Source organism: Myotis daubentonii, chromosome 8 (assembly GCF_963259705.1).
Source record: "Myotis daubentonii chromosome 8, mMyoDau2.1, whole genome shotgun sequence".
Classification (NCBI taxonomy): Eukaryota; Metazoa; Chordata; class Mammalia; order Chiroptera; family Vespertilionidae; genus Myotis; species Myotis daubentonii.
Window position 1 is genome coordinate 16,336,893 of NC_081847.1, and position 144,179 is coordinate 16,481,071.

At 40.3% G+C, this 144,179-nt stretch overlaps 1 protein-coding gene across 7 annotated transcripts; it reads right to left on the reverse strand.

The window, feature by feature from the left end:
* Nucleotides 1-2,488: 2,488 nt before the first annotated feature.
* Nucleotides 2,489-121,502, reverse strand: KIZ (kizuna centrosomal protein). 7 transcript variants are annotated; one of them, XM_059705405.1, is made up of 14 exons: nucleotides 121,298-121,501; nucleotides 113,957-114,019; nucleotides 108,223-108,388; nucleotides 99,901-99,993; nucleotides 84,161-84,806; nucleotides 83,466-83,778; nucleotides 64,536-64,649; nucleotides 56,940-57,087; nucleotides 38,387-38,552; nucleotides 37,443-37,508; nucleotides 12,804-12,905; nucleotides 9,745-9,838; nucleotides 4,556-4,599; nucleotides 2,489-2,637 (listed from the first exon to the last, which is right to left on the reverse strand). In XM_059705405.1, exons 1-14 carry the CDS (start codon nucleotides 121,384-121,386, stop codon nucleotides 2,534-2,536), a joined length of 2,208 nt encoding a protein of 735 aa, XP_059561388.1. In that variant the 5' UTR covers nucleotides 121,387-121,501; the 3' UTR covers nucleotides 2,489-2,533. The 7 variants fall into 7 exon arrangements, 6 of the variants coding, with proteins under 6 accessions (XP_059561388.1, XP_059561391.1, XP_059561392.1 ...); XM_059705408.1 differs by lacking the exon at nucleotides 99,901-99,993 and having other exon boundaries at nucleotides 121,298-121,502; XM_059705409.1 differs by lacking the exon at nucleotides 12,804-12,905 and having other exon boundaries at nucleotides 121,298-121,502.
* Between the last annotated feature and the right edge of the window lie 22,677 nt (nucleotides 121,503-144,179).

Here is a 144,179-nt window from a genome sequence, read left to right on the forward strand (position 1 = left end):
CTCACAAGCTGTCACAAATGGAGAACTGGGCCTTAAAAATCTCATCAGTCAGTCACACAACGGAATGCCGAAGGTGTGAAACCACATGGTAATGAGGAAAGTCTGGGAGGACACAGTGGCGTGTTGACCACTTAAAAAGGAAGTGCAACTAGAAAAGCAATTCAAAGAGACGAGAAGTTCAAGGATAGCCAAGTCCTAGTGGCAGCAAATGCAGGAAATTTCATGGCTCTTATCTGTGTGAAGTTTTCAGCTTAGACTGGCCTGATGGTGTTTATGCCTGGAGACTGTCCTTTCCCACTGCTGATGGGAGACCCTGCATAGGCTTCTTTTGGGAGTTACAGGGACAGTAAAGTGAGGTCGACTTTGGTGTTGCAAACTCAAAGAATTCACCTCTAGATATGGTTTCCCTGTTTAGAGTAACCATCCCCCAGCATACTATACTCCAGGACTAGTACTGGTAGATATTTACAATAGATACGGTAGAATGATGCTCAACATCAGTTCTAGCCTCTGCTTGTATGCCTTACCAGAAGCTCACAGAGCCATTGTCATCAGAACCTGAAAAGCAAAAAACCACATTTTCTAGATTCCCTTGAAGCTTCGTTGTCATTTAGGTAGGTCCTACCAATCAGATCTACTTGTATGACGTTTGGAGAGTGGCTGTGAACGGGGAGTTATTGTTTAGTGGGTACAGTTTCAATTGTACAAGATGAAAAGAAGTCTGGGGATGGTGATCGTACCACAACAGTGTGAGTGTACTTAATGCCACTGAATGGTACACTTAAAAATGGCTAAGATGGTAAATTTTATGTGTATTTTAGTATAATTTTTAAAAATTTAAAAAATCATCCCACTGTTGTACACATATAAAAAGGAAAATATGGGCCAACTAAATAAGTTAAATTCCGGTTTGGTTCTGGGAGGAGTTTCAAGCAAGATCCACCTACTCCACTGCCATCTTGAGCCGATACTGAATGAATTTCTTTTTTTTTTTTTTAATATATATATTTTATTTATTCTTTACAGAGAGGAAGGGAGAGGGATAGAGAGTTAGAAACATCGATGAGAGAGAAACATTGATCAGCTGCCTCCTGCACACTTCCCACTGGGTATGTGCCTGCAACCAAGGTACATGCCCTTGACCGGAATCAAACCTGGGACCCCTGAGCCAAACTGGTTAGGACCTGAATGAATTTCTTGATAGTTCCCTTCCACTTCACCATACTGCCTCCAAATGTCTTTTTGCTTTCTTGGTAGTGTCCTTTATAGTAAAAAAAAAAAAAAAAAAAAAAAAATTTAATTTTGGTAAAGTCCAATTTATCTAGTTTTCTCTATTGTTATTGCTTTTGGTGTCATATCTAAGAAACCACTATCTAAAGCAAGGTCACAAAGATTTACATCTATGCTTTCTTCTAAGAGTTTTATATTCTTACATTTAGGTCCTTGATCCATCTGAAGTTAATTTTTCTATACAGTTCAAGGCAGGGACACAACTTCATTCTCTTGCATAAAACTATCCAGTTGTCCCAGCATCATTTGTTGAAAAGACCAATACTTTCCCTATATAATGGTCTTGGTATCCTTATCAAAAATTAAATGAATATAGCCCGGCTGGTGTGGCTCAGTGGTTGAACGTTGTCAACCTATGAATCAGGTCATGGTCCAGTTGGGGCATATGCCTGGGTTGCAGGCTTGATCCCTGGTGGGGAGTGTGCACGGGGGGGGGGGGGGGGGGCAATCAATGATTCTCTCTCACCATTGCTGTTTCTATCTCTCTCTCCCTCTCCTTTCCTCTCTGAAATCAATAAAAATATATTAAAAAAATCAAATGATCATAAATGTAAGGGTTTATCTCTGCATTATCAATTCTAGATTATATATAAATCAATATTTCATTGATCTATATGTCTGTTTTAGTACCACACTGTCTTAATTACTGCAAGTTTTTAGTGGGTTTCAAAATTGGGAAGTGTGAGTGCTTCAACTTGTTCTTTTTCAAAACTGTTTTGGCAAATCTGGGCCCCTTAACATTTCCATATAGATTTCAGGATCAGTTTGTCAATTTCTACAGAGAAAACAATTTGAATTTTGATGGGTACTGAATTCATTACTTTGCTTTTTGATAACACTGAAAAATGAATATGCTACTTCATAATCTATCTATATATATAAAAGGCTAATATGCAAAGTGTTCCCTCAGGAGTTCAACCGGGAGACTGGGAGTTCGATCACTCACTATGACTTTTGCTGACCACCAGGGAGCGGTGCAGAACGAAGGAAGCCCCCAGCTGGCAGCCAGAAGGCCCCAATCAGCCCTGATCGCCGGCCAGGCCTAGGGACCCTACTCATGCATGAATTTCATGTACCGGGCCTCTAGTTATGCCATAAAATTTCAGTGGAATAGCAATGTGGTCCCAAGTTTTCATATTAAACAATTAGAAAACTTAAAAGGACTCATTTATTTTGGAAATCACATATGAAGACAGGGTTTCAATTTGTTTAAATACTTTATTTGAAGAACAGTGACAGTTTATTAGTCATAAAAATCATCAAAATCATCCGTGGACGTGCTATGGTCTCTAGGACGTAAAGCAGCCTCAATTTCTGAGTTAGTGTCATCAGACTCACCCCAGAAGGCTGGAAGAGAAAAGAAGACAGCTATTTAACATCTTGGTACCTTGATTAGCCTGGTTTAATTAGCTGGACTGGTTAATTGGAGCACTGGTCTGCAAAAGGCCTCCTAGGGACACCATGCGATGTACCTGACCAGATACACCTGGAATGCATGTCTGTACTGCACAAATTTACATATTTTACAGTGTGTTCTATGTATTGTTATGGAAAACACTTTACAGAATACTTTCTTTTCCCTTCTGTGTGTCCAACTCTTTACTGTAGGATTGGGATTTAAAATCAGGATTAACACAGAAGCAGGATTACCTGGGTATTTTATTAGGTCTGATACCACCTCACTGAGCTGCCTCTCCACCTTGATCTCCCTCTGTTCTTCACTCTTGTGAAGCAGAGAGGAGAAGAGAAGAGGTGCTTTACACTGGCACAAAGGTCTGGGTACACGTGGTTTATTTTGGAGGTAATCCTGAGAGTGATGGGGGTTAGGAGAACTGGGAAAGTGACACAGGGAAGAGAGAAAGCCACAGGGGCCGTTAATGAGAAAGGCTGGTGGCGGTGGTCCTACAGGGGATCCTCTGAGAGACTGCAGAACTCTTCTTAAATTGTCCAAAGAATAAGGAAGTGAGATAATTTATCCACCAACTTCAATGTCTCCTTGTGTGAGGGTTGTTCTCAACCAGGACATCTACTCCCTGGCACTTTGGGCTGCCCTGTGAGAAAGGAGCTTTATCTACTCCTGTGGTCAGATAAAGCCCTCAGGTGGAGATCCACAGCTGCCTGATGTAGAAGGCCAAGGGCATGCCAGTGAACTGCTGAGGGACCCCACAGTGATCAGACAGGATGTGGTGGGGAGATTGTCTGCTACACTGACAATCCCCATGATTATCAATATCTACATGGCATGACCTGTCAGCTCTGTGATGCCTTCTAATATATGACTCCAATAATCCTTCTACCAACCTGGTAAGGTAAGTATTAATATCTCTGTTTTACTGATCAAATTGAGGCTGTAACTGGCCAAATCATCATCAGTGGCTGGTCAAAGCCCAGAGTCTCACTTAGGTCATCTGACTCAACTCCATGTTCTCAATTATAACCCACTAGAAATGGGTTTAAGGAGACAGGAGTAGATAGAGACCAAGCTCAAAAGGGGATATCCTAGAATGCTATGTGCAAGGAAGGTTAGACTCTCCTTGTAAGCTGGGTGTTAAAGGTTGAATAGGAGCTTGTAGGCTGAGGAAAAGAAAAAGGAACATTATAGAGAAGGAGTAACATGAGCAAAGGCACACAGCGTAAGGCTGTGATTAGACTCAACGAGGATAAGACTCTTGGAAGAGCTGAGCTGGAGAGCAGGGATGGGGCCCCACAAAAAAGGGAGAAAGTATAGACTTTATCCTGTAGATGGTGGGAAGGCACTGGCAATTCTTAATCAGGAAGGTAAGAAGGTTAAATGAGGTTGTAGATGCTGGTGGGCAGGTGTAGGACAGTCAGGAGTTGGGAAGAGGTAGGACGTTAAAAAACCAGTTTGAGTCTCCTGCAAGAGCCCTTCATGTCTTGAGTAGTGGGTACTTGCAGGGCACTGGCAGTGAGGATGGGACAGAGGCAAAAAACATTTCACAGGTAGAATACAGTGCTGGTAATCAATTATATGCGGAGGTCAGGACTCCCTGCATATTCATACTTGCAAATTAAAATGCTATGCTTCTCACCTATGGCACCCATGTGCTCTCAGGTCACAGCCCTGTCACTGAAGCCCTCCAATCCCCTCAGAGACAACATCCCCCCAGGGAGAGTTAGTTGCAAGGACTGCCCTTGTGATCACAGGTGTGCTTCATGGCCCTTACACCAGAAAACAAATACACGTCACAAACGGGTCTTTTGGTCAGAACAGAAAATGGCAATCTGGTCTCGTTACTTATCTTACCTTTAGACTTTAAGTTGGTAGTTAGTTTCTTTTTGTTTTCATGACTGTAAAATAAAGGAATAACCTGAGTTCTAAAGAAAAAGATAACCAGACTAATATTTTTACAAAAAGCACCTTAGAGAAGAAGCACATGTTAGTCACTGAAAGGCCAGAAAATTTACATTTACTCCCCAACTTTTAAAGCAAAAAGAAAATGTCAGGCCTGCTGTGGCCAGAGGCGTTGGCTGATGCTTTGGTGGGAGGGTCCCTATTACAGCAGCATCGCTGCTGCCCTGAGTGTTGGCTCTGCAGCAGTTGAGTCAGACTCCGACCCCCCCCCCCCCTCGTGTGCCAAGGGGCATTGCAAACTGTGCTGTTTCAGAGAATGAATGCAAGGCAGTGAGACGAGGACCGATTTCCCCTCAACAGTCTCTGGAAAAAAATAGTGTGTAAAGTGTTAGCACTTGTAGACAAACTAAAAGAGAAATACCTGAAGTAGGGAATTCAAGATGGTAGGATACAAGAAGTTGATGAGGAAGTTAAAATACTTATCTTCATCAAGCCAATACTTAACGTTTTAACAAAGGAGTTAAAAATAAACTCTCACTTTCCTTAGTTAAACATGTTAACATGTGGCAGAAAAAAAATAAAATTATCCTAGAAATCCATGTTTAAGTCTCCGTGTATCACATGCATAAAAATGCAAGTGTCTAATGCATCTAATATCTAGCAGTTTGTTTGCTAGAGCCAATCAGACAAGAAACTGGCTGTATGGGATATGATGCCCACATCAGTGCTCCTTTTCAAGAGCTTTTGCAATTTTAATGAATTTAAAAGTCTCCTGTGGGAGCATCATTCAATTTTTAAATTATACTTAAATTCTCTAATGTTCAGCCCCACAACCACATCAAAATTACCACTAACCTACAGAACAACCATCACTGAGAACCACCTAAAATATAGGGGAACTGAAGTCCTCAACTAGGGATTTAAAGAAGAAGCCACATGAGATAGATAGGAGGGGCAGAAACATGGACCAGGCTGGTCCCACTCCCACGTATGGCGGTTTAAAATCAGGAGGGATATTTCAGCTGTGGAAGTCCCCCCTGAGGTGCTAGGAGTCCCAGCCCTACACCAGGCCTCCCAGCCCAGGGTTCCAGAGCCAGGAAGAGAAGTCCCCATAACTTCTGGCTATAAAAACCAATGGGGAGTGTGGCTGAGGGAGATAGAGGCTGCTGGAGTCCAAGGCAGTTCCTCTTAAAGGGCCCCTGCATGGACTTACTCAGACTCACTCCTGAGCTCCAGCACTGGGACAGCAGCTTGAAAGGAATCAGGGGCACACAGAGAGGCTCTGAATTGGCTGGTAGCAGGGGTAGGGAACATCCAGCCCATGGGCCATATAAAGCCCATGAAATCATTTGTCTGGTCCTAACAAGGCATTAGGGGTGAGTTAATTAAATGTTTGACCAAATGTAGCAGGCTAATTTTTAGGTTGATAATTTTATATGGCCCTTGAATGATGTTAAAAATATCCAAATGGCCCTTGGCAGAAAAAAGGTTCCTCATCCTTGCCTAGATCCTGCCAGGTTACTTCCTATTACTTTCCAAAATTCTCACTCATTCCCTATGCATTGCCACCCTCTGGTCAACAAAACCAGCATCTCTTGCCTGGATCTTTTTTTGAATCCTCACCTGAGGATATTTTTTTGTTACTGAATCTAGAGATTGATTCTGGAAAGCAGAAGGCAAAAAATAATCCAGAAAAAAAAAATCCCAATGAGTATCCCTGCAAATCTATAAATACTAATTTTAAGTTTCAGAGGCAGACCGAAATCTGAGACATTCTAATTCAACAAAGTCTGAGCGCCCCCTGATGGTTAACCAGGAGCCCTGCAGCAGACACTGCTTTTTAGCTGCCTGGGGTCAACTTGTTAACTAACTCCTTCCATTTGGCTAATCAAGCCATTGTTCTTTTGTGCTCTGTGTAGAAAAGAGAGACGCATACTAGTTTATGATGAAAAGCATGTGGATTATTTAGGAAGCTGCTAATTCAGTAGAATTTAAGGAGAATGCAGATTTGCTAAGCCAGAGATGCAGATGGGGGCTTTTATATGGAAACCTAAAGCGCATCTAGGAAAACCTCATTTTTATTTCTTTGTGATCTTCTTATCGCCCAGGAGGAAATGGCAGTGACCAGGCGAGAAGAGAGAGACCACGGTCCCCAGAGCATCAGCCGTAGCCTGGCGCCCTCCCCTGGCCGCTCCCGTAGCTGCAGGGCTGGTACGGAATGCCACCCAAGGAGGCTCTCCCAGGGTGCCTGCGGTGGTTGGATGACCTCTGCTACCTTTCCCCCGAGCAATTAAGTTGTAAGCACACATCCTTTTCTTTTGGTAAAATGTTATCTCGATCCAACCAGTAAACTGAAGTTACCCGACAGGCTGTTAACATATACTCTCCACTGAACAAATGGATCTGGGAGAGTGAAAGCGGCTTCCGGGGAAGGTAGAGCAAGACAATGTTTGCAGAGGAGAGGAAGCGCTGGCATGCACCCCGAACAAAAGGGAACAAGTGGTCTTTACGCGGAGAACAGCTTCCTATTAGGACTCACTCCTTCGTACATTATGCCTTTCATCCCCACTCAACCACAAAATGATTTTGCCGAAGCAAATACAATAGTAGAAAAAGATTTACACTGAAAGAATCTTTAATAATAAACTGTTGCCGATCTGCCTGCTTGCCTGTGATTTATAATACAATAAACATCGGATTCTATTACGGCTCATGCACTGAAGCTGCTGTTCTGAAAAATGGAATATGAAAGCACCCGGACCGCACCACCATCACAATGAAATGAGCATGTATAAATGTGCTAAGAGTATCTCTTTGCATCTTTTATAGCTTGTGTGTATTAATCTGTAACGCTTATTAAGAAAGCCATTGCTATGCAAAGCAGCACCCAATCCCTTTCTCTGGCTTTTCAACAGAGTGCACTGTTTAGCCAATAGGACGGACCCTCTGGCCCTCATTCTGCATTCATCGCAGGCAACATTTGCACAATGTATCTCTCAAAGGCGGCTGAAAAGAAGGCCTTAATACTCATGTAAACAACTGCAAACCAATTACTTAATGAATCAGGCCCACACATAATGAGGTGCAGACAAAGAGCTATAAATGTATTTTTGCGCCCAAGCCACTGCTTTAAAGTAAAATCCCTCGGCTGTAGTTTGGGCTTAACTAGCACATCATAATTATTGTCTCTAGGACATCAGAGGAAGCCATTTCTTTTTTTTTTTTTTTAGGTCCAGCGGGTTCTTTTTTTTTTTTTTCTGAGGTTGCTCATCAGCTCACTGACAAAATAGAGCAAAGAAGAATTTTTAAAAGTGCTACAGCAGCACTGCACTGTTATGTTTATTCTCAAGTACTGGTTTCGAGACCACTTGTAAAAGCAATAAAGCACGAGGAGTGACTGTAGTAAGTGGGATCTTTAAATGTAAGCCTCTAAGAAATTTCAGTGAATTCAGGCACAAACAGCAAAATCAGAGCTCTCCAAAGCCCAGGGTGGCGTATTAACAACAACTCACCCAGCACAAGAACAAAACCAGAAACATCCAACCCACGACTTGGCGCCCAGACCTTTTCCTCACTGGATTAGAAACAAGGCTTCCGTGCGGAATGTTTTTTCTTAAAGGGGGTGATGTGATTACTTGTAATTTATTTAGGAAATTAATTTCATGCAGAAGAAACAGTAATAACAAAAGGTCCCTGACTCAAACTGAAAAAAAAAAAAAAAGAGATTGCTTTCTATAATGAAATATAGGAGTAAGACATGAAATGATCAGGCTGAGAAAATATTCTGCAGAATCCAACTGCTTTCTGAATGTATTTAAAAATTGCCTGAAGAATACATATAAAGAAAAGTTTAAGAAGGATTGGGTTTTTAATGCCTCCAAAATATAATAAAAACATTTTTAACCATCTTTAAAAACTAAATGCTTGTATTATTATACCAAATTGTAACCATTAAGTGCTAAAAACTACCTGTAAATTTGTCTTTTAAAATTCCTTTTAGAAGACCTAAAACTTGAATTTATAGTATAATCATAAAAATATAATACTTTAATACACTTCCTGACCCATAATTCATTTTATACTTACATCAAAAACATGGATGAAAATCCAGGTATTAAAGATAATAATTTCTGATAACTACATGAGTAATTCCCTAAAATTAAACTTACCAGGTTTCTAAAAGCAGAATTCAATTTCAAAATATCATTCTTTTAAAAATATATTTCAGGTCCTAAAAATATTGTAATGTTTTTTAAAATATAAATGAAAACATTTTTTTTTTCATTTTAAAACACTATTATTCCTGGATCAAATCACTTTATCTTATGGGATACCAGAAATGTGAAGTTCCTGTTTTAAAATTTGGGCTAAGCAGTTAATTCAAATGTAATGCAATCATCCAAAGGACTTTTTAAATGAGAAATGTTACTACAAAAGGAAACTTGTAGTAACTTCTAAATGAAATTCATCCCAAAGCAAAAAGGAAGGTACTTCATCAGACGCTTGCTTCTATTCCCATCTATAAATTCTTGCTAATTGACTCATGCCACTGCATGATTAGCATTTTATGTTGATGACAAATCCAGCACACAACTCACTTATCATTGCTTGAAAAACTTAAAGTGCTACAGTTAAGAAAAAATGTGAAGAAATAAATTTTGTTCTTTATGGAAAATAAGGAAGAAAAGATAGAAAAGGAAAGTATAATGTAGCCCAAATACTTAGTACAAAAGAGGAGTACAAAAACAAATAGCCAGCAATGCTGTATGTACATCAGCTGTCTCAGAAAGAAGAAACGGGCCACTTTATTTCCTTTAAGGTCCGATGTTTTCTCTGCCCCTTTCCATTGTGTGGTCTCTAAGCAGCCCTACTGCGAGCAGCTGTAGACGCTAATTTGTGGTTCACTGAGGTGTCAATTGAGTCTTAAACCACGGAAACAACAGCTGCAAAACAATACTTGGCTCTGGTGCAAACATTTTCAAAGGTAGGCTGAAGTTTCAACTGTTATTTTAGATAAATACCAGAACCAGAACCTTCCATCAAGTCACACAACAAAATAACATGTAGCTGGAGTTTGATTCATTGCATAGTGACATTTCTCTTCTTGTTGCCACCATTCAGAAAGGCTTTCACGACTTTACCTTGACAAAGGACTTCTTTCGCTAGATGAAAAACTAGTTTCCGATGTGATTTTGTTAGTTGTCGTCTTCAGTGTACCACCGCCAATGTTCAAACCTGTGACAAGCACCAACAGGAGAGGGAGCATTAGCCTCCATATAGCAACAGACTCAACGAAGAAAGAAGGGGCCTCACAATGACTTTGGTAAAATGTCAACAGAGGAAGGTGCTGCTCAAGCCACAGAAAGCAAGGGCGCTTTTGAGGCAAGAAATAACACATCGGTAGAATACTGAAAAGAAGTGTGTGTGTGTGTGTGTGTGTGGGGGGGGGGGGTTCCCAGTGAAACACAGAAGCCACAAAAAGTGAATAAAATCATTCAAAGAACACCATTTTAAATGATCAAGATGCATGGGTAAGCACATGGATCCCCACTATGGCATCGAGCTCTGGATAATTCACATTGTTATAACACACAGGCACCAACTCAATGGGTGCAAGGAGCCAGGTCTCAGAAATAACGGACACTCCTGGAGACAGCTGCCCACACCACCCACCTTTTAAAGCGCCTCTGCCAAATCCTCTGTTTTTCCATCTTGCAGAGGAGACTGAATCTCCACTGAAAACCGTCAAGGCCACTCTTTAACCAGCCTGAAAAGGCTGATGGGGAAGATGCACAATGCACCTTTCCCCTGGAGTTGGGGAAACTCCATGATGCCCCCAATTTGCGGGGCAACTCCTGATCTGTGCCTCCTGGGAGTCATCAGCCTTGGATGTGTTTGTTACAAGTCTGATTCTTAACTGGCAGTTGCCCAAGATCACAGATAGAGAGTGCCAGGGCAGCTCAGCAAAAGGCATTTGCTGACTTTCTACCCCGTAATCTGCTTGCCTGCATAGAACCTCTGCAGCAGAGGGATTCTCTTGATAACGTGTCCATGTGCAGCCTGCACAGGTCTGCAGGTGCTTACCAGGACCTGGTCATTTCAGATAGGAAAACAAAGGCACCAGGTGTAAGTGGCTTTCTTTAGAGACAGGTCCAGAGACAACAAAACTAAGACATCTGGTGTAGAAAGTAATTAAAACATGCACTGCACTTCAATCGTTAGACTTGGGGGTGGCTCCTGAGTTGAGAGTGCACATGCCCATCACCACCTGGAACCGTGCTGTGAAGTTTAACACAGTACTTGGCTTCCATTTTCCTCTGCCCTCTGAGCCAACTTCCTGCTTCTTTTTGGAGCTCAGAGAAGTCCCCAGGATCAGAGTGAGAATGAGAAGGAAAGAGTAATGCATGACCAAAATGCAAAAGAAATACCAGAGGCAGTATCTAACTACAATGACTGCCAACACTATTAGAAGGACTAAGAAGATCCAAACGACGACAATTTAGAATGTTGCAAACACATAGTGTAATTTTAAGTGTAGAGTGAGAAAATTGAATCTAGGGATACTTGACTACAAAACCCATATAGTATCACTTCACTTACGAATGAATTAACAAAATATGTTTAATTATTAATATATTAATACTATAATTTTGATACACATCCAACAGACTACAACTTATATCATATTTACTCGTCCTTTGAACCTGTCCAATGAACTATCCAAAGTATACTTACCAATAACAAATCTGTGGAGTCGCCTGTGTATGTCTGCTAACCAGCTATAATGCTCAGAAAGAGACATTTCTTTCTTGGGGCCTTGCTTATAAAATGAGGGGGTTGAATAAGTTCCCCTGGGTTCTAATTCTGTGACTCAAATGTGAAGAAGGAGATGAAAAGCAAACATTTAAGGGCTCACAAGTGCTCTATCTCTCCAAAGTGATGAAGACTTCTACTGCGGGCAGAGGCCCTGTTTTATACCTGAACAAACTACAATGTCTCATGTTCACAGAGTTCAAATCACCGCCACCACCACGACCACCACATGCCAGCCCTCCTGGAGGCTTTTCTCCAACAGGCACAGGGCTGGGTACTTAAGCTACAGTGGCTCACTGAATCCTCAAAACAACCAAAATAAATTTTGCAGCAACTGATTCTAACATTACAATTAACTAGGAAATAGCTTCAAAGACAAGTCTGATGTACCATTAAGTGTGTCTCTCAAAAAAAGTGTCTGTCTGGTGAACACATCTTTGAGACAGTTGGGAAATCTGAATATGGACAGGAAATCATGTGATATTAGAAGTCATTTTTTGCCCTAGCCAATTTGGCTCAGTGGATAGAGTATTGGCCTGCAGACCAAAGGGCCCTGGATTCGATTCCGGTCAAGGGCACAAGTCTGGGTGTGGGCTCAATCCCAGTAGGGGGCATGTAGGAGGCAGCCGACCGATGATTTTTCCTCATCATTGATGTTTCTATCTCTCTCTCCCTCTCCTTTCCTCTCTGAAGTCAATAAAAATATATTTAAAAAGATCATTTTTTCATTCTGATAGGTAAGAATAATGGTATGGTGTCTTATGTAAAAGTAACATTAAAGTGTACTTCCTTCAGTATTAATCCATTTATTTTCACAGAGGGAACTGAGGTGACTTATACTAAAAACGTGTAATAAAATGAAAACCAGTGAAAATCATAAAAATACAATAAAATATCAGAAAACAGAGAAAATTACGCTTAAAACAAACATCCCAGATTGTCGAAATTACATTTAAGCTTAAAACTAGTTTTTACTGGGATTTAGTCTTCTCATCTAAAGAACCCCCAAATACCTCAACATTCTGGGTAGCCTAGGATGGTGCTCCCATTGATGGTTAGGAAACTGGAAGATGTGGGAAGAAAAGGACTGGACGTGTCTCCTGTGGTACTTAGGGACTCGTTGCTCTCATGTGCCTGCAGGCAGAACCCCAGGGTCTGTAAGCGCCATCACCTTGAGGGGCCAGAATGCATCCAGGAGGGAAGACTTTTCCAAACTCGTGTTCATTAACAACTGGAAAGGTACTGGCTCATTCTGACAGTGACAGTTTGTTACAATGCAAATTCCAGAAACCTTCAAAGAATGACCACTCTTCCCTGAACCCAGCACTGGCCACCACCCTGTGCTGTCCTAGACACTGATTCAAGGGCTGGATCTGCCCTTGCTCACCTGGAAGCTGTGAGGCAGAAGCGTCCTTTTGGAGTCTGTCCTCAGTTTGATCTGCATTATCCTGAAGGGCAGACTGCTTCAGCCACTGGTAGACTTTTGTTTCTATTGATGACAAAAAAAGGCACAGAGATTTGGATATCTACATGCAAAAGAGAGATGGACCCTTGCCTTATATCATACAGAAAAATCAACTCAAAAATGATTAAAGACTTAACTGTGAGACCTAGGAGAACCAAGATGGCGGCATAGGTTAACGCCGGAGTTTGCTGCTTTGAACAACTACTTCAAAAGTGAAACCAAAAAACGGAAGGGACATCACCCAGAACCACAGGAACGCTGGCTGAGTGGAAGTCCTACAACTAGGAGGAAAGAGAAACGCACACGGACACTCAGAGGAGGCGCAGTGCTGAAGTCAAATTCTGAGGTGCGGAGTGCGCGGAGCGGGCTGGCGGCGGAGGGCGCGGTTGTTGTTTTCAATCGGGAGGGATTCGCAGACTCTGAGCACCAGATCCGGGCGAGTCTTTAGGGACCCAGACTCAAACGGGAGAAGCGGGACTGTCTGGCTTCGGTCAGAGCAAGGGCAGCTTTCTCTCCGAGCTTTGCAGCGGGTGCTGGGACTCAGAGAGGCAGAGCCCCTTGGGACAGGACTGAGAGCCGCCATAACTGCTCTCTCCGGCCCACCCTGTTGATCCTGTGCGACCCGCCCCGCCCAAGCCCTGCACAGAGGCATTTGCCGGATAGCCTCAGGCAAAGGCTAGATTAGCACCTCCCTAGAGGACAGAAGTTCTCTCACTGCTGACACAGCTGATTCTCATAGCCATTTGGCCTGGAGGTCAAACCCTCCCTGGAATTAGCTACAACAATCAAGATTTATCTATAAGACTGCGAACAAAGACCACTAGGGGGTGCACCAAGGAAGCATAACAAAATGCGGAGACAAAGAAACAGGACAAAATTGTCAATGGAAGAAATAGAGTTCAGAACCACACTTTTAAGGTCTCTCAAGAACTGTTTAGAAGCTGCCGATAAACTTAATGAGATCTACATGAAAACTAATAAGACCCTCGATCTTATATTGGGGAACCAACTAGAAATTAAGCACACACGGACTGAAATAACGAATATTATACAGACGCCCGACAGCAGACCAGAGGAGCGCAAGAATCAAGTCAATGATTTGAAATGCGAGGAAGCAAAAAACATCCAACCGGAAAAGCAAAATGAAAAAAGAGTCCGAAAATACGAAGATAGTGTAAGGAGCCTCTGGGACAGCTTCAAGTGTACCAACATCAGAATTATAGGGGTGCCAGAAGATGAGAGAGACCAAGATATTAAAAACCTATTTGAAGAAATAATGACAGAAAACTTCCCCCACCTGGTGAAAGAAATGGACTTATAGGTCCAAGAAGCGCGGAGAACCCCAAACAAAAGGAATCCAAAGAGGACCACACCAAGACACATCATAATTAAAATGCCCAGAGCAAAAGATAAAGAGAGAATCTTAAAAACAGCAAGAGAAAGAAACTCAGTTACCTACAAGGGAATACCCATACGACTGTCAGCTGATTTCTCAACAGAAACTTTGCAGGCCAGAAGGGAGTGGCAAGAAATATTCAAAGTGATGAATACCAAGAACCTACAACCAAGATTACTTTATCCAGCAAAGCTATCATGCAGAATTGAAGGTCAGATAAAGAGCTTCACAGATAAGGAAAAGCTAAAGGAGTTCATCACCACCAAACCAGGATTATATGAAATGCTGAAAGGTATCCTTTAAGAAGAGGAAGAGGAAGAAAAAGGTAAAGATACAAATTATGAACAACAAATATGCATCTATCAACAAGTGAATCTAAGAATCAAGTGAATAAATAATCTGATGAACAGAATGAACTGTTGATTATAATAGAATCAGGGACATAGAAAGGGAATGGACTGACTATTCTTGGGGGGGAAAGGGGTGTGGGAGATGTGGGAAGAGACTGGACAAAAATCGTGCACCTATGGATGAGGACAGTGGGTGGGGAGTGAGGGCGGAGGGTGGGGTGGGAACTGGGAGGAGGGGAGTTATGGGGGGGGGGGAAAGGAACAAATGTAACAATCTGAACAATAAAGATTTAATTAAAAAAAAAAAAAAGACTTAACTGTGAGACCTAAAACTATTAAACTCTTAGAAGAAAACATAGGATAAAAGCTTTAGGACAGTGGACTTGTCAATGATTTCTTGGATGACCAAAGCACAGTCAATAAAATAAAAACCGACTAATAGGACTACTACAAACTTAAAATTTTTGCATGTCAAAGGAGACAATCAACAGAGTGAAAAGGCAAGCTATGCAATGGGAGAAAATAATTGAAATAATATTTTTGATAAGGGGTTAATATCCAGAACATATAAGGTACTTATATAATTTGATAACAACAAAAAAATAAAGCACTTTATTAATACTTTTTAAATGCATGAAAATTGTTTCTGTACTGCCTCTTTTAGGTACTCTGAAAACAAACAAAAGCCAATTTAGTTGAACCCAGTTTTCAAGACTCAAAGACAAGTTGTGTGAGTTTATCTGAGATGGCCAAATGCTATTCATTATTCTGAGTGGGTCAACTCATGGTAAATGGTTTCTCTCCACTCCAGGCCTTGCAGAAGCCACTACAGAATGAACCAGAAGAAACAGCACGGATTCCTTGGTCCGTCCTTTGGCTACTTCGAAGCACTCCCTGCTCTGCCTCTCAGGCTCTCACATTTGAGTGCCGGGTTTCTAGGCTGGGTGAATGGCAGGAACATCAGGAAGAATAGTCGTAGCAGGATGAGCTCAGAGACCCAGAGCTGAGAAAAATCTAACCAAGATTGTTGTGGGGACAGAAAGGGCATACACAGGGAGCAAAGCGAGGTGTGCCAAAAGCGTCAGCAGCAGCCCAGACCTGGATTGGGTTCACAGGACAGACACCCTTAGCCCTGCAGGGCTTCTAATGGCATCCACTGTAAGTTAAGGGGAGAAGGTTGTTGGGGAAAACAGTACATAAAGATCACATATGTGAAGGACCCAAGATACAACCTTGCCCACTACCTCAAGTCTCAAGGATACCTGGATGGAATGGAACATGGAGAATTAGTTTTAGCACAGAAATAACAAAACAGCATCCTATGTAGAAACAAGGGAAGATGGGTTCAAGAACACAGATATTACAGACACACTGGACAGGGCATTGTAAATGCAGACACTTGTGGGGGGGCCAAGCAGGAACCACACATAAAAAGTGACTCTGGTCAGGTAAGAGCAGCGGGAGGGGTGAGCTTGTAGCAGGCTGGAGGGCCATGCCCTGTCCACTGCGGAGAGCTATTCTCTGACTACAGCCAATTGCTGCCAGCTGGGAAAGTGGGCCTCGTCTCGCCAGATTTCTGCCTTTGTAAATGAAAAAATAAAAACTGCACAGGCCGAACAGAACCTACTTGCAATGTTGAAACTAGATGGTGAGCAATGTTAATTGTGCTACAAGAAAACTGTGAAAAACTTCAGCCAAGCTAATTTAGATGTTAAAAAAGCTCACTCCGTTCAAAGAGTTGAGAGACCCCAGAACATGTTATCAAGGGAGGCTGCAACATTTATTCAGAGATTTCTAAGTAGCTGTCTGTATCAAGTGGACCAGATTTGAGATTCTTTGAACACAAGTGTATGCTTTTTGCTAGGGGGGCTCAAACAATTCAGACATCCTCCAGGAATAGTCTAGAAGAGTTGGCTAGGAGGCCAACTTCATAAAGCAACAACGGCAAAGCTAGGATCTTAAGGTTTCTGGCAACTCAGGCTCAGGCTTTTGATAGTGAAGAATCAAGTGTTGAAAAGCTGCAAATTCATAGTTATTAAGTGAATGAACAAACAAGAGGCAAAAGTAACAAGTCTAGAGGTTCAAGTTAGCATGCTATAAACAAGGTAGGGACAAAGTGTGCATAATTCCAAGGGGAAAATACTTTAATCTTCTCAACAGGCAAGTAAACTCTCAGTCTGTAAATTTGAGGACTGGGTGGCTCCTTAGAACTCCAGGGAAACACTTCCTCTTATTCGTAATGTCAAACTCTCAGTAAACTATTGAGTAGTGAAAAGTATTATATAAAACAACTATTTCTAAAGAATATAGTTCGTTCTTTTTCTCTTTCTTTTTTCTTTATTTTATTTAATTTTTTCCAATTACCATTTATCCCATCTATGCCCTCTTCCACCTCCACCCCCATCACCACACTGTTGTCCATGTCCATGAGTTTTCGCTCTCTCTTTTTTTCTTTTTTGCTCAATCCCTCCACTCCCCTCAACACCCTTTCCCCACTAGAGCTGTCTGCCTGCTACGTGAAATAAGCCAGTCGGAGAAAGACCAGTATCAAATTATTTCACTCATATGTGGAATTTAATGAACAAACTGAACTACCAAGCAAAATAAAGACAGACTCATAGACAGAGAGCAGACAGATAGAATACAGTTATTTTCAATTAGAATGTTCCAGTACACACAGAAACAAGCATGCTTGCATGTTCCAGCTTTAGGTTCTGGATTCTCAGTCAAGCAGCTATTACATACTCAAATCTGTGTCAAGATTTAGCTTAAAAAGTAAAAAAGATCGTCATTTAAAACAAAAAATAAGGCAAGGGTCCGGGGGGCTAAAATCTACCCCTGCCATTAATTCCAGACTGATAACACAATTAGATAAAAATATTTTCCTACTTCCTTACATAAGCTAGCAGAACCCAATCAGCCATCTTCCTACAAAGTGGTAATGGTTCTCTGAGACTGTGTTTTTTTTTAATATGCATTTTGTGTCTAGAGAATGGACACAGCTAGAGAAACAAAGTGAAACACACTGCATAAAGGGAGGTAGGGGAGAGATGATGAGAAGAGAAGAAAGAAAAAGCCTCAACTTCTTATCTTTTATTCTCTTTTATATGCAAATGTACACCTGCTAAAATACTTCTAAATCTACAAATAAAAAGAAAAAGAAAATATCTGATGAACAAGTGCTTTTAACAACCTATTACAAGAGCCTGATAAGCATGTGGTTCATCAGCCTCTATGGGGTGTCTCTCAGGCAGAGCATCTGTCCTGGGCTTTTGCAGAAATGAAAAAAGAAGAGTTGGGTCTGGAAAAGGAATGACAAAGGGAGATGCAAACAATACCATCTCTACAGCTAGCAAAAACGACCTGGCACTGACAAAAAACTGGGCATCTCTGAATAAGGAAGGATAAGTGCCATTCCTATATGAAGTGTGTAGAATTTTAAAAATTAAATTTAAAAAATATTTTCTGTCCACTGAATTTCCAGCTGCTGTTACTTTTCATGTATCTCTACATCCATGCATTTTTTTTTAAAAAAAAAATACAATACACTAGATGTGTTGCTGATGCAGCAAACCCAGTTGTCTTTGCAAAATAAAACAAAAATTGTGGGATATATTTCTAAAATTAATTCTAAAGATAAATATTATCACTTAAAATCCAGAAACCACTTGTCTAGTAAACTGCTCAAATGAAATTGAGAAAATGGTAAGATATGGGTGCTTTCACAATTCTGAAAATACTTATCTATATTTAGGAATTTTTCAAAGACCATAAGTCTGCGTGAATGTGAGCAGCGCAGGTTGGGTCCACTTTTCACATCCAGACTTCCCACTCCACCAGGAGTCCTGGGCCTGTGAAGCTACTCCAGGTTTCTTTGTCCTCTCACAGAGAGGGCTGATGCACAGAGAAAATCCTACCACCCAACCCCTGTTCCCCATTCCCCATCGGGCGATTGGAGCCTGCTGGGATTGAGAAGTTGGCTGGCAGGTCCTGATTGGGGTCTGCAGGCTGGGGGTAGCTCCTGTGTTGAGTGTCTGTCCCTTGGTGGTCAGTGTGCATCATAGCCAACCAGTCGTTCCATCATCCAATTGATTTGCATATTATGCTTTTATATATATACTAGAGGCCTGGTGCACAAAAATTTGTGCACTCGGGGGAAGGGGGGTCCCTCAGACCGGCCTGTGCCCTCTTGCATTCTGGGACCCCTCGGGAGATAACGACCTGCTGGCTTAGGCCTGCTCCCGGGTGGCAGAGGGCAGGCCCAATCCCTAGGTGCAGCCCCTGGTCAGGCTCAGAGCAGGGTCGATGGGGAGGTTGCGGCGCCACCCCCCGTCACGCACAGAGCAGGGCCCATCAGGGGGGTTGGGGCTCCATACCCTGTCATGCACAGAGCAGGGTCAATCAGGGGGTTGGGGAGCTCCCCCCTGTCACTCAGGAGCAGGGTCAATAGGGGAGTTGGGGCACCGCCCCGTCACACTCAGGGCAGGGCGGATCGGGGGGTTGGGGCGCCGCCACTGTCACACTCAGGGCAGGGCAGATGGGGAGGTTATGACTCTACCCCATCACACACAGAGCAGGGCCCGTGGGGGGGGGGGGGGCGCCGCCCTCTATCACCCATAGAGTAGGGCCAATCAGGTGGTTGGGGTGCCGCCACTCTCATACTCAGGCAGGGCCAATTGGGACGTTATGACTCTACCCCGTCCCACACAGAGCAGGGCCCGTGGGGGGGCGGGGAGGGGGGGTTGGGGCGCCGCCCTCTAACACCCACAGAGCAGGGCTGATCAGGTGGTTGGGGCACCGCCACTCTTATACTCAGGGCAGGGCCAATGGGGAGGTTATGGCTCCACCCCGTCACACACAGAGCAGGGCCCGTGGGGGGCGGGGGGGTTGTGGCCCCGCCCCCTGTCACACACAAAGCTGCAGGGCGATCAGGGGGTTTGGGCGCTGCCCCCTGTCACGCTGATCCCAGTGCTGGGAGGCATATTACCCTTTTACTATATAGAATAGAAGCCTGGTGCATGGGTGGGGCTGGCTGGTTTGCCCTGAAGGGTGTCCTGGATCAGGGTGTGGGTCCCCACTGGGGTGCCTGGCCAGTCTGGCTGTGGGGATGATGGCTGTTTGCAGCTGGTCACACACACTTCAGGGTGGGGGTCCCCACTGGGGTGCCTGGCCAGTCTGGCTGAGGGGCTGAGGGCTGTTTTCAGGCTGGGACTGAAGCTCCCAACTGCTCCTTTTTTTCTTTTCTTTTTTTTTATTCTAGGCCAGCTTTAGCTCTGAGGCCTCGGCTGCTAAAAACAGGTTTCTGGCCTTTGTTTACCGGCTGTATTTGATACAATGTTGCGGTCCGGCTGGCTGAAGCTCCGCTAAGTAAAGCAAGTTTCTGGGTTTTTTTTAGCTTCTATATTCGCAACATAGTTGCTGAGAGTTGCAGCTGAGCCTTAAGGCAAGTCAGACGGGGAACGTTGGAGTTCTCCGTCACTAAAGCAAGCAAGCCTCCCTGTTCGCATCAGCTGCCTGGCTGCCGGCTGCCATCTTGGCTGCCAGTTAATTTGCATATCTCAGCCCTACTCTGTGAGTGACAGGGGGATTAGCCAATGGGAAGGGTAGCGGAGTGACACTAATTACCATGTTTCTCTTTTATTAGTGTAGATATATAGATATATATATATATAGATATATATATATACATATAGACATATAGACATATAGATATATAGATATAGATATAGATATAGATAGATAGCCAAGATATGGAAGCAACCTAAGGACCCATCAATGAATAATTGGATAAACAAGATGTGATACATATATACAATGGAATATTACTCAACCATAAAAAAGAATGAAATTTTACCACTTGTGACAACGCTGATGGAACTAGAGGGTATTATGCTAAGTGAAATAAGTCAAACAGAGAAAGACAATTACCATATGATTTCACTGTTATGTGGAATCTAAAAAACCCCCCCAAAACCAACAAACAAGAAATAGACTCATAGATACAGAGAGTTGCCAGATTGGAGGGGGGTTGGGGCCTGGGTGAAAAAGGTGAAGAGATTATGAAGTACAAATTGGTAGTCACAAAACAGTCATGGGGATGTCAAGAGCAGCACAGGGAATATAGTCAATAACACTGTAATAACTGTGTATGGTGCCAGGTGGGTATAGACTTTGGGGGGGGCGTCACTTTGTAAGTTACATAAACGTTTAACCACTAGGCTGTACACCTGAAACTAATATAAAATGTCAATGTAATTGAAACAAAATTCATGTCCACCCAGAACCTCAGGATGTGACCTTATTTGACCATAGCATAGGTTCTTTGCAGATGTAACTAATTAAGGCTCTCAAGATGAAATCCTGGATTTATGGTGGCCCTAAATCCAATGACAAGTGTCCTGAGAGGCAGCGGAGTGGACACAGAGACACAGAAAAGAAGGTGATGTAAAGATGGAGTTTTGTTGCCACAAACTAGGACCCACCAGGAGCTGAAACAGGCAAAGAAGGGTTCTCCCTGGAGCCCCCAGAGAGAGTACAGTATTGCGGACACTTTGATTTTAGACTTTTAGCATCCAGAACTGTGAGATAATACATTTCTGCTGTTTTCAGTTTGTAGTGCTTTGTTACAGCAGCCCTAGGAACATACATTAAACCCTAGGAGAGTTCACTGGTTTTGCATCCATGGATTCAACCAACTACAGATGAAATATATATTAAAAAAATCCCAGAGAAAGTTCCAAAAAACAAAACCTGAATTTGCTACTACACTAAATCTGAGCACTACATTAAATCCATGCGAATGAAGTGATGTGTTGGCATACCCTGCTGTAGCTCATATGAAAATATAATGCCTTTTTATATAAGGGACTTGAGCATCTGTAGATTTTGGTGTACACAGTGGGGGGAAGGCATTGTTAGGGGAACGGGTCCTGGAACCAGTCTCCTGAAAAGACACCAAGGGATAACTGAAATACACTCCCTGACCCCTGGTTTTATTAAAATATCTAACCCCCAAGCTATTCACTCTCTCCACTTGAGTCTCTTATGTAAAGTGAGAGTATTTCACAACATGACCTCCAAGGGCTCTTTCAGCTTTGAGACCTCCTGCCCCATGGTTCTCAAACCTGGGGAGTCACCTGAGTGTTATAAAAGGCTGATAACTGGCTCTTGCCCCTAGAGGTTCTGATATAACTGGTCAAGGGAGGATCTGGGGCATAGGCAAATTTTAAAACACCACAGAGGATTCTATTGTGCAACCACCGAGAATTTCTCTAGGCATGCATGTAGAAGTTCATTTCCTTGACTACAGGGGCATCCAATCAAGTGCACTAGTCAGAAAATTCTTTCATTCTTTAATAACTACATTAAATAAACACCGCTACCTTGCAACATCATGAGTGAGGAATGCTTTGCCATAGAAAGGAGCAGGCTGTAGGCCGAATGGGGGAAGTCCCAGCAGCCTGACCACTACCATAGAAACAGGGCCATGTGACCTGCAATGGACAATGGTGGTTCCTTGGTTTTGCATGAATTGGGGGTCCCCTATCTCAGGTGCAGCAGGTAATACGTCTTTACTGATTTTTGAACATTTCTGGGAAGGGACAAATGAGGAACAATCCTGAAGTCTCAGCAGTGGAGGTATCATGCCACTGTACTTTGGCAGTCCAAAGTTATCACCACAGTCTTCTCTCTCAAGATAAATCTAGTCACCAATGACAATGTGGCCATTGTATGTTTTCAGCTCTTTTCCAATTTGATGTCAAACTCAAGTAATAATGTTTTGGCAAGCACTGCCCAGGACCCCAAGTGACACCCTTCAAATTTATGCTGACCTCCCACAAAGCTTCTAAATGGAGCACCTTAGCATGACTTTGAATATTTCAGCTTGCCAAAGAATATGTGAAATGGCAGTCAGGCAACCACTTTCAACACAGCTTGACCATGAGAATTGATGTCAAAAGAATAAGAGGCTGAATGGACATTCTCAGAGGTTTAATCCTCTTGAGATAAAAGCTGAGAGCCCTTTTCACATGGAGCTTAAGGAGATGAGTTTTGCCAGGATGGGCACGTGGGTGGGAAAAGTATTGGTGGAGTGAATAACTGAAAGAGATAGTATTTTTGCCTGAATCAACAAGCATTTAAAGAAACTCCTTTAATACTCTCATTTTTATTCATTTGTTTGACATAATGAGTGCCCACTGTGTGCCAGACACTGTGTTAGATGATTGGTTTGTATGACATTTAGCATAAGCTGCATCATTTGCTAAAACTAAAATTCACTTCATTCTCAAAGGTAAATATAATTGAACACAGATAAAATTGTCAATGTGAGAACTTCCCCTTTGTGGTTTAAGTAGTTCAGGAGTCTTTCCCTCATAATCTAGATAAGCATTGCTTTAATCCTGGCCTAAGTGTTTCAGGGGAACACTGACCTGAATATCCTCCTATCAGCATGTGGTCTCAGGCCTATGTGTACCCAGATTTGCTGCTCTTTATAAAGGGCATAGCTCTCAGTACAATCCATACTCAGAAAACCTTGCAACCTTCCAAGCTCTGTAAACCCAACACAAGACAAAGGAAAGTAGGGCTATCTGTGTTCATCATTACTCTGTAAAGCATCCTTGAAGAGTTAATCTTTTGTTATGATACACGCTGATGTTTAATTAATCCAGGCATCCTGATGCAGTTCTTAAATCCTGAAATTTGAGTTCTAGTCAAGATCCAACACACTAGCTATGTGGCTCTGAGCCGGACTCAACCTTTCTAAGTTTCTGTTCGACCATCTTCAGAATGTTACTAGTATTTACCCCACAAGGCTGTTGTGAAGATTAGAGAAGACAGATGCTTAGTGAGGGCAAAGACCCAGTCTTTTGCTGTCCTGGTATTTCCAAGTAAAGATGTTTCATTACATGCAAATGATATACTATTTACTACATATATAAAATTATACATTTCATAGATATCAACATTAACCTTTAATTTCTATCTGAATTCTTTAGTGGGAATAACTAGACTAGTAAAAAGGGGTAGACTGTGTTAAGAATAGATCACAGGCTGTGAGAATACTTACTTTGGTTGTGTGTATGGCTGTGTGTATGGAAGGGTTTCTATGTACACTTTAGTACAGGTTATAAAAGCTAGAGTTATGAAACCCACACTCCCTATAATGGTGATTAACAAAGCAGATGCCTTCTAAGTGATAACAAACTCTTAAGGATGAGCCCCCTCTTATAAAAAGACTGATGTGAGGGCGTATAAAGGAAGTAAGAAAGGGAAAGAGAGAAATGAGAATGTTGGCACCTTTGATTTCTTTGATATGGACAGAGAATCACAGTCTCTTAACATTGAAGGTGGGTCAGAATTCCCAGAAATGAGAATTCCTTCCACAGTGACCCTCTAGAGAGCAGATTCCTGCCATGATTCAAGCACCCAGCACAGAACCCCACAGCTGGAAGACACTCAGTTTGATTTTCCTGATAGGAAGAGCCAGAAAGTTTTTCTGTTATCGAGCTGTCAATTCCTTCCCTGCAGCACTCACAAACAGGGTCTCCTGAGGTACACTCTATAATTATGATCGATTAATTTTCTGCCTTGTACATGGCAGCTCTGCAAGTATTTAAAGATAACTTCTGTGCCCTTCTCAAGTTAAACTTCCCCAGGATCCTCATTGTTCTGAAAATGGTATAACTTCAGACCCACCCATCCATTCTGCCCAACCTCCTGGTGGCCTGCTCCGGGTCCCAGCTCTGCTTCTTTCTTTACTATATCCCTTCTGAGATGGCTGCAAAGCAAATGAGGTCACACAGAAGGATCCACACTGATAAAGACTGCTTCTGGATCACTGACAGTTACTACTGTGACCTGCTAGTCATCAATTCAGGGAGCAGCTTTAACAAGTAACTTAATCATAGCATCATCTGGGTTTAGTTACATTAAAGTAGCCCCAAGTGTCTTTATTAAGCAATCTTATCCACAAGGGAGACTCCCACAAAAAGAACTACAGGAAAATGTTGATGATAATTCTAGTGTACTGATAAAACTGGTGCCCTCATTAGACATAAGGTTTTAAATGTTCCACATGTATGTGTGCATATTTCCCAAAATGTGTTCCACAGAACATTAATTCTGTTGGCTTCTGTTAGACAAAATATTCCATTTTCAAATTGTTATTTGATTCTAGGTTCCACACTTTTAAGTGGTTCATTTACTGAAAGTCTTCTAAAAGTCTTCAACATGCTCCTGTGCATGGTGCATGCTGCAGAGGGAGGAAGACCAGATGGTTTAGCCACAAGATATGTATTCCTTGCAATGTCTTCTGGGAGGAGCAATACACAGAACACATTTGGGGAAATGCTGCATCAGATCATCAACCTTGTAAGGCAGCACATCAAGGGAGGACTACCACCTGGTGATGAGGAACCCTGCAATGCCCTCACCTGTGTGCACATATGGCAGAAACAGTTGGGCCTTGACCAGAGAGATCCCAGGAACCATTTCATCAGCTTTTTGTGATTTTTCTCTAAGGGCTTCTTCATGGGACTAACTAGATGTTCCAAAGGTACCATGGAACTCTCTTCAAATATACATATTTTTATAAGTAAACATACTTCTGGATTCAAATCATCAATTGAGTTCTACAATGGGAATTTCTTGCAGAAACTAATTCAGTGGTACTATCAGGAAGTGTGGTCTACGAGGAATTATGGTAGCATTGCAGCTCAAGAAGGCAAGCAGCTGTCAGAATAACAAACAAGCTGGAAGTATCCAGGTGCCCTTCCAGGACTCATCTCAGGCTTACGCTTTTTGTGGCACTGCACCCCCAATTGCCCCTGCTTCTTTTCCATCTTGAGTTTGCTTTGTAAGGTTTCTTTTAACTAGATGTCACTGGTTTGAAATGCTGGTGATTGTGGGGGTAGTGCATAAGACCAATACTACTACTAATATTCAGATGAATATTATTAGAAATAACAACTAACATGTATGAGTGTCTAGTATATGCCTGACATTTTCACACACATGACATCATTTCAATTTTAAGGCAATATTGCCAGGTACTATGCATGTCTGCTTTTCCAATACAGAGGCTCAGAGTGGTGCAGAAATGATCAGGGAATAAAGAGCAGACACTGATGGCTGATGCCGAAGACAAGGCTCAACTGCCACATTTCCTCAACCCCCAGAGGACAGCCTCTGGTATATTCCTTTTTAAAAATATTCTAGAACGAATTCAGCCCATACAAATAGGAACGCCTCAACAGAAGTATTATAAATGGGAAGGCAGAATCTATCTTAAATCAAACTATATATTTGCCTTACTTTACAAAGGCCAAATTTCTAAATAGCATGACAAAAGGTACAAAAATTTAATAAAGAAATGATGGTAAAGAACTTAGTACTAAGCAGAACCAAGGTATTAAGCAGAACCAAGGGCCTTAGTATTGAGGCCCTTAAACATTAACTTCATGAGAGATAACAGTGTGTGGGGGGATAAGAAATCAAATGTGGTGCCAAGGACAGAATGGCAATGCTTGAACAGAGTAAATGGTTTTAAAGTTTTGTTGTTGTTTTTGATGTCTCCCAAGCTACTTTAAGTCTAGTATTCTGGCACACATGTGCATAAAACATTACAAAAAAACAAAACAAAAACAAAAACAAAAAACCCCCACCAACTGCCTTCCACCCGTAAATAAAAAATAGAGGGTCTGTTCCAGTCTTTGGAGTGAGTGGTATTATGAAATAGAGGATTACCTTCTATGACCCCACACAACCTGCTCCCAGAAGGTTATTGCACCTGTACAACAGCTCGATGTGGTCAGAATTGAGCCCAAATAACCGACAAAAGGGCATCAGCTCAGGTTTTTAAGAAGACCATTCCACTGAGTCTCACAGATATTTACTACAAAAGGCCACCCCATTAAGGCTGGGAGTCATAGCAGTTCTATCTAATACATAGAAACAAACTCAAAGAGACAACTAAAAAGAAACAGCCCCCAAATGAAAGAAAAGAAGGAATCTCCTGAAAAACAGCTAAATGAGATGGAGGTAAGCAATTTATTAGACAGAGTTCAGAGTAATGGTTATAAGGATGCTCAATGACCTTAGTGAGAATTACAAGGAAATCAATGGGAACTACAAGAAACTGAGTAGGAAATACATCAGCATGAAAAAGGATATAGAAACCATGAATAAGAACCAGTTGGAAATGAAGAATAGTATATCTGACATCAAAAATACGCTGGAAGGAATTAAAGGCAGGCTTGATGAAGCAGAGGATCAAATCAATGATTTGGAAGACATGGAAGAAAAAACACTCAGAGCAGCAGAGAGAAAAATATAGTTAAAAGCATGGGGACAGTATAAGGGAACTTTGGGACAATATGAAATGGAAAAACATCCTCATAATAGGGGTACCACAGGGAGAAGAAAGTGAGCACTAGACAGAGAAACTGTTTGAAGAAATAATGACAGAAAACTTCCCAAACCAGGTGAAGGAAAAAGTTACACTAGTTCAGGAAGCACAGAGAGTTGCCATCACGATGAACACAAGAGACATACACCAAAACACATAATTAAAATGGCAAATGTCAAAGATAAAGAGAGAATCTTCAAGGCAGCAAGAGAGATAGTCAATTACCTCAGGAGTTCCCATAAGGCTGTCAGTTGACTTCTCGACAGAAACACTACAAGCCAGAAGGGAATGGCATGAAGTATTCAAAGTAATGAAAAGCAACAATCCGAAACCAAGACTACTCTTTCCAGCAAGATTGTAATTCAAAAATTAATGGTGAAATAAAGAGCTTCTCAGACCTAAAAAGTGCTAAAGGAGTTTATTACCACCAAACCAGCATTACAGGAAATGCTAAAGGACAGTACTAAGAAAAAAAAAGAAATAGAGAGAGGTACATAGGCATAAAGAATAAAAATGGCAATAAATAAAAAAAATCAATAATAACCTTAGCCCTGGCCAGGTTTGCTCAGTGGTTAGAGCATCAGACCATGGACTGAATGGTTGTGGCTTCAATTCCCAGTCAAGAACTCGTACCTAATTTGGAAGTTCAATACTTGGCCCCAGTTGGAGTGTGAGCAGTAGGCAACCAGTTGATGTGTCCCTCTCACATCAATGTTTTTCTCTCTCCCTGCACTCTTCTGCACTTCCACTCTCTCTAAAAAAATTAACTGATAAATAGCTTCACTCTCTGGGTGAGGATTAAAAAAGTAATACCCTTAAATGTAAGTGGATTAAATGCTCCAATCAAAAGACATAGGGTACCTGAGTGGATAATAAAACATGACCCATATATATACTAAAGGAATTTATTACCATCAAAACATGGCCCATATATATGCTGTCTACAAGAGAGCCACCTCAAACAAAAGACTAAGACAGGATGAAAGTGAAGGGATGGAAAAAAATATTCTATGCAAATGGACACAAAAAAGGGGGTGTAACAATATTTATAGCTGAAAAAATAGAGTTCAAAACAAGACCATAAAAGTGACAAAGAAGGTCACTACATAATACAAAAGGGACCTATCCAAAAGGAAGATTTAACTCTGGTAAACATATCTGTACCTGATATAGGAGCATCTAAATATATTTTTAAAACTTCTGGAGGACTGGACTTTAAAGGAGAATTAGAAAGTAATACAGTCATAGTAGGGGACTTTAATATACCACTAACATCACTAGATAGATTTTTCAAGACTGGAAAAGAAATCAACAAGGAAACAGTGACTTTAAAAGACACATTAGGTCAAATAGATTTAATTGACATTTACAAAACATTTCATCCCAAAGCAGCAGGATATATATTCTTTTCAAATGCACAAGAGACATTTTCAACGACCACATTTTTGGACAAAATAAGCTTTTACAAGTTCAAGAAGACTGAAATCATATCAAGGATCTTCTTGTATCACAATGGCATGAAAGTATAAATCAACTACAATAAAAAAACCTGAAAAACATTCAAACACATGGAGGCTAAATAGCATTTTATTAAACAATGAAATCAAGGAAGAAATAAAAAACTTCCTGAAAACACATGAAAACAAAAACACAACAACCAAAAATCTATGGGGCCTAGTTATGAGAGGGAAGTTCATAGCATTATAGGCCTCCCTCAAGAAATAAGAAAAAGCTCAAGCCCTAGCTGGTTTGGCTCAGTGGACAGAGCGTCAGCCTGAGGACTGAAGGGTCCCAGGTTCGATTCCAGTCAAGGGCACATGCCTGGGTTGTGATCTCAATCCCCAGTGGAGGGCATGCAAGAGGCAGCCGATCAATGATTCTCTCTCATCACTGATGTTTCTATCTCTCCCTCTCCCTTCCTCTCTGAAATCAATAAAAGTATATATATAAAGAAAAAGCTCAAAAAAATGATCCAATGCTACAACTTAAAGAATTAGAAAGATAACAACAAGAAAAGCCAGAGGAAGTAAAATGAAGGAAACAATAGAGATCAGAGTGGAAATAGATGACATAGAGACTAAAACAACAATACAAAAGATCAATGAAACCAAGAGCTGGTTCTTTGAAAAGATAGCCCTCGCTGCTTTGGCTCAGTGGATAGAGCATCAGCTGTGGACTGAAGGGCCCCAGGTTTGGTTCTGGTCCAGGGCACATACCTGGGTTGCACGCTCCATCGTTGAGGGCATGCAGGAGGCAGCCTATCAATGTTTCTCTCTCATCATTGATGTTTCTATCTCTCTCTCCCTCTCCCTTCCTCTCTGAAATCAATAAAAATATATATATTTTGAAAAAAAAGATAAATAAGATTTATGAACCATTGGCCAGAATCATTAAGAAACAAAGAGAGAGATCCCAAATAAGTAAAATTAGAAATGCAAGAAAAGTAACAACTGACACCACAGTAATACAAAAAATTGCAGGAAAATATTATTAGTAACTATACTCCAACAAGTTGGACAGCCTGGTCGACATGGACAAATTCCTGAAAAAATATAATCAGAAAACCTGAATAGACCAATAACAACTAATGAAATTGAAGCAATAATATAAAATACTCCCAGCAAACAAAAGCCCGGGACTGGATGAATTCACAGACCTGTTTTACCAAATAATGAAAGAAGAATCAACACATATTCTCCTCAAACTATTACAAAAAAAATTGAAGTGGAAGGAAAAAGAATTACAGGCCAATATCCCTGATGACCATAAGATGCTAAAATCCTCAACAAAGCATTAGCAAATAGATTCAACAATACATTAAAAATATCATACACCATGACCAAGTGTGATTTATTTTAAGGATGCAAGGCTGGTAAAATATTCACACACCAATAAATATGATATATTATATTAACAAAATGAAGGATAAAATCACATGATCATATCAATAGATGCAGAAAAAGCATTCAACAAAACCAAGCCCCGATTTTGGATAAAAACTCTCAGCAAAGTGGGAATAGAGGGAACATACCTCAACATAATAAAGGCCAAATATGACAAACCAACAGACAATATCAAACCCAATGGGCGGAAACTAAGTGTTTCCCTCAAGAACAGGAACAAGACAGTTGTTCACTTTTATCACTTTCATTCAAAATAGTACTGTTAATCCTAGCCACAGTGATTAGACAAGAAAAAAATAAAAGACATCCACATTGGAAAGGAGGAAGTAAAACTGTCATTATTCACACATGACATAATATTGCACATAGAAAACCCTATAAATTCCACTAAAAAACTACTAGGTTTAATTAATGAATTTGGCAAAGTAGTAGGATACAAAATCAACACCCAGAAATCCATGGCACTTTTATACAGTGGGGCCTTGACTTACGAGTGTCCTGACTAACGAGTTTTTTGAGATACCAGCTGTCTCTCGGCCGATTTTTTGCATTGAGTTGACAGAGTAATTTGAGTTAACGAGCTCCTAAACAAGCTTGGTCTCAGAACGAATTAAACTCGTAAGTCAAGGCCCCACTGTATACCAATAATGAACTCTCTGAAAAAGAAACTTAAAAAAAATCCCATTTACCAACAGCAACTACAAAAATCAGATAACTGGGAATAAACTTAACTAAGGAGGTAAGTAAAAGGCCTGTATTTGGAAAACTATAGTACATTAAACAAGGAAATAGAGGAAGATACAAACAAGTGGAAATATATACCGTGTTCATAGAGTGGAAGAATTAACCTCATTAAAATGTCCTCACTACTCAAAGCAATCTACAGATTTAACACAATCACTACTAAAATACCAATGGCATACTTCACAGATCAAATATTCCAAAAATTTATATGGGACCAAAACAGACCTTGAATAGCCTCAGCAATCTTGAGAAAGAACAAAGTTAGAGGGATCACAATACCAGATATCAAACTATACTACAAAGCCATTGTAATCAAAACAGCCTGGTATTGACATAAGAACAGGCATCTAGACTAATGGAACAGAACAGAGACCCCAGAAATTGACCCACGCCATTATAATCAATTAATATTTGACAAAGGAGTTAAGAATATACAATGAGTTCAGCTAGTGTGGCTCAGTGATCGAGTGTCAACCTATGAACCAGGAGGCTACCGGTTCAATTCCTGGCCAGGGCACATGACCAGATTGCATGCTCGATTCTCTCTCAATGAAGTCTCTTCAATAAAAGGTGTTGGGAAAATTGGGCAGGTAAATGCAAAAAGAAATGAAACTAGACCATCAACTTACACCATAAACTCAAAATGGATAAGAGCCTTAAATGTAAGTCTCAGAACTATAAAAATTCTAGAAGAAAACATAGGCAGTAAAATTTCAGATATCTCATGTAGCAGTATTTTCACCAGTACATCTCCTAGGGCAAGGAGAACAAAGAAAATTAAACAAATGGGACTACATCAAACTGAAAAATCTTCTGCACAACAAAATGAAAAGGGAACCTATGGTTTGGGAGAGCATATTTGCCAATGATACATCTTGATAAGGGGTCAATTTCCAATATATATAAAGAACTCATAAAGCTCAACAAAAGAAGACATACAATCCAATTAAAAAATGAGCAAAGGACCTGAATAAACACTTCTCCAAAGTGGTCATACAGATGGACAAGAGAAAAAATGCTCAATGTACTAATCATCAGAAAGATGCAAATTAAAACTACAGGCAGACACAGCTGACTCTCACAGCCAGTTGGCCTGGAGGTTAAATCCCCCCCAGTATTAACTACAATAATCAAGGCTTAACTACAACAAGACTGCGCACAAAGACCACTAGGGGGTGCACCAAGAAAGCATAAAAAAAAATGCGGAGACAAAGAAACAGGACAAAATTGTCAATGGAAGAAATAGAGTTCAGAACCACACTTTTAACGTCTCTCAAGAACTGTCTAGAAGCTGCCGATAAACTTAATGAGATCTACAAGAAATCTAATGAGACCCTCGATGTTATGATAAAGAACCAACTAGAAATTAAGCATACACTTACTGACATAAAGAATACTATACAGACTCCCAACAGCAGACCAGAGGAGCGCAAGAATCAAGTCAAAGATTTGAAATGCGAAGAAGCAAAAAACACCCAACCGGAAAAGCAAAATGAAAAAAGAATCCAAAAATACGAAGATAGTGTAAGGAGCCTCTGGGACAGCTTCAAGCGTACCAACATCAAAATTATAGGGGTGCCAGAAGATGAGAGAGAGCAAGATATTGAAAACCTATTTGAAGAAATAATGACAGAAAACTTCCCCCACCTGGTGAAAGAAATAGACTTACAGGTCCAGGAAGTGCAGAGAACCCCAAACAAAAGGAATCCAAAGAGGACCACACCAAGACACATCATAATTAAAATGCCCAGAGCAAAAGACAAAGAGAAAATCCTAAAAGCAGCAAGAGAAAGAAACTCAGTTACCTACAAGGGAGTACCCATACTATTGTCAGCTGATTTCTCAACAGAAACTGTGCAGGCCAGAAGGGAATGGCAAGAAATATTCAAAGTGATGAATACCAAGAACCTACAACCAAGATTACTTTATCCAGCAAAGCTATCATTCAGAATTGAAGGTCAGATAAAGAGCTTCACAGATAAGGAAAAGCTAAAGGGGTTCATCACCACCAAACCAGTATTATATGAAATGCTGAAAGGTATCCTTTAAGAAGAGGAGGAAGAAGAAAAAGGTAAAGATACAAATTATGAACAACAAACATGCATCTATCAACAAGTGAATCTAAGAATCAAGTGAATAAATAATCTGATGAACAGAATGAACTGTTGATTATAATAGAATCAGGGACATAGAAAGGGAATGGACTGACTATTCTTGGGGGGGGAAAGGGGTGTGGGAGATGCGGGAAGAGACTGGACAAAAATCGTGCACCTATGGATGAGGACAGTGGGTGGGGAGTGAGGGCGTAGGGTGGGGCAGGAACTGGGAGGAGGGGAGTTATGGGGGGAAAAAAGAGGAACAAATGTAATAATCTGAACAATAAAGATTTAATTTGAAAAAAAAAAGAAAAAAAAAACTACAATGAGGTATCACCTCACACCTGCCAGAATGGCTACCATCAACAAATCAACAAATGATAAGTATTGGTGAGGATGTGGAGAAAAGGAAACCCTAATACACTGCTGGTGGGAATGCAGACTGGTGCAGCCACTGTGGAAAATAATATGGAGTTTCCTAAGAAAATTAAAAATGATATTTCCTTTTGACCCAGCGATCCCACTTCTGGGAATATATCCTAAGAAACCCAAAGCACCAATCAGAAAGGATATATATACCCCTATGTTCATAGCAGTGGTATTTACAAAAGCTAAGATCTGGAAACAGCCCAAGTGCCCATCAGTACATGAGTGGATAAAAAAAACTGTGGTACATTTACACAATGGAATACTAAGAGGCTGTAAAACAGAAGGATCTCTTACCCTTTGCAACAGTATCGATGGACATGGAAATTATTATGCTAAATGAAATAAGCCAATCAAAGAAAGACAAATATCACATGACCTCACTTATATGTAGAAGCTAATGAACAAAAGAAACGGACAGACAAAACAGAAGGAAGCAGGGCAGGGGTGCGGTGTGGGGAAGAGGTTAACTAAAGAATTTATATACATATATGCACAGCCCATGGATGCACACAATAATGCAGTGAAGGCTGGGATGGGGTGGAGACTGGCTGGAGGTTGGCAAAGGGAAGAAAATGGGGGGCATCTGTCATACTGTTAACAATAAGATAAAATTTAGAAAATAAATAAAATTAGAACTGCTAACTATTTTTTAAAAAAATATATTTTATTGTTTTTTTATAGAGAGAAAGGGAGAGGGAAAGAGAGCCAGAAACATTGATGAGAGAGAAACATCGATCAGCTGCCTCCTGCACACCCCCTACTGGGGATGTGCCCACAACCAAGGTACATGCCCTTGACCAGAATCGAACCTGGGACCCTTGAGTCCGCAGGCAGACGCTCCATCCACTGAGCCAAACTGGCCAGGGCAAACTGCTAACTATTGATAGACCAATGACAGGTTGTTGGAATTGCAATTTCTTTAAAACTTTTAATGGCAAATAGCTCTTATTACTTCTAGGCTCATCGTACCTCTTTCTGCATGATGAGAAGGAAGCTTTGAAATCCTGGTACTTAACTTTCTCTTCTCTTATAAAGAAACTAGAGGCCAGGTGCACTCGTGCACTTAGGGGGGGTGGTCCCTCAGCCTGGCCTGCACCCTCTTGCAGTCCAGGAGCCCTCGGGGGATGTCCACCTGCCGGCTTAGGCCCAATCCCTGGGAATCAGGCCTAAGCTGACAGTCAGACATCGCTCTGGGAGCCTGGGAGCCCTCGGAGGATGTCCACCTGCCAGCTTAGGCCCACTCCTAGCGGAGGAGGGAGGCCTAAGCCTTCAGTCGGACATCCTCAGCACTGCCAAGGAGGCGGGAGAGGCTCCCTCCACCACTCCTGCACTTGCAGCCATTAGCCTGGCTTGTGGCTGAGCGGGGCTCCCCCTGTGGGAGTGCACTGACCATCAGGGGACAGCTCCTGCATTGAGCATCTGCCCCCTGGTGGTCAGTGCACATCATAGCAACCGGTCATTCCTTTAGGGTCAATTTGCATATTAGCCTTTTATTATATAGGATTCTATGAGGCAGACACAGAGAACTGATTGCTGGTTGCCAGAGGCAGGGGTAGGAGGTGAGCAAAATGGGTGAAGGGGGCAAAAGGTACATATTTTCTGACAATTAAAACCACAATGAGATATCACCTCACACCTGTGAGAGTGATTATTATCAGTAAATCAACAAACAGCAAGTGTTGGCGAGGATGTGGAGAAAAGAGAACCCTTAAGCCTCATTAGTGGGAATGCAGATTGTTGTAGCTGCTATGGAAAACAGTATGGAGGTTCCTTAAAAAATTAAAAATAGAACTACGATATGGCCCAGCAATTCTTCTTCTGGGTATTTATCTGAAGAAATAGAAAAAACTAATTTGAAAAGATATATACAACCCTATGTTCATTGCAGCATTATTTACAACAGCCAAAATATAGAAGTAACCTAAGTGTCCATGGATAGATGAATGGATAAAGAAGTTGTGGTACATATATACAATGGAATACTACTTAGTTATAAAAAAGAATGAAATTTTATCATTTACAACAACTTTGATGGACCTAGAGGATATTATGCAAAGTAAAATAATTCATACTGAGAAAGACAAATACCATATGATTTCACTTACATGTGGAATCTAAAAACAAAATAAGTAAACAAACAAAACAGAAATAAATTCATAGATACAGAGAACAAATTGATGGTTTCCAGATGGGGGGAGCTGAGGGGTGGGTGAAAAAGATGAAAAGGATTAAAAAGTCAAATTGACAATTATAAAAATAGTCACAGGGATGTAAATACAGCTTAGGGCATATAGTCAATAATATTGTAATATTTATGTATGGTGTCAGATGGTTACTAAACTTATAGGGGTGATCACTTCACAAGTTATATAAATGTCTAAGCACTATGTTGTACACCTGAAACTAATATAGTATTGTATGTCAACTGTAATTAAAAAATAAAATTTTAAAAGGCCAAAAGAAGGTACAAATTTCCAGTTATAAAATAAATGTCATGGGGAGGTAATGAACAGCATGGTTACTAAGTTTAATAATACTGTATTGCATATTTGAACACTGCTAGGAGAGTAAATCTTAAAAGTTCTCCATAACAAGAAAAACATTTGTAACACTGTGTGGTGATGGATGTTAGCTAGACTTACTGTGATGATCATTTTGCAATGTGTACATATATTGCATCATTACACTGTATACCTGAAAGTAACATAGTGCCATATATATCAATTATACCTCAATAAAATTTTTATGAGATAATAACATTTGCAATAATTTTTGGGAGAGTCATCTACTCGCAGCAGGGGCTGATTGAAAATAATACTTAAACGACAAGTAGGAATGGGCAATGAAGCCACTTCCTGGTTTCTCCTAATAAGCTTTTATACTTTTAATTGAAATAAATTCAGAGGTTATTAGATACTTATGCATTCATGGGTAAATGCACGGGAAAAGCACCCAAATAACTTATTGGTTATTTGCAGTTTGGGATCATTAACACTTCTATTAAAAAATTAAAGTCCTGGCCAGTGTGGCTCAGTTGGTTGAAGCATCATCCGATGCATCAAAAGGTGGCAGGTTCAATCCCAGGTTGGGGCATTTTGGGGAGGCTTCCAACCAATGTTTCTCTCTCTCTCTCTCTCTCTCTCTCTCTCTCTCTCTCTCTTTCTCACTCTCACTCCCCCTCTCTTTCTCTAAAAATCCATTAAAAAAATAAAGAGGGAACTTTACCAGAGTTTTCTCAAAATGAAGAATAAGAAGGCAATAAATATATAACTGGGAAATGTTTAAAAGAAAAGAAAACCTCTGCATTTTGGAATGAAATATTATCTGATGTAGAATACACACAATAATTTCTCTACTATAAACTCCTTTTTCAAAACCAGAGTTCATCACAGAAACATGGGCTTAAAAAATTAATCATCAGGCCATGAATTGTACTGCCATAAAAGAAAGCCATTCTTTCCTGCATATAAACAACATTACTACAATACATACAGATGTGTGCCTCAGTACCTTGGTGCAATGGTGTATTTACTTGTATAAATATTTAAAGTCAGACCTTTGAATTTATAATGAAGTAGCACAGCACTTTAAAAAACAAGGCACTATTAAATTTAGATGCATGACAAATAGAATTCTGTTCAGAATACTAATTGCTGCTGTTGATATTCTAAAACTAAAGTAATGATATTCAGGTTTCATCTTAATAAGCCTAATACATGTGCAGAAAACTTAGTAAGTCTTGATGAAGCCTTATTGCTAAAATTGTGTATTTATCAGCCAGGCTTTGCAACTGAGGCACAAGCAAGCTTCCTGTCTGGTACTTTTCCCCTTGCTCTTATTTTAATGACACTCATTCAATTATCACAGGAAAGAAAAGAGTAAATTTAGAAACATCTGTAGTTTACCATATAATGACTGGGTGTTCCCCATGGAGACTGACCCTTGCACAGACGCAGGTGCTGAAAGGCTAGGTGATGGGGGGTGCTCACATGTGTAAATGTATAATATGATTATGAAGAATTCAATAGACATGGTTATTTTCCACCTTAGTTTGTGTTAACGTTAAGTTTGCACATTATAATTATGTGCTCTTATAATTACTTTCCTGCTCCAGCATGTGGTAGTCAAATATACATGCTCTTAGTGGAGTTCACATATCACCAACCTAGAATGTACTGATTATATAACAAGGTTGAATTCTGTGTTTGCAACTCTTAGGCAACCATAACTTTACCTGTGATTGGAACATTTGCTGCCATGCTTTCTTCCTTGCTCTCATCTCTGCAGGCACTTGAAACTTCTAAAAATCAAACACATGACAATAAACATGTATGTCAGGGTTATATTTATGGACTAGACCTTTGTTTGATTTTTTTTAAAACTACCATTCCTATTATTTTCACTATCTCCCCACCTCCTTTTTTTTTATCCTCCAGTTTATTTCTTGCCTGAAATAGTACTGTTCCTTCTAAAAGGAAAACTTTTCTAAAACTAAGGTATCTCTATGTTGTTTTCATGAAAAAATTATTTAGCCTGACATCTATCAAATTTGAAGGGGGCTGAAAACAGTGAGTCTTAAATTCTGTGCATGTATATCAACTTCTGAATACATCCGGTATTGGAAATGCCATTATAGTGGCTTACTGAGATATTTTAATAGTAAGGTTAAAATAGTCACAATTTCTGGATACTAAAATTTTACAGGGCATAAATTCATTGATTCGTATTCATCAGTTTAGACTTTTATAATACTGGGTTATAAAGACAACCTTAAAAAGAATGTTTATAAATTATGAGTAAATTCTATTAAGTGATATCAAAAACTTCACAGTACTTTATGGAATCATTTTAATGGAATCATCTTCATCTTTGTAGGATGGTCAAAATTACCTACTGCCCAGTGATTAGTTTTGTTAAGATTTCATAACTTATAAAAACGTAATTTATTGGAAATTCAGTAACACTGCAGCCCTACAATTAGGTTTCCTATCCCTGTGAGACTAAACAAAATCATATATTTATTGAAAGGCAGTATGTAAAACAAATAACCTACTATGCATATTAAAATCTGAGGTATTCTCTAGTCCCCTTTATTTTATAGGTACACCTTGAGAAAGAAGGTGTCACGTTGACTCTGAATGGGCTTTTGCTGTGGACCAACCCTTTAACAATAGTTACCTTGTTCCCAGGTAAGAACTCTGTTGAACCACGGAGTGTATTTTGCTTCCTTTATTTCACTATTGTCATTCAGAATGGATGGCAAGCTGCAAGGTGATTCATTACTGTGAATGGCCGACCTATCTTCACCCTCTTCTGTAGGGGCTCTTTTCAATAATGCTGTTGCCTACAGTGTTTGAAAGAAAGCACAAAGAAATAACAAACTGTAGCTATATTCCCCTTGTCTCAAAGACCCAATCTTCAAATACAATTTAGGTTAAGCTTTACTTAGGATTTAATTTGCTTTCTGACATTTAACTGAAATTAAAATGTCTTCAAGATAGAGTAACATCTGATTATTTTCCAGCAGAATTTAATTCTTTGTAATAACTTACATTAGAAATAATAATTTCTTTTGGAGGACTGAATCTTACGCAGAAGTGTTTTTCTACCTGTGAAATATGTGCATGAGATGCGACCGCCTCTGTTAATCTGGGCTGGTTTACCCAAGATTTTCTCTTTCATTGCATGAGCCCTTCAGTGGTTTGAGAAAGAGATCTGGAAAAATGTGACCTTGTGGTATCCTCATTCCTCTACAGATAAATGACCCCTGAATTTCCCCCAAATGGGAAAATTGTGTAAAAACTTGGTGGCTGAGGAGGAGTCACTAAGCAAAAAAAGAACTGTTCTAAATGATAATGTTCAATCAAGAATAAAGTTGTTCTGTTGCTAAGTCTGCTGGGGAGCCTGGGAAACTTAACCACTATACTGTTTTACTGTTTTCAAAGGGCACTGAACTGTCTTATCACACCACCTCATGTACTGGGCAAGGAGGTGGGCACAGATTTTATCACAGCCAAATTAAGAGGTAGAGAAAAGGTGGCAATTAACAGGATAGGTTAATATCTCTTAATTCACAGGTCAGCACTCTTAAAAATATGCTGGTAACAAGAGTAAAACCACCAATGATAGCATCGTCCTGCTGCCAGAGTATGTTTCTTTCTCACTTCTTACTCAGAAGTGATTTGCCCAGGCGGTTGGGAGAGGGAACTTTGATGAGTTGCTCACTTTTCATTGGTATCTGACAACAGTAGTAAAAACAGTGCAGTGTCCAACACAATCTGTGGGAAAGGGAGGTGAGATTCTACACATTAATATGAAGAATGGAGCTGGACCAAGCCTCACAGGTCATGTTAGTCCAAGGGTGAAGTAGTTACAACGGAATTTTCCAGTAAACAAGAGGGAAGATGATAATCTTTCCTTGTAATTAACATGAAAGAAGGAGAAAATGTCCTCACAGGGAGAATCACTGAGGCAGAACATGGAAGATCTGACCTTGTAAGTTTGGTTTTGAAAAACACAGCCACTGTCATCATTGGCCTTGATATTCCTGCAACATACTCCTGCCCTCTGCCCTCTGCCCTCTGCCCTCGCCAGGACTGTATGACTTCCTGGGCCCTTGGCCTATCCTAGAGGATGGATCAGCTGATTTCAGGGTATTTAAGAAGTTGGAGTCTCCTTGGCCAAAGGACTTAGTCTCAAGTTAGCCTTGGGATTCCTCTACATGTATAAAGTGATCCCTGGATTTTACTCTAGTTGTGATGAGTCTCTGTTGCGGTGATCTGCACAGTATCCCTGTATCTGTAGACTGGGGTTCAGTAGAGTGTCCTGCCTTTGAAACTCAGGGCTGGCTCCCATAGAGCCCCAATCTCAGCTGCCTACAAGAACCATTGCTCTGCACCTGCTTCTAGAATCTTCCAGAAGAAAGAGGTGAAGAGTAGCACCAGGTCTTTGACTGCCATATGCACCATCCTGGCATGCCTCATTTCTAGATCCTGATCTAGGCTGTCCCCAAGGAGACTTAAGTTCCAACTCTGTGTGTCCAATAATCCTGGGTATATGAAAAGCATTTTAGAATATGAACAAAAAGAACTGACCAAAATTCTGTGGTTATAAAGCTATAATTTTCTCTTTCTGATATTTCAAATAATTCAATCTTTCTGAGAGCACTTCAAATATGCATTTCTCCCTCATATTACCTTATGCAACAACTGTAACTAATAATTTCTTGGCATGAGTTCAAGATAGCCATTGTCTTAAAACACATCTATACTAATAAAAGCCTATGTGGTCGTCACGCACCTCACACATGAGACTGGTTGATTTGGCTCTACTGGCCATGGAGCCAACAAAGAGAACAGCAGATCTCCCTAGTGGGTAATCATCCATCATAAAGAAATCTACAATTTAAGTGCCTAAGGAGCAGGGAATAATGATAAGCAAGGACAGAAACAAAAGTCAAATTCAAACAAGTAATGGTCTGCGGTTTGTAGTCCAAAACAAATTCTATAGAGTCAGGAAAAACATCTGTATTATTTGAAGATCTTTTTGAAAGACATCTTTCTAAGGAAGCCCCCAATGTGAATGATTTTTCAGCCTGAGACTGGAAACACTAACCCATACAGCACCAGAACAAAAGGCCAGGGAAGAGTGAACAAGCTGCTCTCCGCATCTCACACGGGGTTTGAAAGCACTCACAAACTGAAGTTCCCTATCTGAAAAATGTCACCAGACAACAATGTTACCATGGGCCTTCTGACAGTGCTTATGAATGGACTATGCATGGGTTGTTTTTTAAAATCCTCATTTGAGGACATGTTTTTATTGATTTGAGAGAGAGAGGGAGAGAGAGAGAGGAAGTGAGAGAAACATGGATGAGAGAGAGAAATATCAATCGGTTGCCTCCCTTAAGCATCTGACTAGGGATTAAACCTGAAAACTGGGTATGTGCCCTAACTGGGAATCAAACCTGCCACCTTCTGGAGGACAAGATGATACTTCAAGCCACACTGGCCAGGGCTGCATGGGTTTTAACTTACCTATTAACTCATAAAAACTCTGTTTGATTTCAAACATTTGGAAGCCAGGAGCAAAGACTGGAGACTGTCTCACTGTTCTCAGCAGTCTAAAGCCCAAGTCAATACCAATCAACTAGTTACTCACTTTTCTGCCTTCCCAGAAGCCAGCAGAAAGGACTCAGAAATTCAATTAAAAGGCACATATTTGCAAAATGACTGATAGTGATAGCTCCATAGATCAGATCTTACAAAAGATAAAAGTGTCCTATTAATTATACTGAACAGGATACCTAGAATTATTGGCTCAATTCTACTAGAAGTTTTCTCCAAGTTCAGTTTAAATATGAATCCTGCTAGGTCTGGAATTCCGAGAGTCATCTAGGCTAACTCTTAATTTATATGTAGAAACTTATCAATTGTGATACTCAAATGCATAAATAGATAAATGAAGATATTAATGAAAAAGACTTTGTGTCCAAAACACCATTAAGAAAAATAAATGGTGAATATAAAACTGCTCAAATATTACAACGAATTGTACAAATGTATATAAAAAGAGTTCCTACAAGTTAATAAGAAAAGATATTACTAACCTAATAGAAAAATGAGCAAAGAACATGAACTGGCAAATTATAAAAGAAGAAATACAAATGACTAACAAATAGGCAGGGGAAAATTTGACCTCAATTGTAATTAAAGGTCAGATGAACAACAACAAAAATTGGATGTCATTTGTACTTTCAATTTGGTGCTAAAAAATGTTGATAGTATCCAGTTCCATAAAGAGTTCAAAGAAATGATATTTTCATCCATTTTTGGTAACTCTGATGACTCTTCCAGAGTAAGCAGTGCATAGCAAATACCTAAGAGATTCACATAATTTTTGACCTAAAAACTTTACATATAAGAATTCATTCTAAGGAAGTGGGATGGGTACTTGTAAAAACTGAATTGCTCATGTTGTTTGAAACCTTTATCTAGAGAAAAAATTAAAAACAACTTAAATCAGCGGTTCTCAACCTGTGGGTCATGACCATCGGAAAACACATATAGCATATCAGATATTTACATTACGATTCATAACAGTAGCAAAATTACAGTTATGAAGTAGCAAAGAAAATAATTTTATGGTTGGGGGTCACCACAAAATGAGGAACTGTATTAAAGGGTGGAGGCATTAGGAAGGTTGAGAACCACTGAAAATGGTCAACAACAGGAGTCTAGTCAGAGAGACTGGAATATTCATAAAAGAGTGTTTGGACAGCCATGGGAAATTATGTAGAACATGTGATGATTAGAAAAGAAGTTCATTTGTGACAAGTGGGAAAAAAGAAGCTATGTACACAAACAATGTAACCCATGTCAATACATTAACTATCAAAAACCATACACCTCAATGTCAAAAGGTTAAATATGGAGAGTCAGATAATGGCAATTTTCTTTTCTTCTTTTTGGTTACCTTGACATTCCAAGTTGGTATGTTTTTTCCCCCCTGCTAGTAGTAGTTGGTATATTTTTTTTCCCCTGCTAGTTTTTTAAAGAATACATATGCTGGATAGAAAAGATCAAATTTTTGTGATGGGAGGACTGCATGGCGGACTTACAAACACAGCAACCGCAAGTAACTATATAGGATGGTCTGAAATTAAAATTAAAAGTAATTCATGGTGGGTATCTTCCCTGACAAAAGTCAATCTTTACCTTAACTGAGCCTATCTGACGTCTTTAGGCATATAAAATAACATAGTTTTGGGATAGCAAAATAATTTCCGCTTTTCCTGGATGCCTCAGAATACAACCACTGGAGAAAAAAAAAAAAAAAAGTAGAGACCAAAAATCCCCTTATTGTTATTGTTATCATGTTTTTTTTTTTATAATTAAATCTTTATTGTTCAGATTATTACATTTGTTCCTTTTTTTTCCCCCCCATAACTCCCCTCCTCCCAGTTCCCGCCCCACCCTCCGCCCTCACTCCCCACCCACTGTCCTCATCCATAGGTGCACGATTTTTGTCCAGTCTCTTCCCACATCTCCCACACCCCTTTCCCCCCCAAGAATAGTCAGTCCATTCCCTTTCTATGTCCCTGATTCTATTATAATCACCAGTTCATTCTGTTCATCAGGTTATTTATTCACTTGATTCTTAGATTCACTTGTTGATAGATGCATATTTGTTGTTCATAATTTGTATCTTTACCTTTTTCTTCCTCTTCCTCTTCTTAAAGGATACCTTTCAGCATTTCATATAATCCTGGTTTGGTGGTGATGAACTCCTTTAGCTTTTCCTTATCTGTGAAGCTCTTTATCTGACCTTCAATTCTGAATGATAGCTTTGCTGGATAAAGTAATCTTGGTTGTAGGTTCTTGCTATTCATCACTTTGAATATTTCTTGCCACTCCCTTCTGGCCTGCAAAGTTTCTGTTGAGAAATCAGCTGACAGTCGTATGGGTATTCCCTTGTAGGTAACTGAGTTTCTTTCTCTTGCTGTTTTTAAGATTCTCTCTTTATATTTTGCTCTTGGCATTTTAATTATGATGTGTCTTGGTGTGGTCCTCTTTGGATTCCTTTTGTTTGGGGTTCTCCGCGCTTCTTGGACCTATAAGTCCATTTCTTTCACCAGGTGGGGGAAGTTTTCTGTCATTATTTCTTCCAATAGGTTTTCAATATCTTGCTCTCTCTCATCTTCTGGCACCCCTATAATTCTGATGTTGGTACGCTTGAAGCTGTCCCAGAGGCTCCTTACACTATCCTCGCATTTTTGGATTCTTTTTTCATTTTGCTTTTCCGGTTGGATGTTTTTTGCTTCCTCGCATTTCAAATCATTGACTTGATTCTTGCGCTCCTCTGGTCTGCTGTCGGGCGTCTGTATAATATTCGTTATTTCAGTCCGTGTGTGCTTAATTTCTAGTTGGTTCCCCAATATAAGATCGAGGGTCTTATTAGTTTTCATGTAGATCTCATTAAGTTTATCGGCAGCTTCTAAACAGTTCTTGAGAGACCTTAAAAGTGTGGTTCTGAACTCTATTTCTTCCATTGACAATTTTGTCCTGTTTCTTTGTCTCCGCATTTTGTTATGCTTCCTTGGTGCACCCCCTAGTGGTCTTTGTTCGCAGTCTTATAGATAAATCTTGATTGTTGTAGCTAATTCCAGGGAGGGTTTGACCTCCAGGCCAAGTGGCTATGAGAATCAGCTGTGTCAGCAGTGAGAGAACTTCTGTCCTCTAGGGAGGTGCTAATCTAGCCTTTGCCTGAGGCTATCCGGCAAATGCCTCTGCGCAGGGCTTGGGCGGGGCAGGTCGCACAGGATCAACAGGGTGGGCCGGAGAGAGCAGTTATGGCGGCTCTCAGTCCTGTCCCCAGGGGCTCTGCCTCTCTGAGTCCCAGCACCCCCTGCAAAGCTGGGAGAGAAAGCTGCACTCGCTCTGACCGAAGCCAGACAGTCCCGCTTCTCCCGTTTGAGTCTGGGTCCCTAAAGACTCGCCCGGATCTGGAGCTCAGAGTCTGCGACTCCCTCCCGATTGAAAACGCCAACCGCGCCCTCCGCCGCCAGTCCGCTCCGCGCACTCCGCACCTCAGAATTTGACTTCAGCACTGCGCCTCCTCTGAGTGTCCGTATGCGTTTCTCTTTCCTCCTAGTTGTAGGACTTCCACTCAGCCAGCGTTCCTGTGGTTCTGGGTGATGTCCGTTCCGTGTTTTAGTTTCACTTTTGAAGTAGTTGTTCAAAGCAGCAAACTCCGGCGTTAACCTATGCTGCCATCTTGGTTCTCCCCTACAAGGATGTTTTTGCCTTTTACTCAATTCTTCCCCATTATAGCCTGGCTGTAATAAAAGACGTTCCTCGTCCACTTATCATTGTTATCATGTTAATTGTTGACTGTTAACTATCCTATAATTACAAATGTGATTTGTTTTACTTTTTACCCAATCCCAGAGATATTGTTTTCTCCTGCCTCCCTAATCTATAACCAATGAATTTCATGTAACACCTTTACATCTTCCTCTTTGATTCTGATATATAAAATAAGCAGTAAAACTGCCATTTTCCAGGACATTTCCTCAATCTATTGAGATTTTGCTTCCTGGCAACTGTTATCAGTTTGGCTGAAATAAACTCATAAAAATGCAATAGGTTTCAACATTTCTTACACTGACATTTACTTGCTGCAGTAGGCAGGATTCCAAAGCAGCTCATCCAGGACCACCCCGTGAACCTGGACCCGATGCTAGGTACCAGCAAGGGCCCATTGAGCCCCACTGGCTCCCAACCTCACATCAGGTAAACTTGGGTGAGTCATCTCTTTGAATTCACAACCTTCCCTTGCTTGTGGTAGAGGGCCTGACTTTATTTGAGCTGTTCTTAGAAAAATCTTTGAGGTGGCACTAAAGGATAGGAGTTGAGATGGGTGGCTGGTTTTAATTTTGTTTTTTTTCAATTGGAACTACTTAAGTGAAAATCTGAACAACAACACTTTTGTTGGATAAATGAAAGCCTGAACTCATTTGGCTCTGAAGATAAGGGGTACTTCCTCCCTCCAGCTCGAACTTCAGGTATTCTTAGGTGACTAAGAATCTTTGTGGAAGTGTCAGAGAGTATCCCTCACTATACACATGAGTCTCAAAGGGAATTCCAAGCCAACTGTAATTAAATAATTGACTTGTCCTGGAGTGTGAGTTGGTTACTTAGTGCTCTGAGTCCTCACAGTGGTACCAGACAGCTGGGAGAGAAATCAAGACACATAAGAGGGTTGAAAAGTGACTGGGGAGGTGACAGCTCCTTGGAGCTCAACCCATAAGCTGCACACTTCAACCCACCACACAACATCCCTAGAAATTTGTTCAGACTCTATAGATATCCAAAGAAAACTAAAATTAACATGGGAAATCACGCCTGTAAGGTTGACGGACCCCAAAAACCTTAGCTTCTGTTACCCAAAAAACTTCAGCTTCTGTTAATACTCCTGCAGGTTATATGTATAATTTGTATGGAACTTCAACTTGCAAGTATCTATAGAAATGAGAAAATTTAACCAAAAATGGTATCAGCTTGAAAGTGCCAAAGTGAGGGATTTTTGACATGTCCAGATTGATTTTTCTGCATGCTCAATAAGAAAAAGCCAGCTCTAAAATTAAACTGAAAGAATGAGAAGCTTATCTTGATTGGAAATTAGAAGCTTCTAGGAGAGGCTCAGATAAATTATCTTTTCTACAGGAAGTTAATAAGAAAATTTTAGAGACTATCTCTGAACTAAAGAAGGTTTCTGAAGCTAATAAATGCCAACACCCCTTCTACAGCTCTTCCATTATATCCTTTGCTCTCTGAGCTACCGTGTCCAGACTTGCCCTCCCCCTACCTTCTTTCTTTCATTTATATCTTCTCTACTACCACTTTCTATTGAACTAGGGGAAAATGAAAATAGAAATTCAGACAAGGATAAGCCAAGAATTCTAGCAGCTCCCTTCAGGGAAAAAAAGTCTCAGGTAGAAGGGAACCAGTGACTGTATAAGTTCCTTGGACCACAACATAATTAAGAAGGACCTCAAGGGGTACAAAGGAATTTGTTAGAACATATGATCCTGGATATTCTGACCTGTTGCAAATAATATACCTACTGGTTTCTGAAGAAGGGCAATAGAATGGCTGAATAAGGTTAGCTGGCATACGCATGTAGAGTGTTTTTTAAAACAGAGACAGACTAGGAAAAATGCAGGGAATTAGCTCACTGGCTTTACCAAGCCATACCTAACCTTTTCCCCTGGAAAATGAACGGGACCTATATCCAGCAATGTAAAAGAAAGCCTGATGAGTCAGAGCTTGATATCTTTGAACGTTTTGAAAAACTTTCCAACAATACTCAGGTCTGTCTCCAGATAGTTTTGACGATCATCAAAATGATCCCTTATTAAATTTGACATTTTTGGAAGGACTAGATGAAGAGCTTGTAATTCTGGTTAAACAATATAAACTGTCAGACCACACATAATGATGAACTGGCTATTCTGCCTGATGAACTATGTAAAACTATTTAAAGGAGAGAAAAAGATAAATCTACCAAAATCATGAACTTACATCTCCAACAATTAAGCAATCAAGTCAGAGGTACACAAAGGTCTCTTAGAAAAGGGTAGAGACGAGTCTATTTTTATTCTAAAACGCCAGGTTGCTATAGAAGGATTGTAGAAAACTAAAATAGAATTTAGAAAAAGAAAAACAATAGAAGCAAGCATAGAGCTACTCTGAGGACTATGAGAGAGCATTTCTCCTTCTCCTTACTAATACTTTAAGATAAATTAAAATTATCATAAAGGGAAATTACTAAGGCCCTTGGAGATATTGGGGTTATTTTATCCATTCTTAGACCTCTTCTTCAGAAGAAAGCTTCTGTACAAATGGTAGGGGTACCTAATTAACCAAGGACTGTTGTTAAATCAGAACCTATCCCCTTCCAACTAGGGAATGTTATGTGCAACATATATTTTTACTAGTCAGATCAGTCTCAATTCACCTAATAGGGAGAGATTTTCTTGAAACCCATGATGCCCACATACTAGTATCCTTTTTCCCAGAAGGGTGAAATGTATTTAGAACTAAATGAATTGGATACTGAATCAACTGGAAAAATAATGATTTTAAAGAAACTTCTACATAAGGAAAATAATCTTAAGACTGAGTGTTTGTTGCAGGACATTCCAATGCAATTTTGGGCCTTTCCAATGGCAAGATCAAGTAAGTCACTCCTATTAAAATAACTATTTTTATTTTTTTGGTTAATACTCACCTGAGGAAATCTTTTCCATTGACTTTTAGAGAGAGTGGAAGGGAGAGGGAGACACAGAGAGAGAAACACTGATTGGTTGCCTCCAGCATGCACCCTCGCTGGGGCTGGGGTTCGAGCCTGCAACTGAGATATGCGCCCCTGACTGGAATCGGACCCTTCAGTCTGTAGGCTGATACTCCAACCACTGAGCCAAACAAGCTAGGGCTAAAATAACTATTGATAATACTTTGCCTCTACCTAATATTCACCAATATCCTTAAAGACCTGATGCACTAACTGGAATTAAGCCCATTATACAAGATTACTTAAAAGGGGAACTTAAAAATTCCATGTACAAGTCTCTGTAATTCTCCTATCCTTCCAGTAAAAAAACCAAGTGGAAAAGGATGGAGATTTTTTACAGGATCTTATAGCTATAAATAAGATAGTTATTCTGAGACATCCTGTGGTTCCATTTACCTTGTTATCAGCTCTTCCTGGGGACTGCCAATATTTTTCAGTAATAAATTTATGTAGTGCCTTTTTCAGCATTCCAGTAGAAAAAGACAGTCAATATCTCTTACCTTCACCTGGGAAGATTGCCAATTTACTTGGACTGTAAGGCCCCAGGAATATACAGAGTCCCACCTATTTCTCCCAGATATTAAAAATTTATTTAAATGATGTTAAATTTCCTAGAGATTCCACTTTAATCCAATATGTGGATGATTTACTTTTGTGCTCTAGGACATTACTAGACTCCCCAAAGGACACAATTTACCTATTACAACAGCTAGCTGTAAAAGGACGTAAGGTCTCAAAGGATAAGCTTCAATTTTGCTTACCTCACGTAAAACACCTTGGCCATCTCATAACTAAAGATGGGCCACTGATTAACCCTGAGAGACTCAGAGGAATCCTATTTTTTCCTCTTCCCAAAAGAAGAAAGCAGCTTAGAGAATTCCTGGGTTTGACTGGATATTGTCGCAGCTGGTTTCCAGATTTTTCAGTAATGACCCATCCTCTACATGTCTTATTAAAGTCAGATCAACCTGATCCAATTCAATGGAACCCCAAAGGGAAACAAGCCTCTACAAGGCTCTAAAGGAAGTATAATATAAAGCTCCTGTTCTGGGACAACCTACTTACAAATTTCCTTTCTTCCTTTTCACACATAAAAATAAAGGGGATGCTTTAGGAGCTCTAACTCAGAAACATGGAGATCATCATAAACCTATAGGCTATGATGGTGAGCAATTAGACTCAGTAGCAAAAAGGGTCCCTCCCTGGATGAGGGCCATCTCTGCTATAGCCATGTTATGTACACAAACAGAAGAGATAGTTATGGACTCTCCTTTAACTCTTCATGTTCCTCATTCTGTTGAATCTTTACTGAACTCTCATCACACCCAACACTTCTCTGTCAGTCCATTGGCTTCTTATAAACTACTCCTGATTTCTGCACCTAATATTACTTTTACTTGGTGTAACTGTCGAAACCCTGCAACTTTGTTACCTGCTTTACAGGATGAACACACCCACAATTGTGTTTTGCTTACTGACCACCTTCTTGTTCCTAGAAATGATTTACAGGAAATGGCCAGTGATAATGCTGATTTAACTTGGTTTAAAGATGGATCTTATCTGAAAGATAAACGGGACATTACCGAGCTGGATATGCAATAACTTCCATGGTGGACATAATTGAAAGTTTCTATCTACCTGAAATAAAATCTGCACAGTAAGCTGAACTAATTACTCTAACTTGGGCTTGTCAGTTGGCCAAAGATCAAGTAGCCAATATTTACACTGATAGTCACTATGCATTTGGTGTAGCTCATGACTTTGGAATGTTATGGAAACAGTGAGGCTTCTTAACTTTCTCTGGGCAGCTCATGTAAAATGGAAAATTGGTTGCAGAATTATTAGATTTCATTCAGCAACCCAAACAATTAGCAATTATCAAAATCCCAGGACACTCTAAAACTACCGCCATGGAAGCAAAAGGAAACCATTCAGCCTATGCTGCAGCTAGGCAGGTGGAGTTTAACAGTCAAGTTATTCATACCTGAGAATGCTCCTTGCTTTCTATTAAATCAATAACAGACTATCTTTTACAGTTCCAATAGAGCTGTGGGAGAAGAAAAAAGGATATGGCAACAAAAAGGGGGAACCTTTGACCCAGGCAAACAGAAGTGGCTTGACCCAATCAGAAATCAATCTCACAATAGGGGCCCAACTCCATATACTGAGCTAACACATTGGAGACCTGAAAAGATGATTTAATGGAGTGAACAATATTACTGGAAACTTTCTCCTACTGTAGCTCATAAAGAGTACAGCGGATGTTCCATTTATTCAAAATATAACCCAGGAAAACCAATTCATAGATCCCAATGACATTTTCCACTTCCTTTAGGTCAATTTGAGGTATGGCAATTATATTTTATCCAAATACCACCATTTCAGGGATACAAATATATATTAGTTATGATTTGTATGTTTTCTCATTAGTTCGAGGCATTCCCTTACAGGGGAACAACAGCCTTAATGGTTGGTAAATTGTTATAGGAAAAATAATTCCTAGTTGGGGAATTTCCTCTGAGTGAATCACAGTGACCATGGTCTCATTTCACTGGGAAAATAATAAAATCCACAATTGTTATTGTGCTTATCAACCTCAGTCCTCTGGTTTGGTGGAATGTAGCATGGTACAATAAAAGTTCAACTAGCCAAAATTTCAGAAGCCTTTAATCTCCTCTAGACAAAAGCTCTCCCTATAGTGCTCCTCAACCTAATATACACTCCTTTTGGTAAACATAGACTTTCTCTTTATGAAATAGTCACTGGATACCCTATGCATCTGCATGAAAGTGCATATGAACCAACTTTACTAAAAAGAGACATTCTACATTATTGGTGAGGAATAATTAACCAGTTTAAAGAGCTCAATAAATTAGTAACTAATTCATTTCACAGTATATTCCCTGAGAAGAAGATTTCAAAGACCATGGCTTATAGCCAGGAGATTTGGTCTATTGGAAAAGACATCAAGAAAAAAAAGACTCTCTCCAACTTCATTGGAAGGGACCTTACTAGGTATTACTAACCAACCCATGCGCAGCCAAACTCAAACGAGGTTACTCATGGATACACATTTCTCATTTAAAAAAGGCACCTAACTGCACGAAAGGATCTCTACTCCTGTCTCTGACACCTATCTCCATCTACAGCGAAGATCAAATATTTTTTGAGAAGTTGTTCCAAGACACCAACAAGGCCTGTATGCTCACAAATTGATGTTGAAAATTGTTAAATTTGTTCTTTGAACTTCTCTCAAACCTTATATCACCTAATTGCTCTTATATCGCCTAATTGTTATTAATTGAATATACATAAAATGACTCTTCTATTGTTACTATCCTCCTTATGGTTTCCTAACGGAAACAATATCTGTCTCCTCAGGCCCCCTTTCTTATTAGATATAAAAAATTTAACTTGGGTACCTGCTAAGCTTTCTCACCTACCAGACGATATTCTGATTTTCAGTTATGATAATAAAGTTAACACTTTGTTGAACCATGACCTCCTGGTTCATAGGTCGATGCTCAACCACCAAGCCATGTTAGTGGGCTGATGTATCTTAAAAGCCCAGGTACCTCAGTTAGATCTTAAGCTTAGATTCTCAGTAGTTCAACTGGCTGGCATAGGGACCATCCTCAGTAACACTAGAATACTTCCAATGGGAATTAGATGGGCAATACTTAAAAATAGTAAACAATGGGAACCCAGCTCACTATCTAATTGTAAAAATCAAAGAGGTGAATGGTTATGTCCCCAATCTATATGGGATACTGAATTCACCCAATCCTGGCCTATTGTATTTACCCTGATAAATAACAATATATGGTATACAGAAAAAGGACGTTTTTAGGGAAGGGTTAGGAAATTCTTCTGTTATACTAAGTAATTTTTATTGTAACAATCCCAAATATACATGGACAACATAAACATTCAAGCCTATGAAGGATTTTGTGAGTTTATTTGAACCAAGCCTTGTCCACAATTGTCAGGAAGCAAAATCTCAATGGATTGAAATAATGCTCCAGAGAATGGCAGTTTCACACCTTATTTTATACATTACAATCAAAAGAGGAGACATAAGTGGACAGATGGGAGGCGGGAGAAAGCAAAGCAGGATGGGGGAACCCCTGGGATTGGATAAAAAGTAAAATGACAGACACACACTTCTTTCACTGAGGTGGGTGCAGGATAGATAATAGTCAACAATTAACTCAATGACAATGAGGGGATTTGTGGTCTCTGCAGAGCGGTGCCTGTGCTTTGAAGGTTCTGGAAAAAGGAAAATTCCTTTGACATTCTAATGATATGTTATCGTAGATGCAAAAAGATAAGAAACAGGCTCACTTAAGGTAAAGATTGACCTTTGTCAAGGAAGATACCGGCCTAGGGCATGACTAACCACCATAAACTGCTTTTAGTTTAAAAAGTTTTAATTTCAGACCATCCTTGTGGTTATTTTAGGTCTGTGAGTTTGCAAGGTCACCATGCAGGCATTCCCGGAGCTAGTCAGGTAGCATGTGGCCCCTTTTTGTCCATAACATTGAATACTATGGTAATATGACATAATACTGAAATTATAAGCAATTAAAAGCAAGGGAAAGTATTCAGATGAATATTCAAGAGAGAACAAGAAACCAGCCCATCATTTAGGGAGAGGTGAGGGGATTCCTGTGACCAGTCACATGTCTGATTGATGTGTGTGTGGGCAAAAGGACCAACCTATTCTACCAGTGACACCAGCAGATCACTCTGCTTTGTTTGGAGTTTTCCCAGGTGGAAACAAACATCATTTAAAATAAAAGGAGTATTAAGGCTCTTTGTATTTTAATGAAGCACCCAACTCATTTTTTTTTCATATAAAGTAATTACAAATTTTTTTGATTTAAAGTATGCAGCTCAATAAGGTAATTGCCTAATAGATTATGCGGGTGCTGTGGACCTTATCGTCTTGAGCGGACATAATCCCAGTTTCAGAGCTTAATGATGTATTTACTCAAGAGATGGATTGACTCCCGCTGACAGCAAGGGGACCCACAGGTAAACATCATTTACTTGTGCTGTTTAATTAGCCATTTACCCAAGAGATCAAAGTAAATATTTCTGAGCTTCATTAGACTCTTACTTAACCAAGTAATTACTAGGAAAGCTTTCTTAAATTTTGAAAATCTTTAAGAATTTTATCTATAGAGAAATATTTAACCCATATTATTTACTAAATGTATATATTGTTTCAACGCAGGATAACAACTCTGAGATACTTGATTTTTGCTAATTGTAAACGGATGTTGCATAAACTAAAACAGTCCTAGAACCCACAAAAGCATTTTAGTCCTAAAGCTCCCAACGTTTGCCCTGCCCACATAATTTTGGTAACAATTTTCATTGTTGCTGTGCATTTCTTCATTCAGAACCTAACCATTTGTGAAACTGCTGCTTTACTTCCATCTTTAAGCACATATGTTGTCATTAATTTATTGGTAATTTTATGATTGCCACTAAGATGAGATCATGATGATTTAAAGGAACATAGCAGAATATAATTTGATTCCTGAATTTTAACTGGGCAGCCTCCTCTCATTAATAATGGAGTTATTATTTGAAAATTTTAAGTGGATCGGTTGTCTAGAACTTGGAATATGTTTTCTAATATAAACAACACCCTTTAAAAAAAGTTTAGATAACAAAGAGCATTCAACCAATACTAATTTCACCCTTGACACAGCTGATGTGATGTATGAGACAGGCTAGTAAGCCAGGACAGGTGGAATAGGGAAACTGGGACAGATAGCTGAAAAAACGAACAAAGCAATTTACAGCAGATATAGAAGGTCACCTCCTTAGAAATAACATCTAGGCCTCAGTTGTATTTCAGCTCCAGACCCAGAAAAGCAGCAAAACCAGGTGGGCAGCACCAGGACCAGCTGCAATGACTGACAACCCCCTGCCCTGATACTGACCAATCAGTAGAGACCAAGGCCTGGAGAAGCACAGCTAGAAAACTGACGAATATTCTGCTGAAACCGTCCCCTGAGACCTCCCCTAAGAATCCCACCTTCAAGAAAGAGATAAAGCCTCAAGACAAAGGGCCCAGCACTCACTCTCCCTCTGGGAAGCAGCCCCTGCCATTCTCTATCCTCTCTTCCCCTGCTTCTCCCCCAACAGGCATGCATCTTCTAAACTCCAAAGGACCCCATGAGGCTTGCAACCAGGGGAGCAAATGAGCAGCTCATCCCAGGCTAAACACCTAAACTTGTACCCAAGGCCTCCTTTTCTCTGATTTCCCAGAGAGCTAAGGCAGCCCAGCCTAGGCTCTCCTGCTCCTTCTATGCTAAGTCCTTTCTTGTTTTATGTCCCCAGCTTCAATAAATGTTCCCTCATAGTCATCTGGATTTGTGTTGTGAAATTTTTCCTGCATGAAGTCAAGAACCCACACACTACAAGCGAGCCCTAGGCAGACCCACCAAGGGCCAGGTCTCCTTTCCAGTAGCAGTACTTGTTATAAACTATTTTATTACAGAACTAGAGGTCCAGTGTATAAATTCGTGCACGGGTGGGGTATGGCTGGCCCAGTGGTTGGCTGGCCGGCCCCACCCTCTGGTCGAACTTGTGGTTGGTTGAACTCCTGCCGAGGGGACAATTTGCATATTAGCCTTTTATTATATAGGATAGTACTAAATGAAATGGGCAATGAAATTTGAAAACAAAATCCTTCTTAAGATTTACATTTATCAACAGTTATGGAATGGATTTAGAAAACATAGGTTCTGTTATTCCTAAAAAACATTATTCTTTCTGAAAGAACATTCACACAAATGGTATCATACCTCAGCCAAAACCAAACTGTTATTTACTGATTCACACATCATGCAGAAAATGAAAATGTTTTCAAAAAGGATATACACAGGTTATTTTTTAAAAGGAGCATCGTATCCTTGAGATGCATATGGGGGCTCTATCTGTAGCTGTAATGATTTACTACAGAAGAAAGAAAGATGAGAGGAAGGAGGCTCGAGAAGGGAGAGGAGGAGAAAGGAGAGGAGAGATGAAAGAGCTGGAGAAGAAAGAGAAGGGAGGCAAAAAAGGGGTGAGAGAGAGAGAAAGAGAGAAAGAGAGAAAATGGGAGGAGAGAGAAAAGTAAGAAGATGGGGAGAGAAGGAAGATGAGGATGAGGTCTGAAACAGTATGATGGTAATAACACATGTGAATTTGGGTTGGTAGGTATATTGTATCATCCTATGTATATATGTTTGATATACTTTTAAAAAGTCCTTTTACTTTCTCTCCTACTCTGTGTCTCTTTTTTAAATCCTCACTCGAGGACATGCCTTCTATTGATTTTTAGAAAGAGAGGACGGGAGAGGAGGGAGGGAAAGAAGGGAAGAGAAACATCGATGTGAGAAAAAAACATCGATAGACTGCTTCCTGTACGTGCCCCCACCGGATATAGAACCTGCAACCTACGTATGTGCCTGACTGGGAATCGAATCTGGTGCATGGGATGATGCTCCAACCAATAGAGTCACCTGGCCAGGGCCCTTCTACTCTTTTGTAACTTAAGAGGCAAGGAAAGGGCAGGGACTTGAGATCTGAAAGTTCCTGGAAGACGTGAGGGGAGATGGCAGAGGCTCTGGACATACAGCAACACAGGTGCACAACTCTGAGACAGAGGTGGCAAGGCTCCAGGAGGGGCACATGTAGAATCCTTGAACTATGTGCATGATAAAAATAACAACTTAAAAAGGATCAAAGACAGAAAACCCTATATTATGCATATGGAGGAGAAACAATGATTTGCAATAAGACAAATTCATATTAAACTTAGGAGAAAAAAGACCATCTCTTTGACTATGGCTTTTCTAGGAAATGACAAAGACTACAATGGGAATGCTCTAAATCTCTCTCCCCCCGCCCCCCCACCTCTCATTACCAACTCCTAAGTCTGGCCCCTCCTTGTCTTGTCTGAACTCCTACAGGGTTCCCTCCTCCTGGTCTAGGTCCTAATCCAAGCAGGTGACATTCCCCAAAGCACTGCAGAATCTTAGTATAGCCCTGCTCAGAAAGCTCCCATGGCTTTCCAACATCTATTTAACTAAACATAAGCTCCCTAGCCTGGCCTGGACCCTGCACAGCTGGGCCAGGGAACACCTTGGACTTTCTCGCCCACTATCCCCAGCCTGGTGCCCACACTTTGGCCACAGAGGATGACCCTGCTCCATTTCCTGAATATATGTTGGCTTTTCTGGTCTGTTCTCTGGCTCATAACAGTCCTTCCCTCTCATCCCACCCTGTACTCATAGCCTGTCAAAATCTTGTCAGTCTTTTAAGGGTCGCCTCCCCCTTGCCCCGTTTCTTCCATTGTAAAGTCTGCCCTCATTGCTGCTCCAGATAGGTAGGCTCCCTTTTCTGAAGGCCCACATTTTTTGCCATTTTCTTATTACATGCATCCCACTATGCCATTCCCCAGAATGGGGCCACGTTTTATTGATGTCTTTCCCTCCAATGGATCTGGGATGGTGCCTGTGTACAGAAATGGATTGATACATAATTGCTGAATTGACATGAATGACCAACCATACAGTGTTTTGAAAGTACAGAGTGAAGAAAGAAAACCAGAATGCTGTAAGATGCTTCTAAGCTCCTTGGAAAATGTTGTGGTAGATGTGTTTAATTAGATCTTACATCTAGGACCCGAATTAACTTTATGTAAGGAGGTGAGATTCCTACACAAACAATATGCAAAAGGCCTGAGATCAGAAAGTTAAAACCAACTACAGAACCTCATTTATTAGTTATTTTCTCAAATATGTTAAGAATGTAACTATTTCCTCAAATCATTACCTTGTACATCTTGAAACTTAAAAAAAAAAAGACTAACCTTTGTCCTCTGGTCCACATGGTTGACTGGGAAAACTTCAGACAGTTTAGCTATCTCTTCTTCGACAGAATTATAATGTTCTTTCAAGGTGGCAACACCCTGACTCAATGGTGCCCCTAATAAGCCTGAGGCTGGTGCTTGGTCAGATCTATAAAACAGAAACAGGAGAAACATTAGAAATTTGTAAGTTTGGGGTCTTATGAGATTCCCACATTTTAAAAGGCCCCATAATCAAGTTAGTAGAAGGTAATCCAGAAAAGCCTGGAACCTAATTTATTCTGGACTAAGGACATTTTTAGAGTCCAGGTACATTTAAATTTTTTATTACTTTATTCTGTTTATCATTTGATTGTTAGACAAGCAATCTCAACTTCGGCTGTGCAGTGGAACCATCTGGGAAAATCTGTGAAATGTAACTACCTGGTGCCACCCGCTACAGAGTCTAGGAAAATAGGTCTGGGGTGTGACCCAGCCATAACAATTTTTTTAAGGCATATAGAGTGCTCTAACGTGCAGTCATGGCTTCAAATCACTGCATAGATGGCCATGCTCCTCTTAAATGTTGTTAAAAGAAATAGGTCACATTTTCATCTCAACAATGGTTTATCTTGGTTATACTCTTACTATGGTCTACTTATAATTAAAAATATTAAGGTAGCATTAGGAAAGAGTTAAAAAGTAAGCCAACCTTGCATGTATGCTATGGTATTTGAATGCTGAAAGGAACCAGGGCCCCTTAGAAAAATTCCCTATTCCAGTTCTGGGGCAGGAAATGTACAAGAGAGCTTGGAACACCTTATCATACCAGAAAGGAAGGAAGCTATCAAAGGCTACTGAGTCATGTCAAAAGCCTCAGGAGCTATCTTAGAGAGGGGATCCCACTGGCCAAAGATGGCACAATTTGAGCACCAAAAAGAGTAATGGTGACAATGGACTGACATAACTAGTATATAGAAAGCCGTGACTTCTTTTAAACAATAAAAAATAATGAAATTAAAATTATTTAGCCTTAAAAAGGAAAGAAATCTTGCCACATGCTACAATAGGGATAAATCTTAAGGACATTGTCCTAAGTGAAATGAGCTGGCCATAAAAAGACAAATACTGTATGATTCCACTCACATAGGCTAGTCAAATTCATAGAAAGAGAAAGGAGGATGGAAATTGGAGGAGGGAGAAATGGAGAGTTGTTTAATGGTATAGATAGAGTTTCAGTTTTGTAAAATTAAAAAGTTCCTGCCCTGGCTGGTTTTGCTCAGTGGATGGAGCATTGGCCTGTGGACTGAGGGATCCCGGGTTCGATTCCGGAGAGGGGCACGTGCCTAAGTTTCGGGCTTGATCCCCAGTGGGGGGTGTGCAGGAGGCAGCCAATCAATGATTCCCTCCCATCATTGATGTTTCTAACTCTCTCTCCCTCTCTCTCTGAAATCAATAAAAATATTTTTTTAAAAAGTTCCAGAGATTGGTTGCACAACAATATGAATGTACTTAACACTACTGAATTGTACACTTAAAAATGGTTAAGCTGCTAAATTTTATGTGTGTTTTACCATAATAAAAAATATAAACAAAATAACCTTTGGATGCTGCTAGGGCAACAATTTGTTACTCTGAAAATTGTAAGTAAAGGGATAGAATCACACATTTATCCTGTTTTTGTGGTAAAAAAGTACATTTCAGAGTTACCAAGTAGTTGATGGGAAAAGTTCTTCCAACTAATAAATGCAGAAGAATGAATGAATAAGAAAAACCACCATTTTGAAAGTCCAAATTAATCAATGCATGTAGGAAATCATCATAATTTTGTGATTGCATAATAGGAAACTTTATATCAGAGCATCGTCTGCCAAGGCTCGAATCCATGGATTAGTCTTAGCAACACTAACAATGGGATGACCAGACATGTGATGTCTGAGGAAGTGTAATAAAAAGTACAAAAAAATCAATGAAACCAAGGCTGGTACTTTGAAAGGATAAAGAAAATTGATGAACCGTTAGCCAGACTCATCAAGAAACAGATAGGACCCAAATAAATAAAATCAGAAATTAAAGTGGAGGAATAACCATTGACAACACAGAAATACAAAGGATTGTAGGAAAATACTATGAACAGCTATATGCCAACAAGCTGGACAATGTGGATGAAATGGACAAATTCCTAGAAAAATATAATCTCCAAAAACTGAATCAGGAAGAATCAGAAAACCTGAATAGGCCAATAACAACTGATGAAATGGAAGCAATAATAATAAAAAAAAATTCCAAGCAAACAAAAGTCCAGGTCCAGATGGCTTCATAGGGGAGTTTTTCCAAACATTCAAAGAACTAACACCTATATTCTTCAAACCATTCAAAAAAATCCAAGAGGAAGGAATACTTCCAAGCTCTTTTTAGAGGCCAGCATTACCCTAATTCCAAAACCAGATAAAGACACTACAAAGAAAGAGAATTACAGGCCAATATCCCTGATGAACAGAGATGCTAAAATCCCCAACAAAATATTAGCAAGTATATTAAAAAGATCATACACCATGACCAAGTGGGATTTATTCCAGGGATGCAAAGCTAGTACAGTATTTGCAAATCAATAAATGTGATATATGACATAAAAAGACTGAAAGACAAAAATCACACGATCATATCAACAGACACAGAAAAAGCATTTGACAAAATCCAACACCCATTTTTGATAAAAACTCTCAGCAAAGTGGGAATAGAGGGAGTATATCTCAACATGTAAAGGCCATATATGGCAAACCTACAGCCAACATCATACCTAATGGGAAAACAACTTATTAAAGAAGGTTCTTAATTGTGACAACCTTTGCCTGACCTACTAACCCTTCGTTTTTCCCAAGACTTGAATGAAGTGTCATGTATCATTGGAATCCATGAACTTATTTAAAACTTCCCAGAATGATTCTAAGGCAGGGATGGGCAAACTTTTTGACTCGAGGGCCACAATGGGTTCTTAAACTGCACTGGAGGGCCGGAACAAAAGCATGGATGGAGTGTTTGTGTGAACTAATATAAATTCAAAGTAAACAGCATTACATAAAAGGGTACGGTCTCTTTTTTTTGTTTGTTTTATTCATTTCAAACGGGCCGGATCCGGCCAGCGGGCCATAGTTTGCTCACGGCTGTTCTAAGGTTTCTGGCTGGTTTAGTAGCAGCCCCTTCAGCAACTTGCCTCTCTTGGTTCTGACCAGACGTCACCGATGTCATAATGCTACCCAATTCCTTTGTTCTGATTCCATGTAAATAAATTTATATTTGCATCTTTATTTTGTTTCACCACAGATTTTCCTACTAGAAAAATGCACGCACAGGCCACCAGCAAATTTTAGCCCATTCAGCTGGTATATTTCTCATAATGAATAAATCAACTGTGTTTCTGTCCAGAAAGCATGTTTAGGTAGGTTGAATTAAACTTGAAAACAAGTTGAATTAAAATGAATTAAATCAGTTAAATAAGTAGGGATGGATTACTTATCAGATACCAGCCTGTCTGGTGACTGTGCACATGGTTTTTGCAGAGGCAAAGCCAAGGCAAGGCTCTGGTTACTAATAACCCTGCCAACTGAAACCATTATTTGGGTCCTGGCATGAAAAAAACAGTTAGGGTTTCCTATGATTATTACCCAGATTTCATAAAAAGATGAAACCCATTAACGACTTGCATGGAGGCAAATAGCAAATAAGCTATTGAAGGAGGTACAGCATCTAGAATTTGTGACTTCTGAACAGTGACACCAACGCTTAAAGCACAAAACCAGGCGTTCTTGCAGATTTATTTCAGGACAGACTGGGCAAGAAGTGTAAGAGCCATGGCTGTCCTTGCATGCAGTCTTGCCCATGGTTCTACATAAACACACCAAACCAGAAAATCTACAAAGTGACTTAAAGGAATTTTTTCGCTTTTGTGTACTTTACATTGGAAAGTTTATAAACACCAATGCCTCACAGAAAAACAAAGTTTGATGTCACCTAAGTTATATACTCCTCTAAATAAAAGACTAGCCTTTAAATAATCTACAATTAACTTCATATGCTTGGAATGGGTTCTGATCAGAAAACTGCAATTTAAACAAAGTGTACCAGAATTTCCAACTGGTTTACAAAAGATTGGTAATTTGACGGAAGTTTTAAATGCACACAAAGTAATAAATACCCCCGATTTTTTTTCTGAACATAAGCCGTATATGCTATACTCCAAAAAATATAAAAATGACTCAATTTTTCATCATGAGTTTGGGAGCACAATTGGGCAATTGTATCTGAAAGTAGCCACTAACAATTAGTTGCATCTGGAAAAAAAAAAAAAGGGGGTAGTCTCATTAGGGTTTTGATATAAAACTACTTATTAAGTAATTATTTTAATGTTAAATTTTTTTCCAGAAGGCAACAAATAAATTTTTTTATCAATTACCCCAAATGACATGAATAATATTTTAATAATTCATCATTGTCTAAAATAATAACTTGTTCTTCTACCTAATAAGAGTAAACCTTTTATATGAAGATCTTTGAACACTTAGTCCTTGATATAAGAAAAACCAACAACGATGATAGGAATTTTTTGTTTTAAGTTGCTTCGTTTTGTGAGCAGGAATTCATTCTTCATACTCTCTTTTAGCAGATGCTCTGGGGCAGATGTCCCATTTTATAAAGGAAAGAGACAGCTATCAACTGCCATGGTTTGGCCAGGGAAACCAGCAGGGCTGCTGCCACATCAAGCACGGCTACAGGCTTTTATGAATTCATGGCCTGTCAGAGCCTTCCCACTCCGCCCAGCTTAGAATTTCGTAACTGAAGAGTCACTAACAATTGAGGAACAAAAGTAGGTCACTCTTTCCAAATCTGTGTTTCTGGAATGGCTTATAAAATTGACCACTGAGCTGCTTCAGTCCAGGGGAGATTGCAAAGCAGACGGGAATATTTCACTTAGCGGAATGGCCCAGCAATAGCTGTGGGGGGTGGAGGAGCCCAGAGGGTGCCTAGATGAAGAAGTCCATGGGAGAGCCTGATGCCATGATGAACACTTGTTAGAAAGAATCTATATTTAAAGACACAATTGCTCATCTCAAAGGTCATATAAACACTTGGCACTTTATCCAAGGCTAGAGAGTAAACCAGTGATAATCCATGTGCATGAATCAGCATCCTCAGTCACACACAGGACAATTCTATTTGTAACAGAACAAAACACCGACAATAGTAACCATTCCTGACTTCTTTATCTGACTTTAAAAATGATTGTGGTACAGAACCTGTCTTGGAGACTCCAGATATTAATTTTGAAATTTGTGTTGGTCATAAACAAGGATCATTTCTTACGGAAGGCTGATTTATACATAACTGTAGATCAACAGTCATATAAAATGCAACCTTTCATAATGGAAAGCAATGCTCTATTATATATGTTGAGAAACTATAGCAAATGTTAGTCTAGTAGATGTAAATATTATATCTTATCACCCACAATCACAGTTTGGTAGCCCAGGTTAAGAGAGTCACACAATGAATCATTTAGTCTAACAAGTCTGTTTGTACAGGGAATTATAAATGCATATATGCTTTCTATGCCACATATCATGATTATGGTTTATGCAAAGTAGTATATCAACAGACATGAAAAGCAGAGAGAAAGAAACAGCGGCCTGGTGAGCGAGCCTTACAACACACAACCAGAGTGCAGATACTCCTCCCAGCAGCTTCTTGTACCACCTTTGTAAAGGAGTACTTTTATTCACATGATAAAAACCATGAAAGAGAATTTTCTTGCATGTCCCTTTACTGCTTTAGATTGAAAAGTCCTGGTCAGGAAGGCCATTTCCAAGACTTTCCATATGTGGAGAATGCTAGTACAGACGCAGAAGGTCCTGTAAACACATTCAGGACTTACAGACCTCACCCTGTGGTCTGTGAAACAGAACCATATGATTGGCCAAGGTTTTTCGTGACAAGGTCCTTTCAGAGTCCATGATCTGACTTCTCCTTACTCCTTGATGGGATCCAGCACACACTGCACTTATGCTGAATTATAGTCTAAAGAAAATCATGTTACCCTTCCCATTCATATCATTAACATGAAACAGCCTACTGGCACATTAAAGGAAGAGAAAATGGCATTGGATGTAAGACAACTAGACCCAAAGCCCCGTGTAGTCTCTCAGCCTTTCAGATGGGCTTTCACAGACATCTATTGACCATGCTCGAGTAACAATTTGTTCTTTACTAGTAAACGGTGAGAATGTATTTTAATAAGGGGAAATACAGTCAGTCCTCAAAATCAAAATCAGGGCTAGGACACAGGTAACATTCATGCAACATGAATTAGGCACCTACCAGGTGCCATTACACATATTACACATTTATATGAACTCAATAAGTAGCCCAGATGCCACAAAGCTTCTAAGGACATGGAAGGAAACCCAGATAGCATAAAAAGTGGGCAGAGGGTATGGAACAGAATTCTGATTGTCTTAGGATGCACAAGAATCATGACTCTGCCAACTACCTGTTGACAAACTTCTCTCTCTCGTCCCAGCTTTATGGCCATTTAAGACACATACTATGAGCGGTAGATCTCAAACTTGAGGGATTAGAGTTCCCGTAGGGCTCACTGAAACCCAGATGGCTGGGCACCACCCCAAATTCCTAATTCAGAGGATCCTGGGTAGGGCCTGAGAAGCTATGTTTCTGTTCCCAGGTTTTATTGATGCTGGTGTAGGTACTATACTTGCAGATTGTAGATCTGTATCTTCTAGATTGGGAGCCTGTATCACTAGCATGACCTTGGAAATTTAGGAACTCATCAGGGGTTTGGACATGCCAAGGACATCCCTTTAGGTCAGCGGTTCTCAACCTGTGGATCGCAATTCCTTTGGCGAGGGGTCCTCAAACTTTTTAAACAGGGGGCCAGTTCACTGTCCCTCAGACGGTTGGAGGGCCGGACTATAGTTTTAAAAAATACTATGAACAAATTCCTATGCACACTGCACATATCTTATTTTGAAGTAAAAAAACGAAACGGGAACAAATACAATATTTGTATTTGCATGTGGCCTGCGGGCTGTAGTTTGAGGACTCCTGCCTTTGGCGGTCGAATGACCCTTTCACAGGGGTTGCCTAAGACCATCCTGCATATCAGATATTTACATTACGATTCATAACAGTAGCAAAATTACAGTTATAAAGTAGCAACGAAAATAATTTTATGGTTGGGGGTCACAACATGAGGAACTGCTTTAAAGGGCCAGAAGGTTGAGAACCACTGCTTTAGGTGGTGGTTATATGTTGGATTGCTCTTTAAGGTATGCTAACATAACATACCCAACAAAGGCTATCCCTGTTCTCTCCCTCCAACTAAGCCCTTAAAACGTTGCGATAAGCAGGGATTGAATGGGTATATCCAGTTAGCAGTTAGAAACAAATACATTTACAAAGGAGCAGATGGTGATGTTCATAAGAGTTAAATCGAAGACTACAAGTGTGTACCCTGTGCTGACAGTGTGGACGAGTGTTTTCTTGGAAGCACCGGGAACCTGAATGGCCACCCCAGCCCAGCCCAGCCGTAGTTTCATGGCAGTATACCTGACTTGCTTTCCATCGCTGCCACCCCCCGGGGAGAGTCTCGGGAGCTGGGGAAGGACAGCTGCTTCGAAGTCTTCCAGGTCTTCTTCTGGGATGCCACTGTGATTGTAGAGCCTGTAAAGTCAGACAGGTGCCGCATGAGATGTTTATTTAAGCAGACGGCCAGCATCGAGGATCTGTGGTGGTTCTTCATGGTTTACTGAAATATATCTGTAATATAATCTAGACATAAAAATGCAGCAACTAGACGGTCTCTCGACAAAGATGTAAAACAGGGCAGTTTGAAAAACTTGTGTGTACGTGGCAGTTTTAAATCCATCAGAGGAAGTAACTTTTAACCCTTGGAAGACTTCAAATCCACAGCTGTGCAATGTCATTTCACAATCCACCTGACTGATAGGAATGCTAGATAATCCCAACAGCAGAAAAGGCTAATTTTATATTGTCAATCATAACAAAGTTAGATCTCCACAACTCAAATGAAATTTACTTAAATTGTCACTGCTAAGAAATTGAAAACTGCTGGCTGAAGTATAGGTTATGGCCTCTATTTCTGAATGCAGAAAAAATGACTATTATTTCTCCATTTAGATCCCTTGGAAATAAAATTTTCTTTATTCTTAGTAAGAACAGGAAGGCATGAAAAGAGGGATTTAGCCTTCATTATCTATTTCCAGTCTCCTGAGGGACCTGTAGAGTCTAACAGTTGTTTTTTTCCCCAGCTTTTTTTTTCTCTCTCTCTTTATTGATTAAGGTAGTACATATGTGTCCTTATCCCCCCATTGCCCCTCTCCCCTCCACTCATGCCCTCACCCCCTTGGTGTCTATGTCCATTGGTTAGGCTATATGCATGCATACAAGTCCTTTGGTTGATCTCTCCCCTTTCCCCCACCCTCCCCTACCTTCCCTCTGAGGTTTGACGGTCTGATCGATGCTTCTCTGTCTCTGGATCTGTTTTTGTTCATCAGTTTAGAGTTTAACAGTTTTAGATTAGGTTTGTCATGGTATTATAGTAGCCTCCAAACAGATTGGTTATAACCTGCTTTTTTTAAAAAAAGTGTATTTTTGGGGAAAATTATTTTAAAAAGCTATGGGAGAAGATATTAAAGACAAAGACAGTATTTTATGTTTTTATTGAGCTGATCACACGCGTAGTTGGGAAATGTTCAATACATACCCCCAAAAGAAAATGAAACAACATATAAAACAATATGATCATCTAACTGACATGACAAAGATGAAAGAGACTCACTCTATCCATCTATTGGAGGGTGAGTAATAAGTGCAGGCTCAAGCCCACCCTCACTCTGAAGCCCTTTTACCCTGGCCAGGAAATATAAGTCGGCCCCATGGGTTCAGGCCTGTTCTGGACTCTGGGCCACCCTGTCAGTGCTCCAGAATCTAGGGCCTAATTCTTTCTGAAAGGCTTTATCCTGTCACCACTCAATTCACAGAATAACAGCCTGTTCTTAAGGTGAGCCAATTTCAGAGCAGTAAGGGAGAGCACTTAATCAATGAGAAGACAATAAGGAATTGCAAGGGGGTAGAGAGACAGAGCTCCCTGCCTTCATGGGAGGCGGGGGGAGGTGTGAGGGATGATGGGGGGGGGGGTGGCTGGACAAGGAGGAGGATAATTGGGCAGGCAGGATTTAGATAGAAGGGGAGATAACATTTCCAGCTAAGGACCAGCACAGGCAAAAACAAAAAACAACAACAATGAGGAATCACTCACCTGTCAGAATGGCTACCATCAACAAATCAATGAATGACAAATGCTGGTGAGGATGTGGAGAAAAGGAACTCTAGTACACTGCTGGTGGGAATGCAGACTGGTGCAGCCACTATGCAAAACAGTGTGGAGTTTCCTCAAAAAATTAAAAGTGGAACTGCCATCTGACCCAGTGATCCCACTTCTAGGAATATATTCTAATAAGCCTGAAACACCAATCAAAAAGAATATATGCACCCCTATGTTCATAGTAGCATTATTTACAATAGCTAAGATCTGGAAACAGCCCAAGTGCTCATCAGTAGATGAGTGGATAAAAAAAACTGTGGTACATTTACACAAAGGAATACTATGCAGCTGTAAAAAAGAAGGATCTCTTACCCTTTGCAACAGCATGGAGGGACCTGGAGAGTATCATGCTAAGTGAAATAAGCCAGTCAGAGAAACACAAGTATCACATGATCTCACTTATATGTGGAATCTAATGAACAAAAATAATCTCACAAACAAAACAGATCCAGAAACATGGGAGCATGGAACAGACTGAGGATTCTCAGAGGGAAGTGGGGGGAGGGAAGAGATTAACAAAAGAACTTATATGCATACATGCATAACCCATGGACACAGACAATAGTGGGGTGAAAACTAGGGGAGGGGGAGAAAGTAGGAAGGAGGATGTTAATGGGGGAAAAAAGGGAGATATCAGTAATGCTTTCAACAATAAAGATAAATGGGGGGGGGGGGAAGAATGTGCTACAAGAAAAAAAAAGGTGACAGGAAATGCCAGGGGAAGAGAGGTGCGGAGACCAGCAAGGACCATGAGCCTTGCAGCCAGGGAAGCAATGGGCAGCGGCAGCTTGTCCTGGGCTTACCACCTGAACCTGTCTCCAAGGCCCCTTTTCTCTGTGTAGCCCTTCCCTTTGTATATCCCCACCTCACCTCCTTTTCCTTAAATAAATTCAATTTTCATTAATCACTGAATGAGATGGCTATTTAACCTGCCCGTACACAACCACGTTAACCTTTCAGTACCCCTTGTTGCTTGCATACTGTACCCTCCCCACCCCCAATACCACCATGGTATGCGAGTACACAGTAACACCTGATAGTCCAGTCCGGACAAATGCTAGATAACCTCTGTTCTTTTCCAATCTGATCAATCCAAGAGGGAGGCTTAGCCTAGCTCATCTCACACTTGTCTAGGAGCTTCTCTGACTCCCTCATTAATAGGATCTCTCCTATCCCTGGTTCCTTTAGCACAATTAGACAACATCCTACACTGCACTATTCTCTAGTTATGTCATATCTGCCTACTCTTCTCAACAAAACCAAAAGCTAGTTTAGAACAGCAACTGGATTTCAGAATTTTTATTGTACTATAAGCGACACATAGCACTCGGCACCCTTTGCACTGCTGAAGACACCCTTACACTATGTGTTGAGTGACAGGTCAAGATTTAAACCTAGATTAGAGAAATTGGTGATACATCTACTTTTACAGTCTGTGTTTAGATGTTGGTTTTATACCAGTCTGGGGCTTCCATGGGTGACAACAAGTAATCAATAAGATGCCACCAAGCATTGTCTGCACCGAGCTTATGGTCCACTCTAGACTAGCTCAGAACCTTGTCTGGCTAAAAGATGAGCTGGTCTGTGCTGCGGGTTTTTAACAGTTAGTTATTAACAAAAGGAAGGGAGCAAAGAAACCAGCCTCATTATGTAGGAAGAGGCAGCTTCACAGTCCCCAGGGAGTCCATCTGACTGGGGAGTAGGGGAAATGGCACAGGGAAGTCCTATTAGTGCATGTGCAATAGAAGCTAAACGATAAAGCAGAACTATGAAGCTTGCACAGTAGGAGCCAAAATGGAGACCATAAAGGGGGGATGAGGGGGGAGAAGACCCTGGGAAAGGACTGGGTAGGATAAGGGCACTAAACCCCAGAAAATCCAAAAAAGGAATTGGATGGTAGGAGGGTACTAGCACAGCTCCAGGAAAAGCCAGGAAAGAGATGGACAGTTTGAAAGAAAGCCTGCACCTCCTGAAACACCAGGAATTAGAGTAAAAGCTTAACAAAGGCCCGTCTGGGTGGGCAGGGCAGCTATGCAGCCTGGGAGCCACTGAGCCTTGGTGACAGATATACAATGAGAGAAACGAGGCACAGAGAAGTTAAATAACTTGCCCAAGGTCACACAGCTAAGAATTTTAATGCCAGCCGGGAGCAGTGACTGAGCTGGACTACTGGAGCCTAAGACGCTGGAGGTGACAGCACTGCAACTCTGGGTCCTGACCCTCCTGGGCCAGTGGGCCAAGTGCAGGCCTGCAGCCCCAGAAGCTGAACTTTTCCCATTGCAAGAAGGGGCTGAACCACCTGGTCATGGATGAGGCATTGGGTCGGGCATGATGCACCTGGGGGCACATCAGCAATGTCAGCCAGTTTCTTTTGCTGGACCCACCAGTGAAGCCTCCCGTCAAGTGCGACAGCCTTTTCAGGGGCCTCTGTGCCTTGTGCACCCTTCTTTCTCTTGGACGGTACTTTACTTTTCTCCTAAACTCTAAGGGTCCCCACGAGACTTGCAACCAGGGAAGCAGGGGACTTTAAGGACTCTCTTTTTGCCTCTGTAACTTCCTTTCCTGAGTGAGGGCAGCCCAGTCTAGGCTTATTCCTGTTGCTGTGGTCTGGGCTCTTCTATCCTAAGCCTTCCTTTGTTTTTGCTCTAATAAATCTTGCCACTATCACTCAAATCCTCCTTCGAGAGTGTCCCTGAAATTCCTTTCCCACGACACTGTAAGAAACTATTTCCGCCAGTAACAATACCAGACTAGTTTGCAAAATATACATCATATACATCAATTCTTTGCTGAAAATAACTCCACTAAATGATTCACACACTGTAAAAAGCTAGAGTAAAGACTATGTATTATAAAAACACTATTGTAGAATCCAAGATCCCAATTTCTTTCATGTCTTCTATTTGCATTCCTATGGTCCTGGAACCCACAGGCTGAGCCCTACCCTCAGCTTGTTCTCTGGGAAGTCCAGCAAGTGGGCAAACCTACTCGCTGACAAGTAATGGTTAGAAACACAAATGACACTTTATTTATTTTTTGTTAATCTTCACCTGAGGATATTTTCTCCATTGATTTTTAGAGAGAGTGGGAGGGAGGGAGGGGGAGGAGAGAGAAAGAGAGAGAAAGAGAAACATCGATGGGAGAGAGACACATTGATTGGTTGCCCCCCTGATACACCCGACCAGGACCGGGGATTGAACCTGCAACCCAGGTACCAGGAATCAAACCAGTTACCCTTCGGTGGGAAGGCCGATGCTCTAACCATTGAACCATGCCAGCCAAGGCCACAAATGACACTTTGAAGAGGTATATTTTATTTTACCCAGTAACAGTTAAAGCATACAACTACATTTTTTGGGGGTCTAAATTGAAAGCAATTGTTTTCTAGCTTCATTTTCATCTTTCAATCTCAAAGAATTTGGGCGATAATTTAGAGAACAACTCTACTGCAAGATAATGTGAACACTCAAATTAAGGTTTGTTTTTGTTTTATTTTTTAAATATATTTTATTGATTCTTTTACAGAGAGGAAGGGAGAGGGAATAGAGAGTTAGAAACATCAATGTGAGAGAAACATCCATCAGCTACCTCCTGCACCCCTCCCCTCCCTGGGGACGTGCCCAGCAACCAAGGTACATGCCCTTGACTAGAATCGAACCTGGGACCCTTCAGTCCGCAGGCCGACGCTCTATCCGCTGAGCCAAACTGGCCAGGGCAAGGTTTGTTTTTTTTAAAGTGAGTTAGAAAGAAAAGTTTCTCTGCTTTTTATTTCAGTATCAAAACTGATAATTATTTCTTGGCAAAAATAACCCAGTATGAGGACTACAGAAAATAAACTTTTCTTTAACTCTACCAGATAACTTTCACACATTCCTGTGGGTATTATCTTTTGGGGGACTTAGAATTTATGTGTTTCAATTGTAGTGCTACAGGCTGAGCTTACAGGTTTTATATTCTCTAGGGGACAAAAGTCTCAAAATGGTATGGCAATCACTGACCATAAATAGTTATGTGTTTGCTTAAGTAATTTACGTAATATAATGGTACGTTTAAAAGGTTTTATAAAATTCATTTACTGTATTTTTAATGAGACTGAAGAATGGTAAGTACTATAGTTAGTCACATCCCGAACAAAGTTTTAGGAAAAAAATTGTCTTTAACAATGACAAATAAAAAAGACACATCTTTGTGGAGGTGACCATAAGCTATGGGTGTGTTATTTAGGATGAACCCATGCACAGAAAGGTGGGAGAGAGACAAAGCAACCCTCCTTTTTCCCCCAATTCCAATGCAAAAATAATTGCCTCAAAACTCCACTACTTCCTCCTCCCGGTTTGATCCTACTTTGATCTTTAAACTAACAACACATGATTTGTATAGAAAAGTTTACTTTTAAAACTATCACTTTATCAAGTTCTAGTTCTTTTTTTTTTAACATTTAATTCTCAAGGAAATTTGTTGATTCCAATGAACAAGATTTAAAATCCTCCCATGACCCTATTTCTTAAGTTTAAGCAGAAGTAACAGAATGCACTCATGTACCAAACACTCAAAAGACCACAACTGCTACAAAATACAACTAAGGAGCCAGAGGACACTGTTGTCACTCAAAACTGAGACTCTAATTCAAGTTGTGTAGCTTACTGGTCATCCTGAAGCAATTCAGCACCTTCACCAATAAGAGAAAACCTTCAGTGACCTCCCACCCACAGGTACACAAATATAACTGAGAAGCAGAGAGGTCCCTAGAAGCTCTACCTCTATAAAGATGCAAATTAAGGTTTAAACAGTATAACAATTGGCTGGAGCTAATCCTTTTACAGAGGTGTAAATGGCTATTGAGATCTGAATTCTAGGCTGCTAGCTTTTGTTAAGGAGCATCACTGACCAATTCTACCCAAGAGTAATGCCCAGCCACAAACTCCGGGACTGTCAATAGTTTCATAAAGCCAGTGCAATTTGTTTGCTTTGATATCAGATTTCCTGACCATAAATCCAAATGTGTAAATATAAACCGCATCAAGAATTAGTGCCCTGGGAAAATAAACTGGAGCGACTATCTCAAACCTGACCCCCAATGGCTGGAACAGCTGTATGTGCGGCCACAGTGAAGTTTGTATAGGGGGTTTTGTTTGCCACACAAAACAGTTGTAGAAAGGACAAACACATACATAGTTAAACAGTCTTTTTCTTTTAATGGGCAGTCTAACGAAACCTATGTTTTGGTGGCTACCTCAGTTCCCATTGTGCGGCCCCTTGGGTGGTCCCTTACAGGGGGCCACTCGAAGGAAGCACAATGCCTACAAGAAGGAAAGGAGGGGACCGAGACACAAAGGCCAGCGGAGCAGGGCGGGCTGCAGCAGGCTGCAGACCAAGGGTCAGCTAACGGGCTCCTGCTCTTTACCCAGGAAACAAGGGCTCCTTCTCTTTACCTGCAAACAGTGTGGTTAAGCTGACAGCTTGAATCATGGACTACATTTTGTAGGGTACCGTCCATCTGGGTTAAGGTCCTCTTTATTGTGGCAGAGGCTGCACAAGCAAAACCCTTGCCTTTTCCCCCACTTTGGCCTCATAACCCGACCTCATCATTCTGTTCCATTTTTTTCCCCCTTAATGAGGCACTGGGAGGCCTGAGAGAGTTTATAATAGATGTTTCCCTCCACCCTCACACAGGGATAACTGTTTGAACCATAATGTGTTTTAGTAGCCAAGAATTACTTGTGATGGCTGCAGATGTGCTTTATGAAATGGGTAAGTGTTCTCAGTCCATTTTCTCTTTGATAACTATGGATCCCATACTTAACATCTGGGCTGATAAAAATTCTCCTTGGTAGGAAGGTGAAGTCCAGAATGATTTGCTCTTGTTCCCTGGGTTTCTTTTAAATTGGCACTCACTGTCTGGCCAGTGTGGCTCAGTGGTTGAGCACAGACCCATGAACCAAGAGGTCAGGGCGAGATGCCTGGTCATGGCTCATGCCTGGGTTGTGGGCTCTATCCCCAGTAGGGGGTGTGCAGGGGGCAGCTGATCAATGATTCTTTCTCATCATTGATGTTTCCATCTCCCTCTCCTTACTCTCTCTGAAATACATATTTAAAAAAAAATTAAATTAATTTTAAATGACCAGAGGAGTGTCATTATTAGAGTGTTACCTGTGCTCTCCAATCGGCGGTGCACACAGATTTATGAAGCCAGTCACCTAAAGTGACCCGGCCTTAAATATCTGCTGCAAAAAAAGAACATTGAGGGAAAATGTTTGATTGTCATATAACTTTATACCTTTCAAAAATTCAATATAATCAAGTTCTCATTTTGGAAAAGTTTAAAAAAGACTATTAATTAACCAAGGAGACAAAGAACCTGTACTCAGAAAACTACAGGATGCTGAAAAAAGAGATAGAGGAAGACATAAACAAATAGAAGAATATACCGTGTTCATGGATTGGTAGAGTCAACATCATTAAAAAGTCCATACTACCAATAGCAATCTACAGATTCAATGCAATCCCCATTAAAATACCAACGGCATATTTCAAAGACCTAGAACAAACTCTCCAAAAATTCATCTGGAATAAAAAAAGACCCCGATTAGCCACAGCAATATTGAGAAAGAAGAACAATATTGGAGGGATCACAATACCAGATATCAAGCTACAGTGGGGCCTTGACTTACGAGTGTCCCGACTAACGAGTTTTTCGAGATACGAGCCATCTCTCAGCCGATTTTTTGCTTTGAGTTGCGAGCTAAAATTCGGGTTACGTGCCAGCTTCAGATACCCCACCGCTAGTTGGCGCAGCGAACGTCACAGTGAACGCCACAACATCAACCCAGCATCACGTGTCATTGTAATGGTGAAAATTGATTTGACATACGAGTAATTTGAGTTATGAGCTCCGTCACAGAATGAATTAAACTCGTAAGTCAAGGCCCCACTGTATATTACAAAGCCACTGTAATCAAAACAGCCTGGTATTGGCACAAGAACAGGCATATAGATCAATGGATCAGAACAGAGAACCCAGAGATTGACCAAAGCCATTATGCTCAATTAATATTTGACAAAGGAGGCAAGAGCATACAATGGAGTCAAGACAGTCTCTTAATAAATGGTATTGGGAAAATTAGACAGATCCATGCAAAAAAATGAAACTAGATCACCAACTTACACCATACACAAAAATAAACTCAAAATGGATAAAGGACTCAAACATATGACGGGAAGCCATACAAGTTTTAGAAGACTCCATAGGCAGCAAAATAGCAGACATATGTCATAGCAATATCTTTACTGATATAGCTTCAAGGGCAATGGAGACTAAGGAGAAAATAAACAAATGGGACTACATCAAAATAAAAAGCTTTTGCATAGCAAAAGAAACCAACAAAACAACAAGAAAACCCACTGCATGGGAGAACATATTTGCCAATGTTATCACCAATAAGGGTTTAATCTCCAAAATTTACAAGGAACTCATACAACTTAACAAAAGGAAGATAAACAATCCAATCAAAAAATGGGCAAAGGACCTAAATAGACACTTTTCGAAAGAGGACATACAGAAGGCCAAGAGACATATGAAAACATGTTCAAAGTCACTAATCATTCGAGAGATGCAAATCAAAACAACAATGAGATACCATCTCACACCTGTCAGAATGGCTATCATCAACAAATCAACAAAGGACAAGTACTGAAGAGGATGCGGAGAAAAAGGAACCCTCGTGCACTGCTGGTGGGAATGCAGACTGGTGCAGCCACTGTTGAAAACAGTATGGTGTTTCCTCAAAAAATAAAAAATAGAACTCTCATTTGACCCAGTAATCCCACTTTTAGGAATACATCCCAAGAAAGTAGAAACACCAATCAGAAAGGATATATGCACCCCTATGTTTATAGCAGCACAATTCACCATAGCTAAGATTTGGACACAGCTTAAGTGCCCATCAGCAAACGAGTGGATTAGAAAACTGTGGTACATCTACACAGTGGAATTCTATGCTGCTATAAAAGAGAAGGAATTCTTACCATTTGCAACAGCATGGATAGAACTAGAGAGCATTATGCTAAGCGAAATAAGCCAGTCAGAGAAAGATAAATATCACATGATCTTACTCATTTGTGGAGTATAATGAACAACATAAACTGATGAACAAAAATAGAACCAGAGACATAGAAGCACCGAACAGACTGTCCAACCTATGAGGAAAGGCAGGGGGTGAGGGAGTAAGAGATCAACCAAAGGACTTGTATGCATGCATATGAGCAAAACCAATGGACATAGACAGTAGTGGGAGGGAGGGCTTGTGCTTGGGGGAGAGGGTGGTGGGAGAGAGGTCAATGGGGGGAAAAAGGAGACTTATGTAATACTTTAAACAATAATTTTAAAAAAACTTAAAATAATACTTCTGTTTGTTTATTAGACGTTATCATAATCAGTTCTATAACTAAACTCTAAGAAGGTACTTCTGGCAAAAGGATATCTGACAGTGAGGCAGGCCAGTAAGCCAGGACAGTGGAATAGGGAAACGGACATACAGCTGAACAAACTGACAGAGCAATTTACAGCAGATACAGGTCACCTCCCTAGAGATAACATCTAGGCCTCAGTTGTATTTCATCTCCAAGCCCAGAAAAGCAGCAAAATCAGGTGGGTGACACCTGGACCCGCTGCAATGACTGACGACCCGCTTTCCCTGACACTGACACATCAGTAGAGGTCATGACCCTGAAGGAACATACCTAGAAAACTGACGAATATTCTGCCGAAAACCTCCCCTGAAATCTCCCCTAAGAGTTCCACCTTCAAGAAAGAGATAAAGCCTCAAGACAAAGTGCCCAGCACTCGCTCTCCCTCTGGGGAGCAGCCCCCGCCATTCCCTTTCTTCTCTTCTTCCCCCACTTCTCCCCCCACAGACATGCCACTCCTAAACTCCAAAGGACCCCATGAGGCTTGCAACCAGGGGAGCAATGGGCAGCAGCAGCTTGTCCCAGGCAAACCCCTGAACCTGTCCCTAAGGCCCCCTTTTCTCTGACTTCCCAGAGAGCTAAGGGAGCCCAGCCTAGGCTTTCCTGTTGCTTCTATGCCAGTGATGGCGAACCTATGACACACGTGTCAGAGGTGACACGCGAACTCATTTTTTTGGTTGATTTTTCTTTGTTAAATGGCATTTAAATATATAAAATAAATATCAAAAATAAGTCTTTGTTTTACTATGGCTGCAAATATAAAAAAATTTCTATATGTGACACGGCACCAGAGTTAAGTTAGGGTTTTTCAAAATGCGAACACGCCGAGCTCAAAAGGTTCGCCATCACTGTTATGCTAAGCCCTTTCTTGCTTTACTGTTCCCCGATTTAACAAATGTTCCCTCATAATCACCTGGACTTGTGTTGCAAAATTTTTCCTGCACAAAGTCAAGAACCCAAACACTACAGGCGGGACATAGGCAGACCCTTTCTGGTCACAATAATTTTAGGAGAAAAAACTTTGCTGGGGCTTAATGACAAATGGGGGATCATAAAATCAGACTTGTGTTGTGCGGTGACATGTCTGTCTTTATATGTATGTATACATGTGTCTGTAAGAGAACAGACAAGGAACTCACACTGGCTGGCAAGGGTTACAGTATGTGAGGGGACCCAGGGACAGAAGAAACCAGAGGCACAATGAGATGGTGGACGGGCTTATGGAGGGCTTAGGTAGTGGTCAGACCCTAAAATAAGTCAGTATGTCACTTCTCCAGGATAAGTGAGTCTCCTAGGGGCCAATTAACTCTGATGAATGGGAATGGGGTCCAATACAGTCACCCTCCACTGAAGGGGAGCTCAGATCAGTCAGGCAGATGTCTCTCTGCAATCTGACTCAGTGCTCAGGGTCCCCCTCCGTGATGACCGTGAAATGGGAGTGGCTGCACCCAGGGAGGGCACCTGCAGGAAAGGGACAGGCACGGAGCTGTTAATAGCCTCCTGCTGTATGAGTATCTATAAATCAAATATTACAGGACTACTGCAAAGATGGTGCTGGATTGCCGCTGGGCCTTTCAAAGGGTCAGCACTAAATTAAAGTGAAGAAGTGAAACCATTTATTATTCAAATACTCATTCACTTAAAAAGCTGCTAAAAGAATTCCAAAGAAAAAGAAGAAACAAGAAAGTAGATGATAACAAATTATCAGTAGAAATGAATAAATGGATTAAATGTAGAGGAAAGTCAGGGAGGATGAGAGCAAGAAAACAATAAAAGCTAATTGGGTAGACCCTAGGAACCAGGTGAAAAGCTTTTCTTGTTAGTGTCAGAGTTCAAGGGGTGTCAGACAAGCACATCGCTAATTCCGGGTAAGTACACCTTTCCTGAAGCAGGACAAGGTAGCTGGCTGTGCATGTCTGGGATGAAGAGATGAGGAAAAGACCCTGCAATCCCTGGCTGTGTCCTTTGGCCTACAGGGGTGCTATACTCTGCCACGTGAGCCACTCCTTTGGTTGAAGTAACAATAGTTCCCTAGAGATGGGCCATGGTGCCTTGTCTACAAGGCCTTTGCTTAAACTGCAGTTCTCCCCTGAAATCTGGAATGGCTAATCTTCTTCAACCAATCATCACAGCTATCCTGGTTATCTACTGCTGTGTAACAAGCTAACCCAAAGTTAGTGGTGTAAAACAATAACCAACAGCTTTTTGTTATGCGCTATGCTCATGGCTTCTGTGGGCAGGAATCTGGACAGGGCACAATGCAGGTGGTTCATCTCTGCTCTGAGGGCAAAGGAAACTAAGGAGAAAATAAACAAATGGGACTACATCAAAATAAAAAGCTTCTGCACAGCCGAAACCGGTTTGGCTCAGTGGATAGAGCGTCGGCTTGCGGACTGGGGGGTCCCAGGTTCAATTCCGGTCAAGGGCATGTACCTGGGTTGCGGGCACATCCCCAGTAGGAGATGTGCAGGAGGCAGCTGATCGATGTTTCTCTCTCATCGATGTTTCTAACTCTCTATCTCTCTCCCTTCCTCTCTGTAAAAAATCAATAAAATATATTAAAAAAAAAAAAAAAGCTTCTGCACAGCAAGAGAAACCATCAATAAAACGAAAAGGGAGCCCACTGTACGGGAGAACATATTTGACAATGACACATCTGATAAAGGGTTAATATCCAAAATCTATAAGGAACTCATACAACTTAAAGACAAATAATTGAATTAAAAAATGGGCAAAAGACCTCAATAGACACTTCTCCAAATTGGACATACCGATGCCAAGAAACACATGAAAAATGCTCAAGGTCACTGACCATCAGAGATGCAAATTAAAATGACAATGAGGTATTACCTCACACCTGTCAGAATGGATACCATCAACAAATGACAAGTGCTGGAGAGGATGTGGAGAAAAGGGAACCCTAGTGCACTGCTGGTGGAAATGCAGACTAGTACAGCCACTATGCCAAACAGTATGGCTTCCTCAAAAATTCAAAATGGAACTGCCATTTGACCCAGTGATCCCACTCCTAAGAATATATGCTAAGAATCATGAAACACCAATCAGAAAGAATATATTCACCCCTATGTTCATAGCAGCACAATTTTCAATAGCTAAGATCTGGAAACAGCCCAAGTGTCTATCAGTGGATGAGTGGATAAAGAAGCTGTGTTACATACACAACATGGAAAACTATGCAGCAGTAAAAAAGAAGGATCTCTTACCCTTTGAGATAGCATGGAAGGACCTGGAGATTATTATGCTAAGTGAAGTAAGCCAGTCAGAGAAAGACAAGTATCGTATGATCTCACTTATATGTGGAATCCAATGAACAAAATAAACTGATGAACAAAACAGATCCAGAGACATGGAAGCATGGAACAGACTGATGAATCTCAGAGGGAAGAAGGGGGTGGGGTGGGGTTGGGGGGTGGGAAGAGATTAACCAAAGAACTTATATGCATATATGCACAACCCATGGATGCAGACAATAGTGTGGCAAAGGCCTGGGAGGGAGGGGTCAATGGGGGGAAAAGGGGGTGTCTGTAATACTTTCAACAATAAAGATGAATTTAAAAAGATAATAATAGAAAGGAATGCGAATTTTAAAAAGCAATAGATGGGATCAAATTGGATTATTTGAAGAAATTAATAAAATAGACAAATCTTATGCAGACATGATCAATAGAAAAACAGGGCAGACAAAAAATTATGAGAGAAAAAGGGAATAATTATTGACACAGTAGACATTCTAAAATATAAAGTATGCTCACAAATGTGAAAACTTAGAAAATAGATCTCTTTCTAGTATATTATACATTTTCAAATTTGACTCAAGATGAATGAAAACCTGAATATACATATGAGCACTGAAGAATAAGTAATCAAATAACAACTGAGGGAACTGACATCAGTAGACCTGCCTTGCAAGAAATGTTAAAGCAAATTGTTCATGCTGTAACCCAGCCGTGGGGAAACTACGGCCCGCGGGCCGGATCCGGCCCGTTTGAAATGAATAAAACTAAAAAAAAAAAAAAGACCGTACCCTTTTATGTAATGATGTTTACTTTGAATTTATATTAGTTCACACAAACACTCCATCCATGCTTTTGTTCCGGCCCTCCGGTCCAGTTTACGAACCCATTGTGGCCCTCGAGTCAAAAAGTTTGCCCACCCCTGCAACCTCTGCAAGTGCTTCAGTATCCCCCACACCTGCCTTTGCTCCAGGGCACCCACCTCCTCTGACTCAGGCCAGCAGCCTGTGGTGAGATGGTTGGCAAAGGCTGGGAACCAGGTTTCAGTTGGTCAATGGGGACGTCTTTTAACATCTGTACAGAACCCCCTAGTGGTAATGACTGCAATTACTGCTTATTTTGCTGAGGATCAAATCTCAGGAATACTGCCTGGTTCTGGACTTTTGCAGTGTAAACCAAAATAAAGATAAGGAAAGTCTTAGATTTTTTCAGCTCAAAATAGGTAGCTAACAGGAGAGGCACAGGCGAGACTGGGGAATGAAGTCCCAGGTAGAACATGAGGGGATACACTAGTAGCCCCCCCTGACTGGCACAGGGTTATTTTCTCGAAAGCGTAATGCACAACCTTACTTTGGGAACAAAAACCAGAATGGGGCGACAAGAAATATCTCAGGGACCACCAATGTTGAACGGCAGAGGCCATGTCCAGGAAAAACAAGTGATAGTGCTGAAGGAGAAAAGCAACCGAGAAAAGATATCTGAAGGCATCATCACTTCTGAAAGACACTGGATCTAAAATATGCTTCCAGATCCACTTAAAGCGAACTTAGGGTAAATTCGAAAAGAACACAGTTGTAACCTATTATTCCAGGCAATATAATTTTCAGCAGCAACTCTTTCTCAGCTGCAAGAACTTTCTATATTTAACTTTGAAGAGGGACTAAATTAAAATCAAAATCACTGGATGAGATCAGCTTTTCATGACCTTGAGAAAGCAAGGCTTTCATTTGACTTAAAAGGCAGCACTACATTTTGCTCTCAGTGGTACTCCAAGGGAGAAAGAACAAAGGAGCTTTGCAAGTACTTCGTTCAAGCTTGAAGAAGGGCACATAGCACTCCACCAGCTTATCTGGGGTTGGAAGGCACAAAAATCAATATGGACAGAGCAAAAGGTCAAACTGGCACTGCTTAGTTTTATTTCCCTTTTCTAATTAAAGAATCAAATTTGCTTCTTGATCTTCCTTATTCAACCTTATAAAATTCATCCTTGATGATACTGCCATTATTTAGGTGGTAGAGGAGGGAGGTAGCCCAGGATCCTAGTTCAGAATGCAGACTCTGGATCCAGATAAGCCATTTTGTGACTGAACATAACCTCTCTGTGTCTCAGTTTCCTTCTCTATAAAATGGTGCTGATAATAGGAATAAATAATTGTAAATGAAGCGCTGACGCAGGCCCTGGCACAGAGGTGGTGCTATTGACCAGTACATCACTGTCATGCTTGTGATGTATGTGGTAGAGCACAGGAACTTGGAGCATGACCTGTCAGTTTGGATGCTAGCTGCTCTTCCAACCAGCTCTGGGACCTGAAAAGGCTCTTTAATCTTTCTAACCTTACTGGAAACACTCTGCTTGGTGTCTGCAGCACACCTCGGTTCTCCTTGGTCTTCACTAAGCCTCGTCTCAGATCCTTTTCTGGCTCCTTCTGATCTTCCTGATCTTGGGTATGGAGTCAGACTTTGGTCTGCTTTCCTATTTATGCTCACACCCTAATGTTCTTCTCAGGGAAATAACTTTAAAATGCTTATACTCTGATTCAGTAAAATTACAGGATACAAAATCAACACACATAAATCAGTTGCATTTCTCTACATTGAACAATCCAAAAAGAAAATTAATAAAACAATCCCATTTACAATAGCATCAAAAAAATAAAATGCTTAGAAATAAACTTAACCAAGGAGGCAAAAGACTTGTATACTGAAAACTACAAAACATTGTTGAAAGAAATTAAAGAAGACAGAAATAAATGAAAAGATATCTTGTGTTCATGGGCAAAATCCCAGTGGCATTTTTTAAATAAATAGAAAAACAACCCTAAAATTCATATGGAACCACAAATGACCCTGACTAGCCAAAATGATATTGAGAAAAAAGACCAAAGCTGGAGGACTCACACTTCCTGATTTCAAAACATTACAAAGCTACAGTAATCAAAATAATATAGTACTGGCATAAACACAGATATATAGAACAGAATAAATCCATGCATATACAGTCAACTAGTCTTTGATAAGAGTGTTAAAAATACACAATGGGAAAAATACACAAAGTCTCTCTCTTCAACAAATGGTGTTAAAAAACTGGATGGCCACATGCAAATAAATGAAAGTGGATCCATACTGTACATCATAAACAAAAATAAACTCAAAATGGATTAAAGACTTAAATGTAAGACCTGAAACTGTAAAACTCTTGGAAGAAAACATAGAGGGAAAGCTGCCTGACATTGGTCCTAGCAACAATTTCTTGGATATAACACCAAAGCACAGGCCACAGACACAAAAATAAACAAGTGGAACTATGTCAAACTAAAAAACTTGTGCACGGCAAAGGAAACTATCAACAAAATGAAAAAGCAACCTACAGAATGAGGGAAAACGTTTGCAAATACTATATCTAATAAGAGATTAATATCCAACATATATAAAGAACTCATATAACTCAATAGCAAAAAAATCCAATGAACAATGTGCAGAATGATCTGATTTTTTCCAAAGAAAACAAACAGATAGCTAACAAGTACACAAAAACGTCCTTGACATCACTAATCATCACGGAAATGCAAACCAAAACCACAATGAGATATTTCACACCTATTAGAATTGCTATTATAAAAAAGAAAAGAGCCCTAACCGGTTTGGCTCAGTGGATGGAGCGTCGGCCTGTGGACTGAAGGGTCCCGGGTTTGATTCCAGTCAAGGGCATGTACCTTGGTTGCGGGCACATCCCCAGTGGGGGGTGTGCAGGAGGCAGGTGATCCATGTTTCTCTCTCATCGATGTTTCTAACTTTCTATCCCTCTCCCTTCCTCTCTGTAAAAAAATCAATAAAATATATTAAAAATAAAAAGACAAGAAATAAGTGTCAGCAAGAGTGTGGAGAAAAGGGAATTCTATCCTTGTGCACCGCTGATGAGATTGAAAATTGGTTCAGAAGTTACAGAAAACATTATGATGGTTCCTCAAAAATTTAAAAATAGAATGACTATATGATCCAGCAATTTCACTTCTGGTTATTTATTCAAAAGAAAGCAAAAGACTAACTTGAAAAGATATATGCATCCTCATGTTCACTGCAGCATTACTTACAATAGCCAAGACATGGAAGCAACCTAAGTGTCCATCGATGGATGAATGAATAAAAAAATATATGTATACAATGGAATACTATTCAGGCACAAGAAGAATAAAATACTTCCATTTTCAATTCTCACCTGAGTGGAAGGAAGGGAAGGAGGAAGAGAGAGAGAGAGAGAGAGAGAGAGAGAGAGAGAGAGAGAGAGAGAGAGAGAGAGAGAACATTGATTGGTTGCCTCCTGCACACACCTCAGCTGCACCTCAACTGGGGCTAGGGGTCAAATCTGCAACCCAGGTACGTGCCCTTGACCGGGAATTGAATCCATTATCCTTCAATGCATGGGACAATACTCCAACCACTGAACCACACAGGCCAAGGCGGCTTTCACTCTTGCCAGTGTTTCCAGTAGGGTTTGTTGGAAGGAAAGAATGACAGCATCTGGGTGTAACAAAGTTTTGAGGGCTGTGTGGGTCAGGGAGGCTCTATGGAGGGTCTGCGCTAGTGGCCTATGTGTCACTCCTTATGCCCTTGGCCTTGGCCTCCTCATTTTCAAAAGGTGATGTTTACATTAGTTTGTTTACTTAGGTTCCTTCTTGTCCTAAAAGAGATTTGATATTATTAGTGTGTGTGTGTGTGTGTGTGTGTGTGTGTGTGTGTGTTTTAGTGCAGAATTGGCTTTCAACAGTTTCCAGACTAGCTACACAATTTTACCCAGTATCTCCAATCAATAGTAAAAAAATCATATATGAGCCTTTATGAGTTAAATACTATAAGTGCTCAAAATATATAACACTGATGTTATTCCAAGTTAACATGAAAAATTTCAATGTCCTCATATTTACATTCAGAAAGGAAAGCTGGCTTAGATATACCCTTAGAAGAATTCATTAACTCCTATTTAATCAAATGACCAGAATACTACTTTGGCAAGTGATGTAGGGATTAAGCAACTTAATTAGATATAAGTTCTTAGTCGCTAAAGCTGAATTCCTAGTAAGTTTAACAGTTTGCTACCTTGAGCGCTATCAGAACTTTAAAATGATTTATTTTCGAAAAAGATGGAGGGTAGGGGGAATAACTTATGAATTAACCAGAGATTGTTGGGATATGATTATAAACTGCCAATCACCTTAAATTCAACAATAATCAGATTTTTAAAGCTACTTCATAAAAAGGGAAAAAAAATAAAATTTTATCTAAAAGACTACTTATGAGACTTAAGGAACTTACACATTCATGACTGAGTGTGCAATAATACATTCCATGTGAACTGGTCTCTAAAAATGTCTATAATTAAAAACAGAACAGTGAAAAAAAAATTGAATGGCTTACTGTCTTGGTGAGTTAGTAGAGGATTCCTTTTCTGAATCAGGAGAGCTCAGGGTTTGCAAAATACAATTACGTTTTTCAGTGGATGGGGCATCTCTTTCTTGCTCGGAGCGGATTAATTTTAAGGCCTCTATTCCATCTTCTCCCTCCATCTTGTCACCTGGATTTGGTTGTGGTTCCAGGCTCTTTAAAATCAGATCATCTTCACTTACAGAAACGGTGAGGTCACTGCTGCTGTTCAAACTGTCCTCCTCCCACTCTTCCTGCATTTTTCGGAAGGGCTTCTGTGACTCTGGGTCTGCATGAGGAAGATGATCTGTAAGAGGGGATATGATTAGACTACTGATCACTAACCTCAGGGAGAAGCAAGGTAAGATGTTCCACCTCACAGATGGAATTATTTCACAGCTAAAAGCATGTAGCAACAATCCACAACTCATTATAGTATATAAAAACTCATTAAAATATTTTTTAAAATATCACAGTGGGTTTAAAAATGAGATAATTTTTTTTGCAAAGATATTTCCACATGCACACTTAAGAACTCATTAGAATGGAATTTGTTGGCAAAGACACTATTTTGTTTTTTGACAAAGATTAAAGTTAGTGCATATTTTGTTCTTACGTAAGACCAATACCAACTAGAAAAACTAAATACCAAACAAAAATCAGCAAATAATCTCAGCCTCTCACCCCACCTGAGAAAACTTCCCCAGCGGAATGCTTGTCTTGAGAACACTTGTTTTCAGATGCACAGTACTCCGAGACTGATAGCGGAGAGGCAGGCGGTCTGGCTCTTTCTTCCTTGACTTCAATATGTTCTTGTGTCAGTATTTCTCTCTCCGATCCCTCTGATCTGCTGGAACTGTCACACTTTAAATCAGTGGTTCTGTTCTCTGGACTTAATCTTTCCTGTAACGGGGAATGAAGTTCAGCAGAATTTTTGCCTTCAGATAAATTACTCTTGCCATGACGTGTGTTGCTTCCTATCTCCAGGCAATGAGTTTGTTCCTTCTCAGACAGAACGCTGGCTGTGACTAGCATTTTCTCACCAATCTGAAGAGATGTCTTTCCATCTAGTTTGTCAGACTTATTTAAGCACTCTGTGTCACTATTAGTTTGTACTACACAGCTGTCTGTCACATTACAGTTCTGGGCTGTCTGTTGGTGTGAATGTGGGTCAGGAATTGAAAAGTTCTTTGTGGGTTGGGGAGATTTCTGCTCTGTACTGAAATCTCCAATGCTTGAGACGGCTGACATTTGGCGGCCCATAAAGCTTGTTGCTGGTTGATACAATCCTCTTGACATGGCTGTTTCTGAGTTAATTCCTGCCTGCACTGCAACCTACAGCACCAAAAGAGATGTGAGTTAAGCATATTTATTGTGCATGGATAATTAGGTTGTTCAAGTTGTTTTCAGAAATGTAATGAGGTAAAGGAAACATGACCAATGAAATCAACAACTACCACATTTTATAAATCTCACAGCTTCCTTTAAAATGAGGAGCAAAATCCAGTATAGTCCACACTACTTACTTTTAATAACAACATTGGTTCAAAAAGCAAATATTGTTCAGGAACTATGAAATCTATATTTTTCAAAAAAAGATGCATACATTGCATAACAATGTGAACGCACTTAATTTCACTGAATTGTATACCTAAACATCATTAAAACTGTAAATTTTATGTTATGTATATTTGACCACAATTTTTTTAAAAAGCTATGTATTCTAACCACTTTCCACAGACAAGTTTGAAATTGATGGAGCTAGGGAGATACTTGACAAAAAAGGGGGGGGGGGACAAGAGTGGGTAATATAAATGACTATTGTAGGTTTCAAAACTCTATTTCTAGTATTATGAATAATATAAAAACTTTTAATAATCACATTCAAGATTACATTAAAATATACTGCATATGTGTAAAATAATCATAATTTCCAGTCAAAGGGCAAATAACAGTTGTTTTTTTTTCTGAACGTTTTCAAGTACTTTTAAAGATATTTAAAGCAATTTAAATTTATCGGCATGTCTACAGGGAAAAGAACATTTTCTCTTTCTTAAAAAAAGAGGTGAGGGGGAGGAAGGAGTGGAGGCAGAGAAAAATAAGCAATTGGTTTAGTGGTTTGATGAAGGACACACATGGGAAGAACTAGAAGTAACAGTTACGAAGCTTTTCTTCCAAAGGGACCAAAGTATCTCCACATACATAATAGAATTTAGTTCACAGACTCCACAGAATTGATGGGAAAGTGTATTTGCACCCCTCCTCTTCAGATGGAAAACTGGGGTCCAAAATTTAAGAGAGAAAATGTCATACGCATAGTTGCAACAGAATCTAGATCTTCCTTCTCTTCGAGTATGTTGTCTCTTCTACTCCCCAAAATGAAAGAAACAACCTTGAAGATAAAAATAAATGAACAGGCTTATTTCGTTTAAGTCAGTCACAGAAAGACAAGTATCACATGATCTCACTTACATGTGGAATATAAAGGACAAAAACCAACGAACAAAATAGGTCCAAAGCCATGGAAGCATGGAACAGATTGACAGATCTCAGAAGGAAGGGCAGGGCAGAGAATAACCAAAGAACTTATATGCATATATGCATAATCCACGGACACAGACAATAGTGTAGTGAAGGCCTGGGGGGTGAGGAGGGGTGGGAACTGAGTGGAGGTGGAAGTGGGGAGAGGAGGGGGGACACATGTAGTACTCTCAACAACAAAGATTTTAAAAAATGAAGAGGGATGTCAGAGAAATTGTGGAACAAGGACCTCTCAAAATTGTCTGCGCCACAGAAGAAATAATAATGCTGGAAAACTCTTTAGGATATCTTTTCAGAACTCTGAAAATTAACCAAAGGCTTGCAGCTATCTGGGAAGAATTTATGATGTTTTTAACTTGCTTTATTTCCATTTCCCCACCTCAAATCTGTGGTAACCTTGAAAACTAATAGCCTGAAATTACAGCTTGTAAAACAGCAGCCTAGCAGACACTGAATGGAACAGAGCAGGACTAGAACTCATCCCAAGCCCCATTCCCAGAGAACTGCCATTATTTGAACTGTCTGGTGTTTCCCTGGAAGATAGCACCAGACTGTCTTTATTTGACTGGACATAGACCTGACACATTGTAAACTGCTTTTTCTCTGGGGAGATTTATTGAAAATAATCAGAGGCAAGTTTTTAACACTGAGGTTTCCTAAGGCAGTGGATAACAGTTGGGCAACTAAAAAAGTCTTAAGAGGAAAAGCTGGTAAATGTGATATCCATAGTGGGCTTTAAAAGGTTTGACATCTAGATAATCAGCCACATGTAAGGGCTGTGAGCATGCTCAGGAAAAGTCTGAGAAGGGCCTAAGCTTTCACCTGAGGTTGACCTTGAGGCTTTGTACAAGCATAAAGTGAAGACTAAGGTAAAGTTCTAAACTGCCTGGATGAGTGTTGAAGGTGTGCCCCAACATACACCTAAAGCCCTTTGGCAAAGACTGTGCAACTTACTGGTTTCAGACATTTAAAGAAAATTTTGTCTAATCATTAGTTGGTCACCAAGCTAATTGAACAGAAACTTCAGTGATCATACATGGCAAAGTTCAGAAAGTCACTAAGCAAACAAACAGCAATAACAAATTCGGAGCGGGGAGTAGAGGGGGAGAATCTGATGTTCAGAGTAGCCATATTTTATTATTTAAAATGTCCAAACATCCACAGAAAATTATGAGATATTAAAGGAAGCCAGAAAGTATGGTCTATACCAGTGATGGCGAACCTTTTGAGCTCGGCGTGTCAGCATTTTGAAAAACCCTAACCTAACTCTGGTGCCGTGTCACATATAGAAATTTTTTGATATTTGCAACAATAGTAAAACAAAGACTTATATTTTTGATATTTATTTTATATATTTAAACTCCATTTAACAAAGAAAAATCAACAACAAAAATGAGTTCGCATGTCACCTCTGACACGCATGTCATAGGTTTGCCATCACTGTTCTATACACTGGAAGAGGGGGGAGCAGAAAGCCCAGACAGTGGACTTACTAGGCAAAGGCTTTAGATTAGCAATTTTAAATATGTTCAAAGAACTAAAGGAAAGCATGTCTGAAGACTAAAGTATTCGAATAATGTCTAAACAGAGACTATCAATAAAGAGATAGAAATTATATTTTTTAAAAGAATCAAACAGAAATTCTGCAATTGAAAAGTACAATTGCCAGAATAAAAAATTCACTACAGGGGCTCAATATCAGATATGAACAGGCAGAAGAAAGAATCAATGGGCCTGACTATAAGTCAATTAAGATTATCCAGACTGAAAAAAATAAGAAGGAATGAAGACAACTTAACGAGTTTCAGAAACCTGTGGGATACCATCAAACTTATCAACCTATGCCTAATGAAAGCCTCAGAAGGGGAAGAGAAAGAGAAAGGTGCAGAAAGAATTTTTTAAAAATGATCATGAGGAGAACCAAGATAGTGGCGTAGGTAAATGCTGGTAATCACTGCCTCCTACAATCACACCAAAATTACAACTAAAATACAGAACAACCATCGTTCAGAACCACCTGAAAACTGGTGAAATGGAAGTCCTATAACTAGAGAAATAAAGGAGAAAGCACAGGTGGAGAGGGGTAAAGTGTGGAGGGGGAGAGACAGGGGTATCTATACTCTCAACAATAAATATTTTAAAAATAAAAGAATAAAATAAATTAAAAATTATTGTGAAAATTTAGAAAAAAAGCATTATTCTAAATATCTAAGAAGCTCAATAAAGTCCAAGTATAATAAATTCAAACATATCCTCACCTAAGCACATCATAATCAAACTATTGAAAGTCAAAGAAGGAGGGAGAGTCTTAAAAGCAAAAATAGAGAAGTTATTCCTCACATACAAGGAATCTTCAAAATGATTAACAGGTGATTTCTCATTAGAAACTGTGGAGGCCAGTAGGGAATAGGATAACATAAAGTGCTGAAAGAAAAAGACAGTCAATCAAGAATTCTATATCCACTAAAACATTCCTACAGAAATGAAGGAGAAATTAAGGTATCATTTGCTAAACAAAAACAGAGAATCTGTCACTATCATACCTGTCCTACAAGAAGTACTATAGGATGTTCTTAAGGCTGAAATGAGAGGACACTCTACAGTAGCTCAAAGTCTAAGCAATAAATAGCACTAGTAAGGGTGACTATATTGGTAAATATAAAAAATAGCATAAATATGTTTTTTTTAACTCTCTTTGCTCCTCTATATAATTTAAAAGATAACTGCATTAAGCAATGATTATAGATCTATGTTGATGAGCAGCATCTATCTATCTATCTATCTATCTATCTATCTATCTATCTATCTATCTATCTATACCTAATATGCAAATAGACCGAACGGCAGAACAACCGAACAACTGAACAACCAGTCGCTATGATGTGCACTGACCACCAGGGGACACGTGCGAAACATGGCAGGTGTCGGCAGCAGGTGGCAGAGTGCAGAACATGGCAAGCATTGGCTGCGGCGGGATGGTGGAGCAGGTGAGCAGGGGCGCCAGACCAAGGCGGGGTGCCGGTCGCTGTCATTGGGGCAAGCCTTTGGTGGTTACTAAAAATTCTTTGCTCCCGGGTACTGCAGTCCTGCCTGGTGCTTGTACCTGCTGCCAGCACCAGCCCCACTCACACCCACTGCCAGTGCCCGGCACTGGTCCCGATCACTCGGCAACATCAGTGGGTGCAAGCAGCAGCTGCCGGCCCCGATCGCCCCTGAGGGCTTCTGCACCTCTCCCTGCTCCTGAGGGGTGATTAGGGCAGCAGCCGCCACTCATACCCACTGACAGCGCCGGCCCCGCTCGCACCCACTGCTGGTGCCAGCCCCAATCACTCTGCACCATTAGTGGGTTTGAGCAGGGCCGGTGACGTCAGTGCATGGGAGCAGCAGCAGTGGGAATGGGGCTGCTGGCAGACATGGGACCAGGGGTCACAGTGGAAGGGGCCAGGCAGTGGCATGGAGGATAGGCCGAGACCCACCCCTGTGCTCACCACAGCCTCTCGGTCCACAGTTCCTTTCAAGGTGCACGAATTTATGCACTGGGCTCCTAGTATAAGATATAAAGACATAGGTTGTATTACAATAACATCACAAAGGAGCAGGAAAGAATTGAAGCTATACAGAATTAAAGTTATTGCATTCTATTGAAATTAAGTTGGTATTAATACAAATTGGATTATTATAAACTAAAACATAAATTATAACCCACATTAAAAGAAATAACAGGCAATTAAAATGGTACACTAGAGCCCAGGTGGTGTGGCTCAGCAGTTGAGCATCGATCCAGGAACCAAAAGGTCACTGCTTCGATTTCCACATGCCCAGGTTGCATGCTCTATCCCCAGTAGGGGTGCATGCAGGAGGCAACTGATCAATGATGTTTCTCTCTCATCGATGTTCCTATCTATCCCTCTCCCTTCCTCTCTCTCTAAAAATAATAACAATAATAATAATAATGATAATAAATAAATAAAATGGTATACTAGAAAGTATTTAATGCAAAAGAAGGCAGTTTTGGAGGACTAAAAAAACCATAAAAATATAGACAACAAAGAGCAAAATGGCAGATGCAATTCCTACCTTTTCTATAATTACATTAAATTTAAGTAGACTCAATAATAAAAATAAAGTTAGAGATCGGCAGAATGGATTAAAAATCATGATCTAACTATTTGCTGACAACACTATTTTACATTCAAAGATATAAACAGGATGAAAACACAGGGAAAGGAAAAGACATGAACAGAGCCTCATGAAAAAAAATAGTGTTACTATGCAAACAGTAACCAAAAGAAAGATGGAGTGGCTATGCTAATATCAGACAAAATAGACTCTAAGACACACAATCGTTATTAGAGACAATGGATATTTTCTGATAAAAGGGATAATTTGTGGAAAAGACATTGCAATTAGAAACATATTGTATAAGTAACAACCAAGTCTTAAAATACATGAAGCAAAAACTGAGAGCATTTAAAGGAGAAATCGACAATTTAACAATAATAGGTACGTCAATACTCCACATTCAATAATGAATAAAACAACTAAACAGAAGACCAATAGGAAAATAAGAACTTGAACAACTATAAACCAACTAGACCTAACAGACATACAGAAGACTCCACCTACCAACAGAATACTCAGACTGCATAATCTTCTAAGTGTACATGGAACATTTTACAGGATATGTTAGGCCACAAATCAAGTCTCAATAAATTAAAAATACATTAAAACATAAAAAATAAAAAGCAGAGAACATGATTAGAAAATGAACAACAGAAGTGGCAGGAATAAGCAGAATGATTCAAAGATGTCTTGAATCAAAAATAAGATTCAAGACTTATTTTTAAATACCAACTAACCAAACAAAATAAAACACCTAAATAAGTCCCAGAAAAAAATGAGGGGGGGTGGAATAGAAACCTATTTTGAGATCTCAGAAAGGGGTCTGAAAGCGGTCTACATCTCCAACCCTGTCATTTGTACACTGATAATACTGAACGCAAATGAAAATTGTTTCAGGTAGCTTTTATTTACAACTTCTCATTCATCTTTCTCCAATGAGACTATAGACCAGGGGTGGGCAAACTTTTTGACTCGAGGGCCACAATGGGTTCTTAAACTGGACCAGAGGGCCAGAACAAAAGCATGGATGGAGTGTTTGTGTGAACTAATATAAATTCAAAGTAAACATCATTACATAAAGGGTACGGTCTTTTTTTTCAATAGTTTTATTCATTTCAAACGGGCCGGATCTGGCCCACGGGCCGTAGTTTGCCCACGGCTGCTATAGACTATGTAATGGAGTGAATGTTTGTGTTCTTCCAAAATTCCTATGTTGAAGTCTAGTGTGGCTATATCTATAGATGGGGCTTCTAAGAAAGTAATTAAAGTTAAATGAGGTCATAAGAGCAGGGCCCTAAAGCAATAGAATTAGTGTCCTTGTAAGAGGAGACACCACCAAGAGCACACACTCTCGACCCAGCCACCAAAGAAAGGCCATGTGAGGACAAAGAACAAAAGGGACATCTGCAACCCACAGGGAGAGCCCTCACCAGGCCACAGCCCTGAAAAAAAAAAAAAGAATTAACACCAATCCTTCATAAACTCTTTTAAAAACAAGCAAGGAAGAAATACGTCTCAACTAACTCTATGAGGCCAGTCTGTGACACTGAAACCAAACAAAGACATTATTAAAAAGAAAAGTACAGACCAATATTTCTTATGAATACAGATGTAAAAATTTTCTTTTATATCCCTGAGTGGGCACAAACCAATGTAAAAATTCTTAACATAATACTAGTAAACTAAATTCAGCAACACAGAAATGGGATCTTATACCAGCACCAAGTGGGATTTATCTCAGGAATGTAAATTTGGTTCAACATATGAAAATCAAGTAATGCAATATACTGTATTAATAAAGGCAAAAGCTCCAAAGACAGAAAAATCATTAGACAAAGTCCAACATGTGTTCATGATAAAAAACAAACAAACATGCAAGAAGCTAGAAATAGAAGGGAACTCCCTCAACCGGATAAGTACATCTATAAAAAACCCCTAGCACACATCATAGTCAATGGTGAAAGACTGAAAGCTTTCTCCATAAGATCAGGATTAACATGAGAATGTCTACTGCTATCACTTCTATTTAACACTGCTCTGAGATTATAGCCAGGGCAGTAAGGCAAAAAAATAAATAATCAAAAAAATAAAAATAAAAATAAAAAAGAAAGAAAGAAAAAAGAAAGGAAGGAAGGAAAGAAAGGAATCTAGATTGCAAAGAAAGAAGAGATATACACCCCTATGTTCAAAGCAGCGAAATTTAAAATAGCTAAGATCTGGAAACAGCCTAAGTGCCCATCAGCAGAGGAATGGATTAAAAAGCTGTGGTACATCTATACAATGGAATACTATGCAGCTGTGAAAAAGAAAAATACTATGCATTTGCAACAGCATGGATGGAACTAGAGAGCATTATGCTAAGTGAAGTAAGCCAGTCAGAGAAAGATAAATATCACATGATCTCACTCATATGTGGAATCTAATGAACAACATAAACTAATGAACAAAAATAGACCCAGAGACATGGAGACATCAATCAGACTGTCAAACCTCAGAGGGAATGCAGGGGAGGGTTGGGGGGGGGGATCAACCAATGAACTCACATATGTATGTGCATAACCCATGGACAAGGCAGTAGGGTGGTGAGGGCTTTGGGAGGAAAGAGGGGTTGGAGAGAGCAATGGGGGGAAAGGGGACATATGTAATACTTTCAACAATAAAGATTTATTTTTTAAAAAAGAGATACTACCTCTATTTGCAGATAATATGATCTTATACAAAGAAAAACGTAAGAATTACACAAGAAACAATGAGAACCAATAAACAAGTCCAGCAAGGTTGCAGAATCTAGGATCAGTACAAATATAAATAATGTATTTCTATACATTAGAAATTGAAATTAGAAAAACAATTCTATTTTAATAATGGCATCGAAAAGAATAAAATACCAAATAAATTTAACAAAGAAGTAATACTTGTACACTGAAAACTACAGAACATTTATGAAAGAAGTAAAGACCTAAATAAATGAAAAGGCATTCTGTGTTCATGGAACCTAAGACTTAATAGTGTTAAGATAAAAATATGTCCAAATTGATCTACATAATCAATGCATCTCTATCAAAATCCCAAGAGCATTTTTGTAGAAATCAGCAAGCTAAAATTCGTATGAAAATAAATACAAGGAACCCAGATTAGCCAAAACGATTTTCCAAAAGAAGAGCAAAGTTGGAGAACTCACACTTTCCAATTTCAAAACTTACTACAAAATTAGGGTAATTCTAAACTGTACTGGTATAAGGATAAACACATAGATCAATGAAATAGAACTGAAAGTCGAGAAATAAGTCCATGTATCTACAGTCAATTGACATTTTTAGAGACATTTTTAGAACAGTTTTAGGTTGCTGGAATTGGTTATTTCTCCTCCTCCACATTTGAAGGCTATCATTCAGCCATAAAAAAGAATGAAAGCTTGCCATTTGTGACATAGACAAACTTTGAGGGCATTATGCTAAATAAAATAAGTCAGACATGATATCTTTTATATGTGGAGTCTATAAAAACAACAACAAAAGAACAAAACCCCAAGGTCATAGATACAAAGAATAGATTGGTGGTTGCCAGAGGTGGAGGGTGGAGTGATGGGAGAAATGGATATACTATTAATTTTTTTAGTTTAAATAAATTGAAAAAATATTGGGAGTGGGGAAAATGATAATGAAGCAAATGAATATGACTGCAAATACTTATTAGTAAACAAACAGTTTACTAATTGCGAGTTCATCTTTGCTGAGGAAAAAGGGAGAAATTGCAAGTTCATCTTTGCTAAGGAAAAAGGGAGTTCATCTTTGCTGAGGAAAAAGGAAGAAAACATACTTAAGGAGATATTAGCAAGTTTAGAATTAATATAATGATGTCATCATTTTTAAAGCAGGTGAATCTTGACCATTATTATACTTTGAAAAAACATATTTGTCATATGTCATGTTTTATAAAATATTGAAGAAATCTTTATTTTTCTTAATATATTATTTTTTTTCACAGACAAGGGAATTGGGAAGGTGCATGCAGAATGGAAATAGAACTGTCAGACCAGTTTCCAGCTTTTCACACAATACAATTATTGCTCTTAGTTTCTATGTAAGCAAATCCTTAAGTTACACTGAGATTTCAAAACAAAATCCCACAAAGAATCCTATATAATAAAATGCTAATATGCAAATTGACCAAATGGCAGAATGACTGGTTGCTATGACGTGCACTGACCTCCAGGGGGCAGATGCTCAATGCAGGAGTTGCCCCCTGGTGGTTAGTGCACTCACACAGCGGGAGCGCCACTCAGCCAGAAGCCAGGCTCACGGCTGGCAAGTATAGTGGCAGTGGCGGGAGCCTCTCCTGCCTCCATGGCAGAGCTAAGGATGTCTGACTGCCAGCTTAGGGGAGCAGGCCTAAGCCATCAGTCGGACGTCCCCCGAGGGCTCCTAGACTGTGAGAGGGCAGGCCAGGCTGAGGGACACCCTCTCTCCCCACAGTGCACAAATCTCATGCACCAGGCCTCTAGTTTACATATAACAATCTTAAAGAAGGTATTTTATTTTACCATGTGTTATGAACTGAATTGTATCCTCCCAAAGTCTTACATTGAAGCCCCAATCCCCAACCTGACTATATCTGGAGATGGGGCTCTTAAGGAGGTAATTAATGTTAAATGAGGTGATAAGTGTGGAGCCTCAGTCCTTAGAAGAGGAAGAGACACTAGAGATCCATCTCTCTTCATGCATGTGCACAGAGAAGAGGCCACAGAGGACTCAAAGGGAGAGTGGCCATCTGCAACCCATGGAGAGAGGTCTCATCAGAAACCAACCCTACTGGCACCTTGATCTTGGACTTCCCAGCCTCTGAACTGCAAGAAAATAAATTTCTGTTGTGTAAGCCACCCAATCTGTGTTATTTTGTTATGGCAGCCCCAGCTGACTAAGAACACCATGCCAATGTGATTTTCAACTCTTCATTTTTGTCACTGTAATAGATTACTTAATTTTCACAATTAAAACCAAAAAGAGGCATTTCTGGCCATAAAATCCAATAGTTGTTGAAACTACCTAAGTTTTAAAATGGATCCATTAAATTTAGGCTTCAAAAGTTATGTCCTATAAGTTATTTTGAAGAACATGTAACTATAAAATCAACCTATTATGAGTTGTTACTAGCAGGTGGCTTTACCTCCCATTTCTTTAATTCATAGGTAGCCTCTATGTGCCCACAGCCCTTTCCACTATCCTGGATAACTGGTAAAAAGCCAGCACCAGAGTATGGCTACCCAAGTGGAGAACAAAGATGGTGATGACAGTGATGGTGGTGAAAGTAGCAACAGGGTTAGTGAACATTTGTCAACCAATTACTAGGTGTCAAGCAGATTTATACCCATTACCTATTTTAACAGTCAAAACAACCATTATCATTATCCCCACTCTTGTAAGACTTAGCAAGGTTGAATAATCTGTTCCCAGTCCCAGGATTCAAACCCAGATATGAGGACTACAGTGTTCTACCCCCTTATGCTACAATATTAAAAACTGAATGAGTTAAATTCTGTTGAGTGTTTCCTTCCCACGTCCCGCGTGGGTCAGGGTTTAGGAACTGGAAGCAGAGCCGCACACAAATGAAAGTGAAAAGACAAGAGATAATTTGGAAATATTGGGGGACCAGGCGGGCAAGTCCAACTCAAGGGGAAGGACTTCCACCCGTGCTCAGGCCTCACCAAGCTTTTATTGATCTGGGATGCACCCATACCATAGCCCTTAGGCAGGTGACCCCCTGCAACAGGCAGACTAGCCCATCAGCAAGGATTTACATAATAATAAATGGGGGAGTAGTTTCAGCTACCACTGTCTCGACAAACAGAGGTGGTGCCTAGCTCCGACCTTTGCTAGGGCTTCAAAGGCACCCAGCCTTCAGGGGGTTCTCTGTCTATGTTTATCAGATAGTGAAGACAATAAACTGTTTCCCACAAAATTCAAATTGTGTTACTGAAACACAGCTTTTAAAAAAAATGTTTTTATTGATTTTTAGAGAGAGAAAAAAGGAAAGGGAGAGATAGAAACACCAATGAGAGGGAAACATCAACATCGACTGGCTGCCTCCTGCACAACCCCCACTGAGGATAGAGCCCATACCCAGGCATGTGCCTTGACCAGGAATCAAACCAGAGACCTCCTGGTGCATAGGTTGATGCTCAAACATTGAGCCACACACGCTGGGCACCATAGCTTTTTTGAAACAACAGCAACATAAAAATCCCCAACAATGAATCTGAAGTCTATTTCTAATTTCTTACTAAGTTCAACCAATACAAACTCAGATCTACTAAATAGACTCTAAATGAAACTTGTACCTGATACATAAAATCAAGTCCATGTAGTGTACATGAGAAGTGTAGGAGAAAAGCAGATAGAAGTTTCAAGAGAAATTCAACATCCCTAAATTGGACGAGTAGGTGATTTCCAAAAAATATATACACACACACCCTAGTACAGTGATGGCGAACTTTTTGAGCTCGGCGTGCCAGCATTTTGAAAAACCCTAACTTAACTCTGGTGCCGTGTCACATATAGAAATTTTTTTATATTTGCAACCATAGTAAAACAAAGACTTGTATTTTTGCTATTTATTTTATATATTTAAATTCCATTTAACAAAGAAAAATCAACCAAAAAAAATGAGTTCGCATGTCACCTCTGACACGTGTGTCATAGGTTCGCCATCACTGCCCTAGTATCAACCTTTTCCCAACACCCCTAGGCCTAAACCACTGCTTTGATCAAAACAATACAAAGTTAAGTCATGATTTTCAAGTGAAGAACAGATGCTTAGCAAATGTCACAGAATAGCAAGACAAGAGCCCTTTCTTTTACAGTGCAATTTAAAATGCCCTATTTATTCTCCCAAATTCCCAAACAGGGTGGCTCGGGATATAAATGCATCTCTTATCATTCCCTGTTCACAAAAATAATGTGCAGATCTACATCAGAGAGACAGAACTCCAACTCCATTTTCTAATTCTGAGAGATTTTAGTAAGGATAGAAGCAACTCATAGTCCACCACAATTAGAAGAGCAATCTCATCCACAGGCAGGCTCCTTCTTCTTAAAATGCATTAACCACCTGTCCATTCCTTCTTCACACATTTAAATTGTCTTACTGGATTAACACTATTAAATTAACTGGAGCTTTTATTTCTAGATGATTACCAAAAGAGGAATTGCTAAAATAAGCTATGTGCATATTTATTTAACTGTGATAGTTATTGCCAGATTCCTTTCCAAAAAGTTCTAGGCACACACACATTATTTTCACACTGTATGAAAAAGACTGTCTTTTTCTAATAATACAGTATTTAATAGAATATAAGTTTAAAAAGTTTAGAAAGTCTTCCAAAGAACAAGAAATCAATACTTGTTCTGTGGCAGCTTCTGTAATCCCTTATACTATCAGAGGGAGAAAAGAAACAGTGTTTTCCGCAAAATTTGTCTTCCTATTGCTGAAATGACTTGTTTCCTTTTCCCCTTCTCATTCACTTTCTCTCTCCTTCCTATCACTCCACTATACGATGTGCAATTCCTTCACTACCCAGCCTTCATGCCAGCAGATCAAACATCACCTCCTCTATCAAGCCATGGATTATTCATTTCAGCGGAGGAATATGTTCTTTCTCCACGTATCTCATGTCTGCTCCTATACACACTATCCCACGCCTTAGAAAGAATAGCACATTGTGGAATGCACCGGAAGGGCAAGTATTGTGGCATTCACTGAAGGGCCTACTGTGGCTTCTCAAACAGAACACTTGCTCAAAAACTATTTACTGGCTTCAACCAGTAAGACTATCACTATACTCTGCTTCAGGCCAGTCTCTGGAGACCAGTGACTCTGGGCAGAGACTAATTCATTCGACTCCTAAAGAAGTGGAGTGCAGATTTCCACTGAGAAACAACATAACTCATGATAAGGAACTCTCCTGGAATTAGTATCACTTAATAAGGATTAACCAACTCATGATTTTGCTGAAAAGTATTTATCTTTTAACTGATGGAACATCAATGGGAAACTGAAAAAGGCAAGATATAAATTTCTCAAAATATTACCTACTTGATTCTTACATACAGTCAAAGCTTTTAAGGAGATGACACTTTTCAGTATAAAGGAAAAACTTCTCTTCTAATTATTCTATGTAATTTTTTAAGGAGTTGTCAGCGATATATCTCTACCCTAATTTTAAATATGACTGAAAAGGAGACTACATAACTATATGGAAAGTAAGGAATCAGTTGTAAAATAGAAAAATAAAAGTCTCTTGTTGTACTTAAGTACCACTGACACTGCTGCACTAAGAATGTGTCTATCAGGAATGGCATAGGAAGATAAACCAATTTATAGATTAACAACACATCAATTATTTCATGACCAAATGTCAAACACAAACACTACCTGAATGGTTTATAAGTCTATCACATCACATCATACCATCTTTGACATACATTTAATGTCATAGAAATCATTTATCATTAAAGGCCTTTTTATATAGGTCAGGGTTACTGGAGCTTGGTGTTTTGTATCTTATAGCTTAAAGAATGTGCCAAATTCTAGGTTTTTTAACTTTTTAATCTTTGGGAAGGAAAACGAAAACTTCCTATAAACTCAGATTAATGCCTGCTAATGCACAGAAATAAAAAGGAAAACTAAAACCTTCCTCCTACTATAAAAACAAAATAGTGTGGCCTCTGTTTCTTTTCTGATAAGAGTCTTAAATACCAAACAGTTAACTGCATAATAACATTTACTGGCAGCCAGGCAGCCTGCTTAGCAGATATATAAAGCAGGTAAAAGAAGAAAAAGTTAATTTCTTGGCTGAATGATTCCATCGGTAGCTATAGGGCAAACCTGAAAGTCTTTTAGTAAAGTAGCAGTTGATTCTTCTATCAATCTGTAGCACACATACTCTTCCAAGGAAAGCATTAAATATGAAAATCATATCCCGTTATCATCTGTTTCCAGCTTTCAGCCCAGTAAGCTTTTCTTAATGAATGCTGCAGCCTAAGGAACAAGCACGCTGTTGGCTTTTCTGAATAATGGAGTGATGCTACCATTTTTGCTTATTACAATATCGACTGGCTGAGGGGGTTTCACACATAGTCACAAGTGACTACTCTTGCCAGCATGCTCCAAGTTATTACAAGATGTTTTTAGACATTTCATCTAAAAGAGCTTTACTGCTTTTAGTGAAGAAAACATCTATGGTCTTGAACAGAATCATTTATATGGAGATAGGCGGGAGGATTAGAAGCCTGCATTATGGCAGATACATAGCAGAATTTATTTAAGTATTCCTTTCCAGTCTTTTTGTCTGTTGCTTAGATATGCAATCCTTTCTTTCCACTTTATCTGTGAAAGGTTAAAATGTACAAAATTATAGATACAAAAAAAGAAGCAAATGTCACATTTTGTTTACTTTTTCATTTAAAATGTTTCTGGAACTAAGAAAAAAGCAGCTATAAAACATTATCTAGAAAAACACAATTTCACCTCCTAACAACACTGAGGTTTTCTTTGGAATCTGTTTTATACTCACCATGCCTGTCTTTCAGCAAATTTAACTGAATTAGACATTAAAGCAATCGTCTATAAGCAAAAGTCTTCAAATAATCACTTAAGGTTTACTCAAAAATATCTTTGTAATAAGATGATTTTTTAAAAACAATATCTTAAAAGATGAATACTCCAAAAATGCTCAGTTAACAGAAACTTTAACATTTTAATTTGTTACCTTTTCTGTGTCTTCATTTTTCAGTTCACCTTTTATTCCCAGGCTATCTTTTGAAAGTAGCTGCATCTTCTTAAATTGAGCCTCATATTCAATCTAAATATAAACAAAGTTTGATTTTTGTGTGTGGATATTATTACAACTAGCACCTTTCTCTCTTTTTCAGTCTTTACAGAATAGAAGGAACAGTGAAGTAGAAAGTAAAACTGATATTGCTAAGAAAGTCAACTTATCTTAGAAGACAATTTCACAAATAGCACATAAAAAAGCTGAATTCTATTGTTATATGTTTTTAAATAAAATAAAAATTGATGGATTTTTACTTAGCCTTTCATCAATTTAGGGAATAAGACCTTGATATACTAACCTATCATGAAAATCCATTTACTTTATTATGAAAGTAATATCCGACAGTGTTTTCTCTGTAAAGTTTTGTCCTGAACAAAGGAAACAAAATCAATCTTACTTATCTGTATATCTACATATCATGGCCCGTCCTACTAGTAACAGCAACAGAGTAAATTATTTGCTAGATTATCAACTTAATACTAAATCTGTTTTCTATGAATAAAAATGCACTGTAGACATCAATGATCGGCACCATAGGAATCAAGTTTGCTCTGGCACTAATAACTGCATAAAGATGACTGCATCATTAGCACACTATAATTAATGAAAGTGATTCCATCATAAAATGACTTTTTCTTAGTCATTAAAGTCTAAAAAAGTCACTGAACATGGTCCATCACAGGTGTCAGAACATTTTCTAAATTATGCAGTGATGGACTGCAATTACAAACACACCTCTGAACATAAAGTAGACCAGGGCTTTGTTTTGACACACCAAAAATCAACAAATAATAATAACCAAAGTTGACTTGTTTCCCTCAGAATATCTTAAGAGGTATTATATACTGCCTTTTTGTTAATAACAGTTCAGGAAGAATTGTGGTTTTCTCTATCAGAATGTTATTAACATGATACATGGCAGTAATTATCTAAATAGATACCGAAGTAAATAAAAGTCTCATAAGGCCAGAACAAACAATAAAATGAACAATTAAGAAAGTACATTTTATATCTCTCGGTTCTATATCTACTCCTTTGAACACAGAGATATTTAATTTTTAACCCATGAACCTTCAACAAGCGAAGTATCCAGATTCCAAGGCAAAGTATCTTTAAAAAGGAACGACAACTGTCAGAGGGGAGGGGAGTGGGGGAATGGATGAAAGACGGTGAAGGGATTAGCAAAAAAATAAACAAACAAACACACACACACACACACACACACACACACACACATAACCCATAGACACAACAACAGTGTGGTGATAGCCAGAGGGAAAAAAGGGGTGGGGGCTAGGTGGAGGTGGGCAAAGGTGGGGAAAATGGGGATGCAAAGAGACTGCTTGGAGCGATGGGTGTACAATGCAATGTGCAGATGATGTTTTATTGAGCTGTACACTTGGTTTTGTGTATGGTTTTGGGAACCCACGTCACCTCAATAAATTCCATTAAAATAAATAAATAAAAATAAATAGATAAATAAATGCAAATAAAAATATTTAAAAGGGGGGATGTGGGGTGGATTACAAAGTAAACAGATTTATTAAGTAATCAGAGGTTAAGCAGAAATTCTTTGTTCCGGTGACTACAAATGTTTCTTCTGCTCTTTGAGATCAGTTACCAACACGCACTGGGCATTGCACCTGATTTCCTCATTATGGGGTCGTTTTAGAGCCATATCTTCCAAAGACAGAGCATGTTCGCACGGGAACATAAGAGTATTATTCAATTCATTTTGCTGATGCAAAAAAGTGAATATCGCATTAGGGCTTCATAAGGAAAGTATCTTAAAGAGTCCAACTTAGATTGTTCTCAATGAATCTGAAAAATTTACTGAACTATAGGTACTTTCCTAAACTAATGACTCAAATAAATACTGTACAATATATTTGAAAAAAATGCTACTATGACAAACTGGTCATTGATACAAACTGGAACTCTGCACCACCTACGACCATGGATTTCCACCTAAAACTGCTCTACTCTCTTTCTTTGCCTTGTATTTATATATACGATACTTGTTTATTATCTATACAATCTACCCCCTGAACACTGGAGAGCAGGGGTTTTCAAACATGCTCTGCAGGGGCAATAAGTCCCCTAGTTCTACTTTAAACAAAGGGTTTCACTATGTTTAAAAGTTGTGCTTTTTTTCTTTTTAAGTTTGGAAAACACTGTATAGGTGAATCTTTCCAAGACTTTCCCAGCTAAAAAAATGTCTAATAAAATAGAAGAGCATGTGTCTCTGCATGCATCTGTCTCTCCAACTACCAGTCTTTCATGTTTTATTACCAATTTCTCCTATGATCAGATCTCATATGTTTCTCCTATTTCCACAATACATCAGGGCTTACCTGCATCCTTTCTCTCTGGTGCAGACTCCCAACCCTGTTCTCTTCTTGCCATGTGGCCTAGATTCCTCATAGTCAGATCTGCTGCTCCAGGGGCCAAACTACCCATGACACAGGAACATCTGCTAGTCCAGAGCTTCTCTAAGGATAATTCCCTAACTCCCCTGGGAGAAATCTATTTTAATAAACCCAAGAGCATTGAATTAACCCATCAGGTAACTTGTTCTGTTACTGTATTGCTTCACAGCACTGGGCTTGGTGCTGCCCACCTAAATTTAGGAGGACCTTTCTATTCACTTCCTTACTCTGCACTTCTATTCAATTAATGAAACCTGTTGATGATGCTCTTTGGTCATGGGAAGAGAAGAAGAAGGTTCTGGCAGATCTTTCAGGTCTCTGGGATATCTTTTTATTCTTACAACACATCCCTTTTCCATTATGTTTCCTCTTCTGTATTTTCACTCACATTCCTTCAATATTTCCTCATCGTATTACTACTTGTATGAAAGTGCTACCACCATTACCTTTTTTTTCATAGTTTTTTTTTTTCATTGGTCTTTGGAATTGTACAGTAATTCTCAGTTACAAAACTGAATAGACATTTAAGATCAGCTTGGGCTGACCTCCTTGAAGAATGGGTACAGAGAGTTACATAAACTGTCAGACTTGACTCATGTGAATATGAAAGGTGGAACTAAGATTCACTATCTTTTGTTTTTCTCCTACTTTTTTCCAGGCTTCCTCTTAGATGCTAAACCAAAAGATATGGAGGAACATTTATTTGTTCAATTAGTTCATATTAATGGGCAAGACACTTTGGCAGATAAAAAATGGGCTTTCCTACAGATTTTGTCCTTCATGAAGCTGAAGGTCATGCTCTGCCTAGAGGGCTGTCACAATGCTTAGCAGTAACTGAATGAGAGCTCAAATTTTCCTCAAATTTTATCTTAAATATCTATTCAATATTATAACTGAGAATTACTATACAGTTCCAAAGACCAGAAAAAAAAATACCACAGTACTTCTTATGTAGTTGTTCATGGTCCATAAGAGAACACGGATAAATAGAAGAATTAATTTTCAATCAGGTAGGGAGTCCCAGTGCTTACCGAGTGCTTATTATGTGCCACACTCTGGGTCAGATACTGAGTACTAAAATGATGACATGGAGCTCATAGTGAGCTAAAAGAACAGATGCATGAAAAATTATAATACCATGGAGGTAGTGCTTACTGAGATAATTATGACACAGACCTAATACAAGAAAGAGGGAGAGAGGCCTTCTAGTTGAAGGATGTAGGAGATAATGTGGTACTTTCAAGGAAATGCACATTGTTCAGCATCTTTAAAATTCTATGGGTGTGTATAAGTGAATGAGTGTGTGTAAAAGAATGTGTGCACACATGTGTGGGAGATAAAAATAGAGAGAAACAGTGGGAAGACATTGGGGGTGATAGATATAGAGGGAAAGAGATGGGGAATATGGAGAAAACAGGAATGGGAAATGGGTGGGCACTGGGAAGAGAGGGAGACAAGAACAGGGGAGAGGGCAGAGATAGGATAAAAAGATGGGGATGGAGAGAGGGTAGAAGGGGACAGAAATGTGTATATGTCTGCATTTGTGTGAGAGAGAGACACACACACAGAATATGTGTGTGTCGGGAGACTGAAGCAGGCAGAGACCAGCCTCTGGTCTTTGTCTTGAAAAAGCTGAGCACTCAAGGATGTTAGGCAGAGGAGAGACATAACCAGGTGATGACCTCCATGCTTGGGGACCTTCCCTGAGTGCCCTGATATGTCTGTCCATGGCTGGCACTGGAATGTGGAAGGCTAAAGCAGATGCTGGCAATGCTCCATGCAGGTCCCTGGGACCTTTCTGGGAGCTCCAAAGTCCCAGAATCCTTCTCTCTTGCCCAAGTTTCCTCAGAACCTGGGGAGGCTGCTCTGCCCACAGGAGCACATGGTTGATTCTCCATTACCTGAACTCCTCCCTCATCAGTCCTCAATCAATGACACTTGGAAGCCAATGTATGCATATCCCAAATGCTTTGAACCATTTGCCAGTTTCTCTGAGGTATTAAGTTCCAGGTGCCAACTGCAGTGGTTGGCTTAATAATGTGCCCTGTTCCAGTTACCTGCGCTGCCCTGACTCACTTCCCTACTTGTTACTGACATTCCTTGCACTTCCCAAAGTTTCCACTTACATTTAAACCCCTGTCTCAGGGTAAACATTGGGGTGGACCCAATCTCAGGCAATGGCAAGGGGCACGCAAAGGAAACTGCTCTAAGGACCAACTTGGGTCCTTCTATAAAAGTGGCCACTGTGGGGAACAGGGGGACAGAAAGGGAGAAAAGGACGCAGTCTTCACAGCATTACTAATACTACTATTTACATTCTGGAACTGAGTTTACTCAGCCTCTTTATCCATCTGACAAGTGGCAGTATAGTCACAGCACTTGATTTTCAAAACTACATGAAAGGCTTAAAAAGTCCTGAAAATTATTACTGGCCCCCAAAATAAAGTAGCATAATTCATAAAATCAGCTGAAAGGTGTGTTTTTTAAGCTTTTAGTCCATTTAAAAAATTTACCATTATATAATAAAGTGGGCTCAGTCTTACAAAGAGGGAGCAATTCACTTTAAATAATTTGGGCAAAATCCCCACTTCTCCCACACTGCTTCATTTTGTTTCACTTTCAGAAATTCTACCAGTTAATTAGAAGTTCATGTACAAGAACTATATTCAAGGGGAAATACCCTATCAGTGGCATGTTGAGGTATGTGGGCAATACACTATAAACGTGCTAATCAGAACAACTTCCTACTGAAATTTATACAAGGTCAGTCAGCAAAGGAGATAAAGATCTGATACCTGCGTGGGCAGGATTAAGAGGAGACAAGTTCTAGCATACCTAAGGCCTCTACTCAACAGTGGCACAAAAGGAAGAGCCAGAAAGAAATGAGAAGATGCCAAAGACACACATCCTCTACTCTAAAACTCTGCCTACAGCTTGCTAAGCTAAGTGGTATCACTGCCTGGTTTCATGAGTACACACTGATAAAGCATGTGGACTTGGGTGACTGCCAAAATACAGTTCTCCATGGAACTCAACATCTCTCCTGACTGTAGCTACACGATCTGCTCTTTTATGCTATCAGCAGATTTTTATTTTTTTTTAAAAAAGGCATGGCCCTAACCGGTTTGGTTCAGTGGATAGAGTGTCAGCCTGCAGACTGAAGGGTCCCAGGTTCGATTCCGGTCAAGGGCATGTACCTTGGTTGCGGGCACATCCCCAGTGGGGGGTGTGCAGGAGGCAGCTGATCGATGTTTCTCTCTTATCGATGTTTCTAACTTTCTATCCTTCTCCCTTCCTCTCTGTAAAAAAATCAATAAAATATATTTAAAAAAGACATGCCTTATCCAAAATTCAAAAAGTAAAATCTATATATTCATTGTTTATGAATAAAGCTTTACATATTTCTATAAATACAATGTATCATTCTTTCTTTAAGATGGTCCCTTTTACTGTTATTCTTTAGTAGTGCATTATATACATGTTTTTTTTACATATCCTATTTTATACAATGGATGCTCTCAATATAAAAATATTGATAATATTGATAAGGATAATTCTTCCCTTCAAATTTCTCCTTCTCACATTCGGTTATAACAAGAAATCAATAATTATAGAAGTACAAGATAAAATTAGAAAATCACCATTGCAAAACCTCCCTTATGACTGATTCAGGCATCGTTAATAGATCTCAAAATCACTAAGTTAAAAGGCTGTTGACGAATAAGATATTCCCATGATGTCAAACCGTCACCCCATAGATTTATTTACTAATTTACAGAGGAAAATGTACCTTACAATAGAGAGAGCTAGAGATTGGCATCTTAACCAAGGCATCAATGTCAGCCTCACTCAGGTAGGACCACCTGATATCATAGATGATTAGCCTCCTGATGGGATGCAGAAGGCTATAACCTCAGCTGTGGCTGATTAATTAAAAATTCAGTCCTGGGCGTCACATTTTAAGTACTATTCAATGGCCAGGTATGGCTAGTGGCTACTGTATTGGACAGCATCATTATATAGAGAACATTTCTATCACTACAGAAAGTTCTAGTAGGCAGTGCTTGTCTAGACTGAATTTCTAGTTTACAGGAAATATGGGAGATGCTATAAAAGTTTATTTATTTCATGAAAAGGTAGGTTTTTTGGAAAAGACAATAATGCTGGAAAACATAGAAGGCAGCAAGAAAAGAGAAAGACCAGATATGAGATGGATTAACTCCTTAAAGGAAACCACAGACATGAGTCTACAGGAGCTAAGAAGGGCTTTTGAGGACAGGACACTGTGGACATCACTCACTCATAATGTGGGGTTGGAGCCACTCAACGGCATGTAATACACACATACTAGCTAAATGATGCCTCAAAGAAATAACCAGTTAAATTCAGAATGTGAGTCCTTCTACAAGCCTACCCTTCTTCAAAAGCCAGTGTTATGGAAAAAAAACACAAAAACAAAATAACCAATGTAATGTGTGAACCATGGTTGGCTCCTGGTCTGGAACTGGGGAAATTTAAATATTGACTGGATATTAAGTGATATTATGGAATCATTATTAATTTTCTTGATGTGATAAAAATGGTATTATGATTATGTAGGAGAATGTCCATTAGGGGAGAAATGTCATTGTGTCTGCTGCTTAGTTTCAAAAATACACACACACACACAAAGCAAGTATGGCAAAATATTTAAAAGTACCGCATCTAGGTAGAGAGCATAGAAGTTGTGTTAGTCCATTCAGGCTGCTATAACAAAACACCCTGACTGGTGGATTATACACAACAGAAATGTTGCTCATAGTTCTGGAGGCTGAGAAGTCCAAGATCAAGGCACTAGCACGGCACCTTCTGCTGAGGGCCCTCTTCCTGGTTGCCAGCCAGCGCCTTCTCACTGTGTCCTCACATGGAGGAAGGGGCTGGGAGCTCTCTGAAGTCTTTTAGAAGGCATTAATCCCATTTATAGGAGTTCCTCTCTTATGACTTAAAGCACCTCTCAAAGGCCTCGTCTACCATACCATCACTTTGGGGGATTCGGATTTCAACAAATGAATTTGGGAGGAATACATTCAGACTGCAGCATGAATGTTCATTAGGACAATTCTTTTAATTTTTTGTATGTACTTGAAATTTTTACAATAAAAGGCTGGGGAGATAAGTGCTAGAAACAAAAGAAAGGGAAGTACTGAAGCCACTTTTCCTATAACCAGTATTCAGTGGGTTAACTTGGGCAACAACTTCTGAGCAACCGAAATGGTGAGAAAAAAGGCCTCGCCCTTCACACTTGGCATAATTTGTAGAGCAGAAAGTTGCCAAGCACCTTAAGGGAATGGGACACCAGAATCAGAAAGGGCTGCTAAGAGCAGCTGCTCTGGGGCACACAACGAGGAGCATGAAGGCAAACTCCTCAGGGCCAGTTCTATCCCCTCAGTCTTCCCTCAGCACACTGCCTGACCAGAACAGAGGGCCACAGAAAAAAAACATTCAGAGGGAACTCTATTGCTGCTCAAATTCAACCATGAGTCCAACAAATACCATGTGCCAGGTAGTGGCTAGTGATGTATGTGCTTTTAAGTTAATCCATATGGCACAACAGAGTATAGATATTCCATTAATTCCTCAACTAAAGTAGGAATCTGAAAAGATGCAGCTTCAAGTGCTCTGATCAAAATTTGGCCACGTGCTAATGCATACAGAAAATTGACAATCTTTTAGAGTATAGATGAACTGAACATTGTGACTGCCACTGATCTGAAACGTAGTGCTCATTATTTCTGATTTTAGCAAAAAAGGATTTTAGAAAAAAACATAATACAAAACAAGATGTCACCTTTAGTTCTTGAAGCTTCTGTGTACTTGTGGTGGTAAAGTGTCCAATATGAGCTTGGAAATACTCAAACTGCTTTAAATATTCTTGGTTTCGAGTATGAGCCATCTTTTCTGATTCACATATTTCCTTCAGGTATTTCTTTAGTTTTACATACTTCAGCTTAACTCTAGAAAAATAAAAGCAGATTTTTAAAACAACAAAGTCAGAATCTGACTAAGGAGAATTTTCTTTTTTTAAGAAATTGAATTTGAAGATGTTTATTGCATTCTATTTTTGGTGAAAAAAACATAGCATACATTTATTTAGCACAAACTTGTGGAATACACAAAGTGAAACTGGGGAAGAAACATTTTTCATCTCCTAGTCCATTTCTGAGGACTAAATCATGAACTGCTTCACTGAAATGAAATATTTCTTGCAATAGTCAGCACCAAGTTTAATATTTATTAGTTTAGGAGAATTTTCTTTAACAAAACTGTTAGTGAGACAATGTATGCTATATTATTTTCCCCAAACACTGAAACGTAAAGGACAGAATGCATATGCATTTTTAGAAAGAGGAAATTAATGCAACATCACTGAGGTATCACATCTAGGCATCACTCTCCTGAGAAATATATATAAGACCATATTATAACATTCACAGAGTAAAGATTTATATGAATTTCTTCCTAAAAAATAAATGTGATTCTAAGAGTGGTGTCTACGTGGCCAAGTTCAGAGGAAAAGCCCATTAGAATTCTTTTAAATGACAATCTCAAAACTACCTGCCCTATGGAAATCAAACTATAAGCCACAATCCATAAACAATAAAAAAGTTTGAAATTTAAAATAAAGAGCTCTCATTAGATATAATTTTAAAATTTTGTTCGAAATGGCAACAACATACTATATTATTAAAGTACTAGAGGCCTGATGCATGAAATTCGTGCAAGGGGCTCAGTCCTTGCAGCCTTGGCCGGCCCTTGTAGCCCTGGCTTCATCCAGAATGTCATCTGGATGGTCGTTCTGCTGTTTGGTCTAATTAGCATATTAGCTCTTTATTATATAGGATTTTATAATAACTTATAGACTGTAACTCTACTCAAAATGTGAAAAAACCTTTAGGGACTCATCCAAAGTGTAGTATCAAAGAACTCAGGATATGCAGCCCACTCCAGAACCAACACTGCTATCTCTGGCTCTTTCTTTTTCACAAGTACATAAATCATAAAAATACCAGTAGCATTTGTATTGTTGTTTCAATAAATTATTCAATGGTATTCTATCAAGCAAAAATAAATTGAAAACCATAAAAATGTTCATCCTCAAAAGCAGATTTGCAAAGATGCTGAAGATATTAAAAATTAATCTTCAACAGATCTTAAATCTCTACACTTAAGCCAATAATTTTCAAGAATTTCTTTATTGTGCTAATAATTCTGTGCTTTGATCTTAGTTGGCTGTCCCCATTTTTCCTTATGAACAAAAACTTAAGAGTGGTTTTACTGCTACCCATGTCTACGATTTTCAGCGTAAGTGAGAATAATGAGGTAATACCGTCTTTCACACGCAGGCGTTTGGTGAAGCTGCTGATGGTGGCCAGCATCCACCTGGAATAGGTACAATAGTAACCATGCCTTCTCCATCAAAGTATAATTTCATTCCTGCCCTTACATTAACCTTCAAAGCTGACTACATAAGTAAGTTATCCATCCATCCATGCAATCATTCATATATTCAGTGCTCTGAATATGAAAGCCACTCAGCGAGGTCAACAGGGAAAACAAAGAAAATGAGATAAGTAACGAAAAAAACAATCCCATTTACCATTGCACCAAAAAATTAAGATACCTAAGAATAAACGTAACTAAGGAGGTAAAAGACCTGTACTCGGAAAACTACAGGACATTGAAAAAAGAGGTAGAGGAAGACATAAAAAAATGGAAGAACATACCATGTTCATGGATTGGTAGAATAAATATCATTAAAATGTCCATACTACCCAAAGCAATCTACAGATTCAATGCAATCCCCATTAAAATACCAACGGCATACTTCAAAGATCTAGAACAAACTCTCCAAAAATTCATCTGGAATAATAAAAGGCCTTGAATAGCCACAGCAATCCTGAGAAAGAAGAACAAAGTTGGAGGGATCACAATACCAGATATCAAACGATATTACCAAGCCACGGTTCTCAAAACTGCCAGGTACTGGCACAAGAACAGACATATAGATCAATGGAACAGAACAGAACCCAGAAATCGACCCAAGCCATTATGCTCAATTAATATTTGACAAAGGAGGCAAGAGCATACAATGGAGTCAAGACAGTCTATTCAACGGTGTTGGGAAATTTGGTCAGATACATGCAAAAAAATAAAAATAGATCACCAACTTACACCATACACAAAAATAAACTCAAAATGGCTAAAGGACTTAAATGTAAGATGGGAAACCATACAAGTTTTAGAAGACTCCATAGGCAGCAAAATAGCAGACATATGTTGTAGCAATATCTTTACCGACACAGCTCCTAGGACAATAGAGACTAAGGAGAAAATAAACAAATGGGACTACATCAAAATAAAAAGCTTCTGCACAGCAAGAGAAACCATCAACAAAACAACAAAAAGGCCCACTGCATGGGAGAACATGTTTGCCAATGATATTTCAGATAAGGGTTTAATCTGCAAAATTTACAGGGAACTCATACAACTTAACAAAAGGAATATACACAATCCAATCAAAAAATGGCCTAAATAGACACTTTTCGAAAGGGGACGTACAGAAGGCCGAGAGATATATGAAAACATGCTCAAAGTCACTAATCATCTGAGAGATGCACATCAAAATAACAATGAGATACCATCTCACATCTGTCAGAATGGCTATCATCAACAAATCAACAAATGACAAGTGCTGGCAAGGATGTGGAGAAAAAGGAACCCTCGTGCACTGCTGGTGGGAATGCAGACTGGTGCAGCCACTGTGGAAGACAGTATGGAGTTTCCTCAAAAAGTTAAAAATGGTACTCCCATTTGACCCAGTAATCCCACTTCTAGGAATATACCCCAAGAAACCAGAAACACCAATCAGAAAGAATATATGCACCCCTATGTTCATAGCAGCACAATTTACAATAGCTAAGATCTGGAAACAGCCTAAGTGCCCATCTGTAGATGAGTGGATTAAAAACCTTGGTACATCTACACAATGGAATACTATGCTGCTATAAAAAAGGAACTTTTACCATTTGCAACAGCATGGATGGAACTGGAGAACATTATGCTAAGTGAAATAAGCCAGTCAGAGAAAGATAAATATCACATGATCTCACTCAAATGTAGGATATAATGATCAACATAATTTGATGAACCATAATAGATCCAGAGACAAATGGCAGGGGAGGGGGGGTTAGAGAGCAGCCAAAGGACTTGTATGCATGCATATTAGCATAACCAATGGACACAGGCACTGGGGCAGTGGGGACTTGCCCAGGGTGGGAATGGCTGGAGTGGGGGGGGGGGGAATGTCAAGTGGGGGAAAATGAGACATATGTAAAACTTTAGATAATAAATAAATTTTAAAAAATGAGATAAATAAAATACAGTGTAAGGAATGCTATGTGGGACACTGCAAGGGCCTCTGACAGGACTGGGCAACCTGACCTAGTTGAAGGGGTCAGGGAAGCCTTCCCAGTAGAAATTATTTTTCAGCTGACATGAAGGTTGGTTAAGACTTAATCCAAAATTGGGGAAAGCATGAGTGAACAGTTGAGGGAAAAACACTGGAGCAGACGAAGTAGTATGTAGGAAAGTTCAAAGATGAATAACAGTGATATGACAATAATAATAATAAATAATATTGACTCTTACTCTTGGTCAGACACTTATCCCTATTTGATAGATAAAAAATGGAGACACAGAATGTTGAAGTAATTGTCCCAAGGTCACACGGCTAAGAGCTGGTGGAGTTCAGGCTAAATCGAGGGACTTGGCAACAGAATCTACCTGTTTACACTATACTACAAAAGATCCTGTCATGCTTCAGAAACTGAAGTTTTAGTCCATGTAAAATGTAAGGGAGAGGCTGGCAGGGTCATATAATAGTGGGTATGGTAAGCCCTTGTACCAGATACTTCCCATGCCCTCCTCACATCCTCCTGACCCAGCTTTCTTCTACCAGTCACGGCTGCAGCAACCGGGTACCACCTGCCTCAGCTGTGCCTGGTATCTTGCTTTCCCAGGGCTGCTTTTCTGAATTTGCAACAAGGAAAACCTGGGTATGAGAAGGAGTTAACACCCCCTGTCATGGCCCTGACCAATGGGGGTCAGAAACCAGGAGGTAAAAAGCCCCCCTTTCCTTCCTTGCATGGACACTTGTGAGGAGCAGAGAAGCAATCGACACTGTGCCTCTGAAGGTCAGGAGGGATCAGCCCCAGGTGCCCAGAGCAGTGACCAACTCCTACTTCATTCTTCCCAGCCCTGCTCTCCAGTTTTATGTGACCACTTCCTGAAAAAAAACTACTACCCACAAAAACAAAAACAAAACACCTACCACCTACACACAATCCTTGTCTCAGGCTCTGCCTTCTGGGGTAACCAGGTTGAGGCAGCCATGTGAGACAGAAGTTTATCCTACAGGCAGTCAAGGGAAGCATCTTTTTAGAAAACCATACCCTGTGTCTCACAGGAAACAACAAGAGCTTGAGAGTGGGGAACAAACTCAGAAAACTGATAGCTTGATAAAGGTTCCCATAATTCTCTCGCCACCATTATGTCAGGAAGTTGTCTCAGAACAGGCCACAGAAAGAGTGCACACTCTTTCTTCTGCCCCTTTGGCTGTGGGCTAGAAAAATGGCAACTGCTATGGATCCTCTAAGGCCTGGGCCCACTTCTGAGGCCATGGCATCCACAACACTGCTATTTCTTCCATCATCTTGTAGCCTCTTCTTGTCCCTCCTAGAGCCCAGAGACATGACTGTCCTCCCTGCTGGTACCTTTGGAAGTACACTAAATCTTAAAACCAAAGAATAATGTGGAAGATCAGGAAATAAAAGGACCTGATCGGTGACTTGGTTTTAAAGCACTCTTGGCTTCTCTCTCTTCTGGATAAGATGTTTTCATTTTTCACTCATTATGATATGAATAAATTCCAAACTTAGTACTATCATAGCGAGAAATTTTCCATATAAGTAATACTGGCAGTAACACTATACATTTGGCTTAAGGATGAAGTTCAGTTTCCATATTATAGTATTAAAAGTAAAAGTTTGCTCTCAATATTAGAGTAAGTAACCTAAAAAGGATAGCATGTATATTATTTATTGTCCATAATAACTTTAACATTCATTGTCATATATCTGGGAACAAATGGGACACTATGTAACCTGCCTAAAACAGTTTGTTGAAAGGTCAGCTATAGTAATTATGCCTTAATTATTACACAAGTTTAATGGGTAAATTGTTAACAAAAAGATAGCAGACTATAATGTGTCTAACTCTTAAGCTGTTTAAGAAAAATAGACTCCAAATAATGGAAAAAAAAATTTATCTTATGCTAATTTTAATCAAATTTATTCTTACATTTGATAGTCATTATATTGCAGTGTTTACTTGAAACTATTACATATTACAAATAAGAGAAGGGTAAAAGTTCTGCAACTATGGTATTTACAACATAATTAGGGTTAAATTTTAATTAACATATGCAAAGTGGCTTAAAAACTGTTACCACTGTCATATCTTACCTGTATATATTGGACTGACTGTATTCATAAAGTTTCTTTTCCAGCTCCAATCTCTTCTTTTCACTGTAGTACAGAAAGAAAATATTTTGTAAATAATTATACTGAGAAGTAATAGGCTAGTGAATTTAGAATATGATCACCTTCAAAATCACACTTTTGTGAGAATGCTTCTCTGGTCTCTCTAAGAAACAGAAAATGCTGGCTGTATCTGAAACTCAAGATCTGAAATTACTTAGCCGTCACCAGGGATGTCTAAAAAGGAAAGAGGACACTAACACAAAGCAGAAACAACAAGCTTCTAAAGTAAATGGGGAATGCTGTAAGAAAAAGCTGGGACACAGGTTCATTCCCAGCCCTGCTCTCAAGTATTTCTTGAGTACCATGATGAGCCAGGCTATAAATAAGTTCTAGGCCTAGAGACTAACATGGTGAACAAAGCAACCAAAAACCCTGTCATCAGGCAGCTGACATTCTAGGGGGAAGGACAGACAATAAACATACAAATACGTAAGATGTAATATGGCCAGCTATCTCTGCGATGGTGGCACATCAGGACTGGACATGATGCTTCCACAAATCCACCTTGGACTAAAGACTGGTGGCTTGCTCTGCTCCCAACCAGTCAAGCTTGGGCAGAGCCAAGTGTCTGAGTTAGGAATAGGTCTCTGAAAAATAAACCTGGCCTCACTGATATTTAGTGAGGACCAGGTCACCTAACACTATTACTTCAAATTTGGGGGGGTTTCTTTTTATAACTTTGTAACATCACCATGATTTGTCATTAACTGCTATTCCCTGGAGCTACCACCAGTAAAGACTTCGCCTTGATGTTCAGGTCGGCGCTGGAAATAAGCGAGGAGAAAGCTTACCCTGCACACCCGGCCTGGGAAAGAAGGGGGGGAAAGTGGAGAGGGCAGCAGCCAAAACCAAGGGGCTAGGGGGTGAAACTGTTGAATGGGAAGCCATCCTGATCCTCAAAAGAGCCCTTGGGAGGTTTACCCACAGAGGGCTCCGCATGACCACCGCCAGAGTCCCGGCTTCAATCTTGTCTAATTGAGGTCACATTGCTAATCTAAGTTAACATTAACTAAAGGCCAAAAGAGAAATCATATAATGTCTGAGAGGAAAATGTTATAAAAAATACTGTGAATCAAAGACAAAAAGTCCAACAGAAGGCGAGCTCAGGTTGTTCTCTTGAAGGAAAGGGGCTGAGCCCACATTCCATTTATGAGCTCATAATTAGTCTGTTTTTCTTTCAGATAATTTTTCCTTAAAAAAAAAAAAAAGCCCCAAATTTACTCTGTTAGCTATATGATAGGTTAAGTAAATTTCATTGTTTAGCACAATTTAACTGAAATTCTTTTAATGGAAAAATGGGATATAAAATCCAGACACCTAATCTTTGCTTGGGGAATATAACCTATTCCTTAGTTGGGGGTATGCCTATGGTAAAAAAAAGAATCAAAGATTAAAAGGAAAAACTTATTAAAAACACAATTAAAAAAAAGATTTTTATTGATTTCAGAGAGGAAGGGAGGGGAAGAGAGAGATAGAAACATCAATGATGAGAGAGAATCATTGATCAGCTGCCTCCTGCACACCCCCTACTGGGGTTTGAGCCCACAACCGGGGTATTTGCCCTGATCAGAATCTGAAGGGACAGAACGGAACTTGAAAGAACTAAGCAGAAATACACCCACCTCCCTCTTCAAGGACGAAGCAGAGACATACTCTTCTCCCTCTCCTCTATCTTGTCTTGCAAGGCTTGGCCCTCAGCCCAACCCCCCCCCTGCCCCCCCCCCCCGGAGAGTGACCACAAGAATGCTGGTATTGTCCTAACTCTCCCAACCACCCACCTGAGTGGACCAATGAAGCTCCTGAAATGTAGCTAAGGTCCTAATAAGGCTATAGTGGAGGACGGCTCCAACCTTCAGAATGTGATGGTCACTTCCTGACCCTTATGCTGTAAAAACCTGACCAATCTCTGTAACTCACGTCACCCCTAAAGCCCACCCCAAATAGCTAGCCCTATATAACCTTTGTTCTCCTGGGACACGCTCTCTCGCCTCACCGCTGTGCCAGATAGAGGCTGGGAGCCAATTCTAGAATTGATCAATAAAGACTCGTTGCTTTTGCATCGGAGGAGGCTCCCTGGTGGTGGATTATTGGGGACCCCGAACTCTGGGCATAACAAATCAAACACGGACCCTCCGTCCACAGGCCAACACTCTATCTACTGAGCCAAGCCGGCTAGGGCTAGAAACACAATTTTAAAATGAATAGTTTCTCATAGGTTTTTACTTAATAAGACTGAACTTAGAAATGAAGGAATATGGTACAACTGCAATTAATAAAGAATGAATGACTGGACAGTGTAAGCAATTTGTCATTAAATTACAAGGACAAAGACACCCTTAAATGCATCTATGACCTTGTGCCCTTGGTGTCATGCTTCATATCTGTGGTGTTCCTGTCAAGAAAGTATGACCAGTCTGGTCATGAAGAAACATCAAGTGGACCCAGTTTGAGGATCACCCTCTGGAATGAAAGCTGTACTCTGTGAAACTCTCAGGAACATGAAAAACAGGAAAAGACTGAGGAACAGTTCCAGACTGGCAGAGACTACAGCGGCATGGCAACCAAACACAACATGGGTTCACAGAAGGGGCATCATACTTATAATTCTAAAATTATTCAGAAAAGACTAATAATTTTAGATAGATAAGTAGATAGAGAAAAAGAAAATGTAAGAAAATGTTGAGTTGAGAAACCTAGGTGAGGGGAATATTAGAGATCTTTGTCCTCCTACTTTCCAACTCTTACGTAAACTTGAACTTTAGTATAATTTTTAAAATTCAACCATGACTTCTAGTGAAACAGGTCCACAGACTGGAAATCCATCAGCTCCCAAGCAACAAATTCTTTTTATTTTTATTGATTTCAGAGAGGAAGGAAGAAGGATAGAAACATCAATGATGAGAGAGAATCATTGATTGGCTACCTCTTGCACAACCCCTACTGGAGATTGAGCCCACAATCCTGGCATGTGCCCTAACCCAGAATCAAACTGTGACCTCCTGGTTCATAGGTTGATGTTCAACCACTGAGCCACACCAGCTGGGCAACTAGTTCTTTTTAATAATGAATGTTAATAATGATCAACTTTGTTCCTGCTTAACCTTCTATAGATACTGGTCATTTGGGCCAATTCAACACCAACAGGAATTCCTATTTGGAGTGGCAAAGAAGGAAACTTTATTTAGTGCAAAACTGCTCAATTGCAATACAGCCTGGCTGTAAGGCAGCCCTGGAACCAGCCCCTCTCAGGATGCACAGCTCTGTTCTGCTCTTCTATTGTCTGATCCACTCTGCTCCTGCCAGACTAGATATCTTTGGTGTTTCACCTCAGCCAGGGAAACAGTCTTGGGTAGAAAGGGCAAATGAACTCTCAAAGACAAAAGGAACCTGGCTTACATGGACAGAAATCCCCACCTCTGATCCCTAATTGGTCTATTCTCATGCAAATAAGCACACCAAATCTTCCGTTTGATTGGTCCAAAAGGCACTGTCCTGATTGGTCAAGATAGAGCTGCTCTGGTTGGTTGGAGCTGCACAGCTCTGACTGGATGGGGAACACCTCACTCCTATTCGTTAAAATAGGATTCCAGAGACTCCTTTATAATAAGGGCCGACTCAGATGGCAGGAACACAGTGCAGGCAGGCAGTTCAGTTCACAGGCAGGCAGTTTGGTGCAGGTCTCTCCTTGAAGGGCAGTTTGCATAAGAGGTCCCTGTGTAGAAACAGCAGCTAGGCTCTGTTTTTGTTTTTTGGGTTTTTTTTTTTGTTTTTTTTTAAATGTTTTTGTTGTTGCTGTTTTAGTTTGAGCCCACTTAGCCACTAGTAGCTCTTCTTAGTAGGTGTCTTCTTTCTCATGATTTACAATACAGACATCTGCTGGCCATACTTGTTCTCTATGGTGACACTTCATACACTAAAAAGCCACAATCAAACACCTCTTGGCCTCCTATTCCAGGCAAAATGATTATAATCTCATCAATTCTTCAACCCAGGCCGTTTCTAGCCTCATCATCCACGCCCCCCACCTCTGAATGCTGTCTTTCATATATGTTTTAAATTTAAGACTTAAAACCATATATTTACTCCAATAAAAAGCCAGAGGAAGGTATATTTGGAGGATCCTCTTGCAATTTCTACATGTTAAATCTTTATTTCAGTATCTTTGAAACATCCAGCCCTGGGATGGGTACCCATAGTTTGTGGTTCCAGTCACCTGAATCCCCACCCCCAGACCCCCACCTCCAATCTTTTTAACTTTTACACAGCTGGGCAGTCCTTAAAGTGCAGCCATGTTTGCTTTTCTCCTTTTAAGCCACCAGTTATTCTGCTTTTGTCTCAATACCATCTTCAGTGTCACTCAACAAATATCTCAGTGTCAATTTCTGAACTATTATGATAACTCACCGTGAATCAATAATGGCATTGAAAAAAACTGGGTCTGGTTAATGGGCCTCTTAAAGGAACGTTTTTATATAATTGCAAGAGTCAATTCCAGTTACATGTTTCTACCATGCTTGCAGCACTACACACACTGTAACAAGTCACTTTACTAGGCTCTTTCAGATTCAATGATTGACTTTCACCACAGTGCAGAGAAAACGCTGTATACAAAAAGGAGACGTTTTAGAATATAAAATCGCATCTGTGTGACTACAGCTAAGATAATTTGAGCTACAAATACACCGGCTACAAGGGAAAAGCCTATCATTAGACCAGCTAACATTGCAATGACCCACCTCAAAGAGGGCCGAGAAAGGACAAGTTGTTTTTTTATCTTATACTCCTAGGAAATTTTTTATAAAGCGAATACCCAGGATTGCTGCAGCCTTTAAAATTACTCTTGAGTTTTAAGAGACAATGGTCCTTTTGATCGCTGGGATTGGTTAAAAAAAAAGGGGGGGGGGCATTCAAACACTCAAATAGAAAGCAATGATATTCAGTTTGCTCTGCAAAACTACACGTTTCAACTCTTTTACTCCAAGCCTCTTTACTCCAGTAGAGACAAAAAGAAAACCTGAGGCCTTACTTTACATATTAATCAAGGCTCCTCATTTCTGGTGAGGAACTAAGGTTCAAAGAAGCTGAATGACCTACTCAAGGTGACACAACTGTTCATGGACTAGAACCCAGGTTTCCACGGTTCTACTGCAGTTTTCTCTGAAACCCAAGTTATTTGCCTCTGTATTTATTAACTATGTGCTAGAGCTAGTTACAGACTTTTAAAATAAAAAATGAATATGGAGGAACAGAATTGTACTGACTTAAAATTAAAACAAACCTCCAAATCCAGAACCATGAATAGGTTATACAATTTGAATCAAATTCGTTATATAATTTCAACAGCCTCACCTTGCTACATAGTTAAGTATTTAATGTGAAACATAAAGTGAGCAATAATAATGACATAGTTATACTTCAAGGACTATAAACAGCCCGGTGTTCTAGCAGAGGAAGCAAAAAATGATAACTCACAATTAGTTCAAAAAGAATGCCATTTGAACCAGTAACATTTTGAAATTTGAACTTGGGCTAAGCCCGGCTGGTGCTTGAGCGTCAACCTATGAACCAAGAGGTCACGAGTTTAATTCCCAGTCACATGCAGGAGGCAGGTGATTAATTTCTCTCTCACACTTAAGTTTCTCTCTCTCTCTCTCTCTCCCCATTCCTATCTCTCTAAAAATCAATAAAATCAATAAAAAATAAAAAGAACTTGGGCTAAGAGGTACACATAACTAAAGGCCTGGAGTAACTCAGCTACTCTTTTAAAGAACAGAGTCAAAAAACACTAATTTACAGAGCAATGTCTCATCTCTTAATTATCAGGTATGTGCAGAAAGTTAATATCATCTTTGAAATATCACACTGTCCACTTTTCCTGGTTACTTGGAAAATGGTCATTATTTGGTCTCAATGTGTGGCTACTAGGTTCTATACAAGACATTCATAACTCCTGGACACTAGCTGGCTGACTTTGGCATTCCTTCCATTCATTCAACAAATATTTATCAAGCCCCTTCTACGTATCACAAGCTAAAGATCCAGTTAGATATAATTCCTGTCCTCCTGGAATTCTCAGTCTGGGCGGGGAGCAAGTCACTTAAAGCTATTATCTAGAGTGCTGTAAGAATCCAAGGTCACAGAACTTAGGGAATGGGTTGTCAGTACTTGGTGCAGGGAATGAACTTCAGGAAGAGATTTTTTTTTAAAGCTGGAGATGAAGAGGTCACTGGGGTGGGTGATTAGTGGCATGTCAGAAAGAAAAGAGGATGTAGAAAAAGATTAAGAGGTAAAATATGATTAGGACAATTAAGAAGGCCTATTGTAGATGCTCTATAAATATTTGACAAGAATCAAAGCTAGCATTAGATGAATATAATTCCTTTCAAAAACCACTTCTGCCTTTACCTGACATGTAATTGTTGTCATTTTAGAACTGTCTCACACACACACACACACACACACACACACACACACACAGCTCTCCTCTTCACTAAAATGATTTTGTAACTTTTAACACTCATTAAACGTGTTATCATTAGATCCAAAGATCTATTTCCTTTCAACTAATGAGATTTCTAGTTTCAATTAATTTAGGAGCTACATAATAGTTCCAACAACTTATCTTTGATGTGATTATTTATAGTAAATTACTTCATAATTTTCCCTCTTATGTGCTTAGATCTTGTTTTCTGTGGTTCTCATCTTTCATGTCTTAATCAAGTTATTAATCAAGGTATCTTGGACCCTCTGGAAGCTGCACTTCTCTCGCTGGAAATTTCATCCTTGCGCTGGGTATCTTGTCCCCCAAAGTCTTCTGTATTTAAGCAGGGCATCTCTCTCTCTCTCTCTCTCTCTCTCTCACACACACACACACACACACACACACACACACACACACACACACGTGCTCCTGGACCTGTCATCTTCGCTGCAGCGCGCTGCCGCTGCCGGGGTGGGATGACAACTTGAAGAGACTGGGAGGAGGCGTGTGGATGGGCCTGGAGACGTTCACACACTCGCAAGGCTTGATCAGAATGACAGGCAGGAGAACTCCCTCTCACTGCAGCATCCCGCCGCGGGAGACCGCCAACAAGTGAGGGGTCTCCGGTAAACGTGGTCCTCCGGCGTCACCCGGAGCGTGGGGGCGTCGGTGTCGACCCGGGCCCAGGGAACCACGGGCGGGAGAGGGGTAAGAAACGGGCGGTGGGCACCAGCTGACCCACGGAGCTGGCCGAGTCCCCCCCACGCTCCGATAGGCCGTACCTGTCCCGCAGCTCGAGCTGGAGGCGGCGCAGCCTCTCGCAGTACTCGGGGCTCTCCGGGAGCCAGGGCGGTGTGGAGGCCGGGACCATGCTGCCGCCTCCGCCGCTGCTCTCGCTTCCGTCCGCCGCTGGCCACCCGGGAACCGGGGCTTCCGAGGCAACGGCCCCACCATGCACCGCGGGTAAACACGCTGCCCCAAAGCCGCGCAGGGGGCGGAGCTGAGAAGGGGGCGGGGCGGGGCGGGGGCGCCGCGCAGGGGGCGGGGCTGAGAGGGGGCGGGGCGCCGTGGAGGGGCGGGGGCGGGGCGCCGTGGAGGGGCGGGGCAGGCGCAGGCCGACTCAGAGCCCGCGAGCTGAGGCTGCCTGCTGGTGGGGAAGCTGGCCGCGGTGTGGGCTCGTTACCGAGGCCTCTCCGTCCAGAGCCAGGCGTCTTCCTTCCCCCTAACCCTTCAAAATTCTCACAGGAGAGATGCTAGAGTTAGACCTCCAAGCGGAGCCCTCTTCTGAGCGCCAAGTCAGAAAGCCACCCTTGATCTCGGCCCCCACGAGGATGGGGGCTGGGCCCAATCTAGCCGCACACTTTTCTAGACATGAAAAGAATCAGGGTGGTGGGTACCTGGAATGTGTGTGTAAGGAGGGAGGTAAGCTCCAGGCAAGCATCGTCCCTGGCCCTGGGGCCACCTTGCCTTACATGAAGTGTCATGGCCAGATAAGGGCCAGAGCAGGCTCTGTAATATATAGAAGCCCAGGATTTAATAACTACTGATGTTACTTTTACTTAGTTGTTATATCAAAGCATTATGCCAAATTGATCCCATGGTAGTATACAAGGTTTACCTTATTGATTTTAGTGCAAACAACATTTTACTACAACCCTGGAAGGGATGAGGGCAAAAAAACAGAAAACAAAAACATGTTTTTTGTTTTCAGGATTTTTTTTTTTTTAGGTCTACTCTCATCCAGAATAGTTTTTAGAGGATAATAAAAATTCTCCAAACAATTAACATAACTAATTATTTTCCACAAATACACAAAGTAGATGACATCCCAAATTTTTATTAGGCCATTTTAGGAATGTCTAAACTATAATTTAACACTAAATAGATAATTCAAAATAATTACAATTTGAATTGTGTAGTTGATTTATTAATGACATATGAAAATTTTAGATGCAGGACCCCCTTTATTAACAATAACACATAGCAAACTAAGTGAATATTTCTAGAATACTTAGGCTAAAATTATGCGTTCTAAATGGTAACAGACTTTTGAGAAATGTGGAGCTCTTCACTTGGCATATTTAATTTGCTAGAGCACTCTTTTATAATATTGTTCTTAAATCTCTTTATATTAGCAGAGCTGATTACTATACGCAGGTCTGCTTTGAACTACCTGGACTGCAGGACATCAAGTCTGCCTAGATTGGCAAGTGTTCCAATAGGCCACAAAACGTCTTAGCTGGAAGTTAGGAAGAATCTAGCCTCACACTCTATTCTAGACAGGAAAACGGATCAGGACAGGTAAGAAACTTGACCAAGGTCACACAGCTGGTAATCTATGTAATATTAATGACTCTAGCTCAAAAGATGGGTCCTTAATAGCCCCATTAAACAACCACAAGGAAAGCTCTGTAGTCATAAGGATCTAAGAGTAAACCATATGAAATTACTGTTTTTGCAGCTCAAAAACAGTTGACTCAATGAATGAGAAATTGATTTTAGGAATATGTTATAATTTTAATTATAAAATATGTTACATTATAACTTTACATTTTAAAATGTAAATACCATGCAATTTTTAAATTAAAGCCTGTATATATGAGCTTGGATATTGTAGTAGTTTCCCAGGGTTGCCATAATAAGGTACTGCAACTGGGTGCTTAAACAATAGAAATGTTTAGTGTCATAGTTCTGGGGGCCAGAAGTCTTGAGATCAAGGTGTTGGCAGGATTAGTTCCTTCTGAGGGCTCTGAAGAAGACTCTGTTCCATGCCTCTCCCCTGTTTCTGGTGGTTGCCAGCAATCGTTGGCATTCTTGGCTTGTGGATGTATCACCATAGTCTCTGCTTTCATCTCCACATGGAATTCTCCCTGTGTGCATGTGTGTCTACAAATTTCTCTGTTTATAAGAACACCAGCCATATTGGATTAGGGCCCCATCTTCCTCCATCTTAACTAATTGCATCTGCAATGACTCTGTTTCCAAATAAGGTTACATTGCGAGGTACTGGGAGTTGGGACTTCCACATATGAATTGGGAACACAATTCAACCCATAACAGACATAAACATGGCAAATCATTTCATTTTTGCAATTACTATGCAGAAATATTAGACATCCTAGGCTATTGGAAAATTTACTTTGTAAGTAAAGATGACTCAAAAGTAGAAGGTGGGTGAAAGGATGTGATGTCACAGGCATGTGTGCATGTAACCTCTCCTGCCACTGAGCATTTACACTGGTGTAACATTCATTGCCTCATTTTTAAACCCCACGACAGCCTTTTGAGGGTACACACATCTAAGCAACTGGCTTAAGATCATGCTGCCCAGAAGTAGTGCTAGAATTTGCAAACAGACTTGTTCCAATTCCAAAATTTATCCTTTCTTAACTTCCATATCGAATGGAAGTGTAATATTCCTACTTGGCACTGAGAGGGAATACATTTCTCATCCTTTCTAGCAGTTAAATGGGTCTATATGACCTGGTTTCGCCAGTGAAATGTGAGCAGAAGTGATACAGCCTCTTCCAGGCCTGGCCCCAAAACCTTCTGCATCCTCTTCTCCATTTTTCATTAGTTGCCCAGCTAGAAGCAGAAGATCCAATGGAGAACTGTGAGGGTCTGGAAGAAGAGTGGATAACTAAAAGGGCACAGGAATGTGTCTTGGGCAAGAAATAAACCTTATGTTGAGTCACTGATATTTTTGGGTTGTTTATTTCAGCAATGGGCATTACTTTTCCTGACTAATACCCAAGCATTCTATGCAACAGTTACACAAATGCATCAAAATATCTTTTCACAACATTCTCATTGAGGATTTATGTGACTATCCAGATGGTCAAAGAAACTGCAAACCTGAAACTCCGAGATTAAGAGTCAGTAGAGGAGGAAGGAGGCCTAGATAGTGAAGACAAAGCCACAGTGAAGAAACTTCTAAAATAACTCTGTACAACGGGACTTTCAGAAACTATGGAAATGTTCTATTCTGTGTTGTCCTATATGGTAACCACTACCTTCATGTAGCTATTAGGCAATTGAATATGGCTAATGTTGAGGAATTTAATTTTTAATTTTATTTAATTTTAATTTCTGAAAATTTATATTTTAGAGGACACATGTATCTAGTGCTACAGTGTTTGACAGTGTAGATCTATAGATAAAGATAGAGACAAAGATGGATAAGCAAGGTTGGGGCAAGGAGGGGGGGTCATACGTCACCAGGAAGTGGAAAGGTAGGAAATAGAAGGCAAGATGCCATTCTGAGGGGAACTGTAATGGTTAATTTAAGTATCAACTTGGCTAGGCTACGGTGTCCAATTGTTGCTGTGAAGCTATTTTTCTTCTAATATGTGACTAGAGGCCCGATGCATGAAGATTCATGCAAGAATGGGTCTTCTTTCCCCTAGCTCTGCCTTTCACCTTTGCTCCAGCCCAGAGCTGCCTTTCTGCTTTCCTATGCTGCCTAGAGGCCCGGAGGGCTGGGGCAGTGCAGAAGGCCTGTTTCATCACCATGGCAACAACGCAAGTGTCCCGTCCTGCCCCTGGCCTCTCGGCGCCTGCATATGCAAATTAACCCACCATATCTGTTGGGTTAATTTGCATACACACTCCTGATTGGCTGGTGGGTGCCATGAAGGTATGGTCAATTCGCATCTTTCTCTTTTATTAGTGTAGATTAACATTTAAATCAGTAGACTTTGAGTAAAGCAAATTATCTTCCATAGTGTAGGTGGGCCTCATCCAATCAGTTGAAGGCTTTAAGAGAAAAGACAGATCTCAAGAAGAAGAAGGAATTTTGTCTCCAGACTACCTTTGGACTCAAAACTGCAATATCAACTACTGCAGATAAGTTTAGCCTATGGGCCTTACCTATTGACTTTGGACTTTCAAGCCCCTACAATTTCTCTCTCTCTCTCTCTCTCTCTCTCTCTCTCTCTCTCTCTCTCTCTCTCTCTCCATATATATAGATGTTCCTATAGATATATAGATATTTATATCTATCTTAACTGGTTCTGTTTCTCTAGAGAACCCTGACTAATACAGGAGGGCATGAGGTTACTAAGAGCCTTTTTTCTCAAAGGCATTTGTAATAGCTAGTTTAAAACAATAAGAATTGGGTAAAAATTTCAATAAAAAATTAAAACATAAATTCCCTCATTTGATTTTATATCATGCAAACAACTAATGTGTGGGTCTCAGGAATTACATGAAAAATGCCAAGTAACAGCAAAAAATAGAATAACAGAATGTTGAATGGCTCTAGCCAGAGACTTGCTTCTTAAATGAGATTAGCTCAGTCTCACAGCTCTTGCATGCCTATGATTTCCAATGAAGTCCTTTAATTTGTACTTTTGTGAGGTCTTCAGGATTATCCCTTGTTGACAAGGAGGAATACTCAGAGGCAATAGACTTGTGGCACCAAAACTTTGTACTCTTTTCTCCCTGCAGGACTGGCTGGTGGCTTGGTTCTGCCTGGGAGGGACTGTTCCACAGCTCTGGATCCCTGAGTACTTGAGCAACACCCCTGCATCCGTGGGTGCTAATGTCACATATGAGCAATCTTTGAATGCTGAGATTCTTCTTAAAGATCATTTGGTGGATTTCATAATTGTCTGCCACGTGGATGCACTTCTCATCAGGGTTCAACAAGTACTCCTAACAACAAGGATTAGAAACAAAGGGTCACCCTATGCCTGCCCTTACAACTCACAGGCAGGTTGAAAGTAAAAAATTTTGCATAATAAATACCATTTAATTTGTTGGCTATTTGTTTATGTTTACAAGACAACAGGTCATCTAGTATAGAACACGCCACTTATCATCTGCAATTATTCATGGCATGTGTCTTTGTAGAAATGTTGCTTTCATTCATTCCTGGGGCACTTGGATGGTGACTGCCTCACAGAACATTGTCCTTGTTCCAACAAACTCTTATTGTGTCTTAGAAAAGTATAGAACACAGAGGTTGAGAATTTTGGCTCAGGTCCCGTCTGCATGGTATGGCACCACCTCCTCTTATAAGCGGTGTGACCTTGAACAGATTAATTAACCTTGCAGTGCCTCACATTTCTCACCTGTAAAGTGGTGATAGTACCAGTGCCTTCCTCTCAGGCTTGTTGAGAAGATTATATGTGACACACTTAGAATCATGCCTGGTAGTGTTAGACCTCAATAAACTTACTAGTACACTGGCATCACGTCTTCAGAAGGCAAGAAGAATATCCCTATGGAAGATAAGAGTCATCAGAGGTAAGAAGTTAGTTCTCTCTCCCAAAGACATTTCCTAAACTTCCCCTTGATCCTTCTTTATCAATGCTGCTTTTCCTGCACTCACATGCCCACTCAGAGGGGTCCGGTCACATGAACTCATCACAGATGAGTCAGTAGATGACATTCCGTTGGGAACCTCAATTGAGATTCAGTTTCACTCCTTTTGTGTCAACACTGGCAGTTGAAAGAATCCCAGCACATCACCCCTCAAGTATAGAAATCCAGTAACTTAATTACCTTTTTAAAGAGCCTCTCTCCAAATAGACATTTTGAGGAACTGGGGGGGGGGGGGGGATTGTGACTTCAATGTATGAAATTGGAGTGACACAACTGAGCTCATAGCTGTCCCCCCCCCCCCCCCCAAGTTCCTTTCCATTAGGAATTCATGCCCTGTGTAGCTCCTCCCACAATGAATCAGGGCTAACTTGTGTGATAGTTTGTGTCATCCAAAAATGTCTCATTTTATCATAAACCAGCCACCATATTGTGAAGAAATCTGAGTAGTCCTGAGGAAGGGACCATTTGAAGAGTAACTGAGGCTTCCTCCTAACAGCCAGTACCAACTTACAAGCCATGTGAATGAGTGGGATTGGGTCTTTCAGTCCTGTCCAACTTCCTGATGACTGTGGCTCTAGCCAACATCTGACTGCAACCTCGTGAGAGACCACAAGAGAGAACTGGTAAGCTAAGCTGCTCTGGAATTCTGATCCATAGAAATCATGAGATAATAAAAAATACTTGTTATTTTAAGCCATTAAGTTTTGGGATGATTTGTTATGCAGCATTAGGTAACTGATACACCTGAGGTGGAATGGCAGTGATTGAAGAAGTCAGTGATTATTATATACCTACTATCTTAGCCATAGAGTCATCTGTGGGAATCATCTTCAAAATTCACAAAAATGCTGTAAAGTGTGTGTTATTATCACTGTTTTATTGAGGCTCAAGGGGTTAATAAACTTGCAAAGGACTTAAGTCCATGTGCTTTCTACTGTATCACTGAATTTCTGTTGTGGAATATCCTTACCAGGGATGATGTTGTGTACACAGTTAACTATTTGCTATCACTTAGCAGCAGTAACAGTGCCCTAAAATGTCTCATACTTACTTTGGAATTCTACCTTGGAATGCATAAGTCACCCTTATGCATCCAACATTTCATTTTTCCTCTCACATATTTCTTTCCTTTCTGTTTAATTTTATTTTTCAATTACAGTTGATTCAATATTATTTTACATTAGTTTCAGATGTATAACACAGTGGTTAGACACTTATTTAATTTATGAAGCAATTCCCTCAATAATTCTAGTACCTACCTGGCACCATACATAGTTGTTACAATATTATTGACTATATTCCCTATGCTGTAATTTACATCCTTGTGACTGTTTTGTAACTACCAATTAGAACTTTTTTTCATGTGATATTTTCCCCCCTTTATTGATTAAGATATTACAAATGTGTCCTTGTCCCCCCAATTACCCTCATCCCCACAATCCTGCCCTCACCCTCGCCCCCTGTTGTCCACATCCATCGCTTATGCCTATATGCATGCATACAAGTCCTTCGGTTGATCTCTTACCCCTCCCTCCCGCCACCCAACCCTCCCCGGCCTTCCTGCTGTAGTTTGACAGTCTGTTTGATGCTGCTCTGCCTCTGCATCTATTTTTGTTCATCAGTTTATAATGGTCCTTATTATCCATAAATGAGTGAGATCATGTGGTATTTTTCTTTCATTGACTGGCTTATTTCACTTAGCATAATGCTCTCCAGTTCCATCCATACTGTTGCAAATGGTAAGAATTCCTTCCTTTTTATAGCAGCATAGTATTCCATCGTATAGATGTACCACAGTTTTTTAATCCATTCATCTGCTGATGGGCACTTAGGCTGTTTCCAGATCTTCACTATGGTAAATTGTGCTGCTATGAACATAGGGATGCATATATCCTTTCTGATTGGTGTTTCTGGTTTCTTGGGATATATTCCTAGAAGTGGGATCACTGGGTCAAATGGGAGTTCCATTTTTAACTTTTTGAGGAAACTCCATACTGTCTTCCATAGTGGCTGCACCAGTCTGCATTCCCACCAGCAGTGCACGAGGGTTCCTTTTTCTCTGCATCCTCTCCAGCACTTGTCGTTTGTTGATTTGTTGATGATAGCCATTCTGACAGGTGTGAGATGATACCTCCTCATTGTTGCTTTGATTTGCATCTCTCGAATGATTAGTGACTTTGAGCATGTTTCCATATGTCTCTTGGCCTTCTGAATGTCCTCTTTTGAAAAGTGTCTATTTAGGTCCTTTGCCCATTTTTTGATTGGATTGTTTATCTTCCTTTTGTTAAGTTGTATGAGTTCCCTGTAAATGTTGGAGATTAAACCCTTATCGGTGATAACATTGGCGAATATGTTCTCCCAAGCAGTGGGCTTTCTTGTTGTTTTGTTGATGGTTTCTTTTGCTGTGCAGAAACTTTTTATTTTGATGTAGTCCCATTTGTTCATTTTCCCTTTATATTCCAATGCCCTATGAGCTGTATCGGTGAAGAAATTGCTTCGGCATATGTCTGAGATTTTGTTGCCTTCGGATTCCTCTAGTATTTTTATGGTTTCCTATCTTACATTTAAGTCCTTTATCCATTTTGAGTTTATTTTTGTGTATGGTGTAAGTTGGTGGTCTAGTTTCATTTTTTTTGCATGTATCTGTCCAATTTTTCCAGCACCATTTATTGAAGAGACTGTCTTGACTCCATTGTATGCTCTTGCCTCCTTTGTCAAATATTAATTGAGCATATTGGTTCGGGTCGATTTCTGGATTCTCTATTCTATTCCATTGATCTATATGTCTGTTTTTGTGCCAGTACCAGGCAGTTTTGAGAACAGTGGCTTTGTAATACAGCTTCATATCAGGTATTGAGATCCCACCTACTTTGTTCTTCTTTCCAATTGGAACTTCTTAATCCAGGGGTGGGCAAACTTTTTGACTCGAGGGCCACAATGGGTTCTTAAACTGGACCGGAGGGCCGGAACAAAAGCATGGATGGAGTGTTTGTGTGAACTAATATAAATTCAAAGTAAACATCATTACATAAAACGGTATGGTCTTTTTTTTTTTTTTTTTTAGTTTTATTCATTTCAAATGGGCCGGATCCAGTCCGCGGGCCATAGTTTGCCCACGGCTGTCTTAATCCCTTCACCTTTTTAACCCAGTAGCCCATCCCTCCTCCCCTCTGGCAACCATTAGTCTGTTCTCTGTATCTATGAGTCTGTTTCTGTTTTGTTCATTTGTTTGTTTGTTTTGTTCTTTAGATTCCATGTATAAGTGAAATCATATGGTATTTGTTAGCTCTGTCTGACTTATTTCACTTATTCCACTTCTTAACTAGTGTGAATTTCACTGCAATGAACACGGGGGTGGATATATTCTTCTGAATTAGTGTTTTGGGTTTTTTCAGATACATACCCAGAAATGGAATTGCTGGGTTATAAGACACTTTCATTTTTAATTTTTGAGGAACCTCCATACTCTTTTCCACAGTGGCCACACCAAACTGCATTCCCACCAACAGTGCAAGAGGATTCCCTTTTCTCTACATCCTCACAAACACTTGTTTGTTGATTTATTGATGGTAGCCATTCTGATATAGTAAGGTGATACTGCATTGTACTTTTAATTTGTAATACTCTGACAATTAGTGACATTGAGCATTTTTCTTATGTCTATTGGCCATCTGTATGTCTTCTTTGGAGAAATATCTATTCAGGTCTTTTCTATTTTTTAAGTTGGATTGTTTGTTTTCTTAGAGTTGAGTTGTATGAGTTCTTTACAAATTTTGGATTTTGACTGCTTACTGGATGTATCACTGGTGAATATCTTCTCGCATTTAGTAGGTTGTATTTTTATTTTGTAAGTGATTTCATTTGCTGTGCAGTCTTTTTAGTTTGATGTAGTCCCAATTTGTATTTCTTTTTCTTTTGTTTCCCTTGCCTGAGGAGATATATCAGAAAAAATATTACTAAGAGAAATGTCACAGAGTTTACTGCCTATGTGTCCTTCTAGGATTTTTATGGTTTTGAGTCTTACATTTAAGTTATTAATCCATTTTGAGTTTATTCTTGTTATGGTGCAAGAAGGTGATATAATTTCATTTTTTGTATGTACCTGTCTAAATTTCCAATACCATTTATTGAATAGACTATTTATCCCATTGTATGTTCTTACCACCTTTGTCAAATATTAATTGACCATATGAGCATGAGTTTATATCTGGGATCTTAATTCTGTTCCATTGATCTATAGGACTGCTTTTATGCCAGAACCATGCTGTTTTAATTACTATGGCCTTGTAGTATAGTTTGATATCAAGTACTTCCAACTTTGTTCTTCTTTCTCAAGATGGTTGTTACTATTCAGGATCTTTTGTGGTTCATACAAATTTTTGGAATATTTATGCTAGTTCTATGAAATACACCATTGGTATTTTGATAGTGGTTACATTGAATCTACTTTGGGTAGAATGGACATTTTAAAAATCATTCACAATTTTTTTCAATTATAGTTGACATACAATATTATATTAGTTTCAGGTGTACACCCCAGTGATTAAACATCATAAAACTCACTAAGTGATCATCCTGATAAATCTCATACCCATCTGACACCCATAGTTATTAGAATATTATCCATTATATTCTCTATGCTTTGCTTTACACTCCCATGACGATTCTGTAACTATTAATTTGTACTTCTAAATTCCTTCACCTTTTTTACGCGTTTCCTCAAAACCCCTCCCATCTGGCTATTGTCAAATGTTCTCTGTACCTATGAGTTTGTTTCTGTTTGGATATTTTTATTTTTGTATTCAATTGTCAATAAATATGTATTTATTGCCATTTTATTGTTCATATTTTTTATCTTCCCCCCCCCCCTTCTTCTACAGAAGACCCTTTAACATTTCATGTAATACTGGTTGGGTGGTGATGAATTCCTTTAGCTTTTTCTTGTCTAGCAAGCTCTTTACCTGACCTCTATTCTAAATGATAGCTTTTCTCGGTAGAGTAATCTTGGTTGTAGGTCTTGCTATTCACCACTTTGACTATTTCTTGCCATTCCCCACTGGCCTACAAAGTATCTGTTGAGAAATTAGCTCCCTTGTAGGTAACTAACTGATTTTCTCTTGATGTTTTTAAGAGTCTCTCTTTGTCTTTAACTTTTGACATTTTAATTATGATGTGTCATGGCATGGTGTGGGCCTCTTTGGGTTCCTCTTGTTTGGGACTCTCTGTGCTTCCTGGACTTGCATGTCTATTTATTTCACCAGGTAAGGGATATTTTTCTGTCATTATTTTTTCAAATAGATTTTCAATTTCTTGCCTCCTCTCTTTTCCTTCCAGCACCTCCATGATGAGAATGTTAGTACACTTGAAGTTGTTGCAGAGGCTCTTTACACTATATTTATATTATTGGATTTTTTTTCTTTTTGCTACTTTGATTGGGTGTTTTTTGGCTTCCTTATTTCCAAATCACTGATTTGATTGTTGGTGTCCTCTACTGTTGATTCCCTGTAAATTCTTCTTTTTGTGAAGTATACCCTTCATTTCTGACTGGTTCTTTTTTATGGTTCTTATGTTCTTTTTCATGCTGTTGAAGTTCTCACTGAGTTCCTTAATGCTCCATTAAGTTCCTTGAGTATTCTTTTTTTTTTAATATATTTTATTGATTTTCTACAGAGAGGAAGGGAGAGAGATAGAGAGTCAGAAACATCGATGAGAGAGAAACATCGATCAGCTGCCTTCTGCACATCTCCCACTGGGGATGTGCCTGCAACCCAGGTACATGCCCTAAACCGGAATCGAACCTGGGACCTTTCAGTCCGCAGGCGACGCTCTATCCACTGAGCCAAACTGGTTTCAGCTCCTTGAGTATTCTTATAACCATTGTTTGAACATTGTATCTGGTAGCTTGCTTTTTACTATTTCATTTAGTTATTTTTCTGGAGATTACTCCTGTTTCTTCATTGCGACATGTTTCTTTGTCTTCACATTTTGGCTGCTTCCCTGTGTTTGTTTCTGTGTATTAGCTGCTATGTCTCTCAGACTTGGTAGAGTAGCCTTCTGTAGTAGGTGTCCTGTAGGACCCAGTGGTGCAGCCTCCCCAGACACCTTAGCTAGGTGCTCCAAATGCACCTTGTGAGGATGTGTGTATTGTTCTGTTGCAATTGAACCTTAATTGTTGTTGTCATTCAGAGAGCTTGGCCCCAGGCCAATCAGCTGTGAGGACCAGCTGCAACTACTACGGAAAAGTTGTTGTGCAGGAGTTGACCCTACATAGCAAGACTTGCTTCAGTGGGGCTTTGGTGATCACTGAATCTACCCCTTGAGTGTGTCACTTGTGGTGGTAGTAGGGTTGTAATCTGAGTGGTCTGAAGCTGTTAATCAGGTACTCTGGCTCTGGAGCCTCCCAGGAGGTACAGAATCAGCCACTGCCTGTGCCCTGCTTGGGGCCACCCAGCACAAGCTACAGAGTGATCTGCAGATGACTAATACTTGTGTTGGGCTTAGAAGTGCCAAAGAGAGGCCAAGCTGTAAGCCAAGATGGACTGCCACTAGTACCAGGCCTGGGGCCACTTAGCAAGAGGTACAAGGCATGTTAAAGCCAGCTGCTGCTTTTTGAGAGATTTTAGGAAAGCCAGAAGCATATGGCAAGAGAGGCCAGTTTTAAGGAAAAGCTACTAGAAACGACTTGGATGAGCTCTCAAGTTGCGTGGGTTGAGATCTCAGGGAATCACATGGCAGGGCAAACAGTGTGAGCCAAGTGGATGGAGACTCAGATATGGTGCCATCTGTTGACCCTGTTGAGGTGAGGGTTCAGCAAATGACCAATGGCCTCTGCCATTACTTTTATCTGGAAGAAAGCTGCCCTCCCAGCTCTTGCCATGATGCTGGACACTTCAGTCATGCCCCCCACCCCTCACCCCTGTATGTCCCTGATTCCCTTCAAGCTACTGCCCCAATGCTGGAGCGCAGAGTAAGTAAACCCAAATAAGTCCATGTGTGGGCCCTTTAAGAGGAACTGCCTGGAACTCCTGCAGCCTCACTCAGACACAAAACCTGCTAGTTTTTAAAGCTGGAAGATATGGGCACTCTCTTCTCAGCACTGAAATCCTGGGCTGAGGGGTTTGGTGTGGGGCTGGGATCCCCTCATTCCTCAGGAGGGACTTCCACAGCCAAGTTATCCCTCCCAATTAAAAACTGCCACACTGCCCTAGCAGGTGTGACTCCATAGGTTGAGCATTGTCCCATGCACCAAGAGCTTGCTGGTTTGACACCTGGTTAGGAAACATGCCTGGGTTGTGGGCTTGATCCCCAATGAGGGGGGAGGGCGTGCAGGAGGCAGCTGATCGATTTGTCTCTCTCTCTCTTCTTCTTTCTCTGACATCAATTTAAAAATATTAAAAACAAAACAAAACAAAAAAAGCTCTGCCACACGTGGGTGTGGGAGCAACCCATTTAGCACCGCCACCCCTCCTACCAATCTTGATGTGGCTTCTTCTTGAATTCCCTAGTTGCTGGACTTCCATTCAGCTAAATTGCAGGTCATTCTGAATGATGGTTGTTTTGAAGACTAGTTGTATTTCTGATATGGCTGTGGGAGGATTCCAGTATTGTATTTACCTATGCTCCTATCTTGCCCAGAAACCTAGAATGGACATTTTAGTGATTTCAGTTATTCCTGTGCAAGAACACAGAATATGATTCCATTTATTTGTGTCTTCAATTTCTGTCTTCATGGTCTTAATTTCTGAGTACAAGTCTTTTGCCTCCTTGGTTAAATTTATTCCCCGGTATTTTTTCTTGATGCAATTGTAAATGGGATTGTTTTCTTAATTTCTCTTTATGGTAGTTCTATTTCTTTTCATGTGTGTGTTTTAATGTCTTCACCCAAAAATGACTTAATGTTCCTCATGAATCTGTGGGTTGGCTGATTGGGCTGACCTGGGTTACATATTAGCTGCTCTCAACCAGGAGTTCAGCTGAGTCTGGAATGTCCACGATGGCTTCACTGTTCTATCTGGATCTTGACATAACAATTAGCAGAACCTCTCTTTCCACATGGTCCTGTATTATTCAATGATTTGGCTTCTTTCTAAAGTCTCTGGCTTCTAAGAGTGCTTTCATGCATTTCATTATTTATTTTTAAAGTAAAACATCATGCAACATTCAATTGCAACGTTATATAGTAAAATTACCTGGCCACAACCCTCCAGTTTCTTTTCTAAGAGGCAACCACTTACCCTTTTCAAATTAGTCTTCCTGTGTAATTCTGAGCACAGATCTATATCTATGTGCATGTGAATATATGTATTTATATTCATATCTCTACATTTCTACTTATATATACATACTAGTATACCTATTACATCATTTAAAATATAAATGGTAGTATTTTTATACACTTCTGCATCTTATGTTTTTGCTTAATATATTTTGCAGATCTTTCTATATTAGTATATAGAAACCTACAGATTTACCCCATTTTTAAACAGCTATATAGTGTTTCATTTTATGGCTATTACATAAAACATTTCATTTAAAAAATTTGTTTCTTGTTAAAATTTTTTATTTGTTGATTGATTTTAGAGAGAGAGGAAGGGAGATTCAGAAAGAGAGGGAGAGGGAGAGAGAAAAAGAGGATATGAGAGAGAGAGAGAGAGAGAGAGAGAGAGAGAGAGAGAGAGAAACATCAATGTGTTGTTCCACTTATGTATGCATTCATTGGTTGATGCTTATATGTGCCCTGACTAGGGATCAAACCCACAACCTTGGCATATCTGAATAATGTTCTAACTAACTGAGCTACCTGGCCAGGACATTTTAATCAGTCCTCTTTTGATGAACCTGTTTTTATTTTATATACTATGATATTGACAGTGTTTGTATTTAATGCACTAACTTCTATTTAATTTTTTAATTGACTTAATGTCACAGGGTTAGGCATTTTTCTGTTACAACACAGCACAGCAATACTGGTTGGTTATTTGTCAAATGTGTACATGTACCATGCTTGCAAAAGCATGTGGTCTGGGAAATGCTGCTGACCGATACCTCTAGGCTTTGTACTTGCATCATTAAGTCAGACTTAAAGATGCGCTCCACTGCTTTAAGTCTCCTCTCGCCAATTTCCATACAACTATTATTACATTATCTTCGAGAAATTATCCCTTCTTGTCTTCAGGGACCAGCACCTGAGCCCCTCCCTCAATCACTAGCTGTGTACTAGTATATGATGCTTGAAACATGTATAGTCAGATCTGTACTTTGTAATCCCAGCTTTAAGGGACAAGCATGGCAGAGTCAGTACTGCACTGTTAATGTCCAAAACTTGACATTGTTTTATCAATTGTTTCAAGTGTATTCCTCCATATTTGGTAAGACTAAAGGTCATAATCTACAGCCAGAAGATTAACTCTAGTTCTTCTACTAATTAACTTGATCATCTGTCAATGGCCTACCTTGGTTTGATACCCAAAAGCAAATCTCAAGACAAGGTTTTTGGGGACAACTAATTTATTTAGGGGGGGGGCCCAGGAAGTGATTGAGAAAAATGAAATAGGGAAGGGAAGGAAGCAGAGAGAAGTTACCTTAATGAGCATGTTACCACTGTGTTGAATTAACAGTGGCTCAATTCAATAGGGACCACTAAGGGACTATGTAGAACAGAACAGAATTATCCTGATCAAGAGATGAGAAAGTAAGATCTTTATTATCTACCCACTCCCCCTCCTCATTGGTGGAGGGTTGCTTCTGGTGGGGTCTTAACTCCCTAGTGTTTTCAATCTTCCATGCACTTTTCCAAGCAAACCCAGGACCAGAGAACACCTTCAGGTAGAAAGATGTAAGATGCCCTTGGCTGAACAGAAACTATGAAGTAACTTCAAGGACAGACCAAGTAGAAATGCACTCTGACAGAATCTGTTATGTTTAGAAACAGCATTATGTTAGCTAAAAAATAAGCCTTTGGGTCCTTCATGGAGTACTTCATGATTGGTCAACAAGTAAAAACTTTCTGAGCACTTACTCTGGACCTAAAGCAGCGGTTCTCAACCTGTGGGCCACGACCCCTTTGGGGGTCGAACGACCCTTTCACAGGGGTCGCCTAAATACATCCTGCATATCAGATATTTGCATTATGATTCATAACAGTAGCAAGATTACAGTTAAGAAGTAGCAACGAAAATAATTTTATGGTTGGGGGTCACCACAACATGAGGAACTGTATTAAAGGGTCGGGGCGTTAGGAAGGTTGAGAACCACTGACCTAAAGGGTGCTTAGCACTTGGGAGCACAAAATGTTTCCATAGGGAACTGAGAATGAGGCATGTACTATGAACTTGCCCTGGGTGGGCCTTTAATTTACATAATTCCATCAATCCAAATATAATGTGGCAAGGTAAGCATTATTATCTTGAGGCTCAGAGAGGTTAGTTATCTTGCTCAAGGTCCTACAGCAGATAGAGAAATAGAGGCCAGCCCATGGTCATGTACATGACAAAAGCCCTCTCAACTGGCTAAAGAGGAGCAGGAAGGCCAGTCTGTGTCTGATTTCTGGTTTCTACTGTCTTTCTGAGACCTAATAAGTGAGTTTATCAAGGTTGTAGGGTAAAACATCAATTTACAAAAATTGATTGTATTTCTATATATTGACAACAAATAATGGAAAGTTGACATTTTAAAAATATCATTTATAACAGCATAAAAATATGAAATACTTAGGGATAAATTTGACAAAAGATGTAAAAGTTCTATACAATAAAAACGGTGAATGTTGCTGGGAGAAATTAAAGAAGATCGAAGTAAGTGAAGAGAAATATTGTCCTCCAAGTTGATCTAGAGATTCAATGGAATCACAATCACAATTTCAGGAGGGTTTTTTTTTTTTTTCTTTTTTAGAAATTGACAAGCTGACTCTAAAATACATGAGGAAATGTAAAAGATGTAGAGTAGCCAAACAACTTTAAAACAGAGGGAAGTTGGAGAAGTGAGACTGATTCCAAATCTTACTACAGGGCTACAGTAATCTACTACTTGCTCAGAAGGAAACTACTCAACTCCATGGCTTGTTTTGAAGAACTTGGTAGATGCACTCAGAAACTGAAGGGTGTTGGGACTAGGAATGAACAGTCTCATCCTGAACCTAAGTCTTGGACCAATTGGTTGCCTTGTGATATTAGCAGCTGCAATGCATTCAAGAAAATAACTTTTTAACTTGCTGATTACATGCTTCGTGATATTCTAATTTTTGTGTTGTAAGATTGGGAACAACACTTTTTCCAGCTGTCTATATCACTGAGCAGAAACTGTAAATCTATGGAATGAATTTAAAAAGTAGAGAAGATAAAATGATTCAGTAGTCTAAAAGGAACAATATGAAATGAAGAGAGAGTCTCAGGCCAACTGAGCCTCAGTCTTAGAGAAACTAAGATTGCCATGAAATCCTAGAGCATGAGTCAATGTTCTCTATCACTTCTCCATTTTCAATACTCCACAAGATGCCTTCAACACTCTAAATTGCATATCTTTCTTAAGCTTCCTTGAATATTTCAAGGCGGCATTTCTCTTTAGGAACAAATTTCTAATGCACATGCTGGATATTGTAGCATCATTGTCTTTGGGTAATAAAAGAACAGAGAGGGAAAGAATTATCTCTTCTGGGAGTAAAAGAGAAATATGAAAATTTCCCATGACTTCTCAAATCTCAGAGAATGCACCTGGGCATTCCAAGAGTAGGAGAATAATTGGACCTTGTGTTATTTCCATTAAGATATTCAACTACATCTCCAGAATATTTTGGCTATACCATTGAAGAAAATAATTACTTCTTGTTCTGTAGAAAGCCTGCAGACAAGGTCAGTGTCATTATGTTTTACAAAAGCATCAGATAAAAGCTCCCTCATCATAAAACCACAGAAATATTTTCAGGTTTATTGTAGCTTTATAGAAAAAGCAGAATAAGGCCTCTTTCACCTTAACCTACTAACTATTTAATTAACTCTATAATTCTTCAGGCCCTACAGTTTTTATAATTTAGTAATTGGTTCATATTATCTTTTTCATTAATTATTTCATATTTTGCTTGTGTTAGTATTAATAAAACATGTATTATCAATTTAACCACCACAAAATATTCCATCCCATTAATGAGTCTTGGGAATTTAAGAACAAGAAAGTTTGAAGGTACCTGAAAGGTAAACCTAGAAGAAGATATTCACTAAGGAGATGATGAAACTTAAGTCCAGGGCAGCAGAGTACAGTAGACGATGCCAATTCTTGTTCTGATTATCTCTTATTGCATAACAAATGAGTTTTTATTACCTCTCATGGTTCTGTGGGTTTACTGCTAGCTCAGTTAAGGCCTATCCTTGGAGCTAGTAGTGTCATTTCCACTGTGTTCTATTGGTCAAAGCAATCATGGGGTGCACCCAGACTCAAGAGAGTGGAGAAATAGATTCCATCTCTTGATGAGAAAGTGGCAAGGCCCCACTGTAGAATATATGGGCTGGAAGGTTTAGTTGGACATTTTTGGGAAATATAATGGCACTCACATTTGATGCACACTGGCCCACCATCCAAATGCCAGCACCTGCAACTCTTTGCTTTAGGGCTTCTCTGGGACCCAGAGCATGCTCTGCTTCTTGTGGCAGCAATGAAAAGTTAACACCCAACCAATGCCTGACAAGAGTTGGATACTATGATTCTCTTGCTTCCCAGAGTTCCTCTAGCAGGATTAAGCCAAAGTGGCAAACAATGGTAACTTGCTTAGTAATCCACTATTTCTTTGCTCTGTTCCCCCTACTGTGTTGCTTCCTGAGAGCACCTCCAGGAAAATTGACTTGCCTTCTAATCTTTGTCTGAAGGTTGGGGGGGGACCCAAATCAAGTTATAGTAACTTGTCCAAAGTCAGAGATAAAACTAGAGGCTGAGCTGACCCATAGTCAGTATTTCTCATATTTGTTACATTCTGAAAGGGGTTTAGAATATTAAAATTCTTAACTTTATTGAGCGATTGAGAGAAGACTTACAAAAAAGAAAAATTTGAAGTGTATATGTTAGCTATCTTTTAAAAAACACACACACGTTCTTATAGATTCTAGAGAGAGATTTTAGGGAGGGAGTGAGAGAGAGAAACATTGATCTGCTGGCTCCTGCACACCCCCTACTGGGAATCAAGCCCACAACCTGGGTATTGAACCAGCAACCTCTCAGTGGTGCATGGTACATGGGACACCGCTCAACCAATTGAACCACACCAGCCAGGACTATGTTAGCTATCCTAAACAGGGGTTGTTTGGAAAGAGCCGCTGGAGTAGGAGTCAAAAATGTGGGTTCTTTCCCTTTTGCTCTGTGAGTCATGAGCAAGTCATGCAACTTCCCCGAACACAAGTAGGAGAGATTAAATTCTCAGCCGGCAGTCATATACCATTCGACTCTCATTCTACACTTCAGAAGAAAATGACCTAGTCCACCAATTCACACCTTCTGAATAATTCAGGTTCTGCTGAAGTCTCCACTTTTAAAACAAAGTCTTCAGATACGACTTTTAGCAGGCAGTTGCCAATGGCCCACTTTTACTCGAAAGAGCTCCTGGGACAGAAAGCTATCCGTCAGTTCCGCCAGCAAATGTCCCTATCATTGCAGAGCATACATCGGCATGAACTACCTGGATAAAGATAGTCAAGATATTTTTTTCTCCATTGGTTTATTTAAGAAATAATTCACACCATATTATGGCTTCAATCTACAAGCTTAAGATTTATGAATTTTACCTAGCAGCAGTAGTGTGTGTGTGTATGTTGAGTGTTTGATACCTATCTCTTTGTGTTAGCATGTTAGAAAAATACAGACACCAGATTAATAGGAGAGAAAATATCTCAAGAATGGTCTTGAACACATTTAATAATATTGTGCATATTTGTGATACACCAGAACCAGAGTAGATTCATGTAGTTGTTTGCTTACTAAATTGATCACACTTCCTGGTCCAAAGGCAAAATACAATTTAGCTACGAAGGATTCTGAACTCACGTTTGGTTGGCATTTGTTTTTATGTTATATTTTGAAAAGGAAATAATTTGATTTGATTGACAATTTATTTAGAAAACTTTGCTTGCCAACTTAGTAAATCACAGCCATAGTTTATGCTAAGGTGAGAAAGACTTAATTTGGGAATTACATTTCTTCAAAGACTAATTTCAAACTAGATATTTTTTTAAAAGATAGGCTGACAGATTCATATCTATGTCACCCACTGGGGATGGAATGGGGGTGGGGGGAGAATGCTCTTTCTTTTGTTTGTTGTTCTACTGGTGGGTTAGATCCTGAATACTGAGAACTAATTACCCTCCTTTGTGCCACTAAGACCACTTTTCATGAGCACTTGCTGCTAATGTATGGGATCAAATCATATGAACTTTCCTTTAATTGGTTTATTCATTTTAAGAATCCATAGAAATAGAGAAATTAAAAACGAAAGTATAACCAGTTTCCAAAGACTGTAGAGCAAACCATAGGAGCTACCTTTAAAAAGAAAACCTCAAATTAAGGATTTAATTGAAAAAAATCCTTTATTTTCCTTTCTTCGCATCTATAGTATGCAAAAGACAAGAGAGCCCCTTTGAGTTGAGGGAAAAGTTGTCCTTTGAAATGACTTCAGTGAGATTTCATCAGTATTTCAAACGCATTAATTTCACACCGTCCACAGTAGGTAATGAAGTTGCACAGATTCGGGTCAAATTCACCCTCTGAAAAACTGCAAATTAAGATTCTGTTTATTGATACGCCGCAGACTGTCTTAATCATGTTCAAAATTCAAATATTAAGGAAAGGGGCCCGGGAGGGATGCGTTTGGGGTTTGCACAAACCCTCGACGAAACACAGAAGCCCAGACAGCGTTTTCCCAAACCTTTTTGCAGGCAAAAGACCCCATCAGCCCGCGTGGGGCTAGCAGTGTTTCCCAAGAATGGTTCCACACCCCGCCACCCCCACCCCAAACCCAGACACACCCCGACCCCGCGAACGGGTCTGGGCTGTCTGAGCCCGCGGCAGCGTGTTCAGTCCTCATAACTCTCCTGGTGATTAATGAGCGCCTTGATAATTTAATATCGCGTGTGATTACATTATAAGGCGTGGGGGCGGGGAGCTCTGGGCTCCCTCGCAGGCCGGGTCGACGCAGCCGAGCCAGCGGGTCTGCAACCTGCGAAGCCGCGCTCTCCCTCCGCAGGAACCCGCGGGGCTCCGCCGGCCGCCGGGCCGCGCCTCCCCCAGGTCAGTGGGTGCGGGGATGGGTCTCAGGCGGGGAGGGCGGCAGGGGTGCGGCTCAGGGGAAAGGGGTGGTTTGCAGAGCGGAGGGGTAGTTAAGCGTACAGGGCAGCTTGGGTCCGACCGCAGAGCTGGCAGAGCGGCGGTTCCGCCCCGGGCAAAGGCGCGGAGGGGCCGGGAAATGGCCCCAGACCAGGGAAGATCCCTCTGTTGAATGCCCTGTCTCTCCGCCACCGGGGCTTGGGGATGCCCTGGGACCCCAAGATCCCTGGCAAGAGGGGTCGCGGGGCCTGGGCGCGCTGAGTCTCCTCCCGCCCTCCATCCCCCTGCCCCCCCGCCCGCGCCCGGACATGGAAGGTTTCCCTGCAGGAAAGGAGGCGGCGGCTCGGTTGAGCCACCCAAAGCGGACCCCGGCGCCGTCCTGTGCCCGCCGAGGTCCAGGCCAGCCCGGGGAAGCGGGGAGTATAAAGCCGAGCGAGAGCCTGAAACCTGGGTCAGGCTGAGAGGTGCTAACACAACAATACTAGGTGCAGCGTCTCTGGGGACCCCAGCTGGATTTACTGGGAGGAGGCGCGGGGAGACGATCCACACCCCTTTGAAGTTGCTGGGGGACTCCTAGCTGTCTTTTTCTTCTTAAGGGGTCACGGACAGGCCCTGGGAGAGGGTTGGACCCAGGTTTGAAGGCGGTTGCCCCGCTCTGGCTACCGGCGGGCGGGCCAGGTGGTGCTGCTTTCGCTGCAGCGCAGAGGCCGGTCTGCGCGGGGACAACAGACTCGGCTGGGGACCCCGAGAAGCCCCTCGCGGGCGAGTGGGAGCGTCGCCTCTGACTTCGTGATCGCATCGAAGGGCTTGACATTCAAAAGGAGGGGAGGGCAGGGCCCCCAGAGGCAGGAGTGTCCCCGGGAAACCCCAGGAAACGGCGCCCAGGCCGTCCAGACTCTGCCCAACCTGAGGGTGAGAATGGAAGAGCCGGCGGTGCCCAGTGCCTGGCGGAGGACGGCTGCGGGCTGGGTTTTCTGCCGGGAATTGGAATCCCGAAGGGACGCGGCGGGCTGAGCCCAGGCGAGCGCGTTCCTTCAGCCAGCGAGGCGGGAGGGCGCGCTGGGTGTCCGTGCGGTGGCCTGAACCTTCCTGCGAGACAGGGCCGGGCTCCTCGGATCTACAGGCGTTACCGTTTCTTCCTTCTCCAGATATTTGGACATAGCGCCGAGATAGGAGGCAAGTCACGAACAACCTCATGGACGTGGAAACAGGTCACAGCAAGGAAATGTGCATATAAGCACCCAAGAGAATACACAAACGAACCTGCCTAGCTGGAGCAGAAACAAGCACGCATTTGTTTGGGGAGGCTCGGCCTGAAGGGCCCCAAGTTAGAGTGTATAGGTGCCTACAATTCTACAAATTCTCCGTAGGAAGATATTCGAAGGGCGGGGAGAAGGAAACGCCCAGAGGCCTTGGCTAGTCCTTGGCACCCGTGTGGCCCTGGAGGCGCCTCCCCCCCCCCCCCCCCCCCCGTGCCTTTGCTCCAGCCAAACCTCCGCTGTCCAAGGCCACAGGCGGGTCAACAGAGGTGGCCGCTTCCCTAAAGCTGCCTGAGCGCTAAGTAAAAAGGGTTTATGGGCAAGGCTGTTGCCTGCAACCGCCTCAGCTGGCGGGCACAGTTCTGCAGAGAGGTAGTCCCGTATATCACTGGTGTGCGCACGGGCGCTGGGCCCACGGGGTACTGCCGTGCCCCAAGGGTAGGGACGCAAGCCTGGGGCTGCCTCTTTTGTTCTTAGAACCATTCCTTAAATTTGCTCCCGGCCCGTGATTCTCTCACATACACACTGAACCCTTGTATCCGATTTTTCACCAAAAACCGCAGTTGGGCCCACGGAGGACAAACTAAAAGCTCAATCAACTTTTTCAACTCGAGAAGGTGCCACCTGCCGCGTAAATAACAGGTGCCTCGTGCACACACACTTATTTCCTAGAGATTACATGACCAGAGCCGGACGGGCAAGATCCTAGACAGAAGTGTGTCTTCGGAAGAACCCCGTGGTCTCAATATTAACGTGGGGAGGGGCGCCAAGTGAGGTTTTA

Coding starts and splice junctions, on each gene's coding strand:
- KIZ (XM_059705405.1), bottom strand. CDS start 121,386: ATGGTCCCGGCCTCCACACCGCCCTGGCTCCCGGAGAGCCCCGAGTAC. Junction 12,906..37,442: donor AGCAAATGTTCCAATCACAG/GTAAAGTTATGG, acceptor TGTCATCAATAG/AAACAAAAGTCTACCAGTGG. Junction 2,638..4,555: donor TACCAACTTAAAGTCTAAAG/GTAAGATAAGTA, acceptor TTTCTCTTCCAG/CCTTCTGGGGTGAGTCTGAT.